Source organism: Mugil cephalus, chromosome 10, assembly GCF_022458985.1.
Source record: "Mugil cephalus isolate CIBA_MC_2020 chromosome 10, CIBA_Mcephalus_1.1, whole genome shotgun sequence".
NCBI classification, from domain to species: Eukaryota; Metazoa; Chordata; class Actinopteri; order Mugiliformes; family Mugilidae; genus Mugil; species Mugil cephalus.
Window position 1 is genome coordinate 17062022 of NC_061779.1, and position 137914 is coordinate 17199935.

Genomic DNA, 137914 nt, shown 5'->3' on the forward strand with positions numbered 1-137914 from the left:
TGACTTCTTGGGGACAGGGATAATCCAGGATGTCTTCCACTGCAGGGGGGGCTTCCTAAGGCACAGGCTTATACTGCTGAAGAGGCTCCCCCAGTTCATAAGCACATAGGCCCTGAGTAATCATGGGGGGGACACACATATGGACTAACTGCTTTCCTTGAATTAAGCCTCATTAACTGTCCACTTTTGGGCTAGAAACTCTTCATGATAAACTGCAATGGTGAACAACTCTAGGAAAAACAATAGCGTCCATCTTGTCCAGTGTTTTTTCTGTAATTAATTTCTTCACTTTGTGATTGGACGTGGTAGACCGGCATGTTTCTGAGCTCCTCCGAGATCTCGCGGGATTTCAGACTACTTGGGAGGCAGCGGAAAAAAAAGGTGGCTCCCTCTTGCAGCACCAGGAGGACGGCAGGCAGAGCAGCTCAGGTGGCCAGCGGTATCACCGTGGGCTCCAGTTAGTCTACCTAGAGACCCCCCCCCCCACCCCATCTGCGGGACACGACCGGAGCGTCTGGAGGTGAGAGCCTCGGCGAATCCACTCCGCCTCATCATACCCCGCTCAGGTCACCTACCGGCATTTTCTCTCCGCCCTCTGCGAAGATGATACCTGGCAAACGAAGAGCTGCAGTCATGTCCTTCTCGGTGGCGATAATTGGAGCGCTGATGCTGCAGTCCGTCTCGTCCCAGAACGGTAAGAAACCAGCTCTCCTTGTGGAAAATACACACGGCCGCACTCCCGCATCATGGCGAGGAGGATGCGTCTTTGAAGGGAGGGATGTCCGTCTGCATTCTCTGACTTTGGGGTATTTCTATTTTTTTTTTTTTTTTTTTTTTTGAAGTCCCTCTTGATAAGAGCGACGCATCGCACCACTCGTCCCGTTCACATCAGATAATTCCTTTAAGAGAAACGCGCATAGATCGATCGATCGAGGCTTGTGTTTTGTTTCCCCGAGCGTTTGAGATGGAGGGTCAATAAATCATTTATAGGCTACAATCTATATTCGCTGGGCTGAAGTGGGCCACGCGGAGGCCCGCGATGTGAGATGTCCCTAAAATGTCCTTTGAAGTGTGGACCTGAATGCAGACTCCAAACGGGAGTCGTTCAATCAGCGAGGACCTCCTAAGGCTGGAGGAGAGGAAGGGGTGCACGGTGCGCAGGGGACACTGACTCAAGTTTAATATGTTTTTTCCCTTTCCTGCTCTCCCGTGCATTCATACACACACAGCCGAGATGCTGGCACTGCTCAGATATGTCAGGCTCAGGAATCCAGCTTTCAGTGGCCAGCGGCGTGTCTCTCACTCCTGTGAGGGTGAGATGATTCTCTGCACCAGCCGAGCGTGTAGGCCTCTGTAATTAGATGTAGGAACTTAGCAGTGGCGCTCTGTAAATAGCTTCAGTCGTTTTGCTGCATGCTTCTATTTTTAGTGCGGAGATGCTGCACTGGGAACCATGGCTTTAATGTCCTCTTTGCAGTGAATCTGTTAACTCTTCACTTGAGACGCGCTGCACTGCAGAATGGCATTGATTTCTCAGCGCAGTCCTACTTATCCAAATGACCCCCCTCCCTCGCTCGTAAATCCCGTCCCCACCAAACAGATTAGGGCAGTGTAACCGTCTGTCAGCTGAGTATCTGCAGGTGTAGGACTGCAAGTGTGCAGCCTGCGTGAGAACGAGCCCTTCCCTGGAGTGGCCCATGTGTAGGATTGCATTACACATCTCCTCCTATCCTGCACACCCACACTTAACATCTCCTCTACAATCAGAGCGAATGAGGCCCAGACTTTTTTTTTTTTTTTTTTTTTTTCAAATAGGGCAAGTGGAAAGTGTGGTGATTTATTTTCCCTCCTTGTCCAGCTGAATCTGGTACACACGCTGCTACCGGCCACAGCTCAGAAGCCGTTTGTGTAATGGCTGTTAATATGTGATATTCCAAGGGAAGATTGCCTTTGCGGATGTGTGTGGGATGGCTCTGACCAGGAAGCTGTTCTGATTCAGAAGCCAAAAAAAAAAAAAAAAAAAAAACCGAAACGAAACTAACAAAACAGAGGTAATGTAGGTGTCAGTTAATGATTCAGATGCAGGTTTGGCCCCTTCTCTGATGAAAACACTGCAATTATGTTGATAAAGTGTCTGACGTGCGAATTATTCACGTTACATCTGTGGACTGCGGGCGTTTGGAGTAGTTCATTTTCACTTTGTGAAAATACATAAATTATTTATATTTCTGCAGTAATTTAAAAGCGACAGATGGAAAGAAGTTTAGGCAGAATTCATCATCAAGGCGTTAGTGCAGTAGTTTAAGATGTGTGTGCAGATTGTCAGCCATTCAGGTCATGGTATATCCAAAAAAACAAAGCAAGAACAAAGGCACCTGGTGTAGGTTAAGGTTTTTATTTTGCACATCTATATAACACCGGTTCACTTGAGGTTTCCTTTTGATGTTGGTTAAAATACTGTAAAAACCTCCAGAATATGAAAATATTGAAACTAAGCATGAACACTGGGTAATATGTATGTATTTATGTATGCATGTATTTAAAGAGGACTCCTCTTTTCTCTTCTCATATCACCTTAGTGTAACATCCAGCTATCTGTTTAAAATGTGTTGGTACATTAACTGGGACAGCGGCCAGGGTTACTTCATATTAGCTCATTTTAAATGGATTTTTTTTTTTTTTTTTTTGGAAGATGCAGAGAAAATGTATGCAAATATATAAGGTAACACCCATGGCTGTCGAAGGCCATCTGTTGTCACACTGTGCAGTTTTGACCAATCAAGCAGAAATGATTATAGATGGAGACTCAAAATCAGCCCTTCATTGTTGTTGTAAAGCAGAGTGATTCGTACCCCACTGAGTCTGATGTGGTTAAAGGGTAGACTGTGAGAGAAATGAACTATGCAGCCTTTAATTATGACGCATTTATACATGTATGTTTTTCTTTTTAGAGAAAACATGTAGAGATTATAGTAATAGCCAAAACCATATTTAATGATCACCTGAGTTCTTATTTACAAGCTCAACCTGTGAGTATTCTATATATATATATATATATATATATATATATATATATATATAGAAAATGTCTAATCAACCAAAGATTTTGTAATCCCCCTGCAGTACCTTTGTTGAAGACCTCAGAATTCAGTCCAGCATAAAGAACCTCTAAAACAGGGGTGTTAAACTCATTTTAGTTCGGGGGCCACATACAGCCCAATTTTACCTCAAGGGGGCCGGGCCAGTTACCCAATAGCTTATTACCTGGTAAATAACGACAACTCCAAATGTTTCCCTTTGCTTTAGTGCAAAAAAGTACCACTACATGTAATGAACAACTGTGAAATTTCTTATTTTGTCAAAAATTGTCAGGTAATATCTTCAGTGTGATTCCACGGGCCAGATTGAACCCTCTGGTGGGCCGGTTTTGGCCCCCGGGCCTTATGTTTGGCACCCCTGCTCTAAAAACCAAAACAAAAAAGATGATCTTATAGGCATTTAAAACCAAACAAATTGTACTGACAATGCATATAAGAAAGTGTGACCAATTCAGAGGAGATACGGTTGAAATCCGATAAAAGAAAATGCTCAAGGCTGGAGAGAATTACTGCATTAATAGAAAATGAATAAAAAGATAGATCGGTAATAATAATAATTTTAAAAAAAATGTTCATGTGGGTCCAGTCGAGACTAACAATCTGTGGAGTTTTTGTCTTTTTGGGGATGATTAGTAGATGTTTGTGATTTAAGCTTAATCAACCATGCATGAAAATGAAGAAGCACTGCTGTACAGCCTCATAGTTAAACTGCAAGGATGTGTCAGTTATTTAGTAGTCGTCAGAAGGGTAAAATTACAAAAGCAGGGAAAGTTTGGAGTCTCTCTATGTGGAGCTGATTATGCCCCAGCCAGCTATGGAAATAGCTATTAATGGTGTTAATAATAATAATAATGATGATGATGACGTTAGCTGTAGAAAACCCTTTCAGGCAGTGTTCCCCGTTTTACAGATTAAACGATTAATTAAAAAATAATCATTAGTTGATGCCAGCGTTCCCACAGAGGAGACAGAAGACTTCATTCAGGCGTGTGCGGTTCAGAGGCGCGTGGTGACGGCGCTACTGTCTCAGCACATCTGGTGTGTCAGAGGTGGCAGCGTCCGTCCGTCAGCATTTCTGTTTCAAGAGCCAAGGCGTTTGTTTTCAGTCCTACAGTTTTTTATTTATTATACATGTGGAGGTCTGGAGGGAGCAGTCGTGGGTCTCATAGCTAGGACGAACGGAACGTGAGCGTCTGTGTTGTGATGGTCCGCCTGGTCTGGTTGGCCGTCTCTTCCTCTTCCTGCTTTGCTGCCTGCTTCTATGGAAACGGGAGGGGGTCCATCACCATGCGCCCACACGCTCCCCAGAGACCCAGAGCTGCTTCTATAAATCTTTTCTCAATCTCATACTCTCCACGGTGCCTATAAACGATTTTTATGGCTGCAGCCCTCCCCTTGTCCTCGTCCCGCTGTGTAGCCGTGATCAATTGTTGCACTTTTATCGCATGGGGGTTATAGGAGGGGGTGTTATGAAGTTATTTTCTGTCTGGGTCCCCTTTATTAAACAACTATGCAAGCAGTCATCTTTCAGCTTTAAAGATGTTTTCAAATTCAAGTGCTTAAAAGGACAAGGTCACATGGAGGACTTTGGGATGTGAGTGCCGTGTGAGCCCAGGCACAAATTTATACAATGTCATTAATTGGGCAAATGGAAGTGAGCTCAGCCTTGCAGGGACGTCCCAGCAGAATTGAATTAAAGCTTCCCAGGAATAGCAGCGTTAATGGCTCCGACAGATCTGAGGTCATCGTCATTGTTTCTGACAGCACGGTGTAGGTTTCGCTGTTCGCCTTCATCAAATGTCTCCGCGCTGCACTGAACTCTGGGAAGTCGTGATTGCAGACGTAACCGTTTGATTGAGAAAATGATCGGCTTGTAATAAAAACAGGTAAATAATAGTTATTTAGCAGATCTAATATGAATACACAAACTAACTAGAAATAAGGGATCAGTGACTTCATGATCATTTTGTTTTCCTTTATTCTAATTTTCTTATAATTTGTCTTGTTGATTATTTATTTGTGTTTCCATTCCTGCCTGTCATTTGATTTGACTTATTATTTTCTTACTTTTCCATCCTGCATCTGTTTTCCTTTTTTTTTTTTTTTTTTTAATGGGCTTAAACTACCACCAGCGGGCTTTGTGAAATCGCCTCTCTCTGAGACTAAGCTCACGGGCGACATCTTTGAGCTGTACTGCGACGTGGTAGGTAACCCCACCCCAGAAATCCAGTGGTGGTACGCCGAGATCAACCGCGCCGACTCTTTCAGGCAGCTGTGGGACGGCGCCCGTAAGCGCCGGGTGTCCATCAGCACGGCCTACGGCGTCAACGCCGTGAGCACCCTGGGGGTCTCGCGCCTCACGCTGGATGACGCCGGCACCTACGAGTGCAGGGCCAGCAACGACCCGCGGCGCAACGACCTCCACCAAAACCCCGCCACCACCTGGATCCGTGCTCAGGCCACCGTCACGGTGCTGCAGAGTGAGTGGTCGGTGTGGTGTGCAACCCTCCCCCAGTTCCCGAGTGACTCAGCCTCCCACAGACCCCTCCAGAGGACCGCTAGCTTCCTCACTAGGTGCCATCCTCCCCTGCAGACCTGGAAAATGAAGAAAAAAACACCTCCGCCTCCTCATTCTCGTGTTATTTTTTTTTTAGTGGCGTTAAAGCAGAGTTAATTAGTATTTGTCATTGTGCACATCCCTTAGATCAGTTAATCCTTTAAACTAGAGCCCAGTTTTCCCTCATTTCCTCCGTCCTTCATTTTTTTTTCCTTCTGCTCTTTTCCCTCAATCAGTTGTCATAATTTAAAACTTTCTCTATTGTTCTCATAACCATTTCTCCTGAAGCTACTGGACACTGAATTTCCCGCGGGATAAATAAACTGTCCACTGTATCTAATCAGTATTCAGCATCACATTGACAACAAACATTTCAACATTTTCAATTTATATTTCAGTAGCCATTACGCAGAATGGGGAGGGTGATTGTTTAATGAGCCTCGAATTGAATCTCAAATCTTTTTTTTTGGGGGGGGGGGGTTCTGTGGCTCATTTTAGGATTCAAATATTGTTTTTATTACACCATTACATTTTCTTCAGTATAAAAAAGAAGAATCACATAATCATGTTTCCAATAATGAGAAATCAAGACATAGTGTCTGTCCTCAATAACGTGGCAGATTAAGAGATTCACTGGTGTCCACTCGTGCAAACAAGATGTAGATAATCAGGATTATGCAGAATACTACTTCTCCGATGAAGCTAAAAGCTAACACGCGTGCAGAGCTTCCACAGGGTGAATTTCAGACTTATTGTGTTATGTTAGAGTATAAAGTTTATTGTGTTTTTAAGGTAAGTTTATTGGTGTCAGATATGAAAAGCCAATGCATGGACCTTGTCAACTAATGTAAACACAGATGAAGATAATGTTGGCTTAGCTGCACAATTACATGTAAAAGATGATGTTTTGCTCTCAATTGCACATTATCCTCCAGTGCTATGGAGAAGTGACCTGAAAGCACTAAATCGGTGCAGTTAAGATCACAACACTGTGTAATAGTTTCAAAATGAACACAAATGCACATGATACATATACAATACAGTCGGTCATCTTGACCAACGAGCCGCGACGAGCCTTACTTCTCGGACCTGACGTGTGCCTCTCTGTTATAGAGCCGTCAATCGACGCAACCGAACATGTCACGCTTACCCCGGACATTTCTAGCGTCACTCTGCAGTGCAACCTGTCGAGCTCCCAGGGTTCCCACCAGGAAACCTACTGGATGAAGAATGGGCTGGAGATCGCGGAAACACGCACCAACAACAAGAACACTGAATACAGGTTGGTACTCGGCGCAAAACCGTCCACCTTTTTTTTTTTTTGCTTTTGTGAAGAGTTTGGCTTCCTGCTGTGGCTTGACGGGTGGGGTGTTTCTGATCTGCAGGCTGAACAGAGCAAGGGCGGAAGACGCCGGAGTGTACATGTGTGTGTTTACCTTCGAGATGACTCCTTCCACCAACGCCACCATCGAAGTTAAATGTAGGTGTTGATTTGTGAGCCACAGGCGTGTTTGCCCTGTCAAGGCCACATTGAAGATGTCACCAGGGAAAGACGTCCTTGAGCACTAACAGTCCTGTCATGTGACGACCCGTGATTTCAAACGGCTCCGCTCGCTGCTCAGGGGCAGCCAGCGCCCTTGACACCTCCATCCAGCCAATGGGCGACTCAGTGGCAGCAGATGGTGTCTTGTTTGTTCGATGGCAAGGGATTAGGTCTTAACAGTAAAATCTGGTCAGTCATTTCTGCTGTCGCACAAACAGCGCTGCGGACTCAGTCGTCTATTTGTTAGTCTGTTGAGTATGTACATATATTCTATGTATATATTTATACGCCTCAGTGTTTCATTGAATCCTGAACCTGACGGGTTAGATCAGTTATTCGTGTTTAGATTTCACAGGTTTCACAGACAAGGATTAGTGAGACTGATCATGAAAGACTTAATGGGATGTTCAATCCGCTCACTTAAAAAGTCCTAATGAGGTGGTTAATATTCTAATTATTATTACATTTACTTGGTCTGATCTTTTTTAAGATGCTGTGACTGATGTTGAAAGCTTTTCTGTTTCAACTTGAAAAGCTAAAAAAAAAAAAAATAAATACACAAATTCATCATGACAGTGGATGTTTCTTTGTTTTAGCTGCTCCCCAGATCACAGGCCACAAGCGCAGTGAGAATAAGAATGAGGGCCAGCAGGCTTTGCTCTACTGTAAGTCTGTGGGGTACCCTCACCCGGACTGGACCTGGCGCAAGTTTGAGAATGGCAATTTAAGGGTATGTCGACTTCATGTGTGTACGTAGATGATTTACCACAGGGTTTAGTATAGTTGTTTACACTGAGGTGTGGTAGCCAAGAAGAATTACATTTATTTACACTTATATTCTATATCTTATATATCAAATCAGTCACACTGTGATAGTATGATATGTGTGGTTTATAACTGTTGTTCTGTTTTAACAATAGATACACATTGAAAGAACTGGATTACAAGAAGGTTAAAAGTTAATGTCCCCCTCAGAAATTAGGATTTTTTTTTTAATTCTCGACAATTTATCCTGTAAATTCAGTTGTAAATAAAGAAATAAAGGCTATAAAAAAGACCAGAAAAGTTTTTATGCACTTAGTCTCAGTGTGGAATATGTTGGTGTAAACACAGTGTCTGTCACACTATAAAATGTTCAGCCTCATGTCATGGATTTCTCTCACATCTCATATCCTTAGGAAATCGACAACTCGACCGGCCGCTTCTTCGTCAGCAGCAAAGAGAACTACACTGAGCTCTACATCCTGAACCTCGACATTAGTTTAGACCCGGGCGAGTACCACTGCAGCGCCAACAACTCCCTTGGCTCCGATGGCGAGAAGTCCATGTTGAGGGTTCGCAGCCACTTGGCCCCCCTATGGCCACTTCTGGGGGTTTTGGCTGAGATCATCATCCTGGTCGTCATCATCGTCGTTTATGAGAAGCGCAAGAAGCCAGAAGATTTACAAGACGGTGAGTCACCAACGATGGTGCTTACGATTTTTTCATTTTTTGTTTTTGTTTTTTTTTTTAAATCCCCAATTCATCTGGGGAGAAATGTGTTCGATAATGATCCCTAATGAGAATGTAGTGCATTTTCATTTGCACCTGAAAGCCTTGTCGGCGTGGTGCTCCTTCACCAGAAATAGCAGCAGAGTTATCAGACTCTGTCCTGTGTTGCATTCAATAATTTATTCTCAATTGGTCGACACAGTTGCAGCAGGTTGCATCTTGTCGGGACAGTTTCAAGCATTTACTATTCATGAGTAATATGATACTGCAGCGCTGCAGAGGTGGACACTTTCAATTATTAATGACTTTCTAGGGACCTTGTAGTGTCCCCAACCTTAAAGTTCATTTACCTGTAAAAACCTGCCGTTGTGCAATTTTCTAATACTACTGAGTACTTTATTTTGGACAGTCTGACTGTATTATAAATTATGCATTAATGGTATTTAAGCAACCTTTCCCTCTCAAACAGAACTTTGATGTTGTCACATGCTGATTAGATGCAACATGCAGGGAATGACTGACAGCTCAGAGCTGCCTCTCACTGACACTTACAGTATTTGCACAGGGATATATTGGATCACAGTTTACTGCTTTGTCTGAAATGCACTGTTGACAGAATGTCACCTTGTGAATCCTTGCAGCAACATGTATAGCAATGCAAAATGGTCGTAGACTGAACCAGTGCAGCAAGTACTCGAGTGAACTGTTAATAATTTATATTTTACTTCAAATTAGTTCAGGCTATTGAATATTTTAACAGGTTGTTGTAATATCTCCCGTCCTCCCCCTTTTTCCAAATTGCATAACCCAAACCATGTTTGTGGTAAGTGTGAGACTTTGCATGCCTCATGCATTCCAATAAGCATTCAGCCTCATCTTCTTCCACTTCGCAGCACAGTAAACAGTTCTGTTAAGCTTCCTCTGTGTTCCAACATTCGTGTCAAGTGCAGCTCAGAATTTTCAGCTTTTCCAGGTTTTATTTTCCCAAAACGATTACCCTGTATCTTTGCTTAAGTACTGCAGCCGTTGACTGCATGCACGAGTTGACCATCTTTTGTGTTTATGAATCGTTTCACGCCGCTTCACTGGACTGAGGGCTGATGTTGATGGAGCTGCTTCTTACTAATCTCTTTGAGTGAACAGATGTTCCTTGTGAGGGCTGCTTGTCTGTGCATGACAACAGTATTTTTATTTTTTATTTTTTTTGAATATTGCCTGTAACTGTTCTCACCTTCTCGTACATTTTAATGTGGCGTTAAACTGCGTTCGGTGTGTTTGAGTGATCTCCTGAGGTGTTTTTCCTTCAGCATGACAGCGTAACGTTCAACACTTCCATACTCCTGCATCTTCATTCCGCAACACAGTCAGCACACACACACACACACACACACACACACACACACACACACACACACACACACACACACACACACGCTACAGACGAGCCATAAACATCTCCAGGTGTTAAGTCAGTCACAGCTACGAGCTAAACACTTGTCACCTCATCAACGTGTGCAACTTCCTTGCGTTTGTTTCATTTTTTTTTTTGGTCTTCATTTCTCCATATTTTCCGTTGTTGCCTCAGATGATGACTTAGCCGGACCAGTGTAAGTACAAACATTTCCTCTCTCCTGCCTTTATGTCTGTTCTGTTTGAGAAAGTAATGTGCGTTTTGTTGTAGATTATCATGACCTATCTATGTTTTTATAGTCAAGTGGCTAACAAGTTGGTTTGTTGTCAGGACTAGAAAACACCTGCTCATGAAGCTCTACAGAAGGCCACACTTAACTTTAAGCCCCCTATTCAGCATATACAATCAGACTATAACATATTTTTTAGTGGATGTGTTAATAAATCTCTTGTAGCAATTGTAAATCTGGCATAAAAATAGGTAACTCATTAAAATATTGTATGTAAATAGTGGGTGAAAATAAGACACTGTGATTATTAACAAATACGATACTTTAAAGTCCCCATGAAATCAAATTCACCATTTTTACATATGAAAATGTATCTGTCCCAACTTTGACAACAAGAGCTGGGTTTACATGGAGACCTTTTTTCTCATTCTGATTGACATGTGATGTGATTTGTCCTGGTCAGATGTTTACATGCACCGCTACTTTTAATCGGAACGCCCGTTTTACAAATGAAAACGTCCTGTGTCTGATCTCTGGTCTAATCAGTATAGTAGTTGCTATTGTTCTTACGCTTTTATTCTTTGAGCAACAGCTTTATTCAGAAAGTTTGTGGGGTCGTATCCACTTTTGCGTTGCCTTTTGTGTTAGCCCTATAGTAGTGGGTCTTCAAGGTTTTCCAGCGGTTCCAGTTGTTGGGTCTATCTCAGCTTCAATTTATTTTTGATGGACCTTTTTAAACGGTTAAACGTTTCTATTTTTTCCGCCGTCAAAACGTGCGACAGTGTCTAGTTCTGTCAGAGTCGTTATTAAAAACAAACTCTCCGCGGAGCCGTAGATCAGTTGAGGAAACGTCACTCGAACATCACTGCGCGTTCACGTCAAGACAGAGCACGCTCAGACAGAACGGAGCCTGACTTCATTCTGATTCACCGTTTACACGACTCTCGATCGGTTTGGGAAAAGGATTATATTTCATTCGGTTTGGGCTTCTAAACTGACTGTAAACGGAATATATGGCTCCATGTAAACCCAGCTTATGTTGATATCTTGTCTATATGTTATTTATGGTATTTGAGAGTTTCCTGGAAATGGTTTACAAATGTTGATGACTCATCCTGCACCCCCCGAGTATCTTTTTCACCAGCGAGCTCCGCTGGCTTCAGCTCTCAGCCCCAACATGTATCTGTTCAGACCAGTGGAACCAAACAGGCTGAGCTTTTTAACTATTCGGAGAACAGGGCAGACTCATTCTGCTTCTAGAGCGTTAAGAAGTGGAAATGCGTAGCACCCCACTAACCATTTCATGGGAACTTTCATGGAACGACATTGGAGTGTGTTTAATTATTTGTATGCTGTTTATAAATGCTTAATAGGTGGCTTAAAGTGAAGTAACCTACTACTTTAAGGAATATAAATAATGCTAAGGATTATATCTATACCTGGATGCAGGTGTTGTGTAGTTCTCCGTGTAATCAGCCGTTTATTACAAACTGCAGCTTCAACCAAGTGTTGTTGCCATTCGTGATTAAAGGTATGTTCAAACTAACAGAAAAAAAACCTGATATACCAAGTTTGCCAGATAAACGTTGCTTAAATTTGGCTAGTTACTCCTAAAGTATCCAGTACACGATGTATTGAAATAGAGACAGGCTTTTCGTATACTTATTTGACAAGTGGCTACAATGATTTCACAATTAATAGACTTTAATCGACTGTTTTCAGCCACTCAGTTAATCAGTGATTTAAGAGAAGTAACTGTTTCAGCACATATGTGTGTTTGTTTGTGTCTATATATATATATATTTATATATGTATGTGTGTGTGTGTGTGTATGTGTGTGTGTGTGTGTGTGTGTGCATATATGTACAATACATGTTTCATTTGAGATAAGTACTGATTGTTTCATTTAATGCTAAAGGAAAACTAATTCAACCAACAACCACAAAGACAAGAATCTGCGCCAGAGGAATACAAATTGAGCAGCTTGTCTGCTGAGTAAGTATTCAATTATTAAACAGAAGTATTTGATGATAAATGTGTAATACAGGCCCATGGCTGCAAACAATCTGCTGTCACGACTGTCACGCTGAACTGACGTGTCGAATCTTCTCTCTGCCGGCAGGTCTCATTTCACATGTATTGACCATATGAAGGTAAACAAGACGGGACTCCATTGTTAATAGGATGCATCTGCCATTAAAAGTATGGTTGTGGAGGAGTTACATGAGGCATGCCTTATGATTTTATTGTGTGCGGGTGTGAGGTCAGGGGGTACTCAGATCATCATATGGAATTGTTAACATTATAACCATTGTTGCTGCATGCAGGTGTCGATGTTTAGGATTTTTGTTTTTCCCTTCTAAACACTAATTTTTCCGTTTTTACAACTTAAAGTAAATGCATGCAAGATGACGACCTTCTGTTTGACACAGAAATGGCTTTTTAAGTTTGTTCCTTTCTCTGAGAGTGGCTTCATGTAGATATTCTGTGTGTACTAGAGGAAAAAAAAACATAACTCAGCAATGTAAACGAGTGAACCACCATAATCGGGTATGACAGATGTGTACAGTTTTATCATTCCGCTGCATACTGTTCATTTTATCTGATAGTATCTATTACATTTTAAGGGCTTTGCAGTGTCCCTCTAAATTTGGTTTAGGTTTACTTTACTGTATGTACTGTATGTATTAAATCACTATAACTATGTATCAGACTACCATCAATATAAAGATTATCCATATTATATGATGCACTTAAATGTTGAGAATAATGAAAAGCTGTATAAAACCTACTTTAGGAAATCTGTACTAATCATTCTAACACATTGTTTTATAATTATGTGTCTTGTACAGCATGGCTATTATCCTATGCAATTATTGTCCATATCAGTATATTGAAAATCATTGCAGCTTTTGATTTCCCTGTGACAAAGCTTTAAACTGGTAGGATCACCGTAGAGCGTACTCCACGGCTGCATGCGTTATCAATAAGAGCTGACGTGGGAGGCAGTGAAAGCGAGCCCACATCAGAGCCGACACATGTGAAGCAATTCCAAGATCCCGAATTCATTTTTAAGAATAAAAAGCTCCAAAAAGAAAACGTGTCCGTGGAGTTTGTTTCTCTTGCAAGGCGGATGCAGAAAAGGGAAAAACATGTGGAGAGCGGCGCCATCTAGTGAGAGTTTGAGCGGAGAGCAGCGGATGGGAGCGCATGGGGAGATTTACTGACAGTGTGCACTGAGTGAACAAAATGTCCATTGTTCAGAAACGAGAGTAGCAGACGGAGGATGTATTCTCTGTCCATACTGAACACATGTTTGTGTTTTATTATTGTTTGATGTTGAAACACGGCATGCTACATGACACACTAGGTTATGGCAGTATAATGCTGCCCTTATCATCAAGGTGGTGAGGGCAGGGGGTAAAGATTCACTATTTTTTGGAAAGTGTCATTAAGGATACATCTGTCTGCTTTTATTCTTTTTCGTGAGTTTGAAAAAAAAAACAGTAGGGAGTTTTTAAAGTCACATTGTGATATGTTTCAGAGCTTAGCGTAATTTAATTTTCTTGATAAAAATTATGTTCCTGGCAAAAAAAAGCTACATTACAGCTTTGCACAACTGTGTTAGGAAACAAATGTGTAGAATGTGTACAGTATTTTAAGAATTCAAATGGGACCAGCATCAAATTCACAGGCTTTTTACTTCTTTAGTGGTTAAACGATGCATGTTGCTGTGAGGGACTTTGTACTTAAGAGTTCCAGACAAACCTGAAAATTAACAAAACCTTCAAGTCTCTTGCTTGTGATTTAGTTTCATGGATCGTTGCGTATGGAGCCCAGTTTCTGGATCGGTTCCCTGACACCCGGCCTTCTTGTAGATTCAGATTTCTTGTACAATGAATGAACAATTTTGCATGGAGTCACGTGAGAAGTGTTAAACCAACCTATTTAGCCGCCTCTTAAAACAAAGAGCGGGGCGGGGAAGTGGTGTAGATATCAGTTGAAGACATTTTGAATATTTTCCGTCACACAGACTGCAGAAATCTTCCTCCTGTGATATTCTCAAACAGCAGTGGGCAGCACATTCAACACATCACGTTTGTAACGGCGGCAGCGCAGCAAAGGGAGGCGCTATTTAGGTGAACCACAGTCTCACTGATGTTGTCGTGCTTTCTGCAGTATTTTCAGCAGTGACTGTTACCACTAATGAAAATAATGAAGTATTGTTGTGTGTGTGTGTGTGCGTGCGTGCTTTTTTAAAGTGGACTGTTAATTGTATGGACCTGATTACCAGGTTGTAATCCCGTGTCCTGGATTACTACCTGGATTAATATGTCGGCAGGATTCATGTGGTAATAAAATCAGTCCGTTTCTAGAGACATCTGTGACTTTGTGAACCCTGGGGGTAAAAAAAAAAAAAAAAAGCCAACCGCCGGAAAGAGGGAACACAACTTTTGACTGAAATGATTTGTTGTTCTGTGTGTGGATTAATCTCTCAGATGTCGGGTGAACTTTAAATCAGTTGAATGGACTAGTTCTTAAACAGGTCAGTGGAATGTTTTAGTAACAAATCCAGAGTGTCCTCCAAACCTAATGCAGAGATCTGTGTTTTACATTTAAAGGTCAGTTGCCTGTATGTCAACTGAACAACCTGACACAAATGAAACCGATTTACTTCATTAAAGTCGGCTGATAATTAGGACATAGGACATAATAGTTCATATTATTACATTAAACATAATATAAATACACTGTGGTCTGTGTTTAGTTTTAAAGCATTTAATGATGTGACTAAAGTTTTAGTAAGACTTCCCATATGATATTAAATGATGAGTTGTCCAGTGAGGGTGTTGTCCAGTGAGGGTGTTCAGATCTTTGGTTCATGAAAAGCAAGAAAATAACACACATGAAGGTTCAAAGAGAGTTCACAGTGCCTGTTGTAGCCTAACATGACATCAGTAACATTTAATATGAGTATTTACCATACAAGAGGACGTCCTCTCACATGAGTCAGTAACACAGAGGATCGGAAATAGACACAAAAGCATAATTAATGTAAAAATTTCAGTAGCATTTTCTTTTTTTCTTTCTTTTTTTTTTTTTTTTTTAGCTTTTTTAGCTTCTGTCTGTGATGACACATGACTTACAATATCTTGCTGAGAAAGAAACCCAACATTTGTTTGGTTTGGTTTGACACTACTAGTATGGTTTTGTAAGGTGTCATTTTTATGTTGTTCTGTTCAGTGAGAGCTGTTTTATACCACCATGTTACTGTATGTGGCCACTGGTGAGGAAAATAAAAACAACAATGAACAACAATATGTGAACAATATGAACGATATGTGAACAACGATTGGCCAAACTGTCCCCTGAGGAAATATTTCAGTGCGAACCAACTTTTCTAACCAACTATATGTTCAGATTGTTTGCTGTTGTATGCTTTATGAAAACCTATACCTATAACCAATGAGATGCCATTTATAATGCTGCCAACTGTTAGCAGCCTCTCACGGTAGTAATTAATGTTGATCAGTACAAAGAAAACAGACTCCTTTCTATCACTGTAAAGGTTGATAAACGATTTGACCAAACAGGTGGGAGATTGGTGTAAGTTTTACCTTTAAACCCCACAATCTAAATTTTCATTAATCGAGCTTTAACACTGGTGAATATAGAGCCTTGTGCACAACTTTTCATACAGGTGAGCTGCATCAGACAGTGCAGAGTTTATGGTGTAGCGGGGTTAGTGTGGTGATGGATTGCATTTATTGGAAATGCATGTTCTTAATTAAATCTGTTGCCTTTAAATCACACTGTTTTATCCATTTTTTTCTGATACTAGACCGAAAACCATGATGAGTTTGACACTTTAGGAGTCTTCTCTGCACGTTTGATTGAATACTTCTAAGCAGGTTTTAATCTGGAGCAATTTGACTGTGTCTGTGTTACCTTCTAATTGTTTTAATATCACCACAGTATTAACCATTAATGCCACTTGTGCAGGTGTGTAAAGTGGCAGTCCAACATATTGTTAGGCACAATATCACCATTGATTCTTTGGCGTGAGGCCAGACCACAGTAACACGCCGTCGCTCTCTCTCAACTCGTGAACTATTACTCCAAGGCTGGATCGGCATCCTTGAATCCTCCTCTCCAGCTGTCCTGCCTGGGCGGGGTGAGCGCATGTGCCGCTCCTATGGCAACTCGATAGATTAGCTCCGTCAATATTCCCGTTATTAAGAAGCGGGAAGGCTTGTGGATGAGTGATGTCAGTGCCCCCCCTGAACGCCAGAGCCAGCTGCGTGCATGTGTGCATGCACCTTGCACTGAGGGGAGAGCTCAGATATTTCAGGGAGGTGGAGATGATGCTTTGTCATTGAGGAGCTCAGCAGCAGCAGCAGCAGCATCCTCCCACTCCGGCACGTCCGAAGCTCAGCATGCTGCATCCTGATGCGCTCCCGTCTGCACTCAGCGAGCTCACCTGGATTTACATGCGTTTCTCGTTTGCCGCTTTTACATGACTGTGTGATTGGAGCGGTCACGTACTGTTGACGCACCTCAATGTTTGAACCGGAGGAGAGCGACACGTCCCAAGTGTCAGAGAAGATACGACCTGTCCTGCGGATGCGCCGTCACTGTTTTCCCTCCAGTGGCACCCCGAGTGTGTGAGATTCATGATTCATCCCTCCGGTTCCACGGGCTGTCCTTAGAGCGCACCTCTTTCTCTCCTTCTTCTCCTTCTTCTTCTTCTTTTTATTCTTCTTGTGCAAAATGGAAAGATTCCAGTCTTCCATGCGCAAACGGCTGTACAGCCTGCCGCAAAACATTGGGCAAAAACCCTTTGTGATTGACGAAGGAGACAGCGGCGACAAGGACACCAAGAGGAAAAGTATTCGGCTAAAACATTTGTCCTCTCTGTCTCCTGCAAGCAGTTGCAGGAGCATCGAGGAGGCCAGGAGCGAACACTTGGACAGGGACGTTGCCGCGAAGACCAACTTGAACGGGGACTGTCGCTTTTTTAGGGGCAGCATCTCGTCCATCACCGGGCGCCATCCTCCCGGGTCAGACGCAGCGGAGCAGCGGCGCCTCATCCCCGAAGCCGACGCCGCTGTCACCGAGAGTTTCCCCGGTGAGCACGGCCCCGGGGCCCAGGAGCGGGAAACGAGTGAGCTGCTCGGCGCAGTCGGGGAACCGTCGGTGTTCGACCAGTCAAGTTTCATCAAGTTAGAGGGCAGCGAGCAGATATTACCAGAAGATGACCGGCTGTACCAAGCCGGCTTCATGCACCGGCAGTTTGGCGCGATGCTCCAGCCGGGAGTCAACAAGTTCTCCCTGCGGATGTTGGGGAGTGAGAGGGCCGTGGAGCATGAGAGGGAACGGGTAAAGTCTGCAGGCTTCTGGATAATCCATCCCTACAGTGATTTTAGGTAATTTACGCGCAGAACCCCCCTTTCTTTACAAACAGAATAAGTGCTGCAGTGAACATGTCACACATTTGATTATCATTTGGACTGTAGATGTTTTAAAGCTGAACATTTTGGAAATGTCTAAACTTGAGACAAAAAATGACATGAACACACACGACAATATGAACAATTGACCTCCTCCCCCTTCTTACAATGTGTGTCTTCCTTTGGCAACACCATGATCAGGAGTGTGAACTTGTCCAGAGTAGGTGTATCATGAGCTGAATGTGGCTCAGTAAGCTGCACAGGCGCTGACTAGATAAATGGCTTAACTTCTGCAAATGATCATTTAAAAAAAAAAAAAAGACTGCACACATCTCTCAAGCCATTGTTGCAGATTTGATGAACCATAAAGGACTTGACTGTCATGCAAAATCCTCTTATAATTTGGCAATCACTGCTCTTACATATGCAGGGTATAAGCCTCTCTATTGTTGGGCCCAGGGATGTGACCATGTGTTTATTCCCAGAAGAAAAAGCCATACGTATCTATAACCAACCAGTTTTTTGTCTATCCATTTTGTGCAGCAGTCTAAGGCTTTCCTGTAATGTCCTAATTCATCAGCCGTGCTGCAGCGTTTCATTGCATCCTGCATGGAAACTGGGATTCTGCTTATCGCCACCATCAAGAGATTTTCCTGACATTTAACCTTGAGGCTCGCTGTCATCATATTTTCACCAGTCAGTCATACGCAGATGTGTGTCACTGCAGGGTTTTTTTTTTTCCACTCATCTGAATTACACTTTTTTTTTTTTTTTTTTTTGAACATTTAGCGAGGGCAGTGGATTACAGAGAGTACAGCAGGGGCTTGGAAATGGGGTAATCAAAATAGGGTAACATGACCATTGAAGATATTAGAAGCACACATCAGTGGAGATTATTACAGCACAATTAGTCTAATGGAGCAGAGACGGTGTGGACGGGGAGGGGACACGCCGCGAAACACCGACAGAGACACAGAAAGAGGGATTGAAATGAAAATGATGTTGTGGGGGAATCAGGACGCCCAGCTGTTAACTCTGTGTGCGAGGTGTCATTACTTCGTGCTCGGTTTCGGGTCATGTGTGAATGCTTTATTCTGCAGAACCCATTTTAAGTTGCAGATGTACGTTAAGATCCCTCTTGGATCCTTGTGGCCGAACTGAATCCGGTGTTGCGGAACCTGCAAAGATAATGCAAACAAATGATCTCACCACCCAAATATCTGTAACAATTGTGAGCTGACAGGTTTCCATGAGCACTGTGCATCCGCCAGCGTAACACATATTTCTTTTTACGAGCACAATCTCTGTTATTTCTCTTATAAGTAACTCCTTTTTTTTATTAAGGTTTTCTGTGGATGCAGTAGCAGACATACTGAACTGGCACACTCTGTAAATATGGTTAATACGATTGCTGGTGGGCCTGAGCCACGGTACAGGTGTGTGTTAAGCCACTGAGCTGCATGCAGGCTGTTGTGCTTCAGCTGTGCTCTGGCAGCAAGAGATAAGTATCTCTAGTACAAATGTCATCCCTTTTCAGCTGTCCTGATTGATCTAAGCTCCTTTCACTATTTTAAGCCTTTTTATGTTCACTTTGCCTGTAACTCCCCTCTCTTTGTGCTCTCATGCTCTTTAACATTGTTGCACTCTGACCCAAATGGTGCCAGAGTCCCGTCTGGACCAGTCAAGGTTCATAGACTCCATAATTGTCAGCTTTATTTTCATGGTAGCACTAGATTACACCAGTAAGTTTTGATCTTTTTGGCTGAATGCTGCACGCGAAGTTATCTGATGACCCCGACGAACGGTTTGCAGGGAACAGCAATAATGCAGACCTGTTTTTTTTTTTTATAATATTCGTTTGTTCCAGCTGTTCCAGCGTTCTGCAGCACAGTGTGACGTGTGCAGAGCGGTAATGCTAACTACTTAACATCTGGCTGATGGGAGCTGACTTCTGGAGATGACATGGATTCCCAGGAGATAACGGTGGATTTAGCCAGAGAGGGGAAGTGCAATTAGGACCAGTGTGTCACCGCAGAGACGACATGCAGATGTAGAGAGAAACGCAAATGCTTTGTTTGGCAGAGAACAACAGAAAGCTGATTAGAACAAATGCCCACCCCCGGGTCGCTAGTTGGATGTTCCCCTGTGAAGGTTGTGAAGTGAACTAGAAAGGTGGAGTCAGAACTCCGAAACAAACTGGTGGCATCGACATATTTCTAAACCAAATTACAGTTTCCTACCTTTTCTGTCATGGACAGGGGACATATACGTGTTAATCACTATAAGATGCACATTATTTTCACACACAATCTCAAGCTTTTAGTCAGCTTTTGTAGTTATTTAAAGGGAGTGAATGTCAACGGGTTAACTGCCAGTTGTGTCTTGTGTCTTCATTAAAACCCAGAAAGTGTTGCAATTTCAGTAACACCGGAGGCTCAGAGATGTCTCATGTCTGTGCTGTTGTTTGTAACACCATCATCATCATTACATATTCCTCACATTCATTCACATATTCACATAGTCAGGCACGACTTAAGCTTTACATCATACCCGTTGGTGAGGTGTTTGTTCATCAATCACACACTTTTTTTTTTGTCTTCTCTTGAATTGCAGCAGCAGTGTACTGCATGCTCTATCTAGTGTTGTGTTGCACGCATACCTTTAAGCCTACCACCCCCCTCCCTCTCTGCAGTTTGTGCTGACCCTGTAGGTGTGTGAGACACCGGCTGAATCGATCAGTAGTTATTTAGCTCGTGTAATGGCTCAGACATGCAGTCACACACGTGCTTTCTCATTTGGCATTCATGTACACAGGTAGTCACTGGCAAACGAGCGCTCTCCACTCCTTGCCCATTGTGTGGATGTTTACATGCTTCCGTTTGTTTCCAGTGATGGTATTAATTACGTTGTTATTGCTATTTTTTCAGGCTATTGCAAAGATCATTTTAGAAATCAGAAACCAGAGGAGTAGAGATATCTAACAGCTGACACTATCGAATATCACTGGGACTGACACTGATTGAAACACTGTGAAAATATGTAAAGTTAAATGTTGTGATTTTACCGTAATCAACTAATAGGAGCTGATTCTTTCATGCAGTTGGAGATTAAATCGAACACACCGCTGCTGATACTTGTTAAAATCAATACTTCCTCTCGAGCCATTCAGATGAATTCCAATAACCCATCTTCCTTTTTGCCTATATGGCCAAAAGCCCAGTATTGAATTAAATTAGGGAACCACTGCTATTTTCTCGAATCAATCAATTTCGTTGTTTGTGTTTATGTGCAGGCAGTTTATTTGTGTTGTCTCAACTCATTAGGACATACAGCAAACCTACCGATGCGCAGTCTGAGACTGCGATGTTCACAGAGTTTAATTTCATGTCCGACGTGTCCAGAATTGCTTTGGTTGTGCGTTGGTAGGCACTCTAATTTTTAAACTGTTATGTGAACCGAACAGCACCCAGTCATACAACTGGTTTCCATTCATAATCTGTTCCTCTTTTTTTTTTTTTTACTCAAACCACAAGGTTCAAACTATTGACTGGCTTTTAAAAGGATGGAGGAAGGAAAGCATTTTAATTATGAGTTAATCTGCAAATTATTTTCTCAGTTGAAAAAAATGTCACAAATCCCTTCAGCTGGACCACAGTCCAAAACCTGGCCGTGTTTATTTGACTGTCTGACAATGACATGCATCACATTTTGATATTTTAGAAGCTGGAAGCAGCCATTCATTTCCATTTTTAGGAAAGAAAAATACTAAAATAATTCATTTTAATTTAAAGCCTACCTGCCTTCAGGGCCTCATGTGTTTTAGAGCGTTAGAATGCTCTCAGCGACATGTTTTTCCAGAAGTTCCCTCCCTCTTATTTCTTATGACCTCTGCACTTTCAAGCCTCTAATGAAGACATAAAAATAATTTTTAAAAAAAACTTTGAACGTGAACGTCCACAGCAATGCATCCAGTCTTCTTGATGTGGCAAATGCACGCTGACTTTAAAATGTTTAGCTCTGTAAAAGCTCTGATCAAGTATTGCTGATGTGTCAGTGTTCAATACCAACATTTGATTGTGTAGAAACTGGGGCAAATTACCACTGCATCTTAAACCAAACATTTAACTTCAGTTTTAGAAGGTTATATTGTTGCTGGAAGCGAGTGTTCAAACCTGTTTATTTGGATACATATAAAATTATTATAATCATGGCCTGTGTTTTAATAGTCTCACTGATGATGAAATGACTTGATGATAGTAAGAGGTCACCTACTGTAGGCACCTGGACTTCGGTATAAATACTGTCTTCGTATCGAGGAGCACAGTCCAAATAAGACTTCTGACATTTTACCAACACATCGGGTCTCTGCTCGTTTGTTGTTCCAGATGAATCTTACAGACACTATCCATATCTAGAGCCTAAATGAGTTTGTCCTGATGTTATTTACTGTGTGAGTTGTCCGTCGCTGTGTCTCCTTCAGGTTCTACTGGGATCTGACCATGCTGCTGCTGATGGTGGGGAACCTCATCATCATCCCGGTGGGCATCACCTTCTTCAAGGACGAGCACACGCCGCCCTGGATCGTCTTCAACGTGGTGTCGGACACCTTCTTCCTCATGGACCTGGTCTTGAACTTCCGCACGGGCATCGTCAAGGAGGACAACACAGAGATCATCCTGGACCCGCAGCAGATCAAGATCAAGTACCTGAAGAGCTGGTTCGTGGTGGACTTCATCTCCTCCATACCAGTGGACTACATCTTCCTCATCGTAGAGACACGCATCGACTCTGACTTTTACAAGACGGCCCGGGCCTTGAGGATCGTCCGCTTCACTAAGATCCTCAGTCTGCTGCGGCTGCTGCGCCTCTCCAGACTCATTCGTTACATCCATCAGTGGGAAGAGGTAGACGAGGGCGGCTTCATTTAAGTTCTCACACAAGCTCATTGATCAGACGTAGATGGATATGTGTGGATAAGTGTTTTATGATGAGCTTTTTACAGAAGTACCTTAGGGAATGTGTGATACAATATTTTTACCAACTGCAAATGAAGTTTGTTAGCTGCAGCCATCGTCTCTGAATCTTCTCATGCGTAACCACTTTGCTTAATAACTTGTGTGTGTTTCAAAAAGCAGCATAATGCCGCTGTTGAGTTAATTTGTTGAATCTCCTTTTGCACGCACTGACTCGTACAAAATCAACTTACTTAACGGATATTTTTCCTGCATTATCTTATTTTCATAATATCACGGAAGCTCCATCCTCATTGTCCATTATTGTTGCAGATGGTTACTGGACTGTGAAAAAGCCTCCTGTGGTCTGCAGTAGATTAAGTGTGCTCTTGTTTAGTCACAGCTCCTGCTGTATGTTTCAAATCCTCAGATTGCATGACGGAGAGTTAAAATCATGTTTACAAAGACATGCGTGTCGGGATGGATCCTTTCCCCTAATGCTGATAATCTGCATCTTAGGTTTTCCACATGACGTATGACCTGGCCAGTGCTATGGTGCGTATCATGAACCTGATTGGCATGATGCTGCTGCTGTGTCACTGGGACGGCTGTCTCCAGTTCCTGGTCCCCATGCTGCAAGACTTTCCTCCAGACTGCTGGGTCACCAGAAACAAGATGGTGGTAAGTGGATTATTTATGAGTCAGACTGCATCCGAATGCATTCTTCCCAAAACTACATGGCGGTTGCGTGGAGATATTTATACAAAAGCTGCATACATGCACTGACGGTAGTTTGCAGTCAGAGACACACTAAGGCTGTCTCATACAAGAAGCATACACATATACGAATGCATAACCTACTAATATATGACAGTATATTATAAAATAGTTAACTTTTAAAAATGTCCTTATGTTCTTGCATACACTGATCAGCCACAACATTAAAACCACTAGGTGAAGTAAATACCACTGAGCATCTTAAAACTTTTGGACTTCCTGTGGATATTACTTAGACATGTACCACCCACCTAGACCAGACCAGCCACCCCCACCCCATAGTAATGACACTCCTTGACGGCAGCAGCCATCCCCAGCAGGATGGAGCCTGACACAGACACACACAAAAAAACAGTTTAAGAACAACTCAAAAAACATGAAGAACAGCACAAGCTGTTGACCTGGCCTCTAAATTCACTAGATCCCAAACTAATAAAGTATCTGTGAGATGATCCACAGAGGCCCCTCCCCTCAACCTATAAGACCCAAAGGTCCCCAACAACATTACGTTACACCACAGGACACCCTCAGAAGACCCATGTCCATTCTCTGATGAGGCACAAAGGAGACCTACACAATATTAAGCAGGTGGTCATAATGTTATGCCTGAAGATGTAATATGTTTTTAGGTCTTATTAGTAGCTGCAGCAGAACCTCAAACTACTAAACATATTCCATGAGAATAACAGTGATAAGTGATGTTCTGTAGCAGCCGGAGTCCCACAGCTGCATGCAGGCAAACCTGGAGAACACGGGCCTCCACCTCCTCCTCTTCCTCCTCCTCCTCCTCCTCCTCCTCCTTATCAGACGTGACGCAGCATTAATGTTGTGGATGCTGATAAACTTTCCCCTTCCTCCTCCGCGTCCCTCACAGAATGACACTTGGGGTCAGCAGTACTCCTATGCCCTCTTCAAGGCCATGAGCCACATGCTGTGTATCGGGTACGGCCTGTACCCCCCCATCGGCATGGCTGACGTGTGGCTCACCATCCTCAGCATGATTGTGGGCGCCACCTGTTTTGCCATGTTTGTGGGGCATGCGACTGCACTCATTCAGTCTCTGGACTCCTCCAGGAGGCAGTACCAAGAAAAGGTGGGTGTCATGGAAGATTTCCTTTGTTGGATGAAAGAGACTTTTAACCAGACACAGAGTTTATGTTGTTCACTTTTAGGTATCAATACTTAACAGGCATTTTTAATACTTTCAGTTTCACTTTTTACAGCTTTAGCTACTATAATTATTTTTCTTGATGAAAATTTGATGTGTTAATACAGTAGATTCTTAGCTCAACTTTAACTTAAATTCATCACTTTAATAATCTTATCATATAATAAATAGTATAATAACTGTGTTGCTAGGAAAAGGAAAAGGGCAGAGGAACATAAAAAAAATAGCTACGGTTTCAGATTTCAGATACATCGAAAAACAAAAAAAATTGAAGCGAGTTAATAGAAGCGATGCAGAGACTGACAGCAGAAAATACCATACATAGGCCGGGGACACTGACCATACATGGCGCTGTGCTGGTAGAGAACACTGCTGAAGGGCACAGTTGTTAATGTTATTAGCCACAGCCTGCAGAGCGCAACTGTAATTGTCAGATGGGGCAGAGTCACAGCATTGCACTGTGGGCAGGTTTCACAGATGGCCTGACAGTTGACTGTTAACATAATGAGGAACATTATAGTCCACCTCTGAGCCAACACATCAATCAGTTTAATATATTCATTTTGACATGACTTTGCATTTTGCCTTCGACACAAAGACGGTTACTTTTCCCGTGGAGCTTGTTCACTCAAACGCTCGTTTTTTTAATTAATAATCATTGTTGTTGCAGTACAAACAAGTGGAGCAGTACATGTCCTTCCACAAGCTCCCCGCCGACATGCGCCAGAGGATCCACGACTACTACGAACACCGCTATCAGGGAAAGATGTTTGACGAGGAAAGCATTTTGGAGGAGCTGAATGAACCACTGCGAGAGGTCAGCTATTTTCTGTATTGATTTTTTATATCGTCCTTATTGTTGGCTCCAAAGACTGAAAGAGAATCAGGAAAGGGCCGACGTCAAACTCTTTTAATCTCCTATTATGCATTTACTCATGTGTGCCCACAGGTGAAAGATACATTAACAATAGGACAATTTGTACTTGTAATAATAAACTGAATCTGGGTACAGCTACATTATGCGCTGTTATATTTTGTTTATCAAGGTTTATATTCTGCGTCGCTGCTGTCGAAATAAATGTATTTTTATTCTCGTGTCCTCAGTGGTAAATGCTGTGCTGTTAATTATTTATGTAATCTAATATGGCAGCCTTACTTCGCATGATGATGTTAATAGTCGTGTAATCTGATTAGTAATGGCTGGAGACTTTATGAGGACAGAGAACCTCATTAACAGAGCGCTAAGCTGCTAACCACCCTGCTTTTATGATGATTGTACACATGTAGAAACACAGACATTAGCAAAAAAATAAAAGATAAAAACGCTGACACCTTTTTGTGGCTTCTGCAGGAGATCATCAACTTCAACTGTCGCAAACTAGTGGCCTCCATGCCCCTGTTTGCCAACGCTGATCCCAACTTTGTGACCTCCATGCTGACCAAGCTGCGCTTCGAGGTCTTCCAGCCGGGCGACTACATCATCAGAGAGGGAACCATCGGCAAGAAGATGTATTTCATCCAGCACGGCGTCGTCAGCGTCCTGACCAAGAGCAGCCAGGACACCAAGCTGTCTGACGGCTCCTACTTCGGAGGTAAAAACCTACACACGCCCTGCTGGGCAGGCTGCATGCTAGCATGTTTCGAGTGAGTTTAAAGTAGTGGTGACTGTACAGTTTGTTTTGATTTCTTTAGCTCAGGCACTCAGGCAGATTAACTTCCCTGACTATTACAGCTGGGGGAAATTGTCCACATCATCTCCTTAAAAGGGCTCGGGTCTAAGAGGAGCAAAGCTCCGCGATTTTGATTCCCTCTGTGAGGTTTTCCCTTTTGTTCACGTCATATTTAAAGCTGAAATCCCAAACTTTTCCACTCGTTGCCTCCTTGTTAATGCCGTCTCAACCTGCCGTTGTCTGCGTCCAGCTGTGCAAAGGGAAATGTCATCATGAAATGTCAAAGATAAATAAATCATTTCATACCAAAGTGTAGAAATAATTTCTAACCACATTTTAATGATTAACCGTAGCCAAGTGAAATGATTCAGTCAGTGATAAAACATATTTTATGGCTTGATATCAAGATAAGAAAAATCTCTATTGTTGTCTGTAATAAATAGATTAAATTGATAAACAGGAAAGGAAAAAGGGAAAGTGTGTGTACATCCTCAATATGTCTGTCCTGAAAACTATGTCTAGTTCTTTTTTTTTTTCTTTTTTTTTTAATGGGGCATTATTTTATTTTTCTGATCTGGCACGGCAGATGAGGTCAGGACAAACTGTAAGCTGCAGAAATTGCATTAAGTGCTCCATCTGTGGGATTCAAAGCCATCGTTCTTTTCGTGTTTTATCATCTCACACTAATAATACTGTTTTGTTTTGTTTTGTATTTTTTTTATTTTACTTTTTTTGCGTGAACAGATTAAAAGAAAGGTACAAATTCTGTAACAGCGTGTCACATAACTTGTACAAGGAGCAGGGGTGATTATATTAAAACCTGATATTAATGCCCTGCTTTTAATTTGATCTTGGACTCTGCAGGACGTTTGCAAGGAAGTGGAACAAAGAAAAAATCCACTTACTTCTCACAACCTTTGTCTCCCTGCAGAGATCTGCCTGCTGACCCGCGGCAGGAGGACGGCCAGCGTGCGAGCAGATAACTACTGTCGACTGTACTCGCTGTCAGTGGACAACTTCAACGAAGTGCTGGAGGAGTATCCCATGATGAGGAGGGCGTTTGAGACCGTGGCTCTTGATCGCCTGGACCGCATCGGTGAGTCCACTGTCAAATAGTTGCAGGAGAACATTTCACAGTCACTGGTTAGTTGGGTTTGGTTATAGTGAGTGCAGTTTTATTTGAAGATAATATATATATGGTTTATTAAACTGTATTTAGGTTTAGACGTAGGTGTTACAAACAGTGCAAAAATACGAGGCAGGAAAAAAAGAAATGAGAAAAGAAAAAATGACAAAACACCAAGCTTAAATAATTAAAGTTAGTTGAAGTGGTGGTGAATAATTATTCAAATGTGTTGTTAATTTAAATAAAAATATCAAACCCCTGACTGTGATGGTGGAGGCAATGATTGCAACCAATACAGTAAGAGTAAAAAAAATAAATAAAAATAAAAAAAAATGAGTAGATGTTTCTTTACAAAGAGACAGTCACAAATCAGTCACATTAAACAAATCAGATCATCACTACTGTCGTTAATATTTAGGATCTTCTTCAGATTTAACTAAACTTAAGACTCGTGGTAATGTGGTAGAAAACATTTGTTTTTTTGAAATATGTGGAAGTGAAATGCTATCTTTTAGACAATTTCCACCACTAATATTACCCAAACTAAATCCATTATGAAATTAAAATGTCCGTATTTCTACTCTCATATGTCGAAATATCTTGTTTTTTCATCGAGCCATAGCTTTTTATTTCCTTCTTGTCTAAGTTATAGTATAATCAGGGAACTGGGTTTGTGATTTAGCAGAAACATTGTGAAATATAGTTCAACATATATTGGCTTAAGTATCATTTGTCCATTAGTAACATGTATTCTCCACCAGGACGTGAATTAATGAGGCCCTGCCGTCATGTTTGAACCTTGCAGTCTTTGGTTCCCTTGGTTGCTCTAAAATAAATGTCTCCTCTCTTAACAGGGAAGAGGAACTCCGTCCTTCAGCATAAAGTTCAGCATCATCAAAGTTCTGGCACACTAAACTTTCAGGAGACTGAGATCATCCAAAGAATAGTGCAGCATGACCGTGACATGGCCCAGTGCACTCAGCTGATCCAAACCAGCACACCTCCCCCTGCACCTCCGTCGCCTACTCCAGTCATCTGGGCCCCGCTGGTTCAGGCCCCGCTCCAGGCTGCCGCTGCTACCACCCCGCTGGCTCTGGCTCTGGCCCACCACTCCCAGCTACCTCCCATTCTCTTCCACCACCCTCTGGCAGCCGGCGCGAGCTCCATGAAGGACTACATCAGCCATCCAAAGAGGGTACATGTCGGAGCGAACACCTCCAACAGCTGTGGCTCAGGGCCCGGCTCTCCTGCCAGCTCGACCAAATTCAGATGTGGGATGGAGACTCCCACGCTGATGTCCAAGCCTGTCTTCACCAGCAGCCTGCAGCCCTTGACCTCTCTGGCTCATCCTCCCCACTCTAGCATGGCCTCAGTCTTCCCCATCAGTCCGGCCACCGTCTCCTACACCTGCTCCGCTCAGCTCCACTCCCAGCCCTTCCATGGTGCTATGACCACCCCACCTCACCCGATAGGTTTACTCCAGCAGGGGGCGCCGGGGAGGCTAGCGGGGAGATTCCCACATGCCTCTGCCTCCACCATAAGCCCCCTGATCTCCAGCTCAGTGAGTCCCATACTAAGCCAGCTGCAGCAAGCCTCTCACGCCACCATGCAGCAGATGGGTTCCAGTTATGACAGGGTAGGCAGGACGTCCGGCGGTCTGAACCTTCCTCATTTCCCCTTCAGCGCCCCATCCTCCGCTGGATTTATTCAGCCTGTGTCTGCACTCGGAGCTGGGGCTGCATCCTCTTTGGCCCAGCACAGCCTGGCGGGACTGCAGTCGGTTTTCCTGCCCCAGGTTCTCCCCGAGCACTCGGCCCTCGCCTCCCTGGCACAGTACGGCTCTGGTGAGGCGTCGCCTTCCTACACCCCTCCTGTCCACAGTCCTAATAAACAGAGCCCTGCGAGGGGGAGGACAGTTTACCACAGTGAGCCCCCCAGCACCACAGGTTCTCGTAGCCCTGTAACTCTCCAAACATCGGGCCCCGCCAGGGTGGCCTCGGTGGATCTTTTTACCCAGGAAATAAAGACTATCTCAGGCTCTCATAGCTCTGTACACCAGGAAAGGCCTTTGGCCATGAGTGGATCCTCCCAGGGGGTACCGGGGGCCCCAAGCTCCTTCTACTCGCCCGTGGCTGTCAGTAAACCCTACGGTCCTGTCCCTGGTCAAGCCACTCCTGTTAGTCGGACACATTCAGGGCCTGAACCTCAGAACCAGCCCGCTGGTGACTCTCCGCGCTTTAGATCCCCCGCTAAAACGTTGAAGAACGAACACAAACAGTCCAAACTTCCCTCCAACTTGTGAGGTTCAGACACACCCTCCTTTAATGCCTGAGTGAAACGGAGGTCCTCTCCTTCTTGGCATTGTTTTAGCCACTGCTACTCTTATTTTACACTAGGAGGGTGTGTTATTCTAATCAGATTGGATACCAGTGGTTTAATTTTTAATCGGAATGAATGGATCATGGATGATAATGGACAGAATCTTTTTCTACAGGATATTGTATCTTTGAATATGGTAATAAAATCAAAAAAATACTGATAGGTATATATAACACTCATGAAAATAACAGTTATTCTATGTATTATAGTCTAACCCCACTCTGTGATTTGTTCTATTTGTTTAAAACCCCATTGTCCAGGCAATTTTGTGTATTCAGCTACGCCTTCTTAGTTGAAACATTTTCCACCACTGTATTGAGTTAAGATTGAAACCAAAAATCGCTGTCCTCTGTTTATATCCTTTCCCACTGCTGAATGCAGGGTCCCCCCTCGGATGGACTGTGCACTTTGCTCGTTTCAGAGATCTCCTGACATAAAGGTTCAATGATGGCATGTCTTCCAAGATAGCTTTTCAGCAATATTGCACACCCAAGTGGGTCACACAAACCAGATCATGTTAAAAACTGGGTAATGAATGTAATGTTTGTCTGTCTGAGTGTCGGAGGTTGAAGGTGATGGTGGTTTTCTGCAGAACAACCACTCGACTGTCGCCAGCTCATGTCGGTCTGACAGTAACTTCGGTGTGAAGCGTCCAACTGAGCCAGGGTTCGCGTGCCGTCGGCATAGTATGCAATAATTTGTGTTTTTATATGGGTATACAAAGGTACTGTGAATCGAAGCACTTGTGTCACTGAGTGAGATTCTGATTTTAATTAGAACTCATTAAAACGAGGGAATTGAATTTCGTAAAGCAATTGTGGATAATCAAACATCCTGAAACCAGCGATGCACTGAGATTGATCTGAATGTTTCTCGCACCAGTCAAAGGGCTAAAAGCAGTGACTCGGACACATGAGTAACAAGACACCCTGATGGGTCATATTGCTGCATATTTACCTCTTCCATTGTACAATATTTGATTGTAAAATTTGACATCTGTTCTTGAACAACTGCTGCTTTGTGATGCTATGCTGAATCAATAAGACGTGTATCACTGACTGCTTTTTGAAGCCAGACTCTTTAAATCCTTCTACTTATTAACATAGTTCATGTGTTTCAATGGCACGTCTCACTTTCTGGACCTGCAGCCGCCGGCAAACTGTGAGCAGGTAGGCGGTCAGCAGGTCAAACCATCGGAGGATCCCGTCCAGTGGCTTCAGCTGCCTGGTTGCTAAACCCAAGGTTTGCTGTGACTCTGAACCCCCCCACCCACCCACCCCCAGAGAAGAGAGATACCATCGGTCAGTAGACAGTTACTGCCAATGGGCTCGATCAATCTTTCATTACTATTCTCCTCCACCTGCCAGCAGCATCTGCTGAGACTCTTTGAGGCTATTTCTAGTGCATTCAACTTAAGGAGACAAGGTGTCACTCATTCATTCATTTATTTATATTTATTTCTTATTTTTGCTGCCTTTAACCACCAAATCTGACAATTTCATCACCTGTATGTTAGGCACATTTTATTTTAGCTACTGAATTCAATGCAATAAAATAACTTGATCAATGACGCTCGTCCAAGCTGTGGATTTCTTTCAAGAGCGAAGCGCTGAAGGGACTAGGATCTCATAAAAACAATGAAGTTTCAGACTTTAAACCAGATTATATATTGATTTTTTTTGTTGTTGCTGTTTGTTTTTGCTGCCAACATTCAAATAGCCAGGATAATAATACAATAAAATTATCTGCCACGTTCACAGAGTGCCAACTCCTGACGCTGACCCGACGCTCCCCCTGCAATGATCGTGTTTTTTGAGGAGCATACAGTAGTCTACATGTTTTATTCCCATTGAGGTATTGCAGCTTTTGCCCAAATCCTCTCTGCATGTCAAAGACTTAAAATATTCAGGGATTAAAACCGGTCAAAGACGACTCTCTGGGGCTTTCTGGATTTCTTTGGCGACCCAGAATGATCACCAGGTAATGATAATTAAGAAATATGAAAGGAATAATCGTCAGTAATGTAAAGTAATTTACATTACTTTTAATTCCGTCATTCATAGCAATGCGGCAGCCAGTCACATAAATGGCATCATTTATTTTAATTTTTCATTTGATTACTTGATTTTTTTTTCTCTTTCCATAGACCTTGTTTAAATAAACTGATTTATTATCAGCAAAATCTCCTTAAAGACTAAAAGTAAATAAATGCAGTCTCTGTCAGTGTTATACCGTTGGCTTTCTTTTTATATTGATATGATAAAGTAACAGTCAGCTAAAAATACAGGTGTTAAATAAATGTAGTGAAGTGAAATGTACAGACCAGTCAAAGCAGAACGTAGCATAAATTAAAATGCTCAAGTAAAGAGCGAGTGCATTAAGACTGTCCTGAAGTACTTGAGTGACGTTACTTTACCCAGCATCTTAGTTGTTGTGGTTCAACAGTGACCTTCTTCCAACTTTTCTGTAACTCATTTTCCCTTGGATTTATTTCATTACAGTGAGTGAGACAAACACAGCTGATCCAGTAGTTCCCTTTAATGGATGGACGCCCAGTCGTACCAGTTCACCTCAATGACACAAAGTACACAACCGTCACGTCTACAAGAAACACGGGAGAAGATAATAGCAATACATATTCATGTTGTTCCATGAACACTTATAGAACCAAAACCCAAGAAAACTAAAATACATCCGCGTTGAATTTGGTCTACAGCCACCACTTGCTTCACCATGCACACTGTGTCAGACAGGAGACACTAAACCGTTTCACATCTCTCGCTGGCAGCAGGATCTAGAAAATAAAGTGGACGTGTTGGTGACAGGAATCGGGGAGTTACTGTGTGAGGACGACGCCATCAAAAGTCATCTGAAGGGACGGCCTGGTTTTGTTTTGCTTTTATGAAAACTGTCACAAAGTCCAGTTTGGAGGGAAGTCTGGTTACAAAGAGGGGAAGGGCAGTGGTTACTAATGTCCTCTGATGGAGTTCAAGGCACCAGCACCACCCTCATGGTGTTGGTGTAGCCGGCGCCTGGGCGCCAGCCGGTCACAACAAGGGCAACATCACCAGACTTGAAGAATTTGCGGTGCTTGCCTACGAATAGTGGAAAGAAGGGCATTAGTAATAAAAAGGATGAAGCTCCCTGTTTAGACTTTCTATGACTGTAGATTGCCTTTGCTATTTAATACACCAGTAACATTTCTTAGACAGTTGACTTCTAGAGAAGGTCTGTGTATGTAACATAAGATGAATCCGTAACTCATGTATGTCTTCCAAAATCTCATATGTATATATAAATATAGTTCCTGTCTCTGATTACTACGACAGCCTCCTCCCCCAGTCTGGCCACTCCTTTGGCCAGGACTTTTAATGCCACTTGAAGTTTCATTTACACATAAATAATTCTCTTTACTTTTAAATTAATTTTTGCAAATATAAAAAAAAAAACAAAAAAAAACACTGGCACTCACCAACTTCCAGGGCAAAGTTGACGCGCAGGTCGACGTCCTCAGCCCAGACGTTGTTGGCAGGCTTGGTGTAGAGCACAGGGTAGACACCACGATACAGGTGAGACTGGCGGGCGGCCTGACCACAGCGGGTAACGGCAATGATGGGGGCCCGGGGCCTGTACCTCGCCAGCAAGTGAGCAGACCTGTTGAGAGTACCAAGTGACGTAATTTCCCCTTCTCAATTGAAAAGACAAACGTTTTCAGCAGTTGTAGAATCACATTATCATTCATGTGAAGTTGTGACTGCATAAAGCGAATGAACGTCAGTTCACTGTTTAGGCTTTTTTTAATTTTTAAGACTTTCAACTACTTGAAAATTTTTCTAAACTGGTGAGAGTGAACCATAACCTCACAGGAAAACCAAGACTATGAACTGAAAGAGGCTACAATGCTTCGTAGAGTTAAGGGCAGAAGCAGAGTTGATCACGCAAAGCAAGGGCATCCCTTCACATAGTCGTAGGACAGGAGAGGACGTATTAACATCCATACTAAGTATGCTGTAAAACCAGTTTATTTAAGCTGTTATCTTTAAGAACCCAGCTGACTGTTCTGTATCATGTGCTGAGAGGATGAACTCCCAAACGGATAGAGTTAAAATTAACTTGTAAAATGTCAGGGTTCAGTTCTCAAAAGGTCACGAGTGGAGCACAGATTTTAAAGTGCAGTGAAGGTTGGCACACTTCACACGAGCGGAGGCAGGAAGATGATATAATGCACAGTTTCTTCGCCCGCAGTGGGCGATGTGGAGGATAATATGACTCAGAGGTTTTACAGAGAACATCTGCTAGGGGCGTCGTGTTCTCGGAACCTCACCTGCCAGTCTTGGTGAGCACGATGATGGCGCTGGCGCAGCACTTGAAGGAAGCCTCGACCGTGCCGATGGCGACGGCCTCTGTGGGGTCACGGGTCAGGTGGGAGGTGCGACGCAGCTCCTCGAACATCTGCCTATGGAACATGGCTGCCTCAGCTTCACGGGCAATCTGTACACGTGAGAAGGAATATTACAGTGGTGTCACACAGCTAATTTTAACTTAGTTTGCATTTTCAAGGACTTAAGAATGAGGGCCGTTACCCTTAGTGCAGAGCTGTTCACACCTGAAAGCAGCACACTGCTGAGGCGCGAGGTTAAACAACAGCGGCAGCCATGATGTTCAGGGGCTGTTGCTGTTGCTGCAGATTCTCAGACACATGCTGACTGAGAAATACGATCACACTGTTAAAGCACAATGCAGAACACAGGAGGAGATGTTGTCTGGTAGCAGATGGATGGACTGATGCCACAGGGATACACAAGGCAAGTCGAACAAATACTAAACAGGCTGTTAGTAAAACCCGAGATTATACAAGTGATGTGCTCATGATGTCCTCACTGCTTTACATTTCATTCAATATGATCTAGAAAACTCACACCAGAAGGAAAACTGCATTTTCAGCCTGAACGTGTTCACGTTGAGGCTACTGCTGTAATTTTCTCACTGAACTGACTGAGAAGGTGTGCCCAAACATTCACTACTAAACAGAATATTTATCGTGTGAATTTGGGAGCTTTCATCAGCCAACATCAGCAGCCGAGACTCCCATGATTAAAGCACCACAAGCCTCGTATACCTCATACACTGACAGAGTTGACTGAATACACAAAGCCACTGTAGCTGCATCAAACAAATGATTCTCAAACCAAATAAACAAACCATGCCGATTACTATGTGTTTATATTGTGCACATGTGCTCTGAACAAGACATATGCTTACCATGTGCTGTGTGCGCACAGCCTCCAGGGGATAGTCTCCCTTGGCGGTCTCACCACTCAGCATGATGCAGTCATTCCCATCCAGGACGGCGTTGGCAACATCACTGGCCTCAGCGCGAGTGGGGCGGGGTTTCTTGGTCATGCTCTCCAACATCTTAATGTGAACAAAAGGACATTCGGTGTCATTTCATGTCTGTAAAGACTATTTTCCTTAGAAAAGGTTACCCTTACATGTGCTCTCCCGTACACATGCTATCACAGACCTGCGTGGCGCAGATGATGGGTTTGCCGATCCTGTTGCACCTGCCGGTCATCATCTTCTGGGCAATGAAGACCTTCTCTGTTGGGATTTCAATGCCAAGATCCCCACGGGCAACCATGATGCCATCACTGGCCTCCAGGATCTCATCAAATCTAACAGAAAACAAAACAATTAACAAAGAAACTAAGGCAGGTTCAGCCGCGGATGCTGGTAATCCACCCACCTACGCACACCCTCGTGGTTCTCCAGCTTGCTGATGATCTTGATGTCCTTGCCCTTCTCGCCCAGCACTTTCCTGACAGCGTGAACGTCGGCAGCCTTACGGATGAAGGAGGCGAAGACCATGTCAACACCCTGCTCCACGCCAAACTGCAGGTCCTGAATGTCCTTCTCAGACACAGCAGGCAAGTCAACGGCAGCTCCGGGCAGGTTGACGCCCTTCTTGCTGCCCAGCATACCGCCATTCTCGATGTTGCACACCAGGAAGTTGCTTCCTTTGGACACAAAACACAGGCAAATACAAGGTCAGTTTAACAGCTTTGTGTTCTAGGGCAAGAGAACATGTTACATTTTCAGTATTTCTATTCCAGGTAATTGAAAATTGGTAGCATGGTGAATAAGTGGGCTGCCAAAAACACAATGAAGACATCTGCAGACTCCACATCCGCTGGACTTGTGTGTAATGTGTAAATGTAGGAGTCGACATGTAGAACTAAGTCCTTCTATCATTAGGCACAAAAACAGACGGACAAGATGAGAACACCTGATGTGTTAGTGTGCTTACCGATTTCTTTAACAACAAGGGAAATCAGGCCATCATCCACGTAGATGTGACTTCCAGACTCCACAACCTTGGTGATGTTTTTGTAGTCAAGCCACAGAACTTTCTCGTCGCAGTTATCCTTGAACTGGTCGTCCAGGGTGAGCTTGATGGTTTCACCCTTCTTCAGCTCAACCTCAGCTGTGCCACTCTAAACGGGACAAGAAGAGAGTTGCTTCGGGAAAACCTCCAGACAGTTGTTTATTGTCCATAAATCAAAAAAAAAAGAAAAAAAAAAAAAGAATGGCCTCATTAGAGCTTCGGTAATTTGGCAAGTACTCACGCCCTTGATAAGTCCGGTCCTGATTTCTGGTCCCTTGGTGTCCAGAGCGATGGCCACAGGTCTGTAGTCAACAGATCCTGCCACAAAGCTCTCAGTCGCATCACGGACATTCTTGATGGTCTCAGCATGGTACTGTATAATAATTAACAAATGTGATTATTCTGAAAACCCCTTTGTGAATCTATCACTGCATAACAAGAAAGATATGGATTTCTAATTCTTAATGATGTGGGTTATTTAAATAGAAATAATCTGTAAAACTGTCGAATTCTCCAAACTAAAACGATGTTAGTACAAGAACATGTGGACAAACCTTGTCACACAGATAGCATTGGTTACATAACTATGTGAAGTGAGAATTGCAAGACAACTGCAACTCATTTTTAGCATGATGTTCAGTCTCACTGTACATAAAAAGACAACACAAGAACAGGTGTGTCAAATAACAAACAACTCTTTCTGATTTCCAACCTAATGTCACGTATATAACTGACATTTACATGGATGCATTTACTTATATTTGATGAAAATAAAAAAAATAAAACAAAGTGAGAAATGAAAACTGTTATGTGGATACTGTCTCCTGTCCTTGCTCGAACACTGCGGCCTCTCTACATGCCTCCTGGTCGTGCTGTTGCTGTGAGGGCGACTCCTATTTATAGCTGCGCTGACAACTGACACACCAATGAGACAGAGGTCAAATTTATTTTTCCCTTCTCCAAACAAATCAGATATTCACCTTGTTGTGACTTTCCGGAGCTATGATCACGACCTGAGTTAAAATTGAGACATTTCTTCCATTTGCCAGCGTTGAGCTACGACTCTCAGCAACTGGAATGCTGCTTTGATTTGAGCGACATTGAAAAACAACACTTCACTTAACCTTTTGGGATTCAAATGTTAACGTGGGTGTTCGTACAACAGCTGATGGCGGATTTCATGGCTCATCCACTCAGGTGACAGTGAAAAGGGAAAAGAGGCATGACTTTTAAAGGCGAGGGGTCAGTAGTTTAAGGTCGGCCAAAGAACTGGCCGCAATGCAGCTGGCTCACAAGCTACAACATGGACCCGGCAGTGAAGGAGCAAGTACGAGCTGATAGATCACATTACAAAAAAAGTTACCAGGCCACAAGAGTAATGTCACACTGCCTGCTGCTGCTGCTGCTGCTGCTGTAAGGGGTGAATCCTCATTTACTGATAGGCTTGCAGGGGTTCAATGAAACTGCTGCTGCTCTGTTCAGTCTGGATTCAAACTCTCAGTCTTGTTACATTGTTAGAAATGCCCTTATCTGTGATGTTACAGCAGGTCAGATGAAAGTTGTTGGTGAAGCGTCTGCTTTGACATTATCATTTTCAGCTTATGGGATCAAAATTTCACGCATTTCTCATCCTTAACTCACTTCATGTGTTCCGTGAGAGAAGTTCATTCTTGCAATGTTCATCCCAGACTTGATCATTTCCTTGGCCATCTCCACAGACCGGGAGGCAGGTCCTGAATCGGGACAGTACGTGAATAGATAAAGACACAGTGGCTAAATGGCATTTACTGCTAGGTAAACGTTTCAAACATTAATCATTGGATTATTAGTGTAAAGAGAGCAGATTAATGGGCCTGGGCAATGTGTCTGACCGATTGTGCAGACGATGCCGGTGTTGCGAGACACGGTCGGTTCGGAGTCGATGTCCAGCAGGCACAAGTGCTCAAGGAAGGTGTCTGCCATGGCAGCGTGCAGCTGCTGGCCGCTCAGGATGGAAGAGCCTGCATCCTTTGCCTTCGACATGACTGGATCTGTGTCTTTAGAAAAGTCTTATGAAGACAGAGAAAGAAACAAGACAGATGACCAATGAGTGCCTATTGACATCAACAAAAATGGTGTAACACAGTAGCTTTTCACAGCCAAGACGAAGTTACATAGACAATGAAATGTCACGAAACAATGTGGCAGCCAACTCAGACAGTACGTATGAACACAAACTGAATGGAAAGTGTGGATTACTTTTAAGCCTCTTGCAGCAGCGACCACAGTCAGTGGCTGCTTTACTGGACCCTCTCACATTCCAACAGAAGTTTATGTGCAGCCAAAGAAGAGGAGCAAGAAGGGTCTCTATGTATAGAAGCTAATAAACTCTCAACAAAAGTCTTCTTGAAATATAAATTTCCCCAAAGAAAATATAAAAAAATAAAAATGCTATTCATTGTTTACCCAGGACACTTAGTCACATAGTCAGTTGAGTTCCTATGATATCATTAATTTAAGATGATATAAAACTTTCTTGAACGCAGTGTTAAAGCTGCACAAAATTATAAATAGAAGAACTGTACACAAATTAGTCAGAGAGTGACAGAGTTTAGTTTTCACAGACTAACTGCAAACTGGCACAGCAGATAGCATATTAGTATATTTTAAATATCCTCTAACTATGAACATATAGTTCAGTCTACTTCCTGTGACTCACCTACTGGGTGAACTTTGCAGGGACCAAGGCGGTGACGGTCGGAGCCGGAGCGACACGTTTTATTCCTTAAACTGACCGGGACTACTTTCCTGAGGGACCACCACCCGGCAACACAAAATATAGGGCGCGACAGTCGAGGCAAAAGTCGCTGTTTGAAGAGCCAGAAGGAGGTACATTCCCCCACCATTTATACGCACTTTATTTAAAGCCCTGTGTTCCGGTAAACTAACAGACGGTTGTCAATTCTTAGTTATTCAAGTTATGTATGGCGCACGTGCCAGATTTGTTGGCCTGGCCAATCACAGAGCTCTGCGCTGGTAATTAAACATGAACTTGACATCAGCAACAGTTAATGGTGATTTATTCATGCTAAAATCATAAAGATCAAGGAACCTAATAAGGACATAAAGTGGCTGGTGATGCTACTTTTAAAATATACTATGAATTTATCTTATCTCACCTTATTCTGCTCATATGATCTATCACCACATTTTTATTTTTATTATTATTATTATTTCTTATTCATTCGAAGGACCATTGAGTGACTCAGTCATATGATATATTGCAACTCTAGATGTAGCCTACCTACACTTTTTTATATATAGGTATACTGTATATATAAATATAAATAGATACTTGTGACCTCTGGCCTTTGACCACCACCCTTTATCCCACTTAAACTCTCTCTTACACAAACCTGTAGCCTTATGTTTACTTCAAGTCAGCAAAATCTGTAAATGAGGCAAATGGAAAAAAAATATGATCAGTCAACTGTCTTCATGTGGTGGGGTAAAGAACTACAAGAGCCAACACTTGATCTGGCCCTTTTAAGTTTCTCTTTGACAATCCCGTCCATAATCTTCTAGTATTAATCATATTGATACCGTACACTCAACATTCAGAATGGCAGACAGGTCAGGTGAGTTTGTGCACTGTACTTCTATGTCAGCAATTCATTTTATGGATGCTCAATAATCTTCAAATGACAGTATTGTCATTTGAAGATAACGTTCATCCTATTTGTGTGTGTGCATGTATGTACATACTTATGCATTCATTAAATGGTCTATGAGCTCAGCGGGGATGTTGGAGTTTCTGCAGCTCCAGTAGCTGTCAGTGTTATAGGGAAGGTGCAGTCAAGCTGAAAATTATGACAGCTGACGAGTTGATAGCAACAATATATTTTTGCACATTTAATATCAAACTGCTTATAAATATATATGTGTTGTTCACTTTGTGTTCTTTTTTAAGCTCAACCATAAAGCTGCAGATAAAATGTCCAGAGAGTGTAAAACAGGTTATTAAAGATGGAATCTCTGTAAGTGTTTGTGATCTTCAGAGCTGTTTAATAAGGTGCACATTAGGAATCACTGCTGAATATTCTCACAGAGTGAAACACGTAGATAACTCTGACTGCAAAATGACCCTAACTGATGGAAAGCTGGCTTAATTAGAGAAAATCCACAGATTTGATTGTTAAAGACGGAATATAAAGTTCCACATGAGACATTTGTATATAAATAACTGTGTGTTAAATGTACCAACTGTCTCAGCTGGTGCAAAGTGTTGGGCCCAAAATCAAAGAAGATTCGAAGTAGTGTCTTCACACAGCGAAACCAAGTGTACTCAAAATATAAATTAAAAAAAGAATCAGCTCAGAAAATCTAAGTATCCATTTAACTCATACAGAAAACATCTATAGTTCAGTGAGTCACACTGAGACACATGACTGACTCTCTCTCTCTCAACATCTCAGCAGCAGCTCTCTCTTGTGGACGACCAGCTGAACTGTCATAGACTTTTTTTTCTGTCATGTGCATATAAAATGATACTGCGAATTAGCGATTAACTGATTTCTTTCACCTCATTTCCTGATGAATTCTCAGTGTTGCACGTTTGCTCTCATCAACAGGTGCAGCAGGTCAGCAAAAAAGGAGCGGCTGGGAAATCTGATCTTCACAGTGAACCTGTGTGTTTTATCTTGCAGGCTTAGCAGATAAAAAAAACCTGAGAGTTATGATATAACAGTAGATGTATAAAATCAGATTGTGGGTGGATGCAACACAAAAGTGCAACATTTAAATCAATAGCCCTGCAGCAAATAATCCCTTTGTGGTGCTCATGATGTTCTGCCGACACTGTCTGACACTGGTTGACTCAGCTGAGCAGGAACTGCCGATGTGTTTGTCTTCGGTTGCTTTATATTCTGCATTGTTCACAAACAGCCGTGAACACGGCTGTATTTAGAATGAAGTTCAGAGATTTGTGATATTGTGCCCATCCCCTATAAATACACTAACACCCACGCATGTCTAAGTGGATTACCCTGAGAAAAGCACTTGTTAAGAGAAGACCTGCACAGATGTATGCAGTCCTGGAAGTGTCTAATCTGACCAGACTGCAGAGCAGCAGGCGACTGCTAACAAGGGTAACTGCCGATTAAGGTCAGGCTGCAACACTGCAGACAGACAGGAAGACTAATAAATGCCAAACATCACCCGTGCAGCCATCCTTCAAGTCTGCCAGCAGGGATCTTTGTTCTTATCGGGATCTCAAACAGCCAGACTTTCCAAGAGTCTGGAGGATGCTATGATACATGGGGCTGTTCGGTTAATCTCTTTTAATAAGGACACTGTAATAAATGACCACACACAAGAGTTGACACGGGATACTAAGAGACAAGGGCTGCATAAAGCGCCGCACGAAAACATTGGTCTCCTCTCTCTGGACCGGGTTCAGCTGATCAGTCTCTGCAGCCAGTCACGTGACCCAGAAGTCAGACTGAACATGTGGGACTTCCTGCTGTTCAAAGCAGAGGGCGAGAGGACGGCTAAACCCAGAGAGCAAGCTGAGCAATCCAACAGGAATATTCACTTCTAACTTATCTAATTAAGTCTAATTAGCTATTTTTAAATGTTTATTCTCTTGAAATATGTGGAGGCTCATAAAGCAAAGGTAAGGGTTTTATTTTGTGCCTTATTGTTAACACAGCTTTACGAGACAAACATTTTGATTTAAAGTTTTGTTTACTCAAATTTAGTTAAACTGATGAAGCTGCCGGTTTTGTCTCCAGCATCGTGTTTAATTGTTTCAGTCACGGGGGAGTAGAGAAGAGCTAAAGAACTGAACACATGGTGAGTGTATCCAAACAACCCCCCTGGGTTTATGCAAAATTATTATGCGGAGAAAGTTTGGATTGTCTTGGACAAAGACATTGTGGGTGACTGTGATAGATTTCACTATTCTACTGAACAATTAATTAATTGGTAGACGAACTGATGATGAATTTATTGTGTGCAGTAGATGCTCTGTTGAAAACTACAACATGGTTATCTGACTGTTGGGGTGAACAGGAGGAACAAATGAACCGCGTGAATTAGACGATCTTTTGATTAACAGCTTTTCCCATCGACTCCACAGGAGACTGAGTGGCAGCGGTGGACGGAGAGTCTGAGTGATGAGGACAGCGACTCAGACGAGATCCCGTACGGAAACCAAGTAAACATCCAATTCAGTTTTTCTACGAGACCCTGTAGTGTCTGAAATAACATCTCAGCAACACAAAGACCTAAAGTGAAGGAGTTGTTGCACATCTAGATACAATATAAAGGCACAATTTATGATATGCCTACTGGATCTTTTGGCTTTGTCAATGTGAAGCTGTTTTTAAGCGATTTCCAACATGATCGTGTGGATGTATGGGCAGATACAGGCACATTGTAATACAGGTCTTCATTGATGTATGTGTCTAAAATTATCCATAAACAAGCAATTTAAAAAATGGCTATACATGCATAAAATACTGGATCCTCCCATGACATGATGGGACTAATAGCCCCCGTCTGAGCTATTGTTGAAAGAAAATGTGTGAGTGGTTTAATCCCCCGCCCCCCCGTCTAGACCATAAGGTAGTGTATCAGTGTTTGTCTTGGCAGGAGAGCTGTGCCACTGACCTGTGTCACCACCCCCAGCTTGACGCAGACATTGAAGCAGTCAGGACTTTGTATTCAGTCTCTGCAGTCTCTGTCAGGTGAATGTCTTTTTCTTCGTCATGGTCTTTGAATGAAAGGATCCCTGACAACTTTTCTTTTTCTATCTTTTCCGGTAGGGAGTACGGCTCCATTGATGATGTGGATGTTGACTTAAACATCAATGTCGGCTTTTTGGAAGTAAGTTACATTTACGTTACTCACAGCTGTGATGCACAGTTTACATATACTTGTTAGGGGTTCACACATACAGTGTAACAGCAGCACTGAGGGTTTTATACAATATTCCAAAATCATCATCCACATCCGAGTAGCTTCTTCAGGAAGCTCTTCCCGCCGGTCTCTAAGAAGTGAGGAAGCTACTCGGATGAGTGGTGAAACGCTTTCTCAAGTCTCTAAGTGTCCAGTTGTCTGGAAGACTGAGAACCTTCACATATGCATGTTTGGTTGATTTAATCTGTTGTGAAATAAAGACAGATATAATATGGTGAAAACACACCATATTTTTAACTGAATGCATCTTAACAATCAGCTTCTACCACTTTGGTGCTTGGATGCTAGACCAAAAACAGTACAGTTATGAAGGTGGATTCATCTTGTGAGGGCAGGTCACATATTTCCAGTTAACCTGAAATATGGACTTTTGGGATGGTAGTTTGCCAATACTGCCAATACTGCACCTCAAAACTCCCTCTGTTGTGTGGATATTGTTGTGTTATTACCAGAACATGCAGTCACATCCGAGACGTAACTTTCTGTCTGACACTTTGATATTGTCCGGATGATTTCTGGAGTAATATTGTTCCCTCTGTTCTTGGGGGTAAGATAAGGCACAATCTGATGAACATGTCTTTATTTATAATTCATCCATTATCTGTTGGAGTTGCACTCTGTTCCAAGTGTCACTGTGTGAGAGATGGGGTACACCCTGGACATGATACTAGTGTATCATATTGCCACCATAGTACACTCTGAAAAGTGTATTTGTGTAATAGTTAAAGTAGTGTAATGTTTTGCACAAGTCTTTTCTGCTTTAGTCATGGCAGTGTACTTGAAATTATGCTTATTCTTGTTCAAGTCAAAGCGTGTGAGTTAAGTTTCTTAACATTTCGTTTATTTGTGTGCCTGATGTCAGGCCTTTTTTTTTTTTTTTGGCCAAATGTCTTTTTTATGTAGTTAGTTTTTATTTAGTTTAAAGGAATTTCTCCCTCATTTGATTAATATACTGAACATTGTCTTCAAACACACTTAAGCTACACTACAATTGCTCCTTTGGGTCAAGAAATGTCAATGTGTCATGTTCTGTGTTTAGCACTGACGACTCCCAGTGAGAAGGTCCGGGTTCAAGTCCAGCTTGGACCTTTCTGGATGGCGTTTACATGTTCTGTTAGGTTGATTCTAACACACCATAAATAGACACTTTATTCGTCTCTAGGCGTGAGTGTGCATGGTTGTCTGTCTCTGTGTTAGCCCTGTGTCAGACTGACGACCTGTCCAGGGTGAACCCGATGACTGTAAACGCTACCTTTCCTGAAACCATACTTTTAGGTTGTTAAGCAACAGCATTTACAAATAACTGAGTTGCAAACATTAAAAACTTCTAAGGGGATGAGCCTTAAATTTAAGTTGAATTAATGTAAACTGTTGATTTCAGATTATTAAAATGTATCTGACTCAAATTAATTGTTAACCTAACTTGCAAACTTAAGTTGAAAAAACTTAATTAAATTGTGTGTTACCAATTGAAGTAATTTTTTTTAAGTTGGTCCAACAATTTTCTTTTTTTCCATGTAAGACAAGTAACCATTTGCACTCAAATGCATGTCTATGGCCCGTTTAGAATCACTGCTTGACCTAACGAGCATGTCTTTGGACTGTGGGAGGTTGGAGTACCTGAAGAAAACACACACAAGCATTGAACTCAGCTTAGATAAAAACCAGATGACCATCAGGCTCAAGTGCTTTTGCCATTTGTTGTGGTACAAACATATCGTATTTACACAAGAAGCCAACCCCGTATATTTTGTGTCAAGCATGGTGTCTGTGAATATAAACTTCAGAGCACAACTGCACATTATTTGTCATAATGACACATCCATGAATGGGACATTTGTACCTGCTGCATGTGAAAACACTGTCTGGTGTCCACAGGAGAAAACAGCTGAAGCTTGGAAGATTAATAGATCCGAGCCCATCGTTATTCGCCTCCACTTTTCTGTGTCTCAGTACCTGGATGGACCTGGTGAGCACCGACAATGCTTCTGCAAACAAAGTTCACCTTAAATCAACACCTGACTAAGTGATGTTTCTCATCACAGCACCGTCGGTGGAGGTCTTTCAGCCGTCTAACACGGATCAGTTCAGTTTAGGGAAACAACTGCAGACGTGAGTGTTGACACTTTAAATCCATAATGCTGTTCAGGGATCCACGATCCACCTGCTGCTCGCACAATCACCAACTACTGAATTCTGTTCCCCAGTATTCTCTCGGTCTTCATATCTCGTGAGTGGAAGCACTTGACGAATGAGAACACGGTGGTCCGACAGAAGAGGAGACACAGCTGGTTCAGACCCAGTGGAACCATCAAGAAATTCCGTGCGAGACTCAACATCTGGCTACCGCAGTCGAAGTACGAGGCAAACTAGTGACAGCTGGTTAACTCACGATGGAAACTGCCATCAGATGTGTATATATTCACTTCTTCTTTGTAATGAACAGGCCATGTGAGCACCAGCAACCACCTGCCAGGAGCAGGATCATTTTACCATCACTGAAACTGAGCCGTCTCACAAATCATACAACTTCCTACACCATCAAGAATCCAGCCGGAGAGCTCTTCACGTACACACCCAGTGGAAAAGTAAGGATGCTCTCTAAATTCCACATGAGATTTATTCCTGCTTCTTAAAGTTTTAACAGAGTCGTGTCCCTTCCTCCACAGAGGGTGATGGTCTCCACTGTCAAATCATCGGCGCAGCTCAGCACCAAACAGCTGTTGGAGATGCTCTTCGCCTCCCAGGCCATAGCGCACTGCAAGACAACACCAACTCTGCAGCACGGCTTCTTGGTTCAGGTAAAGCCTGGTCCTGATGTGACAGGGAGGGAGCTGAAATGTTTTACCGCGTGAATAAGAAGTTGCTTTTCAAACAAGTAAAAAGGCACATTTGTTGTAGATGAATAAAATTGGCGGAAGTCAGTAACTATTCTTACAGGTAAGGCTGCTCTGAGTGCAGCTCAAAAAGTAGAAAAAAAAACACACAAAATAGCATCTTTATGATTTTACACACGATCTTAATAGTGAAACAAAAGTTTCAAATTCCTTTCTTGGACTTTTATTCAGAAATTGTTAATATTGTAGAAAAAAAATGTCTTTGTAACATATTGCCAGATAGTTTAACAAACTATTTCAGCAATTTTAAGTTTAAAGTCTCTGGTTTTAACAGATTGTAAAACAGAATAAAAGCTAATTACTTTTTCCACTGTGTCTACAGATAATGAGGTACGCCGAGCAGAGAATCCCAACTCTCAGCGAATACTGTGTTGTTTGTGACGAGCGGCATTTGTTTCAGAATGGCCCCATGCTCAAGGTACGAACTCTTACAAAGAAATCAATGGAATAATAAAATAAATTAAATGACTGTGAATACAACGTCAGGTTTGTCGTTTGTGTGCTTGCAGCCGGCAGTTTGCACCAGAGAGCTGTGTGTGTTCTCCTACTATACGCTGGGAGTCATGTCTGGAGCGACAGAAGAAGTCGCCACCGGTGCAGAGGTTGGTCCTGGTGCACGCTGTGATCCCGGTGCAGGAGTTGAGTATTTCTAGTAATCTCTGCTCTTGCAGGTGATCGACCTGTTGGTAGCCATGTGCAGAGCCGCCCTTCAGTCTTCACGCAAGAGTCTCATTTTTGAACCGTACCCTGCTGTTGTTGATCCAAACAACCCCAAATCTCTGGCTTTCAGTCCGAAGGTATCAGATGAACCAAGGTTTTTACTGAGATGAATTGTACTGGACTGTTAGGTGTGTTGATCATACGTTTTTACTTTTGTCATGACAGAGAAAGAGCTACGACAGGCTGCAGAAAGCTCTGGACAGTGTCCTGTTAGTCAGGAGGACGGCACAGGTGACTGACTTTAGATCAAATACCGCACTTCAACATTCACATTTGATTGTTCTGCCTGAAAATAAACTGCTGTGTGTTAACCATGAGGGTTGCGTTAATTGTATTAGATGATTAAATTGTGTTTTATCTCATCCAGGGTCCATATTCTGAGATGAAGAAGCAGATGGACAAAATAGACCCCCTCGCTCATCCCTTACTACAGTGGTGAGAGACACACACTGAACTTGCATATATATTATAATCAGGTGTCATTAAAATCAGTGTGTATTTATATTCATCTCCAGTTTGTTTGTATGTTTGACAACAGGATCTTGGCGAGCAATAGATCTCACATTGTCAAACTTCCAGTGAACAAGGTATGCCGCTGTCTAAATCTGATTTAACATTTAAAATATATTCTTCCATTTTTTATATATATATATATTGCTCTCCTGTTTGTTTTTATCCCTTTGCACAACAGCAACTCAAGTTTATGCACACGCCGCATCAGTTCCTGCTGATCAGCAGCGCTCCATCCAAAGAGGCTTCTTTTCGAGCCGCCAGGAAACTTTATGGCAGCACCTTTGCTTTCCAGTGAGTCTGACCTGAGCATTTTGAGAGTTTTATATGAGACTTGCATATCAGCACTTACAGGCAAACATGAGCCCTGCTTTATTTGTTTATGCTTTTATTTCCTTTCAGCGGGTCCCACATTGAAAACTGGCACTCCATTCTGAGAAATGGGCTGGTTAATGCCTCTTACACAAAACTACAGGTAGAAGTCTTACAGCATTTCTATTTTCTTTGATTCCCTTTATGTAATTCTAAAGATTTTACAGTCACTTTTTCCCTTCTTCTTTTCTATTCAAGCTTCATGGAGCTGCATATGGGAAAGGCATCTATTTGAGCCCTATTTCAAACATATCTTTTGGATATTCTGGTAAAAATACACCCTTTGACATTGTTTCTTCTGACATTGTGCCAGTGCTTATTCAGTCTAACGTGTTTTTAAAACCTCTCCTCATCCTCTGTTTCCAGAGATGGGTAAAAGTCAGCACCAGATACCAACCAAAGAAGAACTCCTGCAGAAATACGACAGAGTAAACAAAATCAAACAGGTCAGGTTCTTGTTCGCATTTCTCCCACCTCCTCATGGAAACACACTAAAAATGTGTCATCATCTCATCCTCTGTTCTCTTATTGCTTTAGGAACAGCCGGGGGAGGCCAGGTTTCTGCAAAGCAGCAACCTAAACTGCATTACACTGTGTGAAGGTAAATATGAGCTAGAAGACAGGGTCTCAAAGAGTCATTGTTTCACAACGTGACGTTTCCATAAAAAGATATGTGTGTGATAACAGTGATAACTTCCAAAGACCTTCAAAAACATGGAAACATTTGGGTGTGTCCAGTGTCCGACCATGTGTGCACGCGTTTCCTCTTTGTGTGAGTAAAATACAAATAATTCCCCCTACTCAGTGCAGTCAGAAATCCCTGCACTATATTTCAGTTGTCTGCAATAGTCTGCTCTTTGTCTTCCTCAGGTATGAAAATGGTCAGGTGGGAGACGTCGACATTAACACTCAGGAAGAGAAAATCCAGAGGGAAATATTACAAGTAATGGCTTCAAAACCATGCTGAGAAAACCAGTCATACACTTCTTTACTATTTCATATCATAAACAACCACTGACTGAGAATAGTTTATTTATTTATATATTTTGATGCTGAAATATATTAAATTAGGCATCTTCTGGTTTGACAGCATGAAACAATCCCTGATATTAAACTCAGAAGCTTTTGTTTCAGTGAAACGCACTCACTCAAGTGGAAGAAAAAAGACTGTTCTGTTATTGGGGGCAATGTTATAAATCTGGTCTGCTGCATCATGTAAAAGCTCCTCTGCCTTATGTCCTATTTTACAGTCTGTTGCACTCTCTAATCTGGGTCTGCCCAGTCTCACAACATTGTGCTACATGGGTGTATTTTGTAACTGTTTTGTAATTTTTAAATAAATTTGTACCACTAATTTTGATCAACAGTTTGGGCTGCATTTTTACTTGTTTTCCTTCAACACGTTGCAGATACCAATTCCCTTCAAGTGAAATGTCTGTGTCGTTGGTATAATGTGTGTGTCCTACCACAAGATGGGGACATAACGGGGAGCCTTCTCAGTATTAACACACTGGGGAGAGGTAAATGAGCCGTGCTGTAAAAGTGCTCTGTTGCAAGACCTGCATTGAAAATGTTGTTTAATAAGGAGGGTCAGTTATGCTGTATCTGGGAAATATACTTCAAGTCTACCAGAGCGACTGCTACACTATCACACAACATTTTATTATTCCTCATGCTCTAGTTGTTGAACTCATTTTGAACTGTTTTGCATACAACCACAACCAAGTGGTTGTTTATTGTGATTATTTCTGCAAACTAGTTTCTCTTGTAATTAACCTTTCTACAAATTCTGAAAAAGTTAGAAACACCATCACAAATACTCGAGAGATACTTGAGATTAGTGGGACCTAAGGAGGACAAATGCTAAGCATCATCTTTGAACAAGAAGAAGTAGTTTTTGAAAAAAAAAAAAAAAAGTTGTCCTCATGTCCTCATATGAGGAGACAGGGATAAGCATAAATAAACAAGTTACAGGCATAAAATTTGATGAGGTTTTGTACCACTTTTGTCCTGTTTTCTAAGCATCTGGTGGTAAGCGTCCACTTACGAGGACAACAGGTTTAAATGAAGCAGAATAAGAAGCTGCCACAAACCTAAAACCTAATGTCCCCATATGAGGACACAGGGTCTCAGGAGGTTAAGTTCATAATTGGGTAAATGTACTTTTACATTCTCCCGTTGCAAACTCAGAGCCTTTAAAACCCCATAATTTTTGCTCTTTAACAATTGTACCTCAAATGTGTGTAAGTGGAGACGTCTAGGTGGCCATGTATTATTATAGTGTGAACACATTCCCAGCATGGGTCACAGTTGCAGTCTCCTCTCATGAACACAAAAACAAAATAGAGAGTTATTTCAGCACATGCGTCTGCCAGCGTTCATCTGACTGCAGCCACTGTCGAAATACGTAACTAACATTCTCTGACATAAATTGACAACATATGTAAACAGCGTAATTTGCTGTGAACAATGTCAATCCCCCTGAGGTCCACATGCTCGTGCTCATTGTTCCCGGTGAATAACATGGGGTGCGTATCGTCCCGTGAAGCAGAAGTGCACCATTATAACAGTATACTGGTTCCATATGAGCCCTGCAGCTGCCTCCTGACCCCCTCCTTTAGACGAGCTTCTTTCCCCAAAGAGACAAAAAACAACAACAGTGTTTCAGTCTGGATGTGGAGTTATGTTTTTTTTTTTTCTTCTTCTTTGGTCGAGGTGGTCTTGCAAATATAAGCAGCTTCGAGGCATGACTGTCCTTGTACGTGTTATTTCTTCAAAGGAGGCACAACTTGAGTAACATTTTCTGGGTCAGCCCAGCAGGCGGTGTACTGAAGGGAGGAGAACTGTGAAGTTGCTGTAATAGCCCAAAGGAAGACATTTCTCAGCACCATATGGTCCAGTGATGATAGCGTGGAGAGGAGATTGTCTTAAAACTCGTGATCTAGTGTATGTTGTAATAATTATTTCTAATATTTCCTTGTTGCATTTATCAGAGTGACACTGTTGTTTGGTCAGATGTCTATGAAATGGCCTGTTGAGAAAGTCAAGAAATAACCAAAAGTGTAATTCTGTAAATAATTATTTCAACTGCATGCCTTGTTAAATCTCCTTAACTCGTGCTAATTCATCCATATGATTCAAGCAACCACACAGTCAAATAAACCAAACGCTCAGCCCTTAAGCCTTCAACAATGCAACAACTAGAGAGTGTGACAGATATTATTAAATGAGGCGAAATGTCGCATGTGCCTTTAAGAGCTCTATGTCCCACTCTACATGGATCTCTCTGAGCCTCATATGTGTTTGTTGGCATCAGCTGTCCTCAGTGCTGAATAGAGCAAGGACATCTTTTCCTTCACATCAGTGGGATTAGAGGAAGAAATGCCCCTTCATTCTGCTGGCTGTCATCTTAGTGCTCAGAAGATAAAACGGAAATGCAGCACAGAAAGGAGGACTGAGAGTAGATGAAGTGACAAGTTTGGATTACAAAGCTAAAATAATCTTCGGGTTCTTAAACTAAATAAAGAAGAAACGTGCTTCAGATCAGAGAAATGCAAATAATCCAATGATGCAGACTTAGAAACAGCAATCTTTACTGTTACTTTATTGCTTTCTGAACAATGACTTAACCCAGGGGTCAGACGAAGAGTTCAAATGCTGCACACAGCACTATAATGGAACATCAGCCTACTTCATTCACTCCTTCTTCGCATTCTTCATCTCCAAAAGCTGGCCAGAGCAACTTGAGGAGAATCAGCCGCACCGAGGACAGCAGCCTCTATCCGATCCCGGGCCTTGCAGCCGACATCCTGCACATGCGAGTAAAAGACGGAAGCAAGATCCGCAATTTACTGCGATTTGCAACGGCTCGCATGCAAGGGGACGGGAGAGACAGCACCGGGACGTCACTGAGACAGGTGGTCTTCACTGGCTCAGGTAGGGCAGTCACAAAGACCATTACCTGCGTGGAGATCCTGAAACGTAAAGTGGAGGGGCTGCACCAGGTGTCCAAGCTGTACTACAAGACAGTGAAAGAGGTCTGGGAGAGTCCCCAGCAGGGAGCACCAGGCATGACCATGGATAGGACAGTTGCTGCCATCTGTATCCTTCTCTCTAAAGACCCTCTGGATCCCCACGAGCCTGGATACCAGCCCCCACAGATCCTCTGTGTTCCCACAGAGGGTGTGGAGAGACACGGAGGTCTGTTCAGGACAGCTCCCTCCTCACAGCACACGGCCAAGAGACTCTGTCTGGATGACTGGAGTGTATGTCCTCACTGAATGTAGTATTTCATGGAAAATCTTACATGAGGCTTGTTGATAGATACGTTTATTGAGTATATTAGCAGCAGGAAGCAATATGTCTATATTTTACCCTCTTTTTACTACTAAATTAATCAAAAATCTCTTAATTTATAACCTACAATACTGTACATTTAATATTGTACCACATTCATATATATATTATGATCAATATTACTGTAAATAGTTACGGTGGCACATTTATATTAATATTATGATGGGTTGTTCTGTTACAAAATATCTGAAAAGTGCTAAAACAATAATCTGTATATAGATCTTATATCTGCTCTGTTTTCTACTTTGGGAAATAATGTATGTACATGAACACAGATAATAAATACATAAAATAAAGATGTCATAGAAATGCATCAGAGGTTTCCTGTGTTGGAAAGTATGTCAATTTAAATAAATGAAGAAAAGAGGCAGTTCAAATCTGTAAAATTTTTAACTCTTGACTATCTAACAAACAGAATCAGGTGGCAACTAATTTTGAACCAAGTCGATAGATATTGTAAAAGATACGAGAGATATTTAAGTTATATAATCACACACAGTCCAGTTATTTCCTTATAGGGCGGTGTTGTAAAGTATTATGTTTGAGGTACAAATTACTTCCTCAACCTGTCTGTGGAGCAGGACAGCAGAGACAGCAGTCTGCCACTAAACAAGCTGCTCTTCCTGACTATGCCGTTGTGTAGGTGGTGGACATTGTTCATGATGGACCAGATTTTGTTCGAAGTCCTAGTATCTACAACTGATGTCAGGGACTCTTCCCCTTCTGTGTCACTTTGTCTAGCGTGAATGGCCTGTGTAAATCTCTTCCTAACACAACATGGCCAAGCACCTCCTTTGATATTGCTTAGCGTGCAGAGTGCCTATTAGTGTACCTATAAGCAAGGCTATGTCACATTTTCATACACAGGATAATTCACATTTATGTATGAAAGCATTTAATTATTGGGCTTTATAATATTCTAAAAAAAAACTATATCTTGTGAGTACGGAAAGTCAATGATAATTAATATAGTAACTTTAACTTGCCATAAAATGTCATAAACAAAAGGACTGACACTTTGCGGTTACTAAAGACAAGTCTGAACCTGTGGGTCAAGGTTAGAAAATGATATCAATGAACTGCAGTTCGCACATGCGCAGTAGGGCGGAGCGTACGTGACGGGCTAACAGGGGCTAACCGGAGCTAACAGCACTAGTTTCCTCCTCCTGCTGCCAAATCTTGCCGGTCCGTGTTGCTGACTGTCCCGCATCATGTTCAGAGCTGCCGTCCGACTCTCGGTCTCCGGTGTCCGGAGCTTAACCCGCACGCAACCAGGGTCCCAAGGTATGTGTTTATCCTTTCATCGCATTTAGACTATACATATTTTTATGTTAGGTTGAACGAGCCGGGCGGAGTTGTAACGGAAACCTAACGTGACACATTGCGGTTGCCGCACAGGCTAAGCTAACTAGGTTAGTCGATGTTGCTTTCATTTATTAATACATTGTGCACAGTTACACATTTTAATGTTTCAGTCGGGTTCTGTATGTGTCCATTTAACTCGGCCATTACCAAGTTTCCCAGAGCGTTTGGTGCCGTTAAAACGCCCCGGTGTGTGGCTCAGCGGTGCCCGTGTCCTTGTCATGACCCGGTGTAGAGGCTTCGTCTGGGGCCCTGTGATTGTGCCGCTGATGCTACTTGCTAACATGCTACCTAGGCTGGATGACTGAAGTGCAGTGTTCAGCCAAGCAGTCTTGAGTATCTAGACAGTAGAAGGCAGTGATAATAACAGGTCTTAGATCTTAAGGTTATTTTTTGTAGCATTAGCTTTGTCTATTTTTAAGTGTAAGGAGGTTAAATAACATGATAAGTGTTACAGTGTTCATTTAAATGATCCCCAGCTAAATTGATCAAATGCTCTGACATTTAAAAATAACCCAAGTACGTTTGACCTGAGCGTCAGAGTGTTTCAGTCTGCTACGTGCAGTTGGCAGTAGGTCATGGTAGGTAAGGTAGGTAGGTCATATCAGACTCTGGCAATCATCCAGCTGCATTACCAGACACCATTTGTCCTTTTCTACATTTCGCAGTGGAGCTATATCCTTGGCTGCACTTGTCCTTCAACATTATTCAACACTAGGCGCCACTGTAGTAACTTGTTATTACTCCTGGTGGGTTGATGATATGAAATTTGTTTTTGTTCTGCAGCTGTCTTGGCCTCGAGGTGTTACTCTCATGGGAAGCAAGAGACGGACGAGGAGTTTGACGCCAGATGGGTCACTTATTTCAACAAGCAAGACATTGACGCATGGGAACTGAGAAAAGGTACGTCTGTCGATGACAATATTGCTAACTGGGGGACCTAAAACGAAACACTGAGGATTAACACGTCACGTTGACATTACTTCCTGGTATAAGGAAGTTGATTTCAGTTCAATGAGTATTTATCTTGAGTCAACAGCAGGGGTTTGTCAATTATTGGAGATTTGGTTTGACTTGCATTTGTAGCAAATCACTGACTGGAATTTTCTTATGGCAAGTTTGGATTAAACAAATTAGTTAATTGCTGTTGTTAAACAGTTTAATTTGTTAGATTATTCATTAGAATATATTTATGTTTTTTAAAAATGCATATTGTGGTACATTAACCCCTTGACATTCCTGTAATTGCTGCTTAAATGCATATGCAAGATCAATTTAAAGCTGTTCTTGGACTGTAAAAAAGGTTTTGACCTCTTTGAAAGTTAAATCTCAGAATTTACAGCCAGAATCTGTGTAATCACACTGAGTAAAAGGAGTTTGAATACACCGAAAAAAAAGGATTTTCCGATTTTAAATTTTAAAATAATGCTATTTTTTCTAAGGAAAGTCAAAACTGTGCCATTTGGAGACCGCTGGTAACCAATATATCATGATCGTGGGCTCTAATGAAAGGTTGCACCTACACACCTCGTGCTTTGGTGGCATAAAATGCGCCCCCTGTAACTGTACATGACTGGTCATTCTGGGAAGAAACTCTTCCCACCAACCTGCATATTGTTGTTTTTGAAAATTCATTAGCTATGCAGCTATGTATACAGTTGTCTATTGGGTCAAAAGAGGTGTCAATCGAAGGTTCAGAGATCAGAGCTATTTTGAAATGGTGGTGTGGCTAATACATGCAATCCAACTGAATTTACAATGGAGAATATGGGGAACATATGCGGTTTTAACAGAGGTTCTAAACGTTGGCTGCAGTTCATATTGTGACATTATAGATCAAAGGCTTAGTGTGGACTGATTATTTTACTGGAGGACATTTACTGGACCCACGGCAATGTAACAGGACCATTTACCATTTACATACTGCCAGGGCCAAGTTTAAATACCAATTCTATTCTGTTATGTGATTTTTTTTACCCAAGTTTCAGTGTAGATAAAACAATACCTTTATTTATATATATGTATGTATGTGTATATATATATATATATATATATATATATATACACACACCTTATTTTATGGAGGCTTCATATGCTTTAATACAACACAGTATGTTATGTCATTCAAAACAGAAACCGTGTAATCAAGCAATAAGGATATAAAACAAAAGCACTTGTCAGGGTAACGTATCAGTGTCGTCTTCCGCTATTTGATGTTTCAGAGACGTTTCAGGTCTGTGGTTTGATGCAGAGCCATAGTCAGAAGAGCCCTTTTATGGTTATGATGATGGTTAAAGCCAGTCGTGGTGATCAACGCTGTGATACCTTTCTAATAAAACTCACTCTGACTGTGGTGTAAAGGTCACTTCTGACATGAGCAGCACACATTTTTGTTTTTATCTAGGGTGCATTCACACTAGGCAATGATGCCGTGCCCAGCCACATTTGCACCCTAAATCTGGATTCTGTGGCAAGTGTGAGTGCAAATGTACCTTGCTTTCGTACGGTACATTTCCGTGGCTCGGTATGGTTAAAAGAGGTGCACTCAAGCACGTTACACTTGATCAGTGGTCACGCATACGCACAAGCGCTGTTCAGTACGTGACACGAGGAATGTAACCATGTAAGCGTGACGTATAAAGCAACCAACCATCCGTCCGCAACAACAATGGCAGCAGCAAAGGGTTCACGTTGGTCAGTGTTCGATAGAGATGTGGGCAGCAGATGGCATTCAGCAACAACGTCTGGACAAGACGCATAAAAATTGTGCTGCTGTAACCGCGTATAAATAACAGTCACTTTATGATGTCACACTACACCTATGCCCTATAACAACGTGACGTATGTGTCAACTGGCACTAGTATGAGTGTGGAAGAAGTATGAGGAAATAAGCACAACAGAGGATTTGACTCGACTTTCAGGAAAGGGAAAATTTAGAAAAGGCTCATTATCAGGCGATGTGACAGAAACCTGGGGAGATGGCTCAGTAGACAGTCCTTGTTACCTAAGTGTAGCAGGTCATGTTGGTGTCCTATATTGTGTCTATTATTGTCTATGTATCATGAGAAAACTAAAGGTTTATTATACACATTTTCTTCTCATTACTTCATGATTTCCCAACCCATATGCCTCTATGGGTCCACTGACTTCTAATGGAAATATAAACCTTTGAAACATGGCTTACACATATAGTTTTTGCATTTAAGAAGTAATTTCCTAAAACTGTTGCTTGTAAGAAGTGTTTGCAAACAGAACTCTAAATGGTGAATATATGTGTGTATGGTGACTATTTTTGCCCCCAGGGTGATTAGTTGGTGACCAACTCAAAATAGACTGAAGAACATGTGTCTGTGTGGCTCATGGTTCATTATGTCAGGCTGCTTTTTAGTGAGGCTGATTTACTTTTGTTTTTTTTTGGTTTCCTTTCAGCGTATTTTACCCATCTTTCAAACAACAAATAAAAGCTTGTTGTGAAGTGCATTCTTCTAAAGTGTTAATTCTGTGTTTCAGGGATGAACACATTGATCGGGTATGACCTGGTCCCGGAGCCAAAGATCCTTGAGGCTGCACTGAGAGCCTGTCGGAGATTAGATGACATGGCCAGCGCTATCCGAATTTTGGAAGCCGTCAAGGTGAGAAGAAAAGCACGTTGAGGAGTGTTGCCAGCCAGGATCTTTTTTGTTGGTAGTAAGAAATTAACGATTGACTGGGTTTTACCATTTATTTCCTCAGGACAAATCCGGCCCTCATAAAGACATCTACCCGTACGTGATCCAGGAGCTGCAGCCGGTATTGAAGGAGCTCGGTATCTCTACACCCGAAGAGCTCGGCATTGACAAAGTGTAGAAGAACAGGTACTAAAATCCTCATCTATTGTTTTTTTGTTGTTTTTTTTCCTCTCACTGTTGTGTGTAATAAATGGCTAATTGTCTAATTGAAATATTGTTTGTTTCTTACAGATCTAACCACAGTGGATACACCCAGGACATACAGCCCTTGTACTTACATGTTTTCCTTACCATGCGTGTGATATTTAATTTGGCCTTTATTAAGTTCTTTTGCTTGTAAAATATTGATGAACATAATAAAGGAGAATATATCTTTAACTGTCACAAGTATATTGGAATATTTTATTAGTTCAAGTGCATATTGAAGCAATACATCATGATAGGTTGCTTAAACTCAGAGCAGAGCATCACCAAATGGTACATGTTGTCCAGTTGTGTCCAGATCTTCTTGTAAGACTCACATTCTGCCACCAGGGAGCAGCATTTTCGCATGAATGTAAAGTTCATTCTACTGTACTCAGTCTGCATTACATCTGTTTTCATTTCAGGGAAACTTAACGTGATGGTAAAATAAACTTGTTCAAACTGCAACCGGTGTAATTTTATTCTGAACAAATATATGAAACATTACATATATATATATAATTTTTTTTTTAATTATTTTTTTTTCTTTTATCTTTTCTTTATGGACTAGGCCAGGAAACTATTTAAATATATGGCCATTTTCATATGAAAGAAAACTTCTCTAGTGTGTATCAAAAGTAAAAATTGCATGTAGTATTTTAAATCATACAGATTTTTTAAAATCAGTCTTAAACTGTACAACACTGTGACCCCAAATTGCTGATTATTTTTATATTTTCATCAAAAACACACTGGTGACATAAATTAACATGTTGTATATTTCAAGTATTCGCTCTTTTGTCCCTGTTGAGTATCTCGGTAGAAAAATGAGACAATCTAATGTGCAAAGACTTGGCCGTATTTGTACAGATGACTTGATAAAAACATGCTTCGGCTAATTGAGATTCTTTCTACATCTTAGTGGCTGTAAATTATAGGGAAACCCCTACAGCACAAATAAATCCCCTTCTAGCAGGAAAAACTGAGATGACTGTTGATACCTGTCGGCTGTATTTTTCTGCGTTTGTACATATTTAGCTGTATTTTTATGAGTCATTTTTAGGGCCGAAGACAGTTTTTATTATCATCATGCACCGATCAGCCACTACATTAAAATCACTGACAGGAGAAGTAAATATCATCGACCATCTTGTGATAATTCAATGTTCAGCTGGTAAAATTTTAGGCCTGGCATTTGTGTGGTTGTTGCTTGGACGTGTAGCACCAACCTAGACCAGACCAGACACCCCCACCCTCAGAGGGCCCGTGTCCATACTCTGATGGGTCACAACTGTATTGGAGGCACAAGGTAGACCTACACAATATCAGGAAGGTGATTTTAATGTTGTGGCTGATCGGTGTATTTCACAAGAGGATTTTATAATGTCAGGTATTTGTGACCACGTAGGTCAGGTAATACAGTCATGTATAATGTTTTAATTGTCTGTTTTGTATTTTAGGTAATAAAAAAGTTCACATCTTGTCCGTGAGCGCTGCTTCAGGTGACTGCTGGATTGTGACTCAAATCCTAATTTAGTTTCGTCCCTGAACTCGCTCAGTCTAAACCAAGTGAGAACAAATTCTTGTCAGGATTTCTCTCACATCCCGTCATCAATCAGCTCATGTCAACAGCGTGCGCTTTGGGCTTTTAATAGATGAATGGGAGGACCTGTAGCCACTGATTCCGCTGATTCCCGTGAAAGCAGAGTAGCAATCACACGGAAAACGTTGCTTCTCAGAATAGAAACACATTGGATGTTTACCAAGGGGGAAGGTAGTGCTATTCGAGTCAGACGTCTTAGCTTCCTGGTGAGAAACCTATTTCTCCAGTTTGAACTGCTTTAATTCGTCCTTCTGTTCACAAGTAACTGCGTTGGACTGGTTCTTGGAAAGCGGCTCATATTCATTTTCAACACGCACACTACAATCACATGTTGCTGCCAGCTTAATTAACATATCTTGGAAATGTTGAATAAACACTGAACCAGATAACAGACTTGACTTCATTTATTTACATTTTAAATAGAAGGACAAATACAGAACTGATAATGACTTTTTTTTCTACAGCCAATTAACTTTCCTGTATCTGCTGCGGCAACTAATAAAACCGCAATTAAGCCGCAGGATCGTGCGTTATTTTTTTACACTGCTGGTCAAGTTGCCTCCGTAAAGGTTCAAAATAACAGCAGTGGAAATGGATTCTGACTTTGGGGAGGGGTTTCCTTGTGAGGTGGGTGGGAAGTTCCACAGAGCTGCGAGCTCAAAAACACTTCACCGTCTTTACGCACGGGGCGGTCCTTTCATTCACCCAAGTTGGGGGGTGTGGGCCAAAGACAATCAAAGATGTTTGAGTTTCCATGCGCAGTGACCAGGGAGGTAGAGCGCAGAGCGTTATTACCCCTCCTCCAGGTCCAATCCCTCCGGCCTCCACACTGCGGGGGTTTTTTAAGTCACATTTGATCAAAAGAAGACTCCCGTTTCCGTTTAAAAGGAGGCACTGGCCATGCGATGCGATTTGCTTCTGCCGGAGGAAAGCAGGAAAAACTAGATAAGACCTGTTGGCGATGATGAATTACTCGAAGGCGCAAATGGTGAGTGTCGACGACTCTTTGGTGGCGCTCCCACTCGTGTTCGTTACAGTAACAAAGCAAGTGACGATTGATGTGGACGCGGGGGGCATTTGCACGTTCACGGTGGTGTTTTAAGTGTAGCTTCTGAACGTTTCAAAGGTAACACAAGGTTGAGATGTGCATTTATCGGCTGTTTAACAAAAAGTTCATTTTTTTCCCGTACAAGACCAAAGAAGCCAGTGAAATAACCTACTCATAAGTTCTTCCATGTTGGAGCGGCTATTAACAAATCTAGGCAAATGAATGAATTATGTTGAAAGATGTTTGTATAATATAACTACTTTGCTCTAGTCTGAATTGATTTATTGTTTCTCTATCACTGCTTCAAACCAACACACTTTTTCCACCTTAAATGCGCCCTCAGGGGCCGCCTCAGACTGCCCTTTAAGTTTAAACTTCTCCTCAACCCTAATCCAAAAATAAATACGCACAACTTTGTTCAGACAATACACCAGCTGTTTAAACAACAACTTCACTTTACCTCTCTGTCGAATTCATTTTCTGTTTGTTTTCTGCGGAAAATTAAAATGAAATCACTCAATCGCACGGTTTATAGTGAAGTAGAATGTTTCAGTGTATCTCTACGTCTTTGGTGATTTGTGTGCGTGTTGTTTCTTTTTTTTTTCCACAGTCAAGCTTATCAGAGGAGGGAAGTTCGGCCGGCTGTCCTCAGTCCAGTCCTGCTGGTGTGAAGAAGCTGGAGGCGGTGATGGAGCAGCTGCAGAGGCAGCAGGAAGCTAAAATGGAGATGAACCTTCAGCAGAAGCATCTCCTTCAAGCTCAGCTCCTGTTCGCTCAACAGGCGGCGGCGGCGAGGGCCTCCGCCTCCAAGCTGGACTCGGCTCTGTTCGGGAAAGCGGACGCGCAGGCTTACCAGGCGGTCCAGCAAGCTCTGAGCAGCCACCTGAGCAGAATGGATCCAGAAGAGGAGGACGAAGACTCTGACGAGGAGGAGCGGGAGATGTTGGAGAACAATGGCGCGGAGGACGAGGAAGATGAAGAGGAAGAGGAGGAGGAGGAGATGAATGGGTCTCATCATGAGACGAAAAAGCCTGGACTCCAGCAGGTTTCACACTTCCCCTTTCAGCCTTACCCCACGTCTCCATCAGCTGCTGTGGAGCAAATGTCTAAATCTCCACCTACAGCAGTAAAACAAGAGCATGAGGAGAAGAGCCTGATGTCTCCTGTGGGTCAACACACCTTCACGTCGCCAAATGGCTTCGCCGACTGGGGCTATGATGAAGCTTCATTGAAACAGGTATGTAAGGTTTGATTTCTAACTCAAAGGCTGTATTTTGTTTCTTCCGTCATCTTAGGTTATGTGCAAATCCACCATGACCTTTTGTAATGATTCTGACACAGATTTACGGGCGTCCGCGCGGTGCCTCCTCCTCACAGAGGAAAAAGCAAACGTCCGTGACAGTCCTCTGGAGCATATGAGTGTTCTGCCTCTTATTAATTAATTGCTGACTTCTTCCTGCTGGGAGTCGGGCTCGCCGCTGCCTGGTTTTCCTCCTGTTTTCTCACACTGGGAGGAAGGAGCGTGTCCCTTTTGGCAAGATGCCCAAACTTGATAGTATTTAATTACTGGCCAGACTTTTCCTCCAGCCATCCTTCATCACACGTCTCACACTCTAGGGGACAAAAAAAAACAAAACACCGAACCCTTTCGTGCCACCGGTCAAGCTAATTGGTCTTGGCTGCAGTCCAACCCAATTCTTCAGCGAAGCCAATTCGGAGGATTGGGTTAAAATGAGACCAGAGGCTTGAAGAACTAGCTTGTGGTGTATATTTATGGACGTGATTGGCTTCAGAGGTTAACTATTATAATCCTCCACCCGCCAGCCTCCGTTTAAACATGAATGAATGTAGTCGGAAAGAACGAAACCAAACCTGGCGTTTTTTATAATGTTCTGCTTATAAGGATCGAGGCCCTCCTTATGGATTTGTTTGCGTCTTTATGGAGGCCAATCTGATTGGTTCCTCCGTGTGCATGTTTCCCTTGAAAAGCACCATGTCAATACAATACATTATGATTAATGAGGGTGGGGGGACAGCTGGGTTAGTGCCTCCCAGCATGCAAACAGCTGCCCATAAAGTTACCACTACTTACAGTAGTTTCACTGGAGCTGAATGGGCCATTGGTATGGTTATCAGAGGTTTTACACACCTCTTGTTTATCATTAAAGAGGTATTTTTTTCCTGCTTTTCTTTCTCCGCTTTGTCTTTATTTATCGGACACGTGGCTGCACCTCACACGTTCAAGATAATGTGCAAAAAAAAAAAAGTTGAATATTCTTTAAATCTTCACGAGCTTGCAACACCTGGGTGCCGGCCTTACTGTAGCTCTCCGGGTAGCTTTGCATAATTTAACCGTTGCCTGGCAACGCTAAATGGCAGCTTCATTCCACGGCGCGTAATCAATACATTTTATGGCCACTGCAGCGAGAGTGTTTCCTTTTCTCGGGCTGCCTCACAGAACCTGGAGCACTGAAGGACATTTGTTTTTTAACTAAAGCGCGGTTTTTGGTTATCAGAGAATGTTGAGGAAATAACTGTGTGTGTGTGTGTGAGAGAGAAATGATTTGGTATTATTAAAACAAATGCACGTGCTGTGTTTTTGTAGATTTTGTAAACTCCTGGGTTGCGTGACGTATTTAACACTAACATTTAACCGTGAAATTTAAATGCAGGTAACTGCACACAAAGATAAAATTTTTTTTTTTCCCTTTAAAAAAAAAAAAAAAAAAAGTAAAAGTTTGATACTAGAGTCTCATCTGTGTCTTGTTGAATAAGTTTAGTGTTTCCTCCTCCTGCAGCGCCTTTAGCCTTTTCTTTTGTCTGATTCGTCAAGCAAACATCCCTGAAGGTCTTGACAAGCTCTTCAGGCCTCGCCTTGCTGGGCAGCCATTGTTCACTGGCTGTGTGCGGCCACTGTAAGCCTTTAAATGTGGCATGTGCAGCAATAAAGAGCCCCTGTTCATCCAAGTTCACTGCACAGCATGGGGTCACATACATTATCTTGACTTGCGGGTGTAATTCAGGGCCCAATAATTTAATTTGAATTAAAAATCCCCTCCCCCCTGCCATTGCATTGAAATTTAGAAAGGGTTAGGTTGTCACTTTTGCCCTGCGGGAGCCACTGAATCGATTTGATGAAGCTTATTATAATAGGTACTTTGTTACCATAACATGATATTCTAATGTCAGATTTATTTCTTAAATGCTTAAAAAGGAGATTTCTAGATTTGCTTTGTATGCGTATATGCATCAACCTGATAATGACTTGAATTTAAATATATAAAATCCCATAAAAGCTCGTAAAAAGCAGCCTGTTTAGCAAAACAATAGAAACCTTTTCCTGACCTACATACTGAATACTATCAGGATTCCCAGGCTTGGATGTGTGAAAGCTCTGTGAGCAATTAACTGAAAGCTCTTTGTTAATAGATCCACAGTAGGTCTCACTTGCTCATCAATAAGGGGGGGGTGGGGGGGTTTATTTCAATTCGATGGTGAAAAGACTGAGATGTTTATCTGCCTCCAATAGACTTTCTGCAGGAAGAGTAGGAATACTTCATTAGAAGCTTCAAGCTGAAGCCATTAGACGTGTCAACAGCTCTGCTGCGATGGGGAGCAAGCTGTGTGTTGAGTGGATACATTCAATAACCAGTTTAACCACTGAAAACTGAGAATCGCAAAGTAGTCGTCTGCAGGAAAGAGGGATTCCATTACAGCGATTCACAGACGAGGGAACATCTCCAAGGCGTGGCTTATTTACTTACTTCACTTTAAGGGCCTGTGATGTAAAATAATAAATAAATCATTTTGAAACTACATTTCCTGATAGGAATGATATCTAATCTTTACTTTGCAGTAATGCTGGCTATAGACAAATGATTAAATAAATTTTGCTAAAAGTACCATGTAGGGTTAGAACAACCATTTATATATTAGTTTTACCTAACAAGCTAAATGTAAAAGATGAAAGAGTTGAAAGGGTTCACTGCAAGATAGCGATAAATAGTCAGAATATCTAACGCGAAGTACTAATATAAATAAATGGTGACGTGTGCAGCTTCTCTCTCTACACAAAGTAGTACAGTAGTACACTTGCAAATCAGCTTAGACACTCATCTCCTAGTGTGTACACGCTGATACAATGATAAATGACGTCCAGGTTGAAAGCGCTTCGTAAATAAACTCCGATAGTTTTGTGCTAACAAAAGACCGCCCCTGTGTTAATGCTTTTGTGGAGCGGTCCATTATGTGCCAGCTTTAGCAGTCTGAGTTGTGTTTTCCTATAAACACAAGGACAGTTGGCCAGAAGCCAAATGGTGAGTTTGCAAGGAATGAAATGTCTTTGTTGATAACACCTGAATGATCAACATGGGTTTGAAGTGAAAAGAAAAGTGCCGATAGTCACAACCAACGAGGGAAGGAATTGTGAGAAAAGAAAAAGAGACATGATGTCCATTCTTCTTATAATATTTGAAGTATTTAATCTTGTCAGACTGAAAAAAAACAAAAAAAACAAGTGTTTGCTTTATATGTTGATACAATACACAAGCGCTAACCTCCCCAAATGTTGACTACAAACCAGTAACGGGCAATTTATAAACTGCGATGAGGCAACCAGACATGAGATGAAGGATGCGTAAGATCAGAAGGTTTTAAAGAAGAAAACAACCGTAATCGCGTGAACCGAAAAGGGACCATTCAACTTTCATTTTCATACTCGTGTTGTCATGCGGCTCCCGGTGCGTTAGCGAGACAATGACGTCTCAGCAGGCCTTTCCGCACAGTTGCACAAGCGCTGCCCTCGACTGACATTTTTAACCTTTAACTGTCGTGCTGAGGAGGAGGCGGAGGCTGGGTGAAGGAGGAATAACATGTCACTTTTAGCCACCTCAAGAGCACGCTTCGTTTCACCGCGCTCCCTTTCACACAGCCGAAACCTCTTTTGCTGTGTTGTGTACACAACAATAATGTAAAAACATGTAGTAATGTACACAAAGCACAGCAGCACCAGCAGATGTTTACAGTGACCGCCTGTTTACTGCAAACACGGCAGGGTTAGCAACTGAGAGGGGGGAATACAAAGCCCAGAGCACTTCAGCAAAATGTCACAATTATTTTTAATTTTTTTTAATTTTATTTATCTTTGTATAGTGTCACAGGAATGATCATAACTGATGTGCAGCAGCCAGTTGGACATTACTACTACTGAAGTAGTATAGTTGGTTGACAACCTGTTGAGCACCATCTCTTTCTGCTTGTGGGTTTATTTACAGAGAGGAAGTGCCATTTGGGTGGAGGACAACGATGGAGGAAAAATAAAAGGAGAGCCATCAAGGGACTTCGCCAAGGTCAGCAGATTTTGTAGACATGCAGCACGTAAAGCTGATTTGTAAAATGCCTGAAACCATTACGGACTGAACTGAGCGTTCGCTGACGTTTTCTTTTCTCAACTTGCAGCTTTATGAGCTGGACAACGACCCGCAGAGGAAGGAGTTTCTGGATCAGCTCTTTGTCTTTATGCAGAAACGAGGTAAGATCCAGGCCCCTCTGGCTCCGTACACTTCACAAACACAAGTCTTTGGTGGCTTTTTCTTTGTCCAAAAAAAAAAAAGATAGTGATGCTCTGGAGGCCTCACTAATATAAGCCTGTGATTTTCAAATGACTTATTAAGTAAGAAAAGCACAGCAGGTGTGGTTGATATTTAACTTCTGCTGCGAGCAACAAGAATTTAGAGACAGATTTATTGGTGCTAGTCACAATCTCTTCAGTATTATATTAAACCCAATGCTCATCTATTGATCCAAACCGTAAATGATTAAAGGGTAAAAATGTGGGATAAATAATAATATTTGGTTGCTGTGATCTGATTTCCTTTTGCACACGGCACAACCAGTGTTTCCCGGATCGATTCAAACCTGAGAAGTTATATTGTATTATCTATTTACAGAGTAAAATGGTAACGGGCTTTATTTGCATGCCAGTAATAAAGAGTTACCATGGTTGTCTTTTAGTTTTGCAGCGTAAACCTACATTATACACCACATATTTTTCACATCCCGCCATGGAAATCGGAGACTTTAAAAATTATTATATCAACTTAAATTCAAATGTGCTCCAGGCAGTCTACTCTGACCTAGAGGTGCCGTGTTTACTCCCGTATCTTCCAGACAACCGTGCAGATTAGTTTGGTCCAATTAAAATAAATCCTAGCGCAAGTGAAGGAGATGCAGCAGGACATCGTCTGCCATCTTTCCTCATGCTTCGTCATGTCCAAATCTCTGTCTGTGGCATGTGTTCATCTTAAGCCCGCCGTAATCTTATTGCTACGACTGTATGTTAGCCTCCTTCATTAATTGGCTTTTCACCAAATCAGGATGGAAGGGTGAGCTGTCAATCCTGGGACTGGCAGACGCTGCACACTCTGAAATCCCACCTACCCTTTGCGTGCAAATCGATGCAGCAGCAAACCTGCTGTTGTGGAATAATCTCCTTCCCCCATCCATTCGAAATAACCTTCATTGGACAAGTCTATCCGTACAGATTATACATGCTAAGCCACATTACCTGACATTAACCCCAGGCCATCAGGTGTGTTAATTGGAGTTTATTCTTTCCTCCCTTGCACAGTGTCTCTGTTTAATAGAGAATTAACAGGAGCGGTCTAGTTTTGTAATTATCTCTAACAAAAGAACGGACCGTGCTACATTGCGCTTACGTTTATGCTTTTATTTATCCAGGAACTCCTGTGAACCGAATCCCCATCATGGCCAAACAGGTGCTGGACTTGTACAGGCTTTACAAGCTCGTGACGGAGAAGGGAGGCCTGGTGGAGGTTATTAACAAGAAGATCTGGAGGGAGATCACCAAAGGCCTCAACCTGCCCACGTCCATCACCAGTGCCGCCTTCACCCTCCGCACACAGTAGGTTGCCCTACACACCGTTGGTGGTAAAGCTGACGGCTGTTAGAATAAAATGCAATGTTTTGAGAAATTTCGTGAAGCCATGAAGGCTCACATCTGCCGCGCTAGGCTAAGTATGTACTTAGTGTTCTGTCTTTAACTGGCTCCAAACACAGTGGGTGTATCATGAGACGTGAACGTCCAGAAAACCCCCTGTGCCCCATTCATGTCCACGTCTACAGCAGCAGCGGCGAGCGCAGCTGTGAATGGGGAAACTGAGGCTTTCTGTCCCGTAGTGTCTGGAGGGCCACACCTGGTTCCTCTCCATGGATGTTTAGCGCCGAGCCACTTATTTCAATATTCAAAACTGATATTCTAATGCAAGACCATTGAGCGTCACTATTGGACGTCAGTGGTCATGGATGTGCTGCAGTGAGTGGAGCTGTTTCAGGCTCTTCTTCATAAATCACTGGTCCATCGTGAAAAAAAAAATAGGGCTCAAATACCTCAAGTAAATGTTTGCATATCTTGAGTCAGCACAGGCACAGACCAAAACCATTGACAAAGAACTTCTCCCCCTCACGTCTTTTACATAATATTGAAATCAGATGTTAGATTCATTTCTCGATCTTAAAATCTCCCCTGTTAACAGTCCACGGTGGGCTGTGTGTCATAGTCTCTCCTTCAAAAATAATACATACCTGTAGCAGGAATGTGCCTTTAGTGAGTGTTGTCATTATAAAACTAATTCAAATTTCATTATGTAATGTCTTTGTGTGTTGTGGAGGTAAACTTAGCAGAGGACAGCCAGGCCGGCAAATTGGACGGGTGACATGTCAATCAATATTTTAAGACAAAGTAAAGAGGTTTTAAAACCTAACAACAAATTTTGAAATCGGGTTAAGATAATGCCTTAATAAGATCAGGTAATCCTTTAATTTATCCCACACATTTGAGGATAAACTCCACGGATGTTGTGCTCCCTAATCCCAAACTTGCAAACACCGCATCACATTAATTAGATTACTGTGCCAAATCCGGGAGCATTGAATGCAGCGCCCCACGTGATCTAATGGGAGGAAAACAAAACAGAGACGATGCAATGACCGGCTGGGTGAAATCTAGGATAAGTTGACCTCAGAGATCTAATGAGATGCATCTGTGGATTTCTTTTTTGTCTCATTCAAAAGTAAAGAGTCACACAGGATGTGGAAGATCTTTCTAGGAGAGCGGAGCAAGACTTACATTTACTAGATGTTTCTAAAATGTTAAGATTTCACTAAGAAATCCACAAAGTTCCTCAGTAAATGTACATCATTCTTTCTGTTTTTAAGTACATGAACACCGTCATTGACTAGAATAGTATATGGGTTTTTAAAAACGAATTCATGAGTTTGACTGACTCGCATCCAACGTTTCCTTGTAGATACATGAAGTATCTGTACCCGTTTGAGTGTGAGAAGAAAGGCCTGAGCTCTCCAGGCGAGCTGCAGGCCGCCATCGACAGCAACCGCAGGGAGGGCCGACGTCCCAGCTACACCAGCAGCCTGTACCGCTACTCTCCCTCCCCGAGCTCGGCTCCGCACGCACTCGTGTCCTCGCCCACAATGCAGAATACGCCGGGCGCACACAACGGCCTGAATTCATCCGCTAGTCCAAACCTAAAGAGAAGCGCAGGTATGCCAGTGTTTATGTGTTCGTGTGCCTCCAAGTATTATTCTTTCACAATCAGTTTTCTCTATTAGCGAGAAGAATTTTATCGTTGAACTCTTTTTGACTCACGTTGATCTACCTTAACCCGGCCTCAACTTTCTGCAAGGCATCATAGCATACATGTTACTCCTCGGGGTTTAAATCTCCCTGCACAATTATCATAATATGCTTATTTTGCTCATTTCAGCTTTATATCATGAAGGTTCGCCATTTTATTTTAACAGAAAGTCTAATTTTCTTGAACTCTATTGCTCTGTGCCCTTCTGAATCCATTATATATTTGATTTTCTTTTCCCAATCAGATGAGATTCCCACCCCTGTAATTCCCAGGCTGCCCATGGCCCTGACCCTGGGGCAGCAGCAGCAGCAGCACCAGCACCAGCAGCTGGCACAAGCTGCCACATTAGAGCACCTTCGAGAGAGGCTGGAGCGAGGAGCGGGTGGAGCTGCGGCAGACGGCCCGGAGAAGAAAATGATGCGGCTGGCGGAGGAGCAGCAGCGCCTCATGCAGCAGGCCCTCCAGCAAAACTTCCTGGCTATGGCCTCTCATTTTAACCCCATGAACCTCAAACTCAACAATGGGCACGGTGAGCTGCTGTCACGGGGTGTTAAGGGATGCTCATTAACCGCTAAATGCAGGCCGGTCCGTTAATGGAAACTTGTGATTGTCTCTTGCAGAAAACAAACAGGATTTGTCGCTGAGTGTCTCTACTAATGGACCAGCCAGCATCAGCGTATCTGTGGAGGTCAATGGCACCGTTTACTCCGGTGAGTCTTGGAAGTTTTTGTGTTTTGTTTGTTGCAAGACCTTCATTTGTAAGTGCACATTGTACAGAGTTCTTTTGTTTAATTTAACATAGTGTAAGATGCCTTTGCGATGACTAAACTTTTTCGTTTCATTTCCTCCTCTTCTGGTTTCTGTGCTGTAGGAACGCTGTTTGCCCAGAAGTCGGCTCCCCCCGTGTCTTCACAGACCGTAACCCAGGCAGGAACAAGCGCTTTCAGTGCCCTCTCCTCCTCACACAGTCCCTCCTCCTCGTCTTCCACCTCCTCAAAGGGACCAAATTAGGTTGCACTGGCTTTCAATCTGTTCCGAGCAAAACGATGACACGACATACCTCACATACCTCTCTCTTCTCAGACGAGAACTGTGGTGAACTACTGGGAGGAGCAGGAGGCTAGCCACTTTCTTCCTGAGCATTGTCTTTCTGTTACTTGGACAGCATGATGTTCTTGAAACTGTTGTTCACATTTCACCTTGAATCTTCCACACTGACTGTAGTGTAGTTTCAGATCGGTTTACCTTAGTGCCTGTTAGAAGACTTTCTCTGACGTAGTCACATTCTTGTCTGAAGGCCTTTTCCCAAGGCTCGTTTAAGTGTCTTTAGAGCAGAATATCGCGTGCGTGAGAATCAGTGCTATGCCAGTGTTGGTGTCGGCTACATTTATATCTAATTATCAAACGGTTCAGTAACTGCCTTTTCACATAGCCATGAGTAGAACAATGTGGTTCCCAAAGTGCAGTTAACGAAGACCAAAAAGCCTTAGCTCGGTGTGATGGCTCCTGTCTGCAACCGTTTGCTGAAGTCATTCTGCATCCCTCTTGTTAAATATTTGGTTTATACTTTTCAGTGGCAGCTTTCACATCATCTGATTCCACAGAAACGCTGCAGGTTTTTTTTAAGAATCCAATTTAAACGACAAGAAACTGGATACGGGTTGTATGGAATCTTTAATATTGGGCTTTATTTTACTTCTATATTTAATCTTATGGCTTTGCCTTGAAACTACGCATCTGTTTCATGTCAGCTGTGAACCTCAAGGCAGAATGTGAGAGACAACATGTGCTATATTGTATACAACTTTTACCTCAACCGACTTCCCGCGTTGGAAAGTTTCTTCTGACTAATTTCTCAGGAATGTCCCTCTGTTATACTATATCTCATAATATATTGCTGTTATATTTGTATAAATGCAGAGAATGTATCGTTAGTGACCTCAAGCTTTGGACAAGTGAACACTGAAACAGTGCTACCTCACTCTTCTAGATAAATATGCAATATTCGAAGCAGCATGTGTTCCTTTAGCCACCTGCTGAAACAAACTGTATGTGGACAATCAAGTGGAAATATCATTGAAAACAAATACCACTGTGAACTAGACAACTGGAAAAATAAGTTGACTTTCGAGTCTGTTCTGGTCTTTGGATAACGTATTCTTGGATATGTAGCCATAAGGAATAAAACAATCTTGTGTGCTGTGGAAAAAGTGTTGTCTTCGTCTATCCTAACTTTTACATATTATAGCATAATCTTTTTATAGTTGTGTTTAGGTTTGTACTTTGAACTTCTACTCCACTATATTACCTTTTCCTTTATTGCATTTTTACTCCGTTTTAGTTATGAGCCAAGATTATACACAGAAAATGACACACTGTGATACACAATATATACAAAGGTTTCAGTTGGCTCCATCTTGACCAACTACATACAACCAGGGCATTGGTAATAATGATCCAGTAATAAAGTTAAGTGTAACACTGCTTCAGAAGTTCTTTTACTCTTGAGGAGAAGTAGATTAACTTCTTGTTATTTACACCACATCATCGGGATTTTTGCATCTATTATTATTTTTGCAGCGTTGTTCATTTTTCTTCATTGAAGGGTCTCGACAGCTCCTCAGCCAAAGAAAGGCACGAACGAGACAGAAAATAATACAGGAGTGAGCGACCAGATGGGGGTAGCATTTCCTTAACTGTAGACTCACACACACACACACACACACACACACACAGTATTTTATAATCAGTTTGACATCTCAGTTTTTCTTATCTTTAACCTGTAACCCAGACTAGGGAACAATTAGGTTTTTAATTGTTACATAAGCCAATTTTAGGCATTTTCCTTTTTTAACATGATGTGTCACATTAATTCTACGTCAACTGCGCACATACAGAAGAAAGCACAGAAAAAAGTCTCTACTGAGCTTTAATTCCTTAACTCTGTACAGTACTAATGGAGATAAGAGCTTGTGGTCAGGGGATGAGGGCAGGATTTACTGTTGCGTTGCCTATCCCATAATGACAATGCTGGATTGGCATCTGGAACGCTGAAGAAGAAAGATGCTACACAGTTATCATGAGCTGTATGACTCCGCCCACATGTCCCCATCCTCCGGGGACGAACGCCACAAGTCACTCTGTAGACGGGAGGATCACTATCCATGGATGAGGACTGGAATATACTGTGTGTGGATGATTAACCAGTTTTGACGAGGGAAATTGATCTAGAGCCCCAACGAACTGCTCAACAATAACTGAAACCTGTGGACGTCCTCCAGTGAACAGTGGCTATGGTTGATCCTCTGAGGGAGGCAGGTGCTCCGAGACTGAAAGCCAAAATGCAGTTGCAGAAGTCAGGAAAACTGTCTTCTTTCGTGGAAAGTCTGGGCTCCAACTCATGGATGTTTTAAATTAGAGAAACCTTCAGGAGACTGTTGGCGCCATGCCTTACCACGATGAGGAGTACCCAGGCCAGCCTCTCTGGCAGTCTGTGCTGCTCTTCTGCTGCAAGGGTATGATCGAGGGCATCATGGTCATCCTCTTCTTCTGGCTCCTGGTGCAGGTCCTCTTCACTAAACAGTTAGAAGGTATGGTCTGAACCCAAAGGTTCACATATTTCATGCTGAAAAATTGTGCACATACATATGTTAAATCATCCTTCCTGTCAATACAAAATTCTTAAAGTGTTGTTAGTACAATATTCGCAATATAATCACATGCTATTCATAAACAGCTGAAGCCTCAATTTGTAACAAATGTTTGGCATAACAGTGATGTTGTAACCCATCTTTTCAGTCATAATAGGAAAAGATCTCTTCATGACCAGTATTGACAGAAGGAATTATTTGTTTTTCTCATGGTACTCTTGTTTTAAGATCGGAACCAATTATTCATTAGTAGTAGTACACTGTGGTTCTCAACCACCCAGGTCAAAAGAGTACATGAATACTGTTATGTAATCCAGAGGTGAGGGGGGGCCTGAGGGGGAATTACAACAAACCTCTGCCCTCTGAGTGATGTTATCATTCTCTCTTGTGTCTGCAGTTCATCTCCAGGTTCTTCTTCTGGTTGGGTTGATCACCTTTTGTCTGTGCTTGTTCCTGGGATGTATTCTGTGTTGGAGAAGGAATAACATTTGTCCCGCGAAAGATAAAGGCCCTTCGACCTCAGCACAAGGTCCTGCTGACCCCGTGACCTACGCCCAGAGCCCAGCTCCCTCAGCAGCAACGACAGCAACCTCCCGGCAGCAGTATGAGGAAGTAGACAGCGATATGCTGGAGTATCCCTCCACGTTCACCAGCCCTGCCCCCTCCGAGGGGGAATTTACATCTCTGCCATTTTCTACTCAAACTCAAACGTCCTCCGAACAGAAGGAGTCTTATTTTTCCCTGCGTCGCCTCAGCACTCCGCTTCTAACGTCACCTCTTTATAAACCCATAGACCACGACCAGGCTTCCTTGCCTGCATTTTCCAAACTGGGACTGTTGTCCAAAACATGCAAGGCCCTACAGAGACGGTGCTCACTGGCCCCGACTGGGGGTAGTGCATCGTACAATGAGCACAGTAGGCTCACCGGTGCCAGAGCTGCATCCTGTTCCACGAATGAAGGACCAATCCCATTGGCTCCACTGAGCTATGGCACCAGTGCAAGCTGCATGAAGCCACTATCACCTAAACCTCGCTTGCATTTCACCATGGCCTTCTCTGCAGAGCAGCAAACCTTGGCAGTCACTGTCCTCAACCTCACTGAGATGCCTCACAGACTGGAGGATGTATCCGTGATGGGCAGCCTGCCACCTCTCTACCCCTGTCCTATACAAGCCACTGTCCAGCACAGCTGCTGTCAAGAGGCCCAAAGCCTGGTGTTGCTTTGGAAGGTCAGCTCTGTGATGGAGCTCCAAAGGTGTGCACTGAGAATAGTCGTGTACGCGCGGGAATCAGAGAGCATAAGAGGCGCCGCTCTGGGCGAACTGGAGATCGAATGCGGGGGAAGAGACTGGAGACCAGAGAATCCATTTCACTTCACAAAAGAGCTCCGATTGAACAAATGGGAAACTAAAAAGGTAGGTGTCCGTGTTTAAAACTCATCAATTTATTCTTACAATATAACCATGAAGCTCCTTTTAACAAAACCTTTGAACATTTTCACCATGGAAACACACCAATAACGAGTTTCTGAGCTCCATATACTGGATAACATGCAATGAACCTGAAGGGATTTAGCCATATTCATCATCAGGTTTTTGTTTTGTATAGTGATGTTTGTACTGTATTAGGTTTTACTGTGTAGTACAAATCAAAAGCTGCATGTTGCATGTTGATTGAGATTCTGGACTTTTCCCCTTTGACTAGGATCTGATCTTCCAGGATTCCCCGGCGAGTAAGGGGCTTAGCTGTCCTCCACAGATCTTCATTATGCTTCAGTATCAGACTCTGCCACACCGGGTCAAAGCCACGGTCCTCAGAACCGACAACCTAGACAATCTCGTTCCCACGCCAGGAGCTGCAGGTAAAGCGACAGGTCGCCACCACTTTATTTAGACGAAACAGGAATTTATTTTGAGACTCCTGCGAGGACATCACGCACAGATACGTTATGTAAGCGTGTGTGGGCAGAACTACGTTTTTGTCTTTCAGGGGCGTAATTCCCTATGTTTGCTTTTAATGTTTAGAGGATTAAATGATGTCTTACAGAATTCGAATGCAGCAGGAGATCATCCCCCTTTTTAATGACATTGTGGTTTAATCCTTCACTGTTCACAATCCTCAGGAAATGTTCCAATCTCCACTGGAAGTCTGATCTGACAGATCTAGTCTTTGTTTGCATTAGCCTGTAAGGGCATTATTTTCTATTTCAGACAAGCACATGCCGTACACAGATCCGGATTTTATTTTTGCTATCTGTTTCATGTACAATATGTTGTGTAAGCATTACTTGGATAATCTCTTTCTATTTAACTATCTGCTCATGAATATGGATGAATAGAAGGAGACTGACTTATTCATGACCCACCCTTTGCTAATTCTGCTTAGGATGTTAGTCATATACATATATCCATTACAATCTAACAATGTTCATGTATCTGTATGCAGAATACCAGGTGGTGATCAATCTGCACCATGGGGGAGTTTTGATCAGCAGCAGAGAAACTAAAGGAAGACTGTGCACCGTGTGGAACACTTCATTTCTGTTTGACCTGCCTCCAGGAGACATCAGCCAGCTGCCACTCATGCTTGAGTTCATAATCATGCAGGTAAAGATTTGCTTGCATTATATGTATTACTTAAGTAGGTCTAATTATAATTCACCGCCCCTTCTCTTTTCCCCCCGTGACAGAGCCCGACCCTCTCTGAAGCTAAAGTTGTTGGTCGAGTCCTGATCGGAGAGGGGGCTGCCGACGCAGGACGTGCCCACTGGAGGGACATGTGCGGCCTCCAGGTGGAGCAGGCACGCTGGCACACCATTCAACCAGAACCACTGTAGAGCTCAGACATGCAGTGGACAAAGCGTACTGTTGGGGGGGTGAAAAAAGGAGCAGACGGAGCTGACGTTTATGGGACGACGGTTTTTAATGACACTGCATTTACAATTTCAAACGGACGAATCTCTGAGCATTCAAACACTCATGGCCTTACTACTACATATGAGTGACTAAATTCTTATATGCGAAGCGTGCAAAATGATGTTTGGGGCAACAAAATGTGAGTTCAGAGTTAATGGGTTTAACGTTGAGCAGTTCTAAATGAAGAGTAAGACTTTCTAAATGGATTTAATACAGTTTTGGAGAACTTCTCTGTATCGTCTTCCAACTACTTGGTCTCTATTTCACTTAAAAAAAGGAAAAAACACAGAGGTAGCCTAAGTTATTTGTGATACGTATCTAGAATTGTTGAACATTTCATCAAGCATTCAGTTCTGGTAACCACATTACTGAGTAACACGTTATACGGATGCACTTTACATACCCTCGTGTGTATTTGTAAAGACGCAGTGTTTTGAAGATAAATACTTTTCAATCAATGATGTCAATGATGTGAGAAACCATGTCATATAAATAAAACACAATTTTGCCTGAGGTAGCTTAGGGGTAATTATTACAATTTGAGGTATAAATGTTAATTTTGTTTTACTTTTTTCATACACAATGATTTCTTGTTAGACTGACGTACAAACACATCACCAGCAGTTTTAGCTACAAGGTCAGAGAATTAGTCCTAAGAATGAATAGGCTGTGAAGTAGTAAGCACGCTGCAGACCGTTACAGCTCCCAGTGATCACTGCTGCAATTGTGTGTCCTTGCATAAATTACTTTATTTAACCCATCCTTCCTCTTCATCTTCATCTGGGCTGCAGATATCTACAACCTCAGCCAGGAATATCCCATCAGGATAGAGGGGAGGCGTCCGTCTCCACTGTAGGTCACACTCGTCTGAACAGACAGAAGACTGGTCTGGTTCTTTTTCTGCAGCGTCAAGGTCTTGGTTTGGCTGCATGAACCTTAAATCATCATCTTAATCAAAAGGAAAAAAAAACATAATCAGAACAAAGTTCAGATTTTGAATTTTTTCATCATGACAATGAGAGGAAGCAAACAAAGACCAAGAGGGCAAATAAATTCCATTCAGGGACTCGTGCAGCAATTATCAGTGTTGTTAATTCATGTCGGGGTGGGCATTTTATCGGAGCGGGCCAAGATCGAGGTATATATTTACTGAAGAATACTTTCCAACACAACTCACTACACCCACATTTCTACGCTACTGATTACACAGGTTCGAGGTCGACTTCACCTTGCAGCGGACTGTCATTTTTTGCCCTCAGACTGACGATTTCTGCATTCAAAGTCGACATCTGGCAGAGGAGAGAACAGTTTAAGGTCTTCATTCATTTGTTGCTGAATGCTGCAGGTCTCCTTCTGCCCCACATTTCCTGTAATACTTTTTTGAACTCATTTTGGTTTATTTTTTTTAAGAAAAAATGACTTTCTCACTCAGTAGTAGCAGTCACAACCCAAAAACAGCACAAGTTCAAATACTGCACTAAGTTTAAAAATATTACAATAAGAACATAAAATTACAGTATATTTACTATACCTGGATGTTACTGACTGCTAGCTACTGGTTTTCTGTCATTAGACCAACAGTATAAAACAGTGACATACTCTAACTCACTCCTATCCTCTTATGGTGGAGTCAGATGTGCTCCGGCTGAGCGCTTCACTCCTCAGATTCATATCCGATTATTTACCAACTAGGAAGACTCATATTTGAGATTATAGCTGAAATGCGTTTAAGCGGTCGTGCGGCCAGACTGGCACCCCTCCCTACATACTGGATGCTCTTTGATTAAAGCAGAAGCTGGGATTAGTGCCGTCTGCACATGTGTATAATATACTGTATGAACTGAAGGTGGGGGGGTGGCTCTTTTAGTTTCATGAATGTAATCTGTGCACCGCGATTACTCTGCTAATGATATTAAGATGAATCCTTTGCAGGTGCTGCTGCGTACTTTTGAAACTTTCGAGCGTGCGGACAAACAAAAATAATCTTTTAAGTAGTGTGGAAGAGTTTCTGTTGATGTTTTGCTCTTGACAGAAGGACAGAGAGGGACAACATGTGGACAACCTGGACACATGATGTATGCTTGTGGTGGACTTGAAGTAAAGTTTCTTCAGTTTTATCATTTATAACCTGGTGTTTCTGGTTGGGGGCGTGTTCCTCAGCATGGATCTCCTCTATTGTCTCACTCACCTCCTCCTCTCCTGGCATGTCGCTGCTCTCCTCATCTTCCTCGACCACTGGCGTCAAACCAGAGACGCGCTGCCAGTTTCTCCACTCAACCGGAGCCTAACAAAGATTAAAACACGACATCGCATGGATGTCAGTAACGGCCACTGTCAGCGTTTGTTGTCCAGGATTCTGAATGAGACTTCTTACCCTTACAGCTTTAGATGATGGAGTCCGGTTTTGAACCACTGCTGCTGCTGATGTGTTGTCGACCTTTCCTGCCCCCTTTTCTCCTCGCTCCTTAAACAAACTCTTCAACTACAGGGAAAGTAACACATTTTACATTCAACTGGGCTTGATACCGGACAAGACTAGCAACACTAGCATCCATATCAGGTGGAAATTAGCCTCAGCTTTAAGCTAACATGCTGACGGTCCAGTGATGTCAAACATACAGTCCGTGGGCCAAACCCAGCCCACCAGAAGATCCAATCAGGCCCACTGGATGAATTTGTAAAGTGCAAACAGCAGCACAACAAAAATAACATAAAGAGACATTACAGTGCCTGTCTTAGTTGAACATGTTTGCATACAAACATGGCTGATAGATAAATGCTGTTACTGGTTCTATTGGACAGATTTAGAAAGGATTTTTGACTTGATTTCTGTCTGAAATAAAAGTAAATGTTACCACAACTGGTCTAGAGCATGAATGTCTACTCAGACATTCATGACAAACCATGAAATCTACAAAAAAAGTGTGATGATGATTATCAAGCCAGTATTTGTTGAGATGTTTCAGTAAGAATTTCAACATTGTACTTGCAGACCGACACTGACATCCCTAGAAGCCTGTTGCCTCTGCATATGTTGGCGTCATTGTAGATTACCTGCTCAGTGACCATTCTCCTTTGCTGCTCTGCGTCTACATTTGCTGGACAGACAGTTTTATCCCTCCCGCCTTCAACAGATGGCGTCTCCTCTTTAACCTGTGAACAGGTTGTGAGCCACGTATTACAGCACATTCACCAACGCACCAGGCTTTGCAGACGCTGGATTCATGAAGTTTACCGGACAAAGCTGCCTCAGGGTTCGAAGCTTTTCGACTGCCAGCATTTTCTCCCGCTGCAGCTGGTCTGTCTGCCTCCTGCTCTCTGAAAACGTATTTCTCAGGGCTCAATCAAACAATCCCAATCAAAGCAACTTTTTTTTTAACTAAATCTTTTCAAAGACAGGCCATCATACCATCTAGCTGAAGTCTCAGTGAGTCAGGGACAGAGAAGTCTGGTTGTAGGCGTTTATCATCGCGATGGTCTCCTGAGACCTTTTTCATGAGCTTCCATGAAAAACAGAGACGATAAAGAAATTAGCTGGTCATATCCCCTCTCAACAAACCTGCTGGATCACAGATTGTTGGATATGAATTATGTACCATGCTGTAGTGCTTGTACCTTGAACTCCAGGGCAGAAATTTTGTTTTGAGCTTCAGTCTTGTCCAGCTCTCTCAGCCTCTGTAGACTCTTTAAAGCATGTTCACTAACACAGTGAGGGCAGATACCTGTTAAACACTTGATTTACAGCTGTTAAAACAATTTGTCTTTCGTCAATTTCTAGAAAACCTACCTGTCCCTCAGTTCCTTCTCTCTTTCCACAAGCTTTTGCTTTAGTCTTTCAACCTCGCTGCTTTGTACACAAACCTATTAATAAAAAAAGGTAATTGTCAATAACACAAGCACAGAATGCTTACTTATTTTCCAGTAAGGTGTTGGAAATCACTTCCCTTAGAGAACAACATCGTGTTACCTGAGGAGAATTACTTTGGGGGATTTTGGTGTCGGATGGCTGCTCCCATAACAAAGAGGATTCTGATAAGCTGATGAGCGGAGAGTATGATGAAGTGGCAGATCACAGAATTTCATTTCCTGACATTGCAATTTGAAAATGAAAATCTCATCTAAGTCCACTCACTCTGTCGCTGTCTGTTTGTCCTGGGTCTGCACAGCTTCACTGCCCCCTTGTGCTTAAAGAGTAAAACAGCAGTTATTTTGTGGAGTTGGGTAACTGTACTCGAACGGCAGCCTTGTTGCCACCAGTATATAGTCACCTTTATCTTTGTGCCCATATCTGTGCCTGCTCCTTTCCATCTCCAGATCCTGTTTGCATGCGTCAAGCTCAGCTCTCAGTGAGTCAGATTCCCTCTGTGTGATTTGAAGGTGAAGACACATAACCCATACATGTAGATACTACATCGTCAATAATCGGTTCATCTGCACACTTCAAATACATACCTACATCAAACTACATTAATTCACAATAGTAGCATTGCACATTAATTAAATAAGACATAATTGGAAAAACCTTTTAGTCTAAGTCTCTTGAACTATATCTGGAGTCAAAATGAATTGTAAAAGGTTAGTCGTACTTCATTCCTGGAGCTGTTCCTCTTGAATTCTTCCAACTCCTCTCGTGTGGACTGCAGGGTCAAAGCCACCTTTTGCCATTTTTCAGTCCAGTGTGAGGCCACCGCTTTTAGTTCCTCAATGCTCTGGACTCTGGCCTCATCTTGTTTACGGTACTCTTCCTCCTGCAGGCGTAGCAGGTTTTCCCTCTCAAGGACCTCAGCCTCCAAACACAGATACTGATCCCGCAGTTTCTGATTTTCTAATTCCAAAACTTCCACAGATTCCCTTGAATAAAAGAAGCGGGGGGCGTCGGTGAAGGGAAATGTACCACACTGTGTAGATCATTGAAATAATAATCACCTTCAAATGTTTAAGAATGTGTATCGTCACCCGATCATCACCTCACCTTTCTTTCGTCTCTGCTGGCTCACCGTCATTAATTTTACTCAGCAGTTCTTCTTTTTCTCTGATTAGCTGAGAGCACCGTGTCTCTAGATGGGCGACATGTTTGGTCTTCAGGACTTTCTCCTCTGTTAGCTCCTTCAGCTGACATTCTGATATCTCCAGCCTCTTCCTGATCGTTTCAAGATCTCCTCTCAGCTTTTCATTCACCTGGCGCAATGACACAGGGAAACTTTAAAGCTGCAGCGTGTAGGAATATGTGTTGTACTGTGATTATACACTAACGAGTACCCTAACAGTACTACATTCAATTTCAATTCATGAAGCTCTCAAATCCAACACACTAGGCCTTTATACAAGAAACCTAATAAAAAAATCATAAATAAAAAAACAATTAAGATCCAATTAAAGTTTCCACCTCTCTAAGAGCCTCTGCGTTATCCTCCGTCAGAACAGCCTCCTGCACCTGGTTGTTGTTATGAGAGTCTGCATTCGCCAGATAGAGATCACAGACCTCTGAACAATGATGAGTCCTCTCCAGCTCCTCTGCCCTTTGGAGAAGATCTGCTTTCTCCTGTGCAATAACACATACATTTATTGCCTCGGACGCTGTAGCTCATTACATGGCTAAAGCCAACATACACATTATACCTGGATCAGGTGATCTTTGTCCGTCATGGCCCCCGTCAGTTTGGCCTGCAGATCTTTTATGTTTTCTTCCAACTTTAACACTTGAGTCGACAAGACTGCCCTTTCCTGAGCAGAACAAGGAAGGAGGAACGTTTTAACAGCGAAGAGTAGCCATGATGGAAAGACTGAATCCAAGGCTAATTAAACTAACCAGGCACGACTGGCTGATCTTGTTGTTAGCTTCACACAGCTGACCCTGAACTTCAGAGTGATTCTGCACGGTGTGGCTGATCCTCTCGTTCATCTCCTCGATTTGATTCAACAGCCTCTTCTGTGTCTAGGTTTGCGGAGACGGAGTACACACATGGAAGAAGATGGAAACAGCAGCACAACAGGCATCTGTGGTTTCAAGTGTAAATGTTTAAACTCACTTCTTTTGAAGACTGCAGATGTTGGAGGGCCTTGTTTCGCTCTTCTTCCTGCTTCTTTGCCCTTGATTCAGCCTCTTTCAGAGCTTCTCTGAGTTCATAGAGCTCTGAGTCAAACACCAACTTCTCCTGAATTTAGAACGTGTGTAAAAAAAAAACAAGTAGAATCCCACAGTAATTAATCATTTAAAACACATATCTTTTAGTTATAATATAGAAGCTTACTCACCTGCTCGTTAAACTCTTCCTGACTCACTGGTGAAGTACTACTGAGCGAGCCAGGAGCTTTTTCGGTTGGCTGATCGTTACTTCCTCTGTCCAAAGCAGACTTCATTTGCAGCAGGTCTTTCTCCAGCTTTAGGACCCTTGTAAGTGAATTTCAAATGAGGAATTTTAGTTGTTTCTTAAATGATTCAGATTTACCATACCCCCTTTTTTTGTTACTCGTACTTTTCATGGAGCTCCCCACGCTGTTGCCTCTTTTCAAACTGGGGTAATTCAGCTGCCTCCTTCCCCTGCTCAAGAGTGCTCATTGAATCTGATAGCTGCTGTGTGACACACCAGTAAATAGTGAGAGGATGCAGTGTACAACTCAAAACAAACCAAAACCACAAAAAAGGAGAAAGACAAATGCAAAAAGTCAACGAACTAAACATAGCAATCATAGGTTAAATTTAGACGTTCCTGAAATCAACTTCCTCTAAAAACCCTGACCTTATGCTTCATGTCAAGCAGATGTGCAGCAGTGATGTTGTAGCTCAGCTGTGTGTTCCTGGCTCTCAGTCGGTCCAGCTGAGTGTCTAGACGCTCATGGGCATCCTGCAGCCAGTGCACCGCTTCCGCTTCCCTAAAACTACCTCCAGCTCGGGCAGCCTTTAATTCAGAGCCTGATGGAGAAAAGGACCGCGTGCCATTCCCAGCCGTCAGATGGGACAGCGATTGCCACCTCTTAAGACCCGGGTCTTTCTGTCTGAAGCCACCAGTGCTGCTGGCGTTGTCCATAAACACAAATATCAGTTAGAATGTCCTGCCTATAAAATAAATATTACTTTGGTAATTTAGATTTTCCCATCACCTTGTGTTGACTTTGGACAGAAACCCTGCTCCAGACACGGTCGCCATTCCACACCATGCTGAGGTCTGTGAAAAACAAAACAAAACATGATTTTAAAATGACTACCACCCTATAAACAAAGTTTAAATAAAAAAATAATAAAAACTCTGGACCTTACCTGGGCTGTAAAGTGAGACTTGGTATCCCACATGTCAAGATCCGTGAGAGAAAACGGACTTGAACTCCCGCATGAAGGGCTAAACATCCTGGAGTGTCTTCTTAGATCCGAGCTATCACTTTCCTATCTCCCTGTATGGGAGAGGCTACAGCCCTCATCTGCCTACGTGTCTGCCCAAATGACGAGCATAGATTTTCACACAAAGGTGACAGCTTGAGGCGTGTGGCTATTCTTGGATCATGTGTCTTGATATTTCCACTGCTTGCTTAATGGTCAACAACTAGTTTTAACACAGCAGGGTTACTGGAGTGTTTCTGAATTTGTTATGACACCATGTTCTATTTCTAAATAAAAGTACGCTGAAGTATTTTAGTGAGAGGTAAGAATACAACTGCACTAAATCACAGTTTTTTTCTTACAGTACCTTGCAGCAGAAGCCCTCTCCTGTCCGCTGACAATGATCACCTGCTCAGCTTGCCAGCCTCACACCGCTGTGATCACGTACAACCCTTGAACGGAGTGCCATGGTAACCTATGTACACAAGCAGCAGTTGGGTGAGTGTGGCCAACACTCCTGAGATATTCTCCACATGATCTCACTCAGCCTGCCGACTGGCTTGTTGATAGAGTTGTTAAGGAGCATCTCTCAAACAGTGATGATAATGCACATAGCCTTCCTCTGATTCATTATGTATGCCAGTAAATGTGTCATGATTGACTATGATCATCTAAAGACACAGACAGACAGTGAAAGATATTTTTTGGTATTTTTTGGTTTTGGGCAAGCAATATGTTCAATTACCTATAAGCATGCTCATATTCTACAGATCTGTGTGAAATATTGCATGCTACTGACTAAATTCAAATTTGTTTATTTGCATAAGCAACTCAGACCATGATTTAAAAGCAGTGATTTTTTCATTCAATATATTGCACAGAACAAACCATATACACCATTAGCTCTATAGCTTTATAGCTGACCCTCTCTCCATAAAACAAACCTCAGGGTGTTGGTTGGAATTGATTGAGATGAACACGTTTACCATTTGCCATTTGCTGGAAGGTAATATGGTCCGCTCTTATTTTGAAAGGGGCCGACTTTACCGGAAACAGGAAGTGGTCATCCAGACGCTAGCCTCAGGAGGTTTGGGGCCATTCATGGAAAGCTAAGAAGCTAACAGACGAAGACAAGAACGACTTTCTCTTCAGCACTTAACATAGAAGTTCACTCACTTTCGTTCTTCAAGGCCATTTACACAGCGTTAATTCCGAAAAGGTACAACACTCCCAAGTGTGTAATTAAAGCTTATATGTGCGTCTTGTGAGGGTAACTTAGCTTGATAACAGGCCGAGGCTAACGCTAATCACCTCTGTAATGTTCACATCGGGCGGGCAATGTTTTTGATGCTCTGCTGTGGGAAGTTTTACTTGTTGTTTGAACGGAAACATTGTGGCCACTGCGTGTATTAACTAAACAAAACATTAACTAAAAGTCGATGTTGTGCAGATATGGCCGCGGATTGGTTGGGTAGTTTGGTGTCTATTAACTGTGGACCAACGCTGGGAGTCTATCAAGGAGAAGTTTCATCCGTGGACCAGTCCAGCCAAACCATCTCCTTAAGACAGCCTTTCCACAATGGAGTCAAGTGCCCCGTTCCTGAGGTCACATTCAGGTAAAACTATGCCCTCATATATTTTTCTCATTTGGCTTGATTTGTTTTGAGAGTTTCTTTTTTTTTTAACATGGTAATTTCAATCTGTCTTTTCTACAGTGCCATTGACATAAAGGACCTAAAGATTTTAGATATCAGAAACGGCAATGCCAGGATAAATTCCACTGCATCTTCGAAGGTAAACAGTGTGCCAGTTGCAGTCCCAAAGGCTGACCCCAGATTAGTGGAGAAACTTAACTCTCCACAGCACTGCTCTAAAAGTTATGGAGAGCGTCACCTGGATGTACCAGGCCAGCCTAAAGGGTTTCGCCGAAGACATAACTCCTGTAAGTGTCATGTTTTACAGCTCCATAAGCGTGAATAAAATAACACTGCTGAACGATAGCTGTAAAATAACAATTAACTCTGTGTTTGTTTTTCCGTCAGGGTCATCTAGCAGTCGAGGGGTCAACCAGGTCACGCCGAAGAAGAATGGCGTGAAGAACGGGCAGATGAAGCACAGAGACGACGAGTGTTTTGGAGACGGCATGGATGACGGCCTGGACACAGACTTTGATTTTGAAGGGAACCTGGCTCTTTTCGACAAAGCCGCGGTCTTCTCGGAGATCGACATATCGGAGCGTCGCAATGGTGCGAGGTCGCGTGGGACGCCTCAGGATCAGACGCCCGCACGTTACCGCCACGATGAGAACATCCTGGAGGCCAAACCTATTGTGTACAGACAGATTACGGTGCCACAGCCTGGGGCCAAAGAATACTGCACTGGTGAGTGTTTCACATTGTAAGGAATGAATTAAGTGGTAATGTGCAAATGATTGGAAGCAGAGTGATACGAACTAGTTTCCTTTAATCCACACAGACTCGGGACTCGTTGTACCCAGTATATCCTATGAACTGCACAAGCGTTTGTTGTCTGTCGCCGAGCGCCATGGACTCTCCCTGGAGCGAAGGCTTGAGATGACTGGCGTGTGTGCCAGTCAGATGGCACTTACATTGCTAGGAGGCCCCAACAGGTAGGCACATAGACATTAAATGTCCTAATAACCATCACATGTTTCGTCATTTATACACATTTCATGTAACACATTGAGCCTCTATACGAATACTTGGAAAGCCTTTATTTTGTGAAAATCAACTGTCTTCCAGATTCACTCCCAAAAATTTACACCAGCGTCCCACAGTGGCGCTGCTGTGTGGCCCCCACGTTCAGGGAGCTCAGGGCATCAGCTGCGGCCGTCACCTGGCCAATCACGAAGTGGAGGTCATTTTGTTTCTGCCGAACTTTGTCAAAATGCTCGACTGTGTCACCAGCGAGCTCACACTCTTCAACAAGACTGGTGGCAAACAGGTGTCCAGTATCAAAGGTGGGCTTGCTTCGTGGCTCTTGTTGTGTTTTTTTTGTTGTCGCTGCTCTCGTTGTGTTTTTACAGTTGCTCACACAGAGAATCTGTTTTCTCTCTGCCTCCGCAGACCTTCCAGACACCCCAGTGGACCTAATCATCAACTGTCTGGACTGCCACGAGAACACATTCCTGATGGATCAGCCTTGGTACCGAGTGGCTGCCGACTGGGCCAACCAGAACAGAGCCCCGGTGCTCAGCTTGGATCCCCCCGTTAGCGGACAGGGGCATGCTGTTGAGGCCAAGTGGTCCCTCTCTCTTTGCCTCCCGCTTCCCCTGGGCGATGGGGCTGGCCGGGTCTACCTGTGTGACATAGGCGTTCCTCGCCAGGTGTTCCACGAAGTGGGAATCAAATACCATTCGCCCTTTGGCTGCAAATTCGTCATCCCCTTGCACTCCGCATAATGCGTCTAATGGTCAACGTGGCAGAATGAATCTTTCACCTTCCTTGACCATCTTGGTTTTGGCGCCTTATATTCCAGAGCTTCAGCTGTTTTTCAGTTCATCCATGGTTTTTTGTAAAGCTACAGGGACTTGTCCCTCATACTGAAGGACCACTGTTCGGCACATTATTCCTACAAGGTTCAAGTGCATATAGATAACAAAGGAAAAGCTTTCGAATTTCGAATGTTTTTTGAGAAATGGGTGTCTTTGTCATCGGAGGCGAATAATCTAAATAAGATTATAACTGGAGTGTAAAAAATAATGTTCACTTTTGAATTGAGTTGGACAATCTCTGAGCTAGAAAAGCTTTGAATCTAAACTTCAATGTCATCTGGTTAATAAACACATCTACCATTTAATAGATGCCTATACAAAGCTGATACCTTAATCTGAAGCTGACATCAAATATGCAGCGTACACTGGTTTTCCATTGTTGGTGGCTTTGCTCGTAGCTTGCCATACTTTGCAGCACTCAGTTACTGTTGTCTGATGGTTTAGTCGGATAAAATTTGATAAATGTCTTTTGTTTCTATGAGTGTAATGCTGTGTTTTAAGTCCAGGCCAGTGTTGTTGAGTGGAGCGGCTTCTCTAGATAATCATCGGCTGTGACTCTAAGGGCTCTGAGAACACTGATGGAGCGTGAAAATCATTTGCTGCTTTTAGTAAGCATTTTGGTGAAAAATGTTTTTTTTTTTTTTCGTATCATTTTGTTACAGATCTACGAGATGAAACACTCTGCCAGGATGTTTAAAAGTCTCTGCTCCTTCAATAGAAAATCATGTGTATTTGTACAGATCATTTGAAAGTGTATCTTCTCACCAAATACAGCTATGGAAGTCAGATTTAATGTATTTTTTCTACAGTTTCGTGTAGATATTATCCATTCAGTCCTGTGCTACTTAAAAAAAGAAACTAGCGGACTCAAAAACACTGTTATATTCTGTAATCTCTAACAGCGAACATCAAGAGTCTTGATTTCAGTATATTTGCCTGTTGATGCAGTTCAAACGCCTGTGTTGCGTTACACTAACAGGAAATGATGCACACTTGAGCATGTTGTGCAATGGATGGGTAACTTTATGTTGTACAAGAGTTGAAAGAAGCCAGCAGATGCCTGGTGCAGTACGGCAAATGAGTCATATATGGGCTGAAAACCACTGGCTTGATCTTAAACGTTGAATTACAACCGCAGGTTTCAATGTTTTTTTTATGAAAGTTATCAAAACAGCTTGTTTGAATGTGTTCAGATACATCTTAGAACGATTTGTGCCGATCTACACGCCCTGTTCGAACCAGAAAGTTTGGATCTCTGTTGAAAACAATTCTGAAATGATCAAGTATTCCTGCTGATGTACACGAATGGTATTCAAGTTTACTTTAACTGTGAATTGTAATTCGAGAAGAGCCACTTATTTTGCTTTCTGGGGGCTTTGACAGAAGGGCTGGTGCTGCATATCTTGCAGGATCAAGTCAAACTATTTGCTCGTTTCTTTTCGACCAGGTTGATCTGAAATGTGTCTAGGTCCGGGGGGGCATCGACATGTCCACACTTTTTACGTCGTGTACTTGTGCACGTCAGTCTGCTCAGGATTCATTTGCTGATTCAGTGAAAATCGCTCTTATGCACAATAGTTAAGTCCTTTCTCCAACATTCCTCTGCCCTGATGTGTAATGGCACATCTGTTGAGACAAGTCTGGTTTGGAAACATCAGCATGAATGAATGTGGATAGAAAGAGTTTTGTCCGAGTTTGGCCACCAGGAGGCGGCGACACCATCTTTATCATGTTTCTTTTTCGGGTTGCTCTTCCTTATTCCGCTGTAATGGCAGCTTTGTGTACTTACAGTTCTCAGATTATGGTGTTATTTCTCTACAAAATGTGAACAGTCGGAGAGCGTGGGTTGATTTGAATGAAATGGAAGTTGTGAAAGTCGGATTCTCTCTCTTTTTTAAGCTTTTTGAGATTGTTTACATGTTTCAGCTCTCCACAGCGGGTGTTCAGTCTTTTCAAGATCACTTTACAGTTCAAAAACATCGCATTAAACAGACAGTGGGCGTTTTTTGTCTACGTAGGACAAGCTGTTTTATTATGGGATAAAGTTCATTGTCCGGGTTCCTGTGCAGTCCTCTGTGTCACATCTGCAGATCGGAACAATAAAAAAAATATATATATATGAAAACTGTTTTGTGCGTTTGTTTTTTGTCATTATTGTCAAATCGATGAGAAGTTCCTCCGCTAACTTGACTGAAGTGGATCATTTGGTAGCCTATTTTTAGCTTGACTGACATTAACGCGCATGTGCACTGCGAAATCAAGGTGGGGCAAAAAAACTTGAATGTTTCTGACGGGGAAAAGCAGCAGCGCGGAGTAGACGCACATCAGACTGAGCTGGCGTTAAGTTATCGCGGCAAACTTTCTTTTAAGTCACGTTTGCCTGTTTTTATTTTACTTTTTCAACAAGAAGACAGCTGCGATCAGTCTTTGTTTAATGCATAATCCTTTGTAAATAATGCTGACAGGAGACGCGGCGGTTATGCCTGGTGTTGCTGAATTGGACTGCTGAAAGTTTCTGATCACCTGAGTGATTTCACTTCTTCCTCATCGGGACTTTTTTTTTTCTTTTCTTTTTCTTTCTTTTTCTTGGTGGCCCAGCGTCGACTGTATGCTATTTATTACTTGAGTGGGAGTTTGTGTGCTGTCGCTCCGATGAAAACTGACCCCTGAGAAGTAGCCGAATCACCTGTTATCGCCTCAAATCGCTTGTTTGTTTTGGGACCTGCAAAACAGGTAAGATCTGAAGTCTGACACAGGTCCACGTTTCTGATCTACCATGAAACACACTTCACATTGTTGTACAGCGGCTGGCGGATCATCTTATTTGAATGCCGAGCTACAGTTTCCATGCAGTGATCACTCCTCGGGGCTCTTCACAGTTAACTGTACATGATTTCGAGACAGACGTGACCTTGTTAACATCCACCTCCTTCAAACTTCTGCCACTTCCTGCGACTTCCTGGGTTGAAGAAGCTGCTGTGTTTTTATGTGTACTTTTTTTTTAAATTTTCATCTGCGCGCACAGCTCTGCCACAGCTTGTTAGATAATGGCCCCGATAATGATGTTGATGTTGTGCTTACTCAAGAGTGTGAGCATTCATCTCAACTGTCAAGGGGCCTGTGATCTGTCACACTTTTAATCTGCTTAGAGGGTTACAAGTTACAGAGGGGTGTCAATAAGCGCTACTCCTCCTTGTGCTTATTAAGTCACTTATTCTCAGGAAGCAGCACCCATGCACCGTACAATAAAACCGTTTACCAAAGCAGTGTTTGTCAGAGAGAGGAAGTGAGGCCAGGCTTTCACCCTCCGGCTTCAGAAGAAGCCGAGGAGCCCTTTCCAGCAGGGGTTCTTCTCTTAAGAGTGTGACTAAAGTGTAAAAAAAATGATTAAGCCGGTGAAACGAGACTACGAGAGCTCACGAAACCACAGCAAAGCAGAGCTGCCACACTGCACCGTGTCATGCTCGGCTGCATCAGCAGAGCAGCTTTGCACCCCGTGCTGCATGGCGTGCACGGCACCGCAGCAAGGAAGTGACCGTCCGCTGTTCATGCATGGCGGCTTCGACTTGTATGTTGTGTCTGTGTGGGCAAATCAGCACGAGCAACAGTGTAGTAGTAGTGTCAAAAGGCCCGGCGTGTTCTTTGGACTTTTCGCTGCAGTAAAATGCAAACATCCCTGTGAGGGCTGCATGTCAAGGGGACTGCCCCGACCGATGCAGCAACTGATTCTCTGGTTCTCTTCCTGTTACTCTGAAATCAGCCTTTATTTGTGATTAGTAGTAGTTCTGGATTTATGGCGTTCCATTTATTGTTTCCATTACTGCCTCACAGAGCTTCACAGGAAACAATGTCACTCATTAAAGTGATACAATGATGACTTGTATTGCAGGGCCAACCACTGGACTCGTACTTCCTCTCTCTGATCCTACAGGCGGTTGCTTCAGTGCTGCACCACGGTCCAGCTGTTGCCCCCGGAGGCAGAGGTGATTTCCTTCGCCGAGGAAAACATCTGCTGTCTGTTGGCCCCAGCTGTGCGAATTGCTCGCATGCAAATCTTCTTCTTTTTTTTCTTTTTTTTTCTGCATCTCCCGCCGCTCTGCGCGTCTGTCTGTGTACCTGGCAGATGAAGCCTCGGTGGATGTGTACAGAAATCATTGTTTCCCTCTCGCGTCCCTTGGCGTCCTGCTGCTGTAATGGTGATGATAACAGGGCGGCAGCATCAAAGCAGCTGCAGAGCATCCTGAGGCTGGAGGGTCAGGATGAAGGCCGGATCACCCCCTGCTGCACAGGAGGAGGGTTGGGAGCTTGATGCTCATTGCTGGAAGAAGTGTTCAAACACACTAATATCTAGGGCTATTTGCAGCTCAGAAGTCTTAAGTATGAGTACGTATAAACAGTGCTGTAGTAAGCGTCCTTCTACCACCACGGATGTTTATTTGAGGGTCGCTTTGCTGTTATTTAAAGTAACATTTGAAACCGTCATTCATGTTTTACGAACGGAAGTTTTCTAAGTCCGTCCACAGGACTTCCGTGCTTGATTGCATCACTTTTTGCAACACCTAGTGTGATGAACTTTCTTACCTCACTTTTTGTCTGCAGGTAGGCGAGGGAGTGGCGGCGCTAAACGGGGCCAAAGAAGACATTTCTCCATTCTTGTCTTGTCTTGCTTTGTGCTGCCAGGGTGCTGCCGACTTGCACGGCTCAACGTGCGCAACGCTGAGTTGCATGAGACAAGAGTCGCCTGTTGATCCGCAGGTTTGATTTGAACAGTAGTGTTGTTATGGATGGCGGCATATGCAAAACAGTTGAGTCTGGACTAATGGATTATGCTGTTGGTGCTGTTTCCTGAATCCATTCGGGTTCAACCTGTCACTGAGTTTGTTGGGTTCATGTTGCTTTTAGGAGTTGCTGTCATGCATCGAATGGGGCGTGCTCATTCACGTCCTACACGTGTGCTGCATCATGGCATTTGTCCGATTTCTGTAGAAATTTAAAGCACAATTGACAGAGTTGTCAGAGCTGATTGTACAGTGCTCCAATTGTAACATTTTGAAGAACTGTTCATATTTTCAGATCTGCTGAACTGAGCCATTGCATCTCTTAAATCTTCACACTGGACAGATTGATGCTGATGATGGGATTCTCAATGGGACAGGGGGTCAGTAGAAAGTTGACCGGCGCACAATGACAGTCTTGTGTGCTTCCTGAAAAGGGCAAGCTGTGGTTCCATGTAGAGCTCTCTGGAAATGACAGTGTGACTCCATGGCAGACTGTTCTGTTTTGAGTGTCATTCACTCAGCTTCTGGCGACTTGCTGCTGAGACGCATTCAATGTCCCAGAAGACGTTAATTTAAAAGTGCTGTTGTGTGGCAGCCTTGGCCCTGTTGGTCCATTCCTTTCTTGGCAAAATTCTATCGCGATCAACAAATTCTGAAGGCTTTCCTGCTTTCAGGGTATCATGAGCATGATTTCCTGCTCATATTGTAATATATAGTAGTTCATACTAATGTGTCAGATGTTTTTTTACCCAACACAAGAAACATAATATAATAACATATACTGATGGAGGCAGTGGTAGACCAGCAACTCCTGTGTTCTGTAAGATCAAATAATAATTTTTGTTGTAGTCTGGCATCTATTAAAAGAACATAGGTAGATATTTATATATATATAGAGAGAGAGAGAGAGAAAGAAGGGTGGCTGGTAGAAAATTAAAGTGATGATTAGATTCTAAATATAGAACCCACTAAGACAAATGCTTTGGTTTATGCGGCTAAAATATGTTTTGCTGTGCACAGCAGTTCATTGCTTGACTTTTGTGTGATAATTTCTGCTTCCCCAGACTTTGCAGCGTTCGGGCAACTATCTGGTGCAGGCAGTACACCGGCTATATATAAAAACCTCATGCAACCGCACTAATATTTTGTGAAAAAAAAATTTGTTGCATGACTGAAAACCTCAATCTGTTAACAGACACTTCTTCACCTCCCAGGTTTCTGCTGCAGTCGCCCTCAGTTTTTCTGCTTGTCGCGAGGTCTTTCGGGCCTTTAGTCTGGTCTTGAGCGAGTGCGATGCAGCTCAGGCCGTTTTTGATAAGGCGCTTGTCTTGGCCGACCGAGGATATTTTATCACCTCCTCAGCTGATAAACCTGATTTGGTTCCATGTCTAGAGTAATTGCCTTGTTGAAGGATGAAAAATGTCTTTTGACGCTTGAATGGGCTCACACAGGATGCTCTGTCTTAAATCTCCACTCACCCAGATACACGTGGAACAAACCAAAGCTGCCCATGAAATATTTAGTGTAAATTTACCCGGGAATGCTTGTAATTTGGGCATTACTTGTTAAAATGGATACCTTTCACACGTTAATTTGTAACGTGTGTTGATGCTAATAAACAAATTAAAATAATAAATGATTAAATTAAAGCTGAGACAGCTGGGATAGGCTCCAGCCACCTCGTCAACCCTAATGAGGATAAGCGGTAGTAGAAGATGAGATGAGATTTGTCAGTTTAATGCAGGCCCATTATTCTTTTTCATATTAAACATGATGTTGCATCGGACTCTGCTGTCCTAATGACAAAAGACATTAGAACAAATACGTAGAGCATAGTCAAAGTATCCGACTAAGAATATTGTTTTGCTGAAAAGTGCTGCTTTGAGCGAAGTCAGACAAAATATCTACTGGTATCGAGACAACATGGTGTTTTTTTTTTTTTGACCTCTCTGTATGCATTTTTTTCTTGTGGATTGTCGCTTTTTCAATGTTATAAAACCGTTAGGGGTGTCTGCTGCACCTTAACAGTTTGGTTGTCACGTAGCTGCTAGCGCTGGCCGTGGATTCTTCTTGACCTCCTGCGCGGTGTGAAACACCAAAGAGCCGGGGTGCTTTCTTGGTCGATGGGTGTGAGAAGTGCAGCCAGATAGTCTCGATGCTGGAGACAGCTGCAGTAACTCCACGGGGGGCAACGTCCGCCACATCCCCGCCATTGCTGGAGCTGACGGTCCTCCCCGAGACACGTGAGAGTTCTTCGCCTCACGTTTGGTGTCGGTGAAAAAGGCCGACCCGTTTGTTTTGAGCTGTGAAATTTCAAATATGCAAGATGATGTTTTCAATTCCTTTTGAAAAGAAGAGCGGGCCCAGAGGAGAGCTTGTGCTGTGTGAATCATTTTTTCTCAGCACCCTGCCCTAAAGCTGAACATTTCCAATCTGGGATGTCATGCAGGAAGTTGACTGCACATTGATGGTCATGTCGAAGGATGTGACCTCATGTGACCTCATGTTAAGGGTCTGTCTATCGGAGCCAGGATTTTTCCCTGAGCTCGGAGCTCTGAGACCTGTCACCTCTCCATGGGAACTGATAGAGGAAGAGAGGAAGTGGAGTGTCAGGCGAAGAGTGTGGGAGGGGGAGGATGTTGAGCATGACTTAATCCACAGGTCATCATTTAACTATGACGCCTCTGCCTCTGTTTTCATCGTGTTTGTATCATGGAAACTGCTGCTCCGGAGGGACTCGCGGCCTAAAGTTACTGTCGCATTGACTACTTTGTTGACATAAAGAAACACTGGGCTGGAAGAGTCCCCTTGGGCCTGGTCCGATCTCACCACAAGTTTGCATTCCAGTGTTTGAAGAGAGCTCCTCTGATTCCTATAAGACCCACGGCTAAGATGTAGAACCGTTGCCTGTCCATTTTAGGTCAAAAAAAGCAACAAAATTCCACCAGGCTTACATAATAAGTAGCCCAAATTGGGTCGTCTTCTTTTTATTCATCGTATTATTTCAAACTGTACATTTTATATTGTATTTTAAACTTGGTGCTGCTGGGCATCAACGCGCTGAAAGCGGCTGCTTTAACACACTGTTGTCCTACGTCATGGAAACGTTCTGCAGCGGTTGTGAAAGTGTGATTTAAAAAAAGAAGACCCGTTATTTCTGCTTTCTGTACGAGTGAGTTATTTTTACTGACGCTGTCTGACGCTGCTCTAGTGCTTTCTGATAAGGACTGACCAGTTTGCTTTAAGTTACCACTCAGCGCCCGCGCAGAAAAAACAAAAAACACAACAAAAACCCACACATTCATATTCTTCTGTAGACTTTGTGGTTAAAGCGGATGCCCGTGACACTGGAGCATCCCGCTCACTGATCTGTTTCTCTTTGCAGGTGCTGCATGTTTGCGTGTGTTCACCAGCTCTAATGGTAGCAGCTAGAAAACCTCACCTGTGAGAGGATCGAACCGCCTCACCATGACAGAGGTCCAGGTAAGATAGTGAAGTGCGAACGGTGGTGCATGCCAGAACACAGATACACACACAAATAAAATCTATTTTTATTTTTCTATCTTGTGATCTGCCCACGTCGCTGTAGATTCCATGGCCGCAGGGCACAGAGTGCGTGGCCAGGTACAACTTCAAAGGGACATCGGAGCAGGACCTGCCCTTTAACAAAGGAGATGTGCTGACTATCATTGTTGTGACAAAGGTAATGCTTGATATGCTACATTTCATATAAATACAGTTTTGTATTTGAGTGAATTTTAAATTAAACATATGGAGTTTGTGTTATTTATTTGTTCTCGTTACGATATTTCGTGTTTCAGGATCCAAACTGGTACAAAGCTAAAAATGCTTCAGGACGGGAGGGAACTATTCCGGCCAACTATGTTCAGAAGAGGGAAGGTGTAAAAACTGGAGGCAAGCTGAGTCTAATGCCGTGAGTACACAGGTTGTCGTTGTCTGTTTACCTCTGATACACACTCCTCTACTTTCGAAGCAAACAACAAACAGGGCTAGGTGTGTGTACAGTATCTGCTGCCTGTATCTGTTTCCACCAAATCAACTGTGTGTTGTTCGCCGCGATGGTTAAAATAGCTCGACTTCGCCCTCCTCTTATTGCTGTGTGGTTGCCGAGGCAGATGCCCTATTTATCAGGGCAGCGACACAGCCGTTGTGTGAATGGAAGACCACAATTTGGTTGGGCGGTGTTGTAATTGCAGAGCACCCGCGTCTGCTTCAACCTCTTTTTTGCATGAACTCTGCACGGCTTCCTGTCATTTCTTTTCTATTTCAGACAGGAACAATCTAAAAAAGCTATGTATGACCAAGCCGTCCATTTATAGAGCACCTGATCATAAAATTATTTCTTAAAATAAAAAAATTTCCTGTGGTTACTGTATGTGCAATATGTAGGAGCTACAGTGTATTACATACACACTCAGCATCTTTCTCTGTAGAGGGGATCTAAAGGCCTAATATTAGATCCTATAATACAGAACTGAAAGGAAACCTGCTTCAACAATGCTCTTCCCACAGCTTAGAGGGAAGCTGCTTCTTTTTTTGGGAAGAAAAACTCTTGTGTCAGCTTTTCAACAAGGTATTCCTGTGGCATCTAACTGTAACTTTGGTATGAGCCAGATGCAAATGCATTTACTGTATAGTCTGAAACCTACATTTAAAGCAAACTCAGTGATAAAATAGGTCGCAGTGGATATGCAAATTGATGTAATCTACATATCTTGAAGCTGAGAACAGTGTTTGTTGTACTGCATTAAGAACATATTTCAGGTTAATGATAACCTCACAAGATTAATTGAAAAGGGGGATATGAAAATGTCAACTATCGGCCACACAAGGGCTTTATTTGTCACCAGGAACTCCTGCCGTTACACAGAGATACACAGAGATACAGCTCCTAAAATGGTTAAAGGCATCTCTTCACGTGCTGACTGGCTCGTTTCCAGAATGATACGGAAGGACTCGACTCAATCAAAAGCAAATAAATAAAAATCAAAAATGTCTGCCCCCTAGTTCTTTAAATAGGTTTATATATTATATTGGTTAGAATTGAACATATAGACATGTATGTGCATACAGTATTAAGGCCTGTTCAGGTAAATTCTTCTCATTTACTCCATAAAACGTAAAAACAACTATCGGAGATAACAAAAAAGTCCTTAGAAATGTGAATAGAAAATAGTGAGGAAATATAATCAAATGTTGACTTTCAGTGTCTATAAAGAAAAATAATAGAATTAAATCCTTGAACTAACAAAAGAATCCATCAGCACCGATTCAGAAGAATATATATACATTTTTTTCTTTAAGATCAAAGCTGTATCCACTTTGTAACAGGAGATCCAGCTGCTGAATGTGAGACACTATATACCAAATACGATAGGACGATTTTTATATATAAAGAGATTTTTAAAACAACATTTGTTTTAAAAAGTGCATACAGACAGATACCTCAAAACAATACTAACATCTAAATCAACGGGATCTGTTGATGATCCATGCTGACAGCAGAAAGGCCACAAGTGGATCACGCTGTATTTTGTACTTGCTTCAAGTATAATGATCTGGAGTTGTGGTGGTCTGTTTTTTTTTTTTTGTGTGTGTGTGTACTTATTCCTCTGTGGCTCTTCTACTTCCAGATGGTTTCATGGGAAGATAACTCGGGATCAGGCAGAGCGCTTGCTAAACCCCCCTGAAACAGGCCTCTTCTTGGTGCGAGAGAGCACCAACTTCCCTGGCGACTACACGCTATGTGTGAGCTGCGACGGCAAGGTGGAGCACTACCGCATCATCTACAAAAACGGCAAGCTCACTATTGACGAGGAGGTCTTCTTTGAAAACCTCATGCAGCTGGTAGAGGTGAGACCTCTAATGCCGTGTACTGTCAAAAAAAAAAAAACAACAAAAAAAACACCTTTCTGGCATTTCCAACGGCGCTATTTTGAGCAGTACATGTTTTGTATGTTTTAGATTGCCCGCGTAACATTGCTACTGCAGAGGCTGTGACACTTCCTGTTCATTATATGTTCCAGGAACTGCACAAAGAGGAAGTGAACAGTATGCTGAGGTTCAGAGTTCTAACCTCAAACAGACACGAGGCCTTTACTCTCAAAATGACTCCTTTTCCTGTGTGAATAGCTTATTTTGAACTGTACAACGCACAATGTTTTACAAAAAAAAAAGATATGCAGATTTGCCTGAAGAACAGTTAGTAATCCATTATAGTTGATTTTGCTCATTTGACCAGACAGCCCTCTATTGGTCGATGTGGTGCACCGCTCACTGAGTTGTGTTGCTATTGGACTGTAATGCTGGGCTGTCTTTTTCATGGATGTTTTTGCAAAAACATAAGAAAAAACTATAGATTTCTGAATTTCTAAAAAAAGAAAGATGAACATAGAAGAGCTCCAGAAAAGTATTAACAGAACAGGTGGAAAATGAAAACACGCTTAACACTCAGCCCACCTCACATGGTGCCCTAGACTGATCCTGATAAATGATATTATTCAGATTTGCACAGACCTTGTTCCAAAAAGCAATGAAGAGGGCTGATTATACCTAAAATCTTTAAACGCGGTTTGCCATGTGACTAATTCTTTTGCTAGTTCAGAATTCTGGTGGTTCTGGTGGTTTCTGGGTCTGCAGTTACACTGTCCCACAGGCAGTGACGAACGAACAACAACATGCCATCTGGGGCCGATATTTTCCACTTTATTTTCATGCATCTCATGTCTTTGATCGCACCTAGCACTACACCAAAGACGCCGATGGCTTGTGCACCAGCCTAATCAAGCCCAAGCTGGAGGAGGGGACGGTGGCCGCTCAGGATGAGTTTTCCAAGGGTAGGCCTCAGTTTCTCAGTTCTCTCTATCATTTATAGAACTCCAGCTCTTCAGCGTTCTTGTTTATCAGAAACATGTCCCCGTCATGTCTCAGCTGCGTTTTGCTTCCTCTTTAAACCAACAGGTGGCTGGTCGATGAACAGAAGGGACCTGACGCTGCAGCAGGTTATTGGAAAAGGGGAATTTGGAGGCAAGTAGCTTTTAGTTTGCATTTGGTTTAGCGGTCCGTCTCGGATCAGGCAGATACAGCATGCTTTATCTATGCTTAAAGACGAAACAGTTAAATCTCAGGATCATTGTTTGTGACTATTCCAGATGTCATGGTGGGAGACTACAGAGGGACTAAAGTAGCCGTGAAGTGCATAAAAAATGATGCTACAGCACAGGCCTTTATTGCAGAGGCTTCTGTCATGACGTAAGGAAATTAAACATTTTATTGTTTCTATCAGAGCAGAGCAAATAATCCCAGAATAACACATCTGCATGCTCCTCTCCTTCATCAGGCAACTACGGCACGACAACCTGGTCCAGCTGCTTGGAGTGATCGTGGAGGAGAACGGGAGTCTGTTTATAGTTACTGAGTATATGGCCAAGGTAGGTGCCTCACAGTCAACGATTCCACAATGTGCTCTTACACTTTAATACATATAATGAACCTATAACTTTTTTTTATTGTTTTCTAGGGCTGTTTGGTTGACTACTTACGTTCCAGGGGCCGGACAGTTCTTGGTGGAGATGCTCTTCTAAATTTTTCATTGTGCGTAATTTTCCCACTATATCAGATGCTGTGTAGAAAATGTAGCAATACTGTGGAGCAATGTTTTGATGAGAAAATGTTTTGTGTGCTATGTCAGCGTGCTCATTATGCAACACTTGCTTGCTTTTTCTTTTTCAAAGCATTCAAATCTTAAATCTTTGATTATGGTAAAAATTATGTTTTGCAAATGTTTTTATGAGGCTGGATATGTATCTAGCCTCCTAGCAATATTAAGGCTGAATACATTCAATAATAGAACCACTTAATGTATATCTACATCTACATATCTTAATTAATATCTAATTGAAAAAAACGTCTCAGCGAACCCTGTGTTTTGTAGTGTCATCACGTATCCCTGAGCCCAGAAAATTTTACTTTTTTTCCGCAGACATGTCTGTGAAGCCATGGAGTATCTGGAGACCAATAACTTTGTGCACCGAGACTTAGCAGCTCGCAATGTTCTTGTGTCAGATGACAACATTGCCAAAGTCAGTGACTTTGGTTTGACCAAGGAGGCCTCTTCCACTCAGGATACGGCTAAGCTGCCTGTGAAGTGGACGGCACCAGAAGCTCTCAGAGAAAAGGTACATCCCCTGTAGGAGTTAACCTGAGCTGTGTGTTTTTTTGTATTTTATCCCATGTCAACCGGGCAGTGAAAGGAATTCTGACGTGAACGTCTTTCTCTTAAATCCATAGAAATTTTCCACCAAGTCCGATGTTTGGAGCTATGGTATCCTGCTTTGGGAGATTTACTCTTTTGGCCGTGTTCCTTACCCAAGAATTGTAAGTATCAATATATATTTGAATGTACAGTCGGTGTGTAGGAGATATTAAGGAAGAATTGGGGGTTCAAAAAGAAGGGAGAGATAAAATACAGTGATCTGGCATAACATCATGACCACCTGCTTAATATTGTGTAGGTCTCCCTTGTGCCTCCAAAACAGTTGGGACTCCTCAGAGAATGGACATAGGTCCTCTGAAGGTGTCCTGTGGTGTCTGGCAACAGGATGTTGTTAGTTCGGGTTAAGGGGAGGAGCCTCTGTGGATCATCCCACAGATACTTGAACAGTTTGGGATCTAGTGAATTTGGAGGCCAGGTCAACACCTTGTGCAGTTTTTCATATCTTTGAGTTGTTCCTGTGTCAGGTTGCATCCTGCTGCCATCAAGCAAGGAGTGTCATTGCTATGGGGTGAGGTGCGGGGGTCTGGTCTGGTCTGGGTGGGTTGTACATGTTTACATTGTGTTATCACAAGATGATCAATGTTATTTACTTCAGCTGTCAGCTTTCATAATGTTATGCCTGATCAGTGTATATGTCGTTACTTTTACAGCCTCCACCTTTGTGACTAGATAAGACAAATGTACATTACGTGTATTCAGTTTTAAGTAATACATGCATAAGATAAGTTTAGGTTTTAGAAAGTGGCCTATTTAATAATTACTGTATATCATGTTGTTTAATGCAGTCGTTAAACGTTTTTATCTAGATATGTAGATTATCCTGTGTGTCACAATTCACTCTACTTTGTAAAAATGTTCCATTTTCTTCTGTGCTACAAACCACTTTCCTCTTTTCTTTAGCCATTAAAAGACGTGGTGCCACGAGTAGAGAAGGGCTACAAAATGGACTGTCCAGATGGATGTCCCGAAGTCGTGTATAACATCATGAAACAATGCTGGAACCTTGATCCTGCTGCTCGACCAAGCTTTCAAATGCTGAAGGAGTGGCTACAGCATATCACCCAGGGCATGGGACGAAAACAATGAGAAAGATCTGAGATCTGACACGAGAGCCCTTTTCCTTTTTCTTCATTTTGACCACGCGGACCATATCCCAGGATTAAAAACGTCATTTCGAGTACTGTGTTAATTGGCATAGCCCACAACAAAAAGTGTCGGAGTTAACCGTAATGTAAACCAGTCCAAATGTGTGCTTCATGTCAGGTGTTTTAAACTGTGGTGACTCTTTTAATGTTCTGTTGAGAAGGACCAAAAGATTCATCATGTCTTCCTCGTTCTGTCATCGAGAGTGAATGAATAACTGTCACAAAGTCGAGTCTTTCCTTACAACACAGTTCTGCCTCATGGCCGTAGTGTCTTGACGTGTTTTCGTACCATTCACGTCCTTTCTGTTGACATCCAGACCACTGGCAGCCTTCCATCATTTAACGAACTTGTGAACAGTATCTAAGATAACTAAGTTAACCGGATTGAGGATTACAGGTTTTTTACATTTTCCAGGTACACCTTTTTGCATGAATGTTAGATTATTTTGTTTAAAGGAATAAATTAAAGTAACTATAATTGTGCAGCTTAAATTTCTATTGTTATATAAAACGTTTTATGCCTATTTTTTTGATCTCTCTGTTAGTCAAAAGGGAAGCACCGGTATGGCTGTGACATTCCATTTGTAGGCAGCATTTTTGTGTTGTGACTTTTTCCATCTGATGGCATAAAAGGTTCATTATGCAGATTTTTGGATTTATTCAAACTAGGTGGAGTTTTTGCGTACGACAAAAATAGAATGTTAATGTGCTGCGCTGGCATTTCCACAATAAATATACATTTTTAAAATGTTTTGCTGGCGTAACTGTTTTCAACAAACCTTTTAACATTATCATGTTGCTAACAAGTCAGAGCTATTGTTTTCTGAATGCAGCTAACATAAATAAATACATTTTAATTGATAATTAGATGATTCAAAATTGCATATCACATAGAAAAATAAGTACATAAAAATTCAAAAAGCCTTGCAGATACAAAACTTGTTTTAACTCCAAATAGGAAGATATATATATATTTTTTAATCCTGCTCATTTCTCAGTTAAACTTATCAGATTTGGTCAAAATGGGTCAGTGATTTTGCCTCTGTCAAATTTCAAAACCCTTCCTTTCTCTGTTACTGTCAGCTGTCATTTCGATGTCTAGGTCTGTCTCTTCATCGGCCATCCAGATCATCATTTTTGAGCCCTACTTCTCCACCACCCATGTCTGCACTTCATCAGGAAACGTACGGTTTCTGATAAATATAAAATGATAAAGTCTCAACAACCAAGTTCCCACAACTCAGACAAGTCATATGAAATGAAGCACTCTTCATAACCACAATGACGTTACGTTTCTCTACCATAACATGGCTTTTATTCAGTGTGGTGGGAAGAAGACACCCAAATGACACATTTAGGTGTTTACCTATTATACTTTTATAGCAAATTAGAATTCTTTTATTTGCATGTTTAAAAATAAAATTACGGGCAATGCAATGGTTGGCTTGATGTAAATAATCAAAGGGGGGAGGTCTGGTGGTTTCCAATAGAAAAAATATTTTACAATATTTATCCTTAAATAGCATTTATGTATAACTAGAACTAGATTTAACTAGACATTTCCTGCTTCCAGTCTTCTAGATCTGCTCTGGAAATGTAATCAAATTAGCATGTAACATTACTATTACTATATCATTTACAGTTAAATACAACATTTGTAGAAAGAAAAAAAAAACAGACAAAAAGATAACTGCTAATTAATGTAAATAGTTGAATAGGTAACCTTATTTCTCTTGACTGAAATACTGTAATTACTGAACAAATTATCTTTGCCCAACGTCCCACAATCATTCATAATAAGATAAGGGCTAAGATAGGGGCTCTTTTATTAGAATACATTTGTTCTCTCTAGTTTAACAGATGAAATGACTCTGAGTGTATATTCACGCCCAAGAAGTAGCAAAAAAATGTAGCGGAACTACGAAGAGGGAGTCGTCTGTGGAGGCCTCGGGGGACTCATTTCTCTGTTGCACATAGTTGTGCTGCGGTATAATGCTCCCTGAATACAAAGGCAAGTGTAGCCGGACAAAAACTCAGAGACTCCCAGAGCACCTCGGGCTTTTTTTTCCCTGTATTACTTTGTGATGGATGATGACGCTGTCTTTTATCAGGAGCTGCCAAAAGTGGTAAGTGAGCAGTGTTTCTTTTTCAGTTTGTTTGTTTACGACGGACGTTTCAAAGATACGACTTTTATTGAAGGAGTTTATTGTAAGAGTAAACGTGGTGAAGGTTTGTAGTAGCTAGCTACTTGCTAACGTCAGCGTTTTGCCTGTGACCAGGAGCTCCACGCTCACCTCAATGGCTCTGTCAGCTTCCAAACCATCGAGAAGCTCATCAGCCGGAAACCACATCTCAACATTGAACACAGCATGACCGCCATCGGCAAAGGCCAGCGGAGGACCCTGGACGAGTGCGTACTGCTCATTCATTCATTCACATTTTTATACAAAACAGATTCATTGATTAATTTTTTCTCCAATCAAATTGAATACATAACCCCAGAAAACACCATTAACTTCCATTAGATATTTTTCTTTAATGTATGTTCAGTTGTAAGCAATTCAGATGGATTAAAGCGGATAAATTGACAAAGGGAGGAGGGTCTTTGTTTAACGGATTAAGAACAAAACAACATGGCTGGCTTGTCCACAGGTGCTTTGAGGTCTTCAAGGTCATCCACAAGTTGGTGGACACAGAGGAGGACATCCTGATGGTGAGTAAATAAGTGTTTTGGCTCATAATGACTCATAATGTTAGGAACAGATTTTTAATATTATTCATTACAGGTGGCGACAGACGTTATCAGGGAGTTTGCAGCCGATGGTGTCAAGTACTTGGAGCTAAGAAGTACGCCCAGAGAAGAGAAAGACACAGGTGCATATGTCAATGTGGAGAATAATATTTCCCCAGGAGAGATTATACGTTATACGTTCGATTATGTTTACAGATTTATTGTGTTTTTCTAGGTCTGACAAAGAGGAGTTACGTTGAAACTGTCATCAAAGCCATACAGCAGTGTAAAGAAGAGGGAGTGGACATCGACGTCAGGTAGGACATCTCACTAATGTTTATGATATTTCATAGCTGCTTTAGTGCTGGCCACAATACTGTGAGACACAAAACGTTGTTTGTCCCGAAGGTTTCTGGTGGCGATTGACCGCAGGAATGGGACTGAGGTTGCCATGGAGACGGTGAAGTTGGCCGAGGACTTCATGCTGTCGTCTGATGGTTTGGTGGTGGGACTTGACCTCAGCGGTGATCCAACAGTGAGTCAGACAGTTTGAGGCTGAGGTGGTTAAGTATTACCGAGCTGGAGTTAGAGTCGGTGTGATCTTGAGCCGCCCTCAAATACTAGTAAACCAACATTTATGAAGCTGTAAAATAAGTCCGCATGAGAAATTCCAGTTTGTTACAAAGCTTTTCTACAAATTGCACATTTCTTTAGAACACATGCATAATCTAAATCATCACTCACTGTGTCGTCGTTCATTCTGTAAGAATTCGCTCTAATAGTTCACGTTCTAATGTAGCTTTCCTTCTAAGGTGGGCCACGGTAAATACCTCATTCCTGCTTTACAAAAGGCCAAGAACTCTGGACTGAAGTTGTCACTGCACCTCTCAGAAGTAAGACTTTTAGTTTTTATCATTTGTTGTTGGTCCCATTATGTGTAAGTGTCATGTGAACACAATATAATTGTTGCAGGTTCCGTCACAGCTGGAGGAGTCTGATTTGCTGCTGAATCTTCCTCCAGACAGAATCGGTCACGGTACCTTCTTACACCCTGAAGTGGGTGGATCTCAGAGCGTCGTTGACAAAGTGTTGAAGAACAACATACCTCTTGGTAAGACGTGACTTAAACCATTAACATCGTGTGTCAGCAGTGTTGAGTTGCGTCTCATTTCCCGATCTGTTTGTTCCTGTAGAACTGTGTCTAACATCGAACGTCAAAGGACAAACTGTGCCAAGTTACTCCAAACATCACTTCAAATACTGGTACCAGTTGGGACACCCAAGTGTCATCTGTGTAAGTTTGGCCTCTGTTCTTTCTTCTTTTGATGTAACGAATCATTTTCACAGCAGACGTTTGACTTGTCACACTAATTTAAAAAAAGTAAATGAGTAATTATTCATTCCGACGTATGAGTGATCTCTTTTGGGCACGTTGGTTTACTGTTATGGCTCAATGGGGCACTTAATGGAAATGAGTCCGGTCAGCCCATCTCATCGTAGAGGTGTGTTAATGATGTCTCACTTATATTATTTCCCCAGTAAGTCAACCAGCACGTTTCCCTCCCCGCTGCTCATTTTCAGATTTCACCTTTTGTTGAAGGTCCACATTTTCATTTACCCAGTTTCATCAACTTTCCAAGTACATTTAATGTTGTCCCAATACAAATGGTACTCGATGTATATAAACTGATTAAATCCCCTAAAATAACTTGGTGATATTGAGTATTTGCTGCAGGTACATTGAGGGTTTAATAGTCACTTAACTCATCTTTTGGGTTACCCATGTTTAGCAAATAGAGCATTGCACTTTTAGTTGTGGGACATAAAATGTTATATGAAATCAAGCCAAAATATTTTTAGTTTAAGCTTCAAAAATACTACATCCTTCTACTCCCCCCAATGCAACTCAGTATGTGTCATTAGACACTACCTTTCTGTTAACTGTCGCTCATCACTCTGTTTTTAGCATTTATGGACAAATGTGAGAAAATGAGGAATAGCCCTGAATGACTGTTGTTCTCATTACAGACCGATGATAAAGGAGTCTTTTGTACGGACCTGTCTCAGGAATATCACCTGGCAGCTTCCACATTCAGCCTGAGCCACAAAGCCACGTGGAAGCTCTCCCACCAGGCCATAGACTGCATCTTCGCCCCAGAGGCCGTCAAAGAGCAGCTCAGACAGAAGTGGAACGACTTGGAGTCTCGAGTGTTGAAGTGACTTGTTCGCTGAAGCCTCGTGACAATCAATCATATACCTCAGATTTTAATTTTCTAGTAACGTTTTACAAGTATTTATAGGAATCATTACGTGAACAAAAAGAGAATACAATAAATGTGTGTTTTTTTCTGCTGATTTACAGTGTATGTGCAGTGTTACACACATAGGAACAGACTTGTTATGAGTTTGGGGGAAAACATTGTATTTGTGGGGAGGTTTGGTTTAGAAAAAAAAAAGAAAAACATAATAAAAATGACATCCAGTCTTATAGGTACACAAGTCCAAGATATCCAAAATTCTCTAAATTACACATGTAGTCCTGTCAGTGCAGAACAATCTATGGTCTGCTCCACATCTTCACGCCTTCTTCCCAAATTTCCCTTGTTTGCTCTTCTTAAATTTCCCCGGTTGCATGTCCTTCTTCTTTAGCTTGCCCTGCTGTGGAGCCCCGTTGCTTGCTATGACGCTTGCTCCTTCCCATTTTCTCTTCTTGTCACTGTTGGTGATAAGAAATCATTAAGCACACATTTCTACACTAATGAACCGCTAACCCCCACCCCCCTCCCTCCGCCAACCTCACGAGTGACACTTCACCTTTTGATGCTGACAACAGCTGTGTTCCCTGCCTTCTTCAGCACCTGGTCCCACTCCTCATCAGCTCCACGAATCCTATACCTGAAAACACAAGCGTACCCATTAATACTACAGTAAATAAAGCTTTGATTTAAAATTGACTTTACTAGAAATGAGCAAGGCCACGCTCCCAACGTTATACTCACTCTTCCAGGTCCATTTCTTTTACTTTCTCTAAATCCTGCTTGTGTCTCTCCTCAAACTCCTTAGCAGCATCATTCTGTGAACGGGGAAAAAATATTGTGTTAGAATCAAACACACGTGTTCTTAGGCATCAGGCTGAAACACGACTTCTAATTTTAATCATTGGTGTAATTGTTATTTTTCATATTCAGTCTATAACATGTAAGCAAAAAAATCCAGGTTTGTATTTTCAGATAAAAGGACAATAACAGAAACTTTTCAGTATTATCAAGGGCACATACCAGATCTTCATTAAGGCTTCCTACAGTCGGCTCCATGGTGACCTCCTTAGTGGCAGCCATTTGCGTTTCAATTGCTTTTTCCTGGATGCTGGTGAAGACCTGCAAAACACAAAAGACCCAACATTACTGCACACACTGCAACATCACATCTACAACATCATCTTTATTGTGGGCGTTTAAGTGCGAGTTTCGTCTTTGGCGTCAACTCACTTGCACAAATTTACGTGTCAAACGATTGAAGAGGCCCATGAGCTGTGAGCTCGGGAGTTCAATTTCCTTTTCCAGCTGTTCCACAGACTTGTGCTGCAATCCTATCCCCAGCAGTAATGCCTACAGAAGAGGTAACACGACAGCCGTCAGCCAATCAACAAAAACAGTTTGAGACGAATTGTTTTAAAACTGCTGGGAAACCTACACACTGAGCCGCTGAGAGGGACACGTCACCGAGCTGCTTGAGGAAGAATATGCGCGCCACGGTTGGGACCAGGTCCATGATGAGGTGGTAGTCCACCATGCTCCTTGAATACAACTCTAGGCGTTTGAGGTCGTACGGGCTGAAGTAGCCGGCCAGCTCGGAGCTGCTGAGAGCTGTTGAGGTCAGAGTTATGTCAGATCAGCTTTAATGAGGCTTTAAGGAAATCTGATTAGTTTGTAGGTAGAAGAGTCTCACTGCTCGTCTCCTCCTTGATCTTCTTATTCTGAAGAACGTTGAGCGCCAGGCTCGGGTGGAAGCTGCTGAACTGGTAGGAGAGCAGAGACAGGAAGCGGCGGCGGAAGTCTGGGGAGGACAGGGCGGTTCATGAGGAGTGTGACGCGACGTTAAACGCAGCAGTTCTACCTGAGGGAGAGCGGTCGAGCTCACCTTTCCAGAAGGCGGACAGCCACTGGCTCTGCTCCGGAGCTTCGTCTGTGTTCAGCTCCTTCAGCATCACACAAGAGTGCTCCCCTGTCAGGTCATTCTACATGCAAACAAACACAACAGTTTCTGAATCTGGCAGCAGGACAGTACACAAAACACAAGCACAACAATTTGCCAAAATGATGCTACTTACAGGGGTTTGTCTCAAGTAGACTGGAGTATAACCTGCCTTCCTCCAAAACCTGTCACGATGCAAATAGTTGTTAACATGTCTCAATCTTTCACACATTTAAACCCCTTCGTATCTTGTCCATGTTCGACTCACTTGAGAAGTTGTGCAGTGAGGCCGTAGGAAACTCCTAAATAGTCTAGTTTCTCTGCTCTCCTCTCACTCAGCTTCAGCAGCAGAGGAGGGAGCTCTTTCCGTGGAGTGACGACTTCCTCCAGAAGACTGACGGCCTGGACAGCAAATGACAACAGAGCTTCTGTCACAAACACGTGTGCTCAATCTGCAAAGAGCTGGCTGTCTGCTGTGACAATGAGATGTCGCTGGAAACATTTTATGTCTTACTTCGCTGCTGACGCTGGCGATTTCGTGGTGGCCTGAGCTTGCGCTCTCGTCCATGGTGGGGAACTTTCCCTCGTAGTACATCTGCAGCAGCTGGAGAGCTCTGGAGCCGTAGCCCATCTGTCGGACAGGTCGAAACTCACATCACACAAAGTGCTTCTCCACCAAAACTTCCTGGAACTCCCCAAGAACTAATCTTCAGAAAACGTCCTCGGGGATAAGCATCTCACAGCAATTTGCATTTCCACAGCAGGACCAAAGCCCGAGGAAGATTATGCAAATGAATCAGCTGACTCATCTTTCTGAATGTCGTCATGGATTCGTGCGTTTGCAGCGGCACTTTTATAAAAATGGTAATCGTGCTCTTTAGAGGGGTAAAAATGATAATTTAGATTCCTACAGTTAAAACAGGGATCAGAGGTTCTAGAGAAGAGAAAGTGTCTGCTGTGGAAACACACAAATACAGTACATCCATGCTAATAAATAACAAAAAAAAAAACAAAAAAAAAAACAGTTCTTACCCCTTGGTAGTCTGGGTTGACGGCTATTCGTACCACTCTGCCTCCAGAGAGGCTGCCAAACTCTGGGTCTTGGAACTGTGACGAGAAGAGCAGAGGATTCACAGCTTCACTCCAGAATTACGAGCTGTAACGGCTTCGTCAAAGACTTGGTGACAAATGTGTGTACCTGTTCTGACACAGTCCAGGGGATGAGGTCGCCCGAGGCCTTCTTCCCTCTCGCCAGACTGTTGAGGATGGACTGTTGTGATATTTCACCCTCGAGACAAACCTGAGAAGAATCAAATGAAACGTCACAATTTTGTGTCACAATATTTGTTTGTCACAATATTTTTTTTTTGCCTTGTTTGTGATTTCAGTGAGTGACAGAAATAAAGAAATGTCTGATCTGGTATTTAATAAGACGATACCTGTATCACAGCGAGCACCTCAGGCAGTGAGTTCTGTGTGGGGGGAACAGGAGGGAGGAGGCAGAAGAGGTGGTGGGCCGGAGCATCAGACAACATCTGCAGGTCGTTGGGAGAATTCTGGAGGAAGAGGGGGAAAAAAAGAAATTAGTAAAAAAATATTAGCATTAGACGGTATGGTGGACATGACGCCCTCTGCAGGTAAGTAAATAAAAACGTTTATCACCTTGTAATGTGACGCCACGTAGAGGGCCATCAGCCGCTGCAGGAAAGCCTCTGATGCTTTGTGGTAACAGAACAGTGTGTCTCTGTTCACGTAATATCTGAGCAGTGTTAGCTAAGGACAAACACAAAATTCTTTACAGATTGTTTCACTTATATGAATTCTTAATTTGTGGCCAAGAAGTGTTTCATGAGGTCACAGGGACCGGGGATGTAATTTCATCCTTAAGTCCAAGTGAAAGTCTCTCTCCCTAGCAACACATTCTAGTAACTCATTAGCTGCTTTTTCATTAGTTTTTCGCAAAATAAAAGTGATATTCCTGAAATTATATAAACAGCTATTTAATTGCATTCACGAGAATGAGATAGACAGACAACGTGGAAAACATATGGAAAAGTTTCTTTGGCAATCCTCACTCTTATCAACATCTTAAATATAAATGATTAATGTCTTAAATTTAAGTACTTGCTGATAGTGTCATGGTTATCTTTGAGTGTGGGAGAGTTGGTCAGTCTAAATGTAGAAGACAATAAATTACAGATCAAATAATTAATGACAATATTCCTCAGTTGTAGCCTGACTATAAATGCTTGTGTGCACAGAGCTATTACACTATTCATCAAACACAGATGTAACATTGGAAACTTAGGTTCTAATGAAAAAGGCTGAGAGTAAATGAAGGATACAGGTCACAGGCCTGTGGAAGCGGGCAGCCAGAAATGAGCCTGGGGATGTTGAGACAGTCCAGACAGAGCAGCTCGTTGAGCCACTTCTCCACAGCGTCTCCGGGAGCGTATCGAATGGACTCGTGCAGAGTGACCTCATGGAGAGAGCGAGCTGTGTGCGGAGACACGTGGTCAGTCGGACAACCGAGACACGCTAAAGTCTAAGACGACAAAAATAAATGAATAAAATGAAATAAAAAATGTCCACCTGACGCTAGCCTTTCTGTGTTGGTGTTCCTGTTCTCTGCAGACATGCTCTGCTGGCTGTCTGCACTCTGCTGCCTCAGCTGCTGAATCAGTTTGAGGGACAGAGATCGTCCGGTGCCTTCGTACCTGGAAACAAACATGTTCACAAATGAATATGTCTCTATTTAAAAAGAATTATTGCTGAGATTACATTGTGATGGCTTGTGATTGTATTTTAATCATTTTTAAGTAAAAGAGCTCAAATTCACTGATCACTGCTTCTCACGTGTGAGTATTTTAATATTATATTATATTTACATTTTGGACCATAAAGTATACTTCAAAACATACCGTGAGCTCATTTAAGGTATTTATGGATTTATGGATTACTAATATTCATAATTAATATTTATTCTTAATATTAACAGTTTTAATTTCACTGGTCAAGCATGAAGGATTTAGTGGCATCTAGTGGTGAGGATGCAGATTGCTACCAGGCCCAGTATCACACAGTCCAAAAAGGCCCATTCAGAGCCAGTGTCTGCTTTGTCTACTCCAGCATAACAGTAGGAAAAAAGTAGGTTCTCTTGGAGGAGGACATACTCCTTATAAGGGGCTACTTGTAGGCTAATAAAAGCACAACAATTCTTATTCACAGGTGATTAAACACAAACATATAAACCATCTCCGTTGGATTTAGGGGGACAGAATAGGTCTGTCCTAAATCCAACGTAAATCCAACGTAAATCCATTTTATTCAAACCAGTTAATGAAAATGTCCTTGTGGCTGATGGTATTCAGACATAATTGTGTATGAATATCCCTTATACTGACCCGTTGATGGTGGAGGCCATGAAGACCAGGTAAGGCCCCAGCAGCTTTTTGACCAGAGGCAGAGGGATGGCCGCAGCCTCATCAATGACCAGCAGCTCGGCCTGGCCCAGCTTCACTGCATCACCTGGGTGGATGTACTGTTGGTCACAGTAACGGGGAGGTCAGACGGTTCACTCTTTGCTGAGCAGCAACTAAGGACAACTTTTCTCTTCTTTACCTGAATCGTCTGCCGATGCTCTTTGAAGATGTTCACCCGAACCACGGCTTTGTTGAACTCGGGATTCAAAGACTGGATGATTTCATAGTCGAGATGCTCCTACAAACGCAAACAGAAACATGAAGCTGCGTGCGTTCGCACCGTCGTCATGCAGTCACCAAGAAGATGCCAACGTGGTCTACCTGATATGTCAGGGCATCGAAGCCTTTGAAGATAAATTCAAACATGGTCTGCAGGTTGTCCGGGCTCGGTGAGGTCACAAAGATATTGGAGTAGCTGCAGAAAATGTCAGACAAGTGATTGGCCACAACTGAGGGCAACGTAAAAGATAAAACTTAGATCCTTAAATGACACTGGACAACTAATACGTACCCAAAAGCCACAGCTCCAGCGACAGCCAGCCCCAGAGCAGCGGACTTGCCTCGACCACGGGCAGCAGTCAGAGCCACGGTGCTCCTCAGCGTCTTCTCTGATATTGCCTCAATGAACTTCAGCACCGCCTTTGCCTACAGGACAACACAAGGCTTCAAAATGACACCTGGCGCACAAATTAGCAATCCATGAATTTGACAGGTGCATTGGCAAGACGTCTGTGTGCGTTTGCAGCATTTGAAAGGCTCTGACCTGGTCCATGGTCCTGCAGGAATCAACCAGCACACCGACAGGCTGAGTGTCTTGAAGGGACTCCTTCAGATCCTTCAGCTCCTGTTCTCGAGGAGACAAACCGTCCTCCTGGAGACAACAAGCAAGCAAATGTGATAAAAACTGATGGAGAGAGTAAGTAGGGAGCCCCTACCTACTATATGTGTTCTATTTTAAACTCGGCCTAGTGCCATTTATAAATATACATTATTATCATTTTGCACTCAATATTAAGCTATTCAAATAATACAGAGGTTCAAATATTTTGTTATTTTATTTCAAACATTGGGAACATAGGGTGGCATAAATAAACCCAACGTCTTCCGCCCCCATTTGTCCCTTTACTACAGTATGTTGGATTCATGTTAATGTGTTTGTAAAGAAATTTAAATTTTTGGGGGGTGATTGTGGGGGAGAAAATTAAAAGAAATATATAAAAAAATGTCTAATCAACCAAAGATTTTGCGACCCCTCTGCAGTACCTCTCCGGACCCCCTAGGGGTCGCGGACCCCCGTTGAAGGCCTATGTTACAAAGTAATACATAACAGTAGCCATAAAGTGTAAAACCATAACCTAAAAAAACAGTCCAATGGAGGATACATGTTTTTATGGTTTTTGTACTCAGAGCTGCACAACAATCAATTAAAAAAAGCAGCATCTTCAGGTTTCAACACAAAACCACAATAATAATGCCCTAAAAAGTACATATTAAACACAGCACAATGTTTTCAGAACCACTAAATACTCCTCATCCTTGTACGATAAGTGATTTCCACTTAGACTTTATAATAAAACATCTAACACAGGTACCTGGGTCTTAGGAGGGACTGCTTTGATGTGGGCCATGTGGCTGGAGATTGGCAGGATGTTGAGTTGATCATCAATGACAACACAGTTTTTACAAGACGCAAGAGACAGAATGAACCTAAAAAAAAAAGAACAAAAAATGTAACAACGTTGTTAAATATTCGTCCCACTCAGCAAATATGTTCCATGAAAGCCTGAGAAGTGCCTACCTCTCGTTGAACCTTCCAACCACATCCTGATGAGCCTCCGTCCTGTATCTAGAGTGCACGTCCTGGAAGGAGACAGGTCAGTGATTCTGGGTCTTCTAATCGAATGTGCCCTGTGTTAATAAAAGAGCTTGAAGACTTACCATGGTCATAGTGTACAGCTGCTTGAGAGAGTTCATCGTCCTCAGCAGAATGACCACGATGCCACCTCCTTCCACAGTCTCAACAGTTCTTGCCAAGAGGTTGGGAGTGAGAGCTTCAAAGTCCTGTGAGACAGGTGAGACAACAGAGATGAAGCTTTAGATGTCCATTTAAAGCAGCACTTCCTTCTTCTGTTTAAATGCGACTCAAAATTATTTTATCCCTAGAATTCCCCAAAAATAAATATTCAAGGAACATTTATAATAATAAACCTCATTTTGTGTAGAAGAATGTTTCTTCTCATTTTACAGTTAAGTGTGTATTTTTGGACCGTTGAAAAAAGGGAGGCATATTTAAGAGCTGTCCTCAACCTGTCCTCCAATTTGGATGAGACCGCGATGTGTCTTTAAAGAACCCATTGTGATAATATAACTCATATATGCTTTGATTAAAAAATGTGTCAGTGTTCAAACATATACATAGATCTGCGTGTATATACACAGTCTGATGAAAGACCCACCTGTAAGACACACATGCCGTAGGTGTTTCCCAAGATCTTGTGCGTCTCGTTGTAGTAACAGTAGCGGATGTTGGTCGCAGCGACGAAAAGCTCAAACGGGTCATCCTGATTCAGATTTAACGTGCCCGTCTTAATCTTCTTCTGCAACTGCCTCATGCGCTTCTTCCGATTGCTGTTTCAGAGATGTGTGACAGATCAAATCTCCTTTCTTCCTTTCAACAAAATGGCAAAAGACCTGAATCTCCGTGAGAAGGTTTTTCTTTTTACACTGACCTGCTGAATCCCAGGTCTTTTTTGTAGCACCAGAGGACAGAGGGCCGTGCTCTGACAGCAGCTTTAGACAGCATGTGATGCAGGATGACAACCTGGATCAGAGACAGATTGAATTGTTTTGATGATGAATGGAGAGAGAGGCTGGTGGTGAAATAAGCAAAATAGCTTTTAAACAAGCCCACTGGTGTTGACAGAAGTTAATGAATAGGAAGTGATGGAGTACCTGATCTCTCCCACGATCTCCTACCACCACAAACATGCTCCGATGCTTCAAGGCGACTCCATTCTCTATCTGGACTCGTATCCGGTTGTCTACCTTCTTGCGGACGGTTGCCATCTTACTCCTGCCATTGAGATTAAAGGAACAAGTCGAATAACACACACAGCAAATCTCATCAATACTATGCAACAAAAACGGCACACTTAGACACAAAGTGCTGTCAGCTCAGTTAAAGAGAATGAGTCACTGTAGCCAACTTAAAGCTACAACAAATAGTAATTTTAATCAGCAGAAGAGCAAGACACGACAAAGAAATAACGTATAACCATCAAGGGAAATATTCAAATTACCTTATGTAAGGGATGAAGTCGTTTGCATTTAATACGAGTAAAAATCCAACAAGTTCAGTGCTGCATTCACATGGAAGCCATCACGCTGTTGATACACTCACGTGGAGACAACAGTTCATGGAGGACCCCAGGATGACGTCAAAACCACGCGACGCGTTTCAAAAACTTTCACGCATGGCGATGTCTGATGTCTCTGGGCCTTTAAGTCTCTGCAAGGAAAACCATTAATCGATACTCGATTTATTCAAACTGAACACACAGCGCCGATGTAAACAGAAAAATAGTTGCCGCCGGGTTAAGGCAGCCACGTCAGAATTTTCATGGTTAATAATAAATGTAAATATCTTCTCCATCCTCTGCTGATAATAATGACAATCGTGAATTTACTGTGAAAATCAAGGTTTGGCGCAGACCTATAAAACTAGGCACAGCTTGGGAAAAACAAAAGGTTATTGTATATTATAAGGAGAGAGTTGTAAAGGTTAATGTTTAAAAACTGGTAATAAAAATTGGAAAGATCCGCCCAGGGAAATAAAAGCCCTCTTGCCCATCTGTAACTTTTTTTTTTTTTTTTTTTATACACATTTTAATTAGGAGGATTTCCATGGAAGAGCTCTGCTGCCACGCCTTAAAGGAAAATAGATCAGTATCACATCGAAACATTAACTTTTAACTTCATGTTTTTTTCTGGCGTGGAAACTGTTATGTGTTTCCGTTGATTTCCAAGCAGTTGTGGGCGGTTTAAAATCATTATCACAAGGGTCATAGTCGGGGGACAATAAAAGGCCATGAGAGAAAACTTGACTGAACGACGCCCTTTCATTCTTATTGTTCTTGTTAGGAATTTATTTTGATAATTTTGGTTTCGTTCAGCGTTTACTCCGATTGACCACAAAGTGGTGCTGTATCCCACAATGACAAAACAGTATTTTTTTGGTTTGTTTTCTCACAGGCAGACGGAAGACACGCACTCCGGTCCTGCAAGGAGCCATTTAGTGACATTTTTGAGTAAATACAAATATTTTGAGCTACAATGATGTACGATATGTTGCCTATTCCTATTCATTACTAGAATTTGCAGTGTTGGATAAAGGCTAGAAAATAACCGTTTGACCATTACCAGATTTTTAGCATCACAGTTTGTGGCTGTGTGGCACCAAGAAATATGCAGCTAAATATAATCTTAAAACTTAAAAACCCAACTAGGAACTTACTTTAAAATACAACCTTAAATGGAAAACCATCTGCATATGCACGTAACAGCAGACATAGATTTGTTACGACTTAATTTTACTTCACAGCAAGAAACTCAATGCTGAAGCACGGGTATGCAACACAACTTTATTGAAACTCTTGAAGCAACATCAATTTACAAACAAGGAAACGGGAGCTTGTTGAACATAAAAGCTTGTTTAGAACCAAAATGACAGAAAAGAACTGAGAAAGGGAAAATACTCCCAAGGATTGGACCAGCAGTGGCAGGTGCATTTTTTTATACAAAAAATAACTTATGAAATCTTTCAAGTTTACAGGAATATTATAACACATAGCTTGTGTAAATCAGTGATTAGATTTACAGCATGTGTTTTAAACTGTAAAGGATTTAACATTTCCAAATATCAAAGCAGCCATTACTTTGATTGGAGAGACAGGTAAAATACCACTGATGAAGAAGAAACGAAAGAGAGCAAAGATTGAGCTGGGGCGAATGCAATTCTTGAAATCTGAATTTTCAGTGTGGTGCAAATTAATCAGTCACAGTCATTATGAAAGGCCCTTTCAGGATCGCATTGCTTGAGTGCTGCCTCTCGACACTCCTCTAGGTCCCTGGCCGGCTCCACGCTTGTAGTTCGGTTGGTAACCGTCCTTGAGTAACAGAAAAGACACATTTTAGGAATTCATTCAAACAAACAACAAATAATATGACAACAAAGCCAAAGTGGAGGGGCAACACTTGTTTCATACCCTCTGATAATTCCCATTGGAGTAATCCCGGGGTGTGCTGAACTGAGTCTGTCCATATCCAGAGTTTGGAGTGTTAGCGAAAGGAGGACGATAACCATCATAGCCACCTGTAATGACAAAGGTTTAAATGTAAGACACTACCTCTTGAAATAATCTAATAAACTCAGACTCTAAGCCTCTATTTGAGCCGGTCCTTTAACATCCAAAGAAATTTTAACATCCCAGAAAACTAGGTCATAAATGAATTTGTCATTCATGTCAGATTAGGCAGAAAATATTCTTTATCTCTTCTTGCTATGCAACAAAACAAGCGCATCTGCAAGGTTAAAATGTGCACAGTTTAACACCTCTCGCACTCATCACTACATCCTAAATATTACAACAGCTATTTCTGTAGAGTCTCATCTTGTCTGAGAGGAAGAGGCGTCTGAGGGAAGTAAAGAGGCATTGTTTTAAGAGGTAGATGAATCTCTCATTGTTACATATTCCAGGTCAGAAAAAGACTCAAGTCAACGTAATTAGCTTTCAGCTGCAGGTGGCACCGTACCTCTGAATCCGTTGGACGAACCTCTGTAGCCGTTGATCATGCCCCTGGCGTTGCGGGGTCCACCACGAGGCATTCCTCTGCTGTTGTAGAAGGACTGAGGCTGCCTGCCAAAGCCTGGGCCCTGCTGGGAAGGCTGCGGATGGCCTCCCGACTGGTCTTGGGAATGGAAGGCACCGACTACTATAAAAAAAAAAAAGAAAAAAGAAAAAGATGAATATTTATCTCTATTCACAGTTAAACACAATGTTTTGAATTAAATTAAGTTTATTTGGAATGTAGACAAAGTCAATCCAGTCAGTAAACACTGAAAAGACTTCAGAATATGTGCCCACCAGACTGCAGCTGTTCCGACTGCATCTCTGTCTGCTCCACGGGATGCTGTGGCTGGCTGCTGAAGGCCTGGTTGTAGCTGTTCTGGTACTGGCTGGCCTGGTTCAAAGCCTCAGCCTCATTAGCTGGTGGGACTGGGGCATTAAGGTTGAACACCTGAGGGACGAACAAAAGCTACATTGTAGTGAAGCCAAAACTGGAAGAAAGGTCACGGGCTCTTTTGAAATAAAGTCCAGTACTATTTCCTGGGCAAAGCTGCTCCACTGCAAACTCTTACAAACGCAATGTGACGTGAAAGCACTTAATGACTCGAGAAATTTCTAATCATTAATACGTTTCTGTTACAGCTCCACTACTGTCAGTGAAGCAAACAGCCCTCTGTTCTGAGTAAACTAAAGCTCTGATGACATCCTAGGATGGACTGGAACAGCTGCAGTTGCAAGCGGACTGCAAATGTTATTATAGTGCTCAGATATGCAAACATGTTCCATATATATTTATATATACACACTCTAGACAATATGACACCAAGAAGAATTTTGTTTGTCGTTTTTGGCCTCATCTTCTACTAGAGTCTTGCAATAACCTGTCAGTAAATATCTAAGTGTTAAAACAAAGAGTCTAAAAGAAAATCCAAGCGTGTGTGTGACTGCTTAGAAAAACTTGGGAAATACACTGTAAACACAACGGAGAAAACAAATTCAGCTCTAGTGAATGAGTCAGCACACTCTCAGTGCAGACAGTCAGCAAAATTGGGGACGCACACAGACCAAAGAGGCCTCAGTGGCCTTCTAATGATTATGATGAAATGTAAGAACCGGGCAGTCACACAGACATAAAGACATAAATCTGCCTTTGAACATTTTTATACAGCTACCAGTCTGTAACATGAGCTGCTGTCCGGTCGATTTAATTGAAAAGCAGAGCGTCGAGGGTCGTCAGAGACTTACTGTCTGCATTGATTGGAATGGTGCTGCATTGACATTGATGCCACTGCTGTGAGGAGCTTTGGAAACAGGCTGGAAAACCTGCGTCTGAGAGGCAGCAGGGAGAGCTGTGGAAGGTGGAGGCTGCTCTGACGACAAGGACATGGAGGTCTGTCGGACAAGGGAGATAACATATATATAACGTTTGGTTAGACTGAAAGACACTGCCCCTCTTCATTGTGAAAAGAAATGTCTAATGTTAGTTTTGTTCAGAGAAGGACAGGATGGTTTACCTGGATGGGGTCGATTGATTCTGTTGAGGGTCGGGGGTCCGGCGTGTGTGAGGTCTGATACATAGGGGGTGGTGTTGGCGAGACAATGGGAACCTGCAAATAGACAGAGCAGAAATTTAACTCATTTTCTGACTTCATGCCGGTTCTTAAACAATAAGTAATGCACGTTTATGCTTAAATACTCACTTGTGAGGGCTCAGGTTGGACAGGAACAGAGTTGGGTTGCGATAGCCGGGACTCGGGGTGAACTAAAATAAATATAAATATTTATATATAAATAAATAAATAATGAACAATGCACTTCCACAACCACAGCAGTCAGTACTTACACATCAAATGATATCAGAACAGTGCTGCAAACATACCTGGAGGACACACCATCTGCGCTACATCTATGTTCTGAGTGGGTTTCATGGGCTGCGCTGATACAATAGCGGGGTCAATGGGCTGTCCGTCAAACTCCAACATGGAGTCCTGAGGAAAGACGCAGTCAGCACCGCACTAAAACACCTAAAGCAAACTGGAAATAAACCTAAATCTTCACCTGCATGAAGTTGTACGTCCCTTGCATCTGTGCCATTAAGTCCTGCACCACCTGCTTCCTGGCCATGGGGTCACTAGGTGGTGCAGGAGATGTTAAATTCATGGGGTGGGTCTCCAGGGTAACGGGAGGAGCTGCAGGCTGCACAGGCTGCTGCTGCTGCTGCTGCTGCTGCAAGGCGTTAACAGCCTAAGAGAAAAGGGACAGAGCGAGTGAACAGGAGGAGGAGTGTTTGTAAACTGAATAACCAAAGCTGAGGTATAAAGCCGTCATCTAAACGCTTGGTTTATAGCCGTCTGTCTGTACATATAATATAGTGTAAACCAAGCCCTAGTCCTCCACTATTAACTTTGGTAATGGTTTCTGTCAGGCAGAGTGAGACAGTTTATTCATACATGATTAACAATCTGACCACTGTGAAAAGGAAACATCCTTGGCTCAAAAACCTGCACTACTTGTTACAAGCTGCACACTCTTCACAAAGGATCAAACCTTCACAGGATGGTGCTCAGACATCTGCACTGGATAGAGAACCTCTGTGTACAGTGACCTGCCTGAAAACCGCCCAAAAACCTCCAACACTGCCTGAACGACTGTTCATGTCTTATTTTTTGATCACAAAGAATCATTACTAGCCTTTCACAGAGTGTACTTAAAGTCGACAGCGACCACAACTTTGAAATAGCAAGAAATAGTTGCTGGCTCAGCACACAGAAGCCTAAATACATAAAATTAGTTAGTGTCATACTGTACACAATACACTTCATCCAATGATAGCGTCATCGCCACTACAGCACTAAACAAAACGTCGATCTTGTTTGCATACCCACCGACACTAATAATATTCAGGTAAACGACATGAATATCACATAACAGGTTTGCACATGACACAGAGAAGATGGTGTCACATGATAATGCTGGAGTACGTTCACAGCTTATTCACATACATACAGACATTTACCGGCTGCGAGCTCCAAATGGTTTGAATTAATCTTGTGTAATCATGCTGCTTTCCGACGCCGTGTAAGGTCACTACTCTGCAACTCATTAAGGTGCAAATCTAACACTTAACCACCATAAGCCATAAAGGATTGGACAGATTTTTCATAGCAGTAAGCGATATAAATAGCCTTCATTTATTTCTTGTTAGACCAGGGTAAATTTCCCCTGAAAATAACATAAAATCACATGGACTCATATTTGAGCCAGATAATTAAAAAGACTCCTAAAATAAAAGTTATAATGGTGCAAGGTCAGCTTGCCTTTAATGAAGTGGTTCTTGCCCCGAGAAACAAGAACAGCTAAAACGATATAAAGTAAGACACATAAACAAGTAAATGTTCATTTGAACACTTACCTCCGTTTCCCTGGTCCACTCATCCCCCTGCTCCTTCTCACTGCCGCTGTGTGTGCCGTCTGGAATGAACTGTCTGTTAACAAACTGGAAAGGGAAAAAATAAATAAATAAGACATCAGTACAAAAATACACACACGTATATAACACCATGAGATTTTGCTGGCAAGGAAAACTAACCTCTGTTGTTTCCACTGCAATGGGCTCTGTGAACTCCTCAACGATTTCAGTTTCTGTGAAGAGAAAAACAGTGTAAAGAATGCTGTGCTCATTCTTTTATTGATTGATTACATTAGCCCTTTAAAAATAGCACGTTTCATGCAGCATGACTTCAGAAAGTGGTCAGAACCTGCATCGACATTCTGCTCTTCTGCTTCCGACGATTCAGCTGCTGCCGTTGCCGCTGCGACTGGCTCTTCCTCTTCTTCCTCCTCACACACTCCGTTCTGGTGTGAGGGAACCTGGTCAAAGTACCCGCTCAGCAGAACCTGGTCCAAAGTCTCTTTCAGTGCCTTATCTAACAGAGGAATCACATGGTCAGCATGTAATCAGAAAGCCTGGCAATGTAAATACACATCTAATGAAACCTTTATTTTGCTTTTAATGATTACAGGTGACTAAGTGTTTCTGATGCATTAAGCACGGACGAACATCCTATTACTATTTTAGTAATCTATTAGATGCAATACAGATAAAAGCCTCATCTTCTGCAGACAGATACAAATGCACAGCTTTCAGCTGGTCCCAAACACACAGCAAATTTAAACATCCACCTGAAGAGACAACTCAGTTCTTCATATTTCTCTACTAGAGTCAAGATGAACGCATTCTCAAACACAACAAAAAAACAGCACCAGACTTAATGGGTGAGACACTTTTCAGTCCAAACTGCTCTGGAGACTCTAGGAGGGCAACCATCGAAGCATAAACAACAGCAAAAGAAACATTAAAGTGACATAAAGGCACAACGTCAGCTCGCTGTCTGTTTTGTGTCACAAAACCATTATGCAACAACACAGTTTACACTCTAGCAGGGCCACTCATTTCCTGAACTGATTTGATTCTGTGTCAAACTGTTCTGATTGGATTAAATTCAATATCGAATGAGATACCTGAGCAATCTGAATGTTAATGATTAAATTCAATTAATCCAAGCTTATGCAGTGGATAAAATTTCTTAAAGTGGTGACGGCCTACATTAGGATTTTAATCAATAACAATAACGACGTGGAAAGTCCTCCAAACAGCTCACGCATTTTCACTTTTAGCTCTTCAGGTGATGTCGTCATTTCCTTCACTACCTTGTGCCTCAGGTCAATAAGTTTAACACTGCCTAAAGAAAGATCACCTAGATTCTCACAGTGAGAACTTTCTGCGAGGTGACAGGGTTGACGAGAGTGAACTGGGTCACCAGTATCCTAATGTGGCTCCAGAGATCTGACCAGTGGAACCACAGGCGACGGGGCCACTGGCACCCTGCCCCACTGCTGAGTCAGGATAAGCCCACAGCTCTCAGTCCCCGAGCAGAATGCAGCAATGCGAAGCCCATGGCCAGACCGCTGAGAATGCAGTACGGCAATATCCCCAAGCCCTGATTATTCACATCACAGCACTGCATGCATGCTGCATTAAAGAAACACAATGCACGCGCAACATTAACATATTAAGTCTGGTTAATGGCTTCACTCTTTTTACATTAAGGGGTCGTTTTGAGCCATCTCCAGCTACCTTGCCTTGATTAATCAAAAGTATGTGACAGATTACGCATTGCCAGCTTCGACATGATACAAAGCTTGCTGTTGACTGTTGTGTCACCAACCATCTGATAAAATGTCCTGCCAACAATTTTTACCAGCTGGGCATCGAGATGAAGCCAGTTTGTCTTGAATAATGAATCTTCTTTCATATAAAACTTTATTTTGCTATAAACTGCAATGTATCTGCCACTATAAATTATTTCATGATCAATTTGCAAGACATTCTCTGTGTGAAGTACTTAATCATTTATAAATGAGTAAAAATGTCAGTCACAGCCCTCAAGCTGCAAGAGTTTCTTGTCAAAACTCAAAAACCACAGTTTTCACACATCAAATTAAAACCAGAAACCTTCAATTAAAGAAACGGATGATTTAAATAATTAATTTTCTGCTAATCATCTAATCGATAGGTAGATACGTAGACTTACATGTTGTCCCAACCACAGCCTTGTCCCTCCCTTCCAGCAGGTCCCAGAGGTGCACAGATGCGTCTTCATACTGGTCAGCCAACCTGTCAGTGTAAAGATAAGTCGTTAAAGGCTCCTTGTTATAGGCAAACGAAGGTCGCTGTCTCTTCAACTTATCTGTAGATCATTAACCGACCTGACGTTTTGGTCACGTTCTGGCCCCACCAACTTGTAGAACTCATCAAAAGATGCAAGGTCTCCATCTGTCAGCAGCGGTGAGCCGCCGACTCCCTGCTTCAGGTCCTGCCGCACAGTCTCGTCACCCAGTCGGTCCAGGAGGAACTGCAGCTCGAGAACGGTCTTCAGCCTTCTCTGTTCGGCCTCCTCCCGCTGCAGCTGCTCCCGCCGCGCAGACTTCTTCACCACCTTCTGGATCTGTGGATGACGACACAAACAACAAAAAGCCAAGTTACTAAAAGTCAGGATGGATACAAATCTGAGGCAATATTTTTAGTAGACCGGAGCCATTCTTACATCTTGTCCCAGTGCAATAAATGTCTTTTGCAATTCTCGGGCAAATTCCAGATTATTCATGACTTCTTGGTATTTGGAGAGGGCCTCCTAAAAAGATGAAGGAGAAACAGACATTTCAGATATTATTAGGTAGTAACATCTTAGTAAGAATTAGATGAGTATAAGTGAAGAATGACCACTCACCAGCTGGTCCTGATTGAGACCCTCCCCTTTATTCTTTCTGCCTTGGTAATCATCCAGTTTGCTCTGCAAGAGAAAGCCCAAAATGCAGCATGCAGTCTTAAAGGCATTAAGCTGGGCTACTGATGCTGCCAGCACTGTAGTATTTTAAGGAAACTTCGATTCAACAGCACAAACGGCTGTCCTCACCTTTTTCTTCTCCATGTTGCGGACCTTCTTGTCGATGACGCACAGCACTTGCTTCAAGACTTCGGACTGCCCACCGAATCCAAAACCCATTGACCCTGGAGCGGATCCCACATCTGGGCTGGCAGATTGCACTGTCCTGTTTGCGTTCATTGCTGAGGGCATCTAGAAATTGGAGCATGAAAATGCAACTTTAGGTGAAACTGAAGCGTTCACCTGTGAAATTTACACAAATCCATAATCTGGAATAAAATTATTTATCAACATGTGCTGGAACCCATCAAAACCAGGAGAGACTACATAAACAAGGGAATATATAATGAATGACATAGATAAGGCTTGTAGATATTAAGACAGAATTAGTTTAATTGCAGATAAAGTGTCTACCTCAGCAAACTACACATTGGACTCATTCAAATAAACACCAGGCCCCTGACTCAGCACCACACCAATCTCATGTCCCATTTTAACTACTATTTAAGAAATTCACATTATTTACAGGCAGAAAATAGTTACAATTTTTAATTTTAAAAGTTTCCACATACAGGAACAGTTTGCTTTCACTTTCCTACAACTGAACCCCAAAGCACACCCACACAAAGCACATTTGACAAACAGGAATGTCTACATGTTGTGACAGATTAAAGATTAAAATTGCTTCCAAAAACTATTGCCTTCAACCTCAGAGGAAATATATCAACCAATTAATTAACTTGTGTCACCTCTACACAAGTTATCGTGATGCAATGTGGGCTTTTTATTGCTGGCTGATGTCTTAAAGAGATTAAAGGTTTGGTGGGGGTTTTAGGTGGTGCTGTACAAACTCTAAATCCCATTAAATCATTAAATCGTTGTAAATAACATCGATTTAATGAATGAATAAACGAGGTAAGCGGTCGATCTTCAATACAAGGATCAGCATGTCTATGTATCACCAGTGTTGTGTTAGCCGTGTAATGTAGGAATAGACAATGTATAAACATGTAATAGCCATGGTTTCGTCGCACAATAAGGTGTACCAGTCGAACAATATCGCTAAGCCCCAAACTATTCTTTTATAGCAACGCGCTAACTTTGCTCCAACTGTGTGTGGAAACTACGAGGGCTATTTAAACCTCAGAATCTATGTTCTATATTCTCTCCTCGCCAGGATATTTTCTCTACTACTACCACCAAACCTATGCTTTCTTCTAACAGCACCGTGGCCCAGCAGTGGGGTCAGCTGGCCGGTGTAAGATCTATCTGAGGTTTGATAAAAATGGCCTTGGCCGCACCGCTAGCACCGACCACTGACTTAGCATCTTCACGCACTGCTAGCTTACTTGTCTAGTAGCTACACGGACGCGTGCTAGCCCCCAGCCGGTCAGGAGAGCCGTTACCTCGATAGCACGACTCTTCAGTCACCCACCTTGATGTTATATATCCACGGGGGAGCTTGCTAGCGAAATGTGCGAAAAGGCCAAGTTGTTATTATTGTTGTGTTGCTTTATTTTCTCTTCCACTCTAGTGTGGGATCCGCCCCGCCGGCCTCACCGACAACTGAGACGGTTCGAAAGACGGAGAAACTCTTTATAAAGGCGGAGGTCCGGTTTTGGTTGGCCACGGTGTGCCTGAATAAATAAACTGCGAAAAACACGCATTAATAAACATGTGTTTAATTAATAACATACATTTTAATAGCACGAAGAAGACATTTTAAAAACTTTTTCAAATAAGCAATTTTACTTAAATTAAACCTAATGAAATTTCTATTTCTGACCAGGCACCGTTTCATACAGCCTCTTGGCAGAAAATCTGCACAATCATTAGCTTTGATTAGGCCACTGTGTCTCTATCCCTATGCCTTACAGAGTCCTTTCTGCAGTAGCTTTCTCATCCCAATGCAAACTTGGGCTTGTGTTGGGTCACATCTGTCACTACACAAACTATCACACATGACGAAACATCAATCACTGCACAATATTTTGCAGCAGTCTGAAGTTCAAGTTCATGTGGAATTATTTGAGATGATTGTCACTGGAATGGACAACATTAGAAGTTGGATTTATTATTATTATTATTATTATTATTATTATTATTATGATTATTAATGATAATAACAATAAGAATCCTAACAATAATCTATATGTAACCACTGAAATAATGCTGTTTTATTTCAGGATATTGTAACACATCCTGCTCAGCCATCAGACTGGTGAAATGCATTCCTCTTTTGAAATGAAAATGAAAAAGGAAGTGACATTACTATTGCAAGGCGACAAATTGCAACTGTACCCCAGCTGAGAAAATTAAAGACCCGTCTGGTAAATCTGTCTGAGAGATAGGGAAGTTAAGTGGTAAATGGTACATGTTCTTGTATTTGTAGTGTGTGTTTCTACCAACTGATAATCAAACCACTTCCACAGTCTCAGTGACACATCCACCCATTCTCTTGCAAAAAGCATACACAAATTCAAACAACAGTCCCAAGCACAGGGAGCAACTGGGGGTTCAGTGTCTTGCTGCTGACACTTAGGCATGACATGTTCTGGGGACGGTTAGCATACAGTATTACTGCACAGCATGCATGCTTATGTTATATAGACAGCACCTGCAATTACTAGTAGACATAAAACCGTTTGTTTCATTATGTATATATGATGTATGTTTGAGAGTATCTCTGTCTTTGAAACACTCACTGTTACAAGGTTTCATTGCCTTTTCTGAAATAAAGCGCTGACGAGTTGTCATGTAAAGATGCAGAATATGTTTATATTGTGTTTTCACCAACAGAGGCTCTGTACTAAGAATATATATCTCAAGAATCATTTTCACATTTACAGCCACAAACACATTTGCATATCCTGCGTCTCCTAGTTTTAGACACAGCCATATACTTTATACAAGAAATTTAAGCTATAATATTGCAATGGTAACATCTTAATAAAGCTACAGTACGGTAGTACGGTCTATAATCAGTCAAGTGAGGTGTAAAGTATCACACATCCAAGAATATTATTAGGCCCAGGCATCATAGATATGCTGTAGTCAGTGTATTTTGTTACTTACGTCAGTAGGTGGCAGTAAAGCTCAGCAGTATGATCGACTACAAAACTGTTAAGACTTGAAGAGAAACTTCAGTTTATAGTTCCCTTGAATTGGAAATGTATGTTCAATAAATTCCTTCAAATTTGAAACCTTATTAAAGTTATTTATTCTCACAGATAAATGTCAGAAAAGGCGACAAACTCTATAAAACATTAAACTATAGAAGAGATTATAACCAGACTGTCCATGAACTGCTCATTTAAATTTTTCTGTTTTTACTTCTCCTTTGACCACTGTTTACAACAGAGTCTAAAGAGGAACAAGCGGGCCAGAGTGTGTCCAAAAGAATGTGCAACCAGCTTCTATTGTTTTGCCAAATACAGGAAGCAGTTAACATGGCGGCACAGCTTTTTGATTGCACTGTTCCACTGAAAGTGTTTTCTTTCAGGGATAATACTGATTATGGGAGGATCCCATGGGTAAATGAAGCTCCCTTTCAACGAGTGACTCATTTCCGCAGCCTGCTGTCTTTCACTCAAGCCAAAGTTTACCAGCCACTTTCTAAAATAATTCCAGGGTGGGTCCTCGTCTGACCTCTGACCCTTGAAAAGGTCAGATTTTAAAGTCAAAACACAGCTCTTCTAGTAATGTGATAATGCCTTTTTCTGTCTTTCTTTTTTTTTCTTTTTAAAGTGAACAATAAAAATTTCTAGACACTGGGCAACTCAAAGGCGTGCTCTGAAACAGTAGTTATCATTTCACTTCAGTTTGGGCAGGAAGTGGTCGGTTTTGCTCTCGCTGTTCCAGGGTTCACACTATCAGAGAGTAAACACTATGTCCAGTGTCACTTATGCCAGGAAATGTGCCTGCTAGCATTTGTGTAGATAGTATATGATGTATGGATTGTTCCATGGGGAGATGCTACAGCATCTGCAATATTGTTAGCCTAATAGTATAATCGCCTTAGTCATATTTGAATGTTCTCAGAAAACAAGAAAAAACTAAATTTTTAGCAAGTACATAACTGTAACTTGTAACATTATTGCAAGTCCGCAAAAACGACTTAGGCAGCTATAGTATTAGGCTACCGATATGATGTTCAACTGGGACAGTGGTTTAATATCCTTCCAGTATTTTATAAGGTTGCAGGGAAACGTGTTATGCTCGCTGAATGAATAGCTGTTGCATGATTTCACTGTTTGCTTAGAGTGCTCACAATTTTCCATCTGCCTTAAAATTCCACGATGTGTTCAACTCAATAATGCTCTCAATGCCAAACAGGCATAACAGGAAGCTGGACACAAGTGACACCACTTCCCTAAAGGTCGTCTACAATCTTAACTGTTTGCTTCCCAAATTCCACCTGGGACAGGAATTAAAATCTAGAAAATTAAGTCTACAATGCCACACGAAAGATTAACATTGATTGGTTTAAAATACTTCATACAATTGGTTTTAGAGGCAGGTGACGTATTAAGGTCAAGTCTACAATAAAGTGCACCTCTTTTCTGGTGAGGTTTAGGAAGCTTTGAAACACTGATAAGGCTTTCACTGCCTAATTACAACAACTTGCTCTGTGGGCCTCGTTTCTCCTATCACGCTGAACCATCTGGAGTCGCCCTGTCTATTGAGGAAGCCATGAGAAGGGTGCCATCATGTATGGAGGGGGTAGGAAGTGACTCTACCAACCCCCTCAGGAAAGCTCCATCTCTGCATGCCAGTTGCACATCCTCTGGGCTTTGCAGTCAACTCCACAGGAAGTAGTGGATGACTGGTGTCATGTCAGTACTGAATGTCATCTCATAAATTTCCTGAGCTTTGCATTAGTGAAATGTGTCATTCAGGAGGACTGAATCTTTGTATTGATTAACATTTCAGAGAATTGCTTGTTTTGGTTCATCATTACAGCAACTGCAGTTGCACACACACACACACACACACACACCATCACATCTTTATTTATTGTTTTGGGTTTTAAATAATACGATTATATGCATGTAATGGTGCAGCCATTTAAAAAATGTTTTATTAACTGGTTCAAATCTAAAGTTCATTGCTGCGATAGCAGGTGACCCCAGGTCCATAGCTGATGAACTTATATTTTTTAAATACTCAGCAACAATGTGTGCTAGCGTTGTGTGATGTGATCAAAAAAATCAGAGCAGCCAGTGAATGGACCTCTTATGGAGAGTAAATATGTATGAACTTTGCATTTTTACTGTGTTCTTCCAATGGGTGTGAAGTCAAAAGGACAAACTCTTCTGATGATGGGAGGCTCCAGATTAACTGTGGTTCTATGCAGAGATTCAGAGCAAGAGAAAGAAAGTTTTAAGGCGTGATTTAAAAGTAGGTACTAAGTTTGCTGATCTAAGTTCCTGAGGGGAAGAGGTCCTCAACTTTGGGGCCCATGCAGAAAATGCTTTGTGTCTCTTTGTGACGAGGTACACACCAGGAACAATAAGAGGATGGGAAAATGTGTCATTACCAGACAGTTGTGTATCATCTGTATAGTGGTTTACATTTAAGTTATGTCAGCTGATGATCTGGACTAGTGGACTTAGGGATCTGACGCAGTCTGACATTATATATATATATGTATGTGGACCAAGAATCAGCCCCTGTGGAACACCATATAAAAGTGGGGCTAAGAATGAGGAGACAAATTCCCACTACAAAAGTGGTGGTGGAACCCGGTACGAGCAGTGAAAACCAGTATTTAAGGATATTGAAGGGGAATATTATTAGTGTTCAAGTGTGTGAAATTTTGATTTAATGAAGCCTAACAAAGCCACAGCAATTCATGTTTTATCCTGAAAATGTTTTTGTCATTTGAAGGACTGTAGTTTGTGGTTTCTTCTCTGTCAAGCTGCTCTCCTTTCTTTGTAGCTGGCACACACCAGTGCCACGCTCACCTTGCTCCCGGGCCTTTTCAGCTTGGTGCCTATCCAGTGAGCTTACACAGTCCAACAAGCCCAGGGATGCTTTTAGCCTACATACAGAGTTTGTCTGCGATGGTCCCTCCGTTACATCTGGCTGAGGAGATGACTCTGGCTGCTGGAGTGGAGGTGCTTTATCTTCCAGGACCAGTCCAACTACTGTCTGCGTCCCTCCCTCCTGCAGGCAGCCCTGCAGCCCTGGCAGCAGATAAGAGAAGGGCCCACGGCAGCTCTGGTCTGTAAAAGAAAGGCTGCAAGGACACCAGCTATGTTAAAACGTCATTGCATTCATTTCTCACAGAGGCAGCCTTCAAAAGATCTTATTTTTGGAATACTTCTTAGCATAGCACAGTCCTTTCTTCCTTCAGTGGTGCAAAGTTATCAAACACAACAAACCTGTATGCAAGAAAAATGAAAAGAAAGAGCAGATATTTCTTTCTGCTTGGATACATTACTCAGCTAGAAATCTGATGGGCACAATGTGTTTTTAACATCACCACATTTATCTAAAAGATGCAGTTAACAGTTTACTTAAAAAGTGTCATAATGCAAACCACACAATAATACAGCAACACAGTAAGAGCTGATGTGTTTAATTTTCACAGATCATAATTTGCAAAAAATAATAAAGTAATTCTGGGTTAAATTCAGGGCCTTTGAGTCTAAAAAGGTGGGATCAGTCAAAGGAATGCCAGACCTTCAAAGTTACAAGAATATATTTGGAATTAAAATAAAAATTAACTTGTGACAATAACTTTCAAATAGCTAAATGTAAATAAATACAAAGAAATTGCATCTTTATCTCTGAGTAATGTTGAGGTGGAATGTCTGCGAAGGTTCTCGGTCAACATGCACAGATCCGCCATAACATTTTAACCACTGACAGGAGAAGGTAATAACATTGACCATCTGAAAATACAATGTTCTGCTGGTAAAATTTTGGACCTGGCATTTGTGTGGATTTTACTTAGCGATCTACCACCCACCTAGACCGGGCCAGGTACCCCCACCCCATAGCAATGACACTCCTTGATGGCAGCAGCCATCCCCAGCCGGATGCAGCCTGACACAGACACACATACAAAAAAAAAAAAAAAAAAAAAAACAGTTTAGGAACAAATCAAACAAACTAGTATCTGTAGGACGCAATTGAACAAGCCTGGTCCCCAGAGGACCCTCCTCTCCACCCACATCAAAGGCCCCCAATTAACAACATTCTGTGTCTAGACACCACTCAGAAGGCCACTGCCCATTTACTGATGAGTCATAACTACCTTAGAGACACAAGGGAGACCTATACAATATAAGGAAGGTGGTCATAATGTCATGTGTGATTGGTATATGTCAGGCAGGTTTAAACCCCAACTCCCCACAAGTCTACTAGAACAGAACTACTACTTATACTGCTTGAAAGAGGGAATACGGGTCCAATTGGCTTTGTTTTCTTCTTATTTTACATTCAATTTCAGTCAAAATAGGCTGTAACTCGTAAGCCTTTATAGAATTAGTTTACAAAAGCCCTAACAAGTATTAAACACTACAGGCCTGTTTTGTGCATCCCTTTCTCATACCGCTTGTAATGAGCGTGCTGTGGCCGCATAATCGGAGAAAACACACGGGGGCCTGCACTAATTGTTTCATGCACTCTTTATCTCTTGTCCTATCAGCACTTTGACGAAGCAGAGCATATAATGAACTCATTAGTCTCAGTCACGACCGAACTCCACGCCTGACAGAGCAGCCTGCGCCGCGTTTAGCTGTCGCTTTAAGACCGATTTCCCCCCATTGTCAAACAGTCGTGAGCAGGAAGAGGGAAACGAAAGCAGAGAGCGAGGCGGAGGGAGGGAGGGGGGCGGGGAGTATTTAAACTAGGCGCTGCCGCACAATAACGGTGCCCTCGGCTTCATGTGGAGGAGCGCAAGAAGCGCAAGAACCGAGCAGCTGGCTCTGTCCAAAAAGAAAAAAAAAAAAAAAAAAAGACGCACGGACATCCAAAGTGACCTTGTGGTCGGATTGATGGTGCGTGAACTGAAGAAAGCGCAGACAGTCCTCTGAGTCGCTGCAGGATGACAGAATAGACTTGAAAGACATGGAAGTGTCACCGCGGGTTACTACCTCAGGAAATGATGACAGTGTCCTCCATCATTGCATAGCTGCTCGGAGCGAACAGCTCTAGTCTTGCGGCCATTTCGAGCGGACTCGTTTGCCTTTTGATTTAACGCACCGAAATATCCTAAAGACGGGCTTTGACGGGCGTCTTGAAGGTGTCGGGAGCAGGTGCAGCCAGTCAAGCCCGCAGGCAGCTTCACATGTAGCCTCGGAGCCGCCTCTGTGGAAAAGCTACGACCTGCTCCAGGCTGGACATCACATTTTAAGAATGACGTCCACGATAGAGAGGAAAACACTGGAGGCCAATGAGTAAGTATGAAAGTTCTATACATTAAAATAATGTCATTTCTGATTGAAACGAGGCGTTCAAGGACGCTTCCTCGTCGTCATCATCATCATCATCATCATCATCACTGATACGACAGACAAACTACTGCAGACAGCTGACAACATGAGCTCACAAGTCTCCTGATGTTTGTTGAGGAAAAATATTCAAGTTCACCTCTAACAACAGACTGTGTGAAAAACGAGTTAAAATATGGGTTAAAAGTTTAGTGTTGCCCCGAACAGTAAAGCGTTGAAAATGTAAAACGTTTCAGGGTTTATTTTACTTATCTTGTTTGCTTTTTACGTAGAATAGATGTCACCTTCCTCTGATTAAGAAGCTTTGCCGTTTTGTGACTTTAACGAATGAACTGGATCCAATGGCTCCCTCAGGTGGACGGGGACAAATCACAAAATGACCAGAGAGCCAGATGAAAATAGTTAGAAATTACATGTGTTACTTTTTGGGATAAAGTGGTAGAACACAGAACATATAGAAGTGTGGCTCAGTATGACAATACCTAAATCACAGAGGCTTTTTCCCCAGTCCATCAGATGGAACAGCCGAATATTACAAAATATGGGCCAGCACTAACAAATATTGGGAACGTCTGTGCTGCTGGAGGATCCTCAGGTTCATGAAGAGCACTTGACCTTCACGTTTGAAGAACTAGATGGGCTGCACGTTAGAAACTGGGTCGTATGAACGTTATTAAGAAGCAAGGATGACAGTGAGACCTTCATGAGGTCATTGGCTTTCTTTTATGTTTGCATACATTAGGTTGTACATTAGAGTTTTTCCTTTTATCACGTTTAAGAATGATGCTGTGAGAAAGTTCAATGACAAAGACAAAATAAATAGTTTTTATATAGAAATAGAAATTAGCTATCCTGACCACGACCTAAGCCAGAGTCTTGAGCCACCAATGCCAAACTCTAAATGTTATTTTTCAGTAATAATGTTGTGTCGATAGGGAATTAACACAACACTGTAGGGCCCAAACAATTGGTTATATATTTCATCAGTGGACCAACAGAAAATAATTAAGTCCAACGACACTATTTGACAAAAACATTCACTTTAACTGCAGCTATCCAGACATACTTTATAAGAATCAGTCGATCAAACATTGAATAACCGATTAAAAACAAACTATTGTTCGTTCACAATTGAAATTTTCTAACCAGTCATCTTGTCTTGTAGGGAGCCGGTGGACGAGGTCCTCCAGATGCCGCCGTCTCTGCTGACATGCGGTGGGTGTCAGCAGAGCATCGGTGACAGATTCTTCCTGAAGGCCATCGAACAGTACTGGCACGAGGACTGCCTGAGCTGCGACCTGTGCGGCTGCCGGCTGGGGGAGGTGGGCCGTCGGCTCTACTACAAGTTGGGAAGAAAACTGTGCCGGCGGGATTATCTCAGGTTGGTCCAGGGGATTATAAAATTAGAATTTAAGGAAGTGTTTAAATTAGTTAAGAAACTCACCAGAAAACACCGGTTGACAATGATAATACAGCTCCAAAACATATTAAATTAAACTGAAAATAGCCCCAAACATGTGGAATAAATATCTTGCTTGAGGTCTCCAACTCTTTTACTCTTTAAATTCATTCTCAGAAACGTGGAACAAAAGATTGTCTGACTGACTCTGTGTTGTACAGGATCCCTTAAATACACTGGGTGTACTACATGAATTAATATTGTACCCATTTAATTCAGTCCAAAATGAAGATGTGTTTCATTAGATGAAACACAGAAACCTGATACTAGATTAGATTATTGTAGAAAACGAGTAGCGGCCAAACACTGTGGTAGAACTAGAGCAATATTAGCGTAACACACATTTCACAAACAGGTCAATCCATCCGTGATAATCAAATAGTTTCACACCATTATACACGGGTGACTGTTTTCCATCATCTTCTCAGTAACACGTTGACACCCTCTCGCCCACTCAGGCTTTTCGGCCAGGACGGTCTCTGCGCCTCCTGCGAAAAGAGGATCCGAGCGTTTGAGATGACGATGCGCGTGCGGGACAAGGTTTACCATCTGGAGTGCTTCAAGTGCGCCGCCTGCCAGAAGCACTTCTGTGTGGGTGACCGCTATCTTCTAATCAACTCAGACATTGTGTGCGAGCAGGACATCTTTGAGTGGACCAAGCTGAACAGTAACAGTATGGTGTAGAGGAGCCTCTTGTGCAACACACTTGAGATGCCTTGTCCTCCTTGCTTTAAAGGGAGTGGACCACTGATGGATGGTTTGTTTATCCCGCATCTGAAATCCATGTGGGATCATTTTAACACATAAAAGGAGATGCTACATCTCTGCATGTCTTCCTGCGAGAGACTGCTGAAGGCTGCACCAGCAATAACAGACAGCTTCTCATCCAAGGCGTCTTAAAAGCAAAAAATACTTTAGCACTGAACACACTGAAACACGCAATATTAGTGATTTGTTATACACTGGGTCAGACTCTGTTTTATCACCTGAAACTTTCGGGAGAAGATCTGTAAGTTTTATTTTACGGATCTGTAATTTGCTAATACTTTGCTATAAATAGTTATCGGGGAAATGGGGAGTTTGTTTAAGGAACTTCAATGTCAATAAATAAATATTCATTATACTAATTAATCACAGGGCAATGCAGTCTTTCATATATTATTAAATATTTACATTTGGACAAATTTCACACTGAAGTTTTCAGTGGACAGAGAGAAAGTGTGTCAGATTATGTTGGGAATTTACTGGAATGAATTAATTGGACAAACTGTATCCTGCCTTTATAGTCTGAATGTTTATCTGTGAAACTTCTCTAAGAAATAATTAGGGAATTACAGATATGTAAATAAAAGACTGTTAAAAGACTGTCGGACTGTCATATTGTAAATGGAATACGATGTCCATTTGGATATGATCAGAATGCTTGCTTTGTATTGCCAGGTTGAACTGGTGGCGCCCTCTGGTGGTCGAGGGAACCAATGCAATACTTATTTATCTGAATTTGCAGACGTTTCTTTTATAATTTGAACAACTGCCTGGACATGAATTTAAGACTGGATACTTACTTGTCAATTTATTTAATAAATGACAATTTACACCTTTGGGATGAGTGTTTTTGTAACACATAGTTCTTCACAGTATGCTGTGTTATTTTCTACTTCCCGCACTCACTTGCCAGTTCATTGGGTACACTAGTGAGAACGAATGCATTCTAACTTTACCGTCCGGCACTAAATCTCCCTTCATCAGCTGTTTAATTTTTTATTTTATCATATTTTTTTTTTTTTGAGAATGTAGTTTGTGATAGACTACTGTTACACGGTACTGAATTAAACACTGAAGTGTTTCTGTTATTTAGCCTAGCCCGCTGACTAAAATGAGGATGTCAAAATAATAGAAAGACGTGTCAGTACAACGCACTATAACGTAATAGTACTACAAACCACCGCCTCTAAAAAAAAAAAAAAAAAAAAAAAAAAAAACACACACACACACAGCTGAATCTACAGCCCTTCCTGTTATTTTAAACTAATGCTGAGAAACATATCTCTTGTGGAGATAAGATTTAGGGGAGTCTTATATTAGTGTGCATTTGTTTTCAGTAGAGTACTAGTGAAATAAGACCCATTTACCAAGTCAATAAACTGCAACTTTCTAGTGATCATGTGATTAATCTCATGAGCTGGGATAACAAATCAGTCATTTTCCCAGGTACAGGGCACTGTATAACACATAACTGCAGTAATAAAATAAACAATAAAACAAGCAATTTGTCAGAAACCTTCAAAACTCTGTTAGTGAACATGCATGTAAAGTAGCTACAAACGAAATTAGCGCTAGCTTTTGTTTGCACCCTCTTTAGATGAAAGGTAAAAGGGTAAAAATGTTCAATCTTATAAAACCTTTAAAAAAAATACAAACAAAACACTGGAATTGCCCACTTCTGTCATGAACAATAATACAGAGTCAGGCAATAACATGGTCCAGGTCGTGCTCACCTTTGACAGCATAAGGAAATTTAATATCTTTTTGCTCTTAAGCTTAGCACGGTAGCTTATGAGTGTTTCATACCAGCGTTTAGCCACAAGAGGTCACTAAAAGATCTTTAATATACGGCTCCGAGTAAACTGAACTATCCAATGAAAAACAAAGAACCTATTTTCAAGTGGAGTCAGGATCTCTAGTTGAGGTTCTTCTACTTTCATAGTGCAGTTTTTTTTGTCAGGACAGCGAGAGCTAATGAAACTCATTACTGCCTGTCTATTATGGGAGGCCACGCTTCACAGCAAACTCTTCTGGCGTGAAGAAACCTACAAATAGAAGCAGCAGAAACTGTTAATGAAATTTTAATGTTAAACAGTCACCATCTCTCCTTTTCTTCTTCTTCTCACTGTCAGTCTTCAAAGCTGGTTTCTGCTCTCTCCTTCATGACTGCCAGCTGTCAACTCGCTGTGAACCGACCGCAAGACGTGCTCCTGCAGTGCCATCCAACAACCTCCTGCCACCCTCAGTTATATTTACAGGCATAACGTCAGCACCCGGAGTCCATGAACTGCTCTAAAGTGTGAGGTTGAGAATGAAGGCGCCTGACCACACCGTATTAGCTGGTGAGAGAAGCGGCCTTAACTGACATTATAAAGTGTTTGAAAAATGTGATCGGGGGAACGATTTGCAACAAAGACAGAGGGGAAAGAAAAAGTGAAAAGGGGGGAAAAGGGAGAGGGCCCGGCAGCACAGAAGCTCCAGGCTGATAGCTGGGTCTGACAGCAGTTTATTCATTGACGAGGCTGGAATGAAGAAACAGGCAAAAAACCACCCAGGCTGAGAGTACGCTCTTGCTGAAAGAGAGGATTGTGGGGAAACTAACAAGTTTTCCCACAACAGAGATGGGAATACACTGTATAGGCCCACAGCTGGATCCTGGGCCTTTGCTCGTTTGGAGGTCTGCAGAATAGTCGAGAGTGGCATTAAGCAATGCTTGAGGAATGGCGGCATAAGAAAAAAGAAAAAAGAAAAAAAAAAGCTACTATGCGGTGGTCTCACCCAACAAATCAGCACCACATTGAACAGCAGGCTTGAGATACGTGTGGATGAATAACATGTTAACTATATGAGCAAATACAATTTGGCAGCTCAGCAGACAACAATGGTGACACAGGAGTCAGGACAGTTAACGATTATGTTTTGTTTACATATTTACTTCAAAGCTGTATGTATAGGAAATGCAAAAAGTTTTTTTTTTTCCTTCAGTGAATACTAGACTGACGGCTCGGCTCCAGCGACCCCCGCGGCCCCATCGAGGATGAGTGGTAGTAGAAGATGAGATGAGATGAATACTAGTCTGTCCCTCTGACATGAAATTCAAATATCCCAAAAAGCACTGAATGAATTGCTGTTTGCAAATGTGTACATGCGAGCAGCAGGTTTAGCTTAGTTAAGCTCGGTGCATTTATTTTTCAGATTGAAAGGCGGCAACTTGAAGCCAAGAAATAATGTGTCACACAAAAATATGAACAGGGTAAATCATCGCTTTTCCCTTTTTTTTTATTTTGTTTTTGGATTATTTCCACAAAATGAGATAAAACACGCGAACAGATGAGCGTTAGAAGTTCTTGTAGTTACAAAAGAATACCATTCTTCGGACTGTTTTTAAATGTTAAAAATTTAAAAACTAATTCTTAAACATATTTGTTAAGAAGCGGATCGGTCAACTCACGGCTCTGAGTTTGGCTCGGCCTGTTACAAAACTGACCATCCAGGAAATCCAGCGAGACCTGAGAAAAACAAACCTTTAAGGTGATTGATTTTTTGTGGGTATTTACTAAGTGCTAAGAAATCCGCAAGGGTGTCACGCAGGACATCACCGTTAAATGGAGGTGTTGTGATCCTCATCTGCTTCTCAAAAGAGAGTTCACCGAGTTTAATAAGACTGTAGCTCAGCGCAGGGGCAGGTCCCATCTCACAAGATTCACACACACAACACACTGGTCTACAGAGACCCCTCAGCGTCAGCCAAGCGGCCTGCGTTCCATCGGCTCGCTCTCCTCTGCTGCCCTGCAGGCTGAGCTTTGCCAGAGCACCGCATTGACTTACACAGCAGCCTCAGCAGGACTCAATAAAGCCCTGTGCCTCTTGTGTCATCCCTACCAGCTGTACACAAGGCCAGGAGTGTAGTGCCGTGTTTGTGTGCCGAGGGAGGCCTGTTTCATCTCCAGTGCCCGTGTCACAGCAGTGTCGTACGGGTAAAAACGTAAAAACATCCAGCTGTGTTGCGCATGGAAACCGAAGTAGACTTTCTGAGGATGAAACCGCAGCGGCTTGCAGCTTGTTTTTATCAAACAGCTCAACCCCACTGAAACAACCACCACACATCGACCGCACTCCGATGCAGTGTGCGGCGCGAACACCAGATGGCGGTTGTTGTCCAGGTAAAAGGTAGTGGATGGCCCATGGAAAAAAAAAAAAAAGAAAAAGAAAAAGTCTTGGTGTGATATAACTGACAGGCAGGGAAGGGAAAGCTGGGTTTTATAC

General features: G+C 42.3%; 15 protein-coding genes across 18 annotated transcripts; 11 read left to right on the forward strand and 4 right to left on the reverse strand.

Annotated features, from left to right (window-relative positions):
- The first annotated feature begins 361 nt into the window (after positions 1-361).
- On the forward strand, positions 362-13428 carry LOC125015044 (neuroplastin-like). 3 transcript variants are annotated; one of them, XR_007113548.1, is made up of 10 exons: positions 362-694; positions 5231-5578; positions 6769-6937; positions 7041-7135; positions 7795-7928; positions 8377-8650; positions 9518-9586; positions 10275-10296; positions 12248-12324; positions 12452-13428. XR_007113548.1 is itself a non-coding variant. In XM_047596685.1 (9 exons), exons 1-8 carry the CDS (start codon positions 604-606, stop codon positions 12306-12308), a joined length of 1194 nt encoding a protein of 397 aa, XP_047452641.1. In that variant the 5' UTR covers positions 364-603; the 3' UTR covers positions 12309-12324; positions 12452-13428. The 3 variants fall into 3 exon arrangements, 2 of the variants coding, with proteins under 2 accessions (XP_047452641.1, XP_047452642.1); XM_047596685.1 differs by lacking the exon at positions 9518-9586 and having other exon boundaries at positions 364-694; XM_047596686.1 differs by lacking the exon at positions 9518-9586 and having other exon boundaries at positions 375-694; positions 10287-10296.
- A 2819-nt stretch (positions 13429-16247) lies between these two features.
- Positions 16248-31422, forward strand: LOC125014880 (potassium/sodium hyperpolarization-activated cyclic nucleotide-gated channel 3-like). The gene is made up of 8 exons (XM_047596405.1): positions 16248-17756; positions 22261-22684; positions 23252-23413; positions 24384-24602; positions 25348-25494; positions 26029-26269; positions 27279-27443; positions 28328-31422. Exons 1-8 carry the CDS (start codon positions 17101-17103, stop codon positions 29773-29775), a joined length of 3462 nt encoding a protein of 1153 aa, XP_047452361.1. The 5' UTR covers positions 16248-17100; the 3' UTR covers positions 29776-31422.
- A 953-nt stretch (positions 31423-32375) lies between these two features.
- LOC125014881 (pyruvate kinase PKM-like) lies at positions 32376-39137 on the reverse strand. The gene is made up of 11 exons (XM_047596406.1): positions 38936-39137; positions 38109-38285; positions 37879-37970; positions 36479-36610; positions 36160-36346; positions 35599-35869; positions 35377-35527; positions 35115-35267; positions 34177-34343; positions 33325-33506; positions 32376-32947 (listed from the first exon to the last, which is right to left on the reverse strand). Exons 1-11 carry the CDS (start codon positions 39120-39122, stop codon positions 32841-32843), a joined length of 1806 nt encoding a protein of 601 aa, XP_047452362.1. The 5' UTR covers positions 39123-39137; the 3' UTR covers positions 32376-32840.
- Positions 39138-41760: 2623 nt separating this feature from the next.
- LOC125015098 (protein mono-ADP-ribosyltransferase PARP6-like) lies at positions 41761-49056 on the forward strand. The gene is made up of 23 exons (XM_047596759.1): positions 41761-41890; positions 42009-42069; positions 42356-42433; positions 42871-42965; positions 43044-43104; positions 45076-45166; positions 45243-45309; positions 45405-45554; positions 45644-45785; positions 45867-45998; positions 46417-46512; positions 46604-46696; positions 46766-46891; positions 46980-47045; positions 47182-47249; positions 47353-47401; positions 47506-47618; positions 47727-47799; positions 47895-47964; positions 48063-48142; positions 48234-48297; positions 48384-48468; positions 48567-49056. The coding sequence occupies exons 2-23, from the start codon at positions 42067-42069 to the stop codon at positions 48661-48663; spliced, it is 1899 nt and encodes a 632-aa protein (XP_047452715.1). The 5' UTR covers positions 41761-41890; positions 42009-42066; the 3' UTR covers positions 48664-49056.
- Positions 49057-51013: 1957 nt separating this feature from the next.
- On the forward strand, positions 51014-52318 carry rpp25a (ribonuclease P and MRP subunit p25, a). Its single transcript, XM_047596898.1, has one exon. It carries the CDS (start codon positions 51371-51373, stop codon positions 51974-51976), a length of 606 nt encoding a protein of 201 aa, XP_047452854.1. The 5' UTR covers positions 51014-51370; the 3' UTR covers positions 51977-52318.
- An 850-nt stretch (positions 52319-53168) lies between these two features.
- On the forward strand, positions 53169-57794 carry LOC125015509 (cytochrome c oxidase subunit 5A, mitochondrial). Its single transcript, XM_047597449.1, has 5 exons — positions 53169-53336; positions 54201-54317; positions 56926-57047; positions 57148-57269; positions 57375-57794. The coding sequence occupies exons 1-4, from the start codon at positions 53264-53266 to the stop codon at positions 57259-57261; spliced, it is 426 nt and encodes a 141-aa protein (XP_047453405.1). The 5' UTR covers positions 53169-53263; the 3' UTR covers positions 57262-57269; positions 57375-57794.
- A 1867-nt stretch (positions 57795-59661) lies between these two features.
- LOC125014335 (AT-rich interactive domain-containing protein 3B-like) lies at positions 59662-71133 on the forward strand. The gene is made up of 9 exons (XM_047595314.1): positions 59662-59917; positions 60588-61214; positions 65251-65325; positions 65435-65507; positions 66716-66899; positions 68305-68555; positions 68894-69178; positions 69270-69359; positions 69521-71133. The coding sequence occupies exons 1-9, from the start codon at positions 59891-59893 to the stop codon at positions 69658-69660; spliced, it is 1752 nt and encodes a 583-aa protein (XP_047451270.1). The 5' UTR covers positions 59662-59890; the 3' UTR covers positions 69661-71133.
- Positions 71134-71713: 580 nt separating this feature from the next.
- Positions 71714-76134, forward strand: syt18b (synaptotagmin XVIIIb). The gene is made up of 5 exons (XM_047595440.1): positions 71714-72239; positions 72697-73715; positions 74005-74161; positions 74746-74906; positions 74990-76134. The coding sequence occupies exons 1-5, from the start codon at positions 72095-72097 to the stop codon at positions 75134-75136; spliced, it is 1629 nt and encodes a 542-aa protein (XP_047451396.1). The 5' UTR covers positions 71714-72094; the 3' UTR covers positions 75137-76134.
- On the reverse strand, positions 75204-82947 carry LOC125014414 (myosin-2 heavy chain-like). The gene is made up of 22 exons (XM_047595439.1): positions 82474-82947; positions 82317-82381; positions 81956-82229; positions 81692-81786; positions 81471-81606; positions 81245-81370; positions 81025-81150; positions 80835-80939; positions 80602-80757; positions 80188-80393; positions 79802-80066; positions 79484-79577; positions 79348-79399; positions 79183-79252; positions 79003-79076; positions 78831-78915; positions 78625-78715; positions 78451-78533; positions 78270-78368; positions 77590-77697; positions 77404-77499; positions 75204-76163 (listed from the first exon to the last, which is right to left on the reverse strand). Exons 1-22 carry the CDS (start codon positions 82558-82560, stop codon positions 76152-76154), a joined length of 2505 nt encoding a protein of 834 aa, XP_047451395.1. The 5' UTR covers positions 82561-82947; the 3' UTR covers positions 75204-76151.
- A 652-nt stretch (positions 82948-83599) lies between these two features.
- On the forward strand, positions 83600-88169 carry edc3 (enhancer of mRNA decapping 3 homolog (S. cerevisiae)). The gene is made up of 7 exons (XM_047595988.1): positions 83600-83749; positions 83981-84146; positions 84246-84472; positions 84573-84911; positions 85006-85159; positions 85293-85510; positions 85617-88169. Exons 2-7 carry the CDS (start codon positions 83983-83985, stop codon positions 85949-85951), a joined length of 1437 nt encoding a protein of 478 aa, XP_047451944.1. The 5' UTR covers positions 83600-83749; positions 83981-83982; the 3' UTR covers positions 85952-88169.
- A 149-nt stretch (positions 88170-88318) lies between these two features.
- Positions 88319-101015, forward strand: LOC125014698 (tyrosine-protein kinase CSK-like). The gene is made up of 13 exons (XM_047595990.1): positions 88319-88777; positions 94208-94305; positions 94412-94525; positions 94644-94756; positions 96477-96696; positions 97586-97679; positions 97804-97869; positions 97995-98094; positions 98183-98273; positions 98363-98436; positions 98825-99020; positions 99133-99219; positions 100019-101015. Exons 2-13 carry the CDS (start codon positions 94291-94293, stop codon positions 100202-100204), a joined length of 1356 nt encoding a protein of 451 aa, XP_047451946.1. The 5' UTR covers positions 88319-88777; positions 94208-94290; the 3' UTR covers positions 100205-101015.
- A 1206-nt stretch (positions 101016-102221) lies between these two features.
- Positions 102222-105349, forward strand: adal (adenosine deaminase-like). Its single transcript, XM_047597182.1, has 10 exons — positions 102222-102389; positions 102543-102673; positions 102916-102976; positions 103050-103137; positions 103230-103311; positions 103403-103529; positions 103807-103887; positions 103967-104105; positions 104188-104288; positions 105023-105349. The coding sequence occupies exons 1-10, from the start codon at positions 102348-102350 to the stop codon at positions 105212-105214; spliced, it is 1044 nt and encodes a 347-aa protein (XP_047453138.1). The 5' UTR covers positions 102222-102347; the 3' UTR covers positions 105215-105349.
- Positions 105350-105395: 46 nt separating this feature from the next.
- Positions 105396-114136, reverse strand: nat10 (N-acetyltransferase 10). Its single transcript, XM_047597181.1, has 29 exons — positions 113970-114136; positions 113623-113743; positions 113400-113491; positions 113127-113298; positions 112609-112731; positions 112469-112530; positions 112263-112377; positions 111434-111541; positions 111182-111315; positions 110992-111085; positions 110810-110908; positions 110593-110729; positions 109781-109905; positions 109534-109684; positions 108851-108947; positions 108628-108744; positions 108387-108488; positions 108221-108295; positions 107703-107819; positions 107457-107590; positions 107325-107373; positions 107135-107231; positions 106943-107050; positions 106688-106860; positions 106483-106602; positions 106273-106371; positions 105994-106067; positions 105809-105889; positions 105396-105710 (listed from the first exon to the last, which is right to left on the reverse strand). The coding sequence occupies exons 2-29, from the start codon at positions 113734-113736 to the stop codon at positions 105572-105574; spliced, it is 3108 nt and encodes a 1035-aa protein (XP_047453137.1). The 5' UTR covers positions 113737-113743; positions 113970-114136; the 3' UTR covers positions 105396-105571.
- Positions 114137-115296: 1160 nt separating this feature from the next.
- caprin1b (cell cycle associated protein 1b) lies at positions 115297-124563 on the reverse strand. 2 transcript variants are annotated; one of them, XM_047596761.1, is made up of 18 exons: positions 124398-124563; positions 122993-123154; positions 122807-122869; positions 122624-122710; positions 122286-122524; positions 122111-122193; positions 120275-120442; positions 120106-120158; positions 119929-120012; positions 118575-118760; positions 118396-118504; positions 118217-118278; positions 118031-118123; positions 117762-117908; positions 116814-116967; positions 116482-116658; positions 115935-116041; positions 115297-115835 (listed from the first exon to the last, which is right to left on the reverse strand). In XM_047596761.1, exons 2-18 carry the CDS (start codon positions 123152-123154, stop codon positions 115749-115751), a joined length of 2061 nt encoding a protein of 686 aa, XP_047452717.1. In that variant the 5' UTR covers positions 124398-124563; the 3' UTR covers positions 115297-115748. The 2 variants fall into 2 exon arrangements, with proteins under 2 accessions (XP_047452717.1, XP_047452716.1); XM_047596760.1 differs by having other exon boundaries at positions 116482-116661.
- Positions 124564-130814: 6251 nt separating this feature from the next.
- Positions 130815-134485, forward strand: lmo2 (LIM domain only 2 (rhombotin-like 1)). Its single transcript, XM_047597410.1, has 3 exons — positions 130815-131370; positions 132590-132805; positions 133342-134485. The coding sequence occupies exons 1-3, from the start codon at positions 131330-131332 to the stop codon at positions 133565-133567; spliced, it is 483 nt and encodes a 160-aa protein (XP_047453366.1). The 5' UTR covers positions 130815-131329; the 3' UTR covers positions 133568-134485.
- Positions 134486-137914: the final 3429 nt, after the last annotated feature.

What these genes read in the sequence shown, in the direction of transcription:
- caprin1b (XM_047596760.1), bottom strand. Translation starts at nt 123,154, where the DNA reads ATGCCCTCAGCAATGAACGCAAACAGGACAGTGCAATCTGCCAGCCCA. An exon ending in AATCAATCGACCCCATCCAG is followed by an intron (nt 117,909 to 118,030) that starts GTAAACCATCCT and finishes CTTGTCCGACAG; the next exon opens with ACCTCCATGTCCTTGTCGTC. An exon ending in CATTCCAATCAATGCAGACA is followed by an intron (nt 116,968 to 117,761) that starts GTAAGTCTCTGA and finishes TTCGTCCCTCAG; the next exon opens with GTGTTCAACCTTAATGCCCC.
- adal (XM_047597182.1), top strand. Translation starts at nt 102,348, where the DNA reads ATGGATGATGACGCTGTCTTTTATCAGGAGCTGCCAAAAGTG. An exon ending in CAGCGGAGGACCCTGGACGA is followed by an intron (nt 102,674 to 102,915) that starts GTGCGTACTGCT and finishes GCTTGTCCACAG; the next exon opens with GTGCTTTGAGGTCTTCAAGG. An exon ending in ACCTCAGCGGTGATCCAACA is followed by an intron (nt 103,530 to 103,806) that starts GTGAGTCAGACA and finishes TTTCCTTCTAAG; the next exon opens with GTGGGCCACGGTAAATACCT.
- nat10 (XM_047597181.1), bottom strand. Translation starts at nt 113,736, where the DNA reads ATGGCAACCGTCCGCAAGAAGGTAGACAACCGGATACGAGTCCAGATA. An exon ending in GCTGGAGCTGTGGCTTTTGG is followed by an intron (nt 111,086 to 111,181) that starts GTACGTATTAGT and finishes CATTTTCTGCAG; the next exon opens with CTACTCCAATATCTTTGTGA. An exon ending in CCCTCTCAGCGGCTCAGTGT is followed by an intron (nt 106,603 to 106,687) that starts GTAGGTTTCCCA and finishes CCTCTTCTGTAG; the next exon opens with GCATTACTGCTGGGGATAGG.
- LOC125014880 (XM_047596405.1), top strand. Translation starts at nt 17,101, where the DNA reads ATGGAAAGATTCCAGTCTTCCATGCGCAAACGGCTGTACAGCCTGCCG. An exon ending in ACATCCATCAGTGGGAAGAG is followed by an intron (nt 22,685 to 23,251) that starts GTAGACGAGGGC and finishes TCTGCATCTTAG; the next exon opens with GTTTTCCACATGACGTATGA. An exon ending in GGAGGCAGTACCAAGAAAAG is followed by an intron (nt 24,603 to 25,347) that starts GTGGGTGTCATG and finishes TTGTTGTTGCAG; the next exon opens with TACAAACAAGTGGAGCAGTA.
- LOC125014881 (XM_047596406.1), bottom strand. Translation starts at nt 39,122, where the DNA reads ATGGTGGGGGAATGTACCTCCTTCTGGCTCTTCAAACAGCGACTTTTG. An exon ending in GGACCGGACTTATCAAGGGC is followed by an intron (nt 36,347 to 36,478) that starts GTGAGTACTTGC and finishes TGTCCCGTTTAG; the next exon opens with AGTGGCACAGCTGAGGTTGA. An exon ending in CCATCATCTGCGCCACGCAG is followed by an intron (nt 35,268 to 35,376) that starts GTCTGTGATAGC and finishes GTTCACATTAAG; the next exon opens with ATGTTGGAGAGCATGACCAA.
- lmo2 (XM_047597410.1), top strand. Translation starts at nt 131,330, where the DNA reads ATGACGTCCACGATAGAGAGGAAAACACTGGAGGCCAATGA. An exon ending in AAAACACTGGAGGCCAATGA is followed by an intron (nt 131,371 to 132,589) that starts GTAAGTATGAAA and finishes CTTGTCTTGTAG; the next exon opens with GGAGCCGGTGGACGAGGTCC. An exon ending in TGCCGGCGGGATTATCTCAG is followed by an intron (nt 132,806 to 133,341) that starts GTTGGTCCAGGG and finishes TCGCCCACTCAG; the next exon opens with GCTTTTCGGCCAGGACGGTC.
- edc3 (XM_047595988.1), top strand. Translation starts at nt 83,983, where the DNA reads ATGGCCGCGGATTGGTTGGGTAGTTTGGTGTCTATTAACTGTGGACCA. An exon ending in GTTCCTGAGGTCACATTCAG is followed by an intron (nt 84,147 to 84,245) that starts GTAAAACTATGC and finishes TCTTTTCTACAG; the next exon opens with TGCCATTGACATAAAGGACC. An exon ending in GGCCAAAGAATACTGCACTG is followed by an intron (nt 84,912 to 85,005) that starts GTGAGTGTTTCA and finishes TAATCCACACAG; the next exon opens with ACTCGGGACTCGTTGTACCC.
- LOC125014698 (XM_047595990.1), top strand. An exon ending in TGGAAAAGGGGAATTTGGAG is followed by an intron (nt 97,870 to 97,994) that starts GCAAGTAGCTTT and finishes TGACTATTCCAG; the next exon opens with ATGTCATGGTGGGAGACTAC. An exon ending in GCTCTTCTAAATTTTTCATT is followed by an intron (nt 98,437 to 98,824) that starts GTGCGTAATTTT and finishes TTTTTTCCGCAG; the next exon opens with ACATGTCTGTGAAGCCATGG.
- LOC125014335 (XM_047595314.1), top strand. Translation starts at nt 59,891, where the DNA reads ATGATGAATTACTCGAAGGCGCAAATG. An exon ending in GCCTTCACCCTCCGCACACA is followed by an intron (nt 66,900 to 68,304) that starts GTAGGTTGCCCT and finishes GTTTCCTTGTAG; the next exon opens with ATACATGAAGTATCTGTACC. An exon ending in CAAACTCAACAATGGGCACG is followed by an intron (nt 69,179 to 69,269) that starts GTGAGCTGCTGT and finishes TGTCTCTTGCAG; the next exon opens with AAAACAAACAGGATTTGTCG.
- rpp25a (XM_047596898.1), top strand. Translation starts at nt 51,371, where the DNA reads ATGGAACATCAGCCTACTTCATTCACTCCTTCTTCGCATTCTTCATCT.
- LOC125015509 (XM_047597449.1), top strand. Translation starts at nt 53,264, where the DNA reads ATGTTCAGAGCTGCCGTCCGACTCTCGGTCTCCGGTGTCCGGAGCTTA. An exon ending in CACGCAACCAGGGTCCCAAG is followed by an intron (nt 53,337 to 54,200) that starts GTATGTGTTTAT and finishes TTTGTTCTGCAG; the next exon opens with CTGTCTTGGCCTCGAGGTGT. An exon ending in GAATTTTGGAAGCCGTCAAG is followed by an intron (nt 57,048 to 57,147) that starts GTGAGAAGAAAA and finishes TTATTTCCTCAG; the next exon opens with GACAAATCCGGCCCTCATAA.
- LOC125015098 (XM_047596759.1), top strand. An exon ending in GTCTCTGCAGTCTCTGTCAG is followed by an intron (nt 42,966 to 43,043) that starts GTGAATGTCTTT and finishes CTTTTCCGGTAG; the next exon opens with GGAGTACGGCTCCATTGATG. An exon ending in CATATCTTTTGGATATTCTG is followed by an intron (nt 47,965 to 48,062) that starts GTAAAAATACAC and finishes CTCTGTTTCCAG; the next exon opens with AGATGGGTAAAAGTCAGCAC.
- syt18b (XM_047595440.1), top strand. Translation starts at nt 72,095, where the DNA reads ATGCCTTACCACGATGAGGAGTACCCAGGCCAGCCTCTCTGGCAGTCT. An exon ending in CTTCACTAAACAGTTAGAAG is followed by an intron (nt 72,240 to 72,696) that starts GTATGGTCTGAA and finishes TTGTGTCTGCAG; the next exon opens with TTCATCTCCAGGTTCTTCTT. An exon ending in TTGAGTTCATAATCATGCAG is followed by an intron (nt 74,907 to 74,989) that starts GTAAAGATTTGC and finishes CCCCCGTGACAG; the next exon opens with AGCCCGACCCTCTCTGAAGC.
- LOC125014414 (XM_047595439.1), bottom strand. Translation starts at nt 82,560, where the DNA reads ATGTTTAGCCCTTCATGCGGGAGTTCAAGTCCGTTTTCTCTCACGGAT. An exon ending in TGCTTGACATGAAGCATAAG is followed by an intron (nt 81,787 to 81,955) that starts GTCAGGGTTTTT and finishes GTCACACAGCAG; the next exon opens with CTATCAGATTCAATGAGCAC. An exon ending in CCCTGAGGCAGCTTTGTCCG is followed by an intron (nt 78,369 to 78,450) that starts GTAAACTTCATG and finishes ACCTGTTCACAG; the next exon opens with GTTAAAGAGGAGACGCCATC.
- LOC125015044 (XM_047596685.1), top strand. Translation starts at nt 604, where the DNA reads ATGATACCTGGCAAACGAAGAGCTGCAGTCATGTCCTTCTCGGTGGCG. An exon ending in CGCCACCATCGAAGTTAAAT is followed by an intron (nt 7,136 to 7,794) that starts GTAGGTGTTGAT and finishes TCTTTGTTTTAG; the next exon opens with CTGCTCCCCAGATCACAGGC. An exon ending in TTGAGAATGGCAATTTAAGG is followed by an intron (nt 7,929 to 8,376) that starts GTATGTCGACTT and finishes TCATATCCTTAG; the next exon opens with GAAATCGACAACTCGACCGG.